The sequence below is a fragment of the Dromiciops gliroides genome, chromosome 3 (assembly GCF_019393635.1).
Source record: "Dromiciops gliroides isolate mDroGli1 chromosome 3, mDroGli1.pri, whole genome shotgun sequence".
NCBI lineage: Eukaryota > Metazoa > Chordata > Mammalia > Microbiotheria > Microbiotheriidae > Dromiciops > Dromiciops gliroides.
In genome coordinates this window covers 144,385,197-144,529,375 of record NC_057863.1, presented here as the reverse complement: position 1 = coordinate 144,529,375, position 144,179 = coordinate 144,385,197, and the positions used below count along the sequence as shown (strand labels likewise).

At 33.9% G+C, this 144,179-nt stretch overlaps 1 pseudogene; it reads right to left on the bottom strand.

Annotated features, from left to right (window-relative positions):
• Positions 1-47,107: 47,107 nt before the first annotated feature.
• On the bottom strand, positions 47,108-129,656 carry LOC122747252 (annotated as a pseudogene).
• Between the last annotated feature and the right edge of the window lie 14,523 nt (positions 129,657-144,179).

Sequence of the window (144,179 nt, the reverse complement as noted above, 5' to 3'; positions counted from 1 at the left end):
ATACACAAAGGGAATAATCAACAAATCACCTACAGATTATTGTAGAAAGATTTATTCAAGTTTGATGTTATTGTAAACTTTCAAATGGATTACTCTGTGGGACAATTATGGATTTGAGTCAGATTAAACTCTGAGGATGGAGTATGAAAGATACCTAGCCCCACCCCACCAGAATAGCTAGCCTCTCGCTTTGCCTAAAAGTTAATTGCTTGTTAAATTCTCACTGTCTCCTTTACGTTTTATTGTTGAGATAATGGACTTGGGTCAGTTCTGTAAACTTTGGGGATGGAGTCCCCCAGTAAGTTTTATTACTTGTTCTAGCAATTAGCACTATTTACTTTACTTCTGCTTAGTTCCCACATGCCAGCTACACCTTAGTTTATGGCTTGTAATAAACCAGTTGGGCTTACTCCTCTCTCACATGTCAAAACCCCAGTCCCTGTATGGATTAATTGCAGTTAGATAAGGGAGTGATTTCTGCCTCCCTCTTTCTTTGACATTCCTCAGACTTGTACCCCTTCCTCTTCTCCCCTTTGTTCTTGGACATGTCTCCATACATGGATCACAAGCTGGGCATGCACCTTGGGTGAGTCAGGATTGGATGTTAGATTGTGAGCTCACCCACCCTATGTGCATGTGGGGACATTCCTTTGTCAAGATTACTATAAAAACCTAGAAGATTGGGCATATCTTTGCAAGACTTCAATGTATAATTGGGTTTTGCCCATCCTCATGAAGATGTAATAAATCTGTCTCTGCTTGACTTGGTGGTCTCCTCGAGTTATTTGGGTAAACTGAGGCAGTTTGTCCCAAACATTACTCATGTGAACTTTTATATTTTGGCTGAATTGTTAAAGACAGTATGTCCCCTAGGTACAGACACCTGATTTTAATAGATTATTTTACAGATATATTGTTGAACACTACACTCACTTTTCTCTGGAATACCCTGAAAACATTCTGTTCTCTCACACTATGCCCTGCCTAACACCTAAAGTGTCCAGGCTGCTACATAGCTCCCAGGAAAGAGAAATATTTTAACTTAAAGGTTACTTGTCCAATGATAGCTTTCTTTCTACTCATAGTAAATTTGCATTTCCCTCACCCCACACCCAGAACCTTTCATCCATTCTCTCATAATCCATGAGTGAATTTTTTTTTTATATTAATAGAATCTTAGGTAATTAATTTTTCACAATTTCCATTTAACTTACATTCTGTTGTTACTTTCTTCCAGTTGATAGTAAGGTAATTCAGGAAAATCTTCACATTTTTTTCTTATTGTTGCATTTTTGAACCAAAATATAACCTTAATCATGGATTAAAAGTGTAAAAAGAGTTTTGTCAAAGAAAGATCTTAGTATTTAAAGTGACAATAGACATAATAGAAACCGAGTTCCATTCATATCTAAAACTCTTGAAAGTACCTAGAAATCTTTTACAATTTTCAGAAAAGTTTTCATCTACCTCTTAAGTCTCTAATAAAAAACAAAACAAAACACCTTTCCTTCACAAACCAGGATCAAAAATAGAAAAAAAAAATCAATGTTATCATGTTTCTGTTTTAAACTTTAGTATTGACAAATTATATTGTTTTCATTTAACCTTTTTTTTTTTTTACTGCAAAGCTATTCATCAGTTAATTAGGATTTTATGGGCTAGACTAGGAAAAGAAAAATTATTTGACCACAATATTTTTAAGGAAAAATACATTCTGAGTTACAAAGCAGAGATTTTGAAATGAAACTCAGTAGTAGAACCCATTAAAAATAAATTGTTCATTGTTTGCTGTAGTGAATGACACATAAATTAAAATTAAATGGCTACATTTATCTTTGAAAATGTGATCAAAGGTGAAAGAAATAAAAAGTTAAATATTATCATAAGAAATTTTTATGACTAAAAATAATGCTCATAGAAGAGTATTTCTCAACATGTTTAAGCTTTCTTTAAACCTAAAGAGGTGAACATTTGCTTTGAGTATATTATGTGGATCCTGCATTTTTCTCTAAATAATAATCTTGAAATGATAGTCATTGAGAAAAAAATACTAGAGACTTATTTTCTTTTGCACTTCATCCATCAAAATTCCATATTAATTTCCTTTATACTGTTTCAAATTTGGATATGATTGGATCAAGCAAATGAAGGCTTTTGAAAACATATCACTGACTTGTGATCAAGCTACTGTTATCTGTACAATACCAAAGGACTCATAATGAAAAAATGGTATGTACTTCCAAAGGGGGGGGGGGGGAAACTGATGAACTGTGAGTGCAAATTGAAGTATAAATTTCCAACTTTATTTTTTTTTTTGCTTATTTTGAAATATGTCTACTACAGAAATGTCTTGTATGATTTCACATAGAAATTGAACAAGCCATTAACAAACTCCCTAAGAAAACATCTCCAGGGCTAGATGAATTTACAAGTGAATTCTATCAAACATTTAAAGAATAATTCTACTACTATAAAAAAGTATTTGGAAAAAAAAGGTGAAAGAGTTCTACCAAATTCCTTTTAAGACACAAATATAGTGTTGATATCTAAACCAGGCAGAGCAAAAACAGAGTAAGAAAATTATAGACAAATGTACCTAATGAATATCGATGCAAAAATCTTAAAATATTAGCAAGGAAATTATAGGCTAATCACGGGAATGCCTATTAATATGGGAATGGCTAAACAAGTTGTGGTATATGAATGTAATTGAATACTATTGTGCTGTAAGAAATGATGAGCAGAATTCAGAAAAACCTGGAAGGACTTACATGAACTGATGCTTAGTGAGATGAGCAGAAACAGGAGAACATTATACACAGTATCAAAAACATTATGTATTGATCAACTGTGATAGACTTGGCCCTTCTCAGCAATGCAATGGTCCAGGATAGTTCCAAAGGACTTATGATGGAAAATGCTCTCCAAATCCAGAAAAAAAAAAAAACAACAACAAAAACTGTGGAATATGAATACAGATTGAACCATACTATTTCTTTTGTTTTTGGTGCTATCATTTTTCTTTTTTGAGGCTTTTCCTTTTTGCTCTGATTCTTCTTTCACAGCAAGACTAATGCAGAAATATGTTTAATGTGATTGTACATATACAACCTATATCATACTGCTTTCCAACTTGTGGAGGAGGGAGGGAAAGGAGAGTGGGAGAAAAAAATTGGATCTAAAAATCCTGTGAAAACAAATGTGCAAAACTATCCTTATATATAACTGGAAAATAATAAAATACCAAAAAAAGATAAAAATGAGATTTATGCAAGAAAATTATGAAAACAGAATAAACAGCTTGGCCAAATGGGAAAAGAATCCATTGATGAAATCATATCCTTGAGCTTAGGTTTTTTTTGTTGTTGTTAGGGCAATGGGGCTTAAGTGACTTGCCCAAGGTCACACAGCTAGTAAGTGTCAAGTGTCTGAGGCCAGATTTGAACTCAGGAACTCCTGAATCCAGGGCCGGTGCTTTATCCACTGCGCCACCTAGCCGCCCCAAATCATATCCTTGAAAAGGAAAATTGGCCAAATGTAAAAGGAGGTGCAAACATTTACTGAAGTGTAATGATTGGAATGACGCCACCTGCTGGAGACTTACTGTAGAAGAGTTCTGCCCATGAAGCGAAGGTCTTTGAGGGCAAGACCAGGAGTCTTTTCTTTGGTGTCAGGAAGTGACGCGGGCTAGTGGGAGGAGGAAGGAAGAGACTGGCGCTCAGTCTCGCGCTCTTTCCTTTGGACTCTGGTGGAGAGTGGAGCTAGAAATGTGCTCTCCCTTTAATAGATAGGAATCTAGGCCTTTCTCTCTCTTTACCAAATTCTTATTCTCCTTAATAAATGCTTAAAAGTCTAACTCTTGCTAAAGCTTATAATTTATTGGCGACCACTCATTAAATAGTTTAGACAGTTTAGCTAGAATTTTAGCTCTTAACAGATGGCTGACCAGGAAGAGGAAAGCTAAACCTCAGTCTTCTGATCTTCTGGTTGGGTAAGAAATTTCCCCTCCCTCTCCCTTTAACTGCTAAGTACTGGCGTACTGGCTGTGTTTTCCCTTTAATTTTTTTCAAATGGACCTTTTAAACTCCCTAATTACCCTATTTTTGAGTTTAGTCTGTTTAACCAGACAAATGGGAGATAAGATCATGTTAATGCTTTGTTTTTGTGGATTTTCTATTTTTCTTTTTATTTTTGTTAGAAGAGCCAGCAACATACTCACACAAGGAAATATCTCCCACTCTCCCAAACAAGCTTTTTCAGAGAAACCAGAAGAGATTCCTGCACCTTTTCCCAGTTCTAACACTAATTGTTGCTCTAATTTTGCATGCCTGGAGGCAATGACCCACCCTCTAGAAGTTTTTAATCCCCTAGCACCTGGAGGCAAAGTGGGGGAAGAGGAATTCAGGCCTGAGTTCAAAATCAAGTCTGATTCAAATTGTGCTGGTCCCTCCCCTCCTCTCCAGACCCCACCCTTTACTCCTCCCATGACCAAGCCCATTGCTTCCCCTGCCTGGGAAGTCCAGAGATCTAATGCTCATGCGCAACTTTCTCTAACTACATTTGCAGCTTCAGGCTCAGCCCTTCCCCAGCCTGGCTGTGCTTCTGAGACAACCTTAGAAAACCCTTTAAATTCCAGATATGCTCGTTTTGTTCATAATTTTGCTAACCTGCTTTTGTCTTTAATTAGTAATCTTATAAAGCATTTGTATGGTGAAAAGACTGACAGACAATATAGAGGGGTTAAAGAAGAAAAACTTAAGCTGAATAAGAATGACAATCATCAACATAGTTCAAGACTCTGCTTCTTTTGCCATGGAAGGATATATATTTTACAGAAATGTAGAAGTAAGCAGCAAGGTATTGATATGAGTATTGGGGATTTTAGATATCGGAATCAAAAGTGTTCTGAATTCACTCAGTAATAGTATCAGTTCAGAGGTTACATAGGATTTCTATGCTATTACATATACATTTTGAAATTAATGGTATGGGCTTATTTTCATAGAGATTTTCATGCTTTTGAGATTGTGTCATACTTAGTTTTTAAAACAAGGAGAATATTTGTAAAAGCTTTTTATAGTCATGTGATCAAGTTTATATTTTATAATACTCTTATTAATATTAAATTCATGCTCATTTAGATTTCCTTAGTTTGAATTTCACTGTTTTTTATTGTCCCATGTGTATTTTCTTCTATTCATTTATCTAATTTTAAAAAATTGAGAGATGGTTTTGATTTCATAATACAATGTTAATTCTAGGAGTATCGTGCTCCCATATTCTGAGTTGTTTGTTTTTGTTATTTTTTCTCAACTGATTATTTGATCAAACTCTTTAAAGCATTTCCCTGGCAAATTGGTTGCCATGGCAAGTGTAAATTGATTCTAGAAGTATTATTTTTGATAAGCATATTCAAAAAAAGAGGGGAACATTTGTAAAAGTTTTCTTTTTTCAAAAATAAAGTTTTCTTTGAGATTCTGTTGTGCTTTAACTTATATTTAAATATGTTCTGATTTTTCACAAAAGTGATTGTATACTAAGAAAAAAAAAGGGGTATTATTTGAAATTGTTGCATAAATATATATTGTGTCAAGTCAAGTCAAGATGTGTCAAGTCAAGATGTATTCACATTTTTTGCAATCATTTATTATCCTCAATTTTTAAATCCATATGAGACTTGGATTATGGGAACTTATCATTTAAGACACTAATTGCCTTTATTCTGAATTATCAGATGCTAGTTGGCCAAGATGCCATCCAATCACAAGAGGAATACATGCAAGAGCAGACACTGAACTGTCACATGAGGGGAGACATGCATGAAGTCAAGGTATGGCCGAGGGAACGGCTTTTGACTAATGTTGAGGTTGGATTCTCTTGGTTTAATATTTTATTTTATTTTTCCCCACAATATTGTACAGATGGCTGGAAGTATTGATCCCACCCATCTCACTTCTACACCTGGCTTCTATGCTCCCTCCTATATGCCTGATGCCATGGACATCTTAATCCCATGGATCTGATTAAGTCTGACTCAGTTTCCTCCAATATGTTCAGTGGCATGGACGTATATTCCATCCACCTATTTTAAGCCTGGCATACTGTATGGGCAGTGCATATTGCTCAAGTGTGGGAATGCTCATATCCCATCATTTCTCTGTTCTTTTATGGTAACCCCCATAATTATCTCAGGTGTCATGATAAATAACAGTGTTGAATTTGGCCTTGACATCTGTTACTAATTATATTAGATTTTAAATTTCTCATAATGGCATGAGGATAATTAGGCAGATGATGCAAAAAGTGATAAAACAAAGATAAAAATTATTTTTATTAATTAATATTGCAGCAATTGTCTTCTCAATTACCCTCCATAAGGGGGGACTATAGTAATATTATAATTTTAAAGAATGGTTCAATTTTTGTTTTATTATATGTTTCATGTGTAACAACTAAGATTCTGTATTCCCTTAGACATGTTTTTGAGAACTTTCATTGTTTGATTTTATTATTGACAAAGCTATTTTAAAGTTGTGTTAAGCTCAATGTTGTAGGAAATTTTCCTGGCTAATTACCAGCATCCACACATCAACCCCTGAAAAGACTTCCATTCCACGACTACACATAGAGGACATCTGAGAAAAGACTTTCAGAGACTTTAAATGAACAGTTTTGTTTTGTTGTTGTTGTTTTTCTCTTTTCTCTTTCTGTTATAATATACACCGTCTGTAACATGTATTCTCTGCAGAGGCCCTCCCTTTGCAAGACCAATGTCAAAGCGTCGGTTCATGAGGACAAAAAAAAAATCGCCCCTCTGGACAAAACTTTCCTCTCTTCCTTTTCTATATTGTTGTTCACATATTATTAGTTAGCAATAGTTATTATATTCTTATTACTGTTCCGTCAAGGAAACATTTTGTTTCTTGAGGAACAACAGGGGGAACTGTAACAATTGGAATGACGCCACCTGCTGGAGACTTACTGTAGAAGAGTTCTGCCCATGAAGTGAAGGTCTTTGAGGGCAAGACCAGGAGTCTTTTCTTTGGTGTCAGGAAGTGACGAGGGCTAGTGGGAGGAGGAAGGAAGAGACTGGCGCTCAGTCTCGTGCTCTTTCCTTTGGACTCCGGTGGAGAGTGGAGCTAGAAATGTGCTCTCCCTTTAATAGATAGGAATCTAGGCCTTTCTCTCTCTTTACCAAATTCTTATTCTCCTTAATAAATGCTTAAAAGTCTAACTCTTGCTAAAGCTTATAATTTATTGGCGACCACTCATTAAATAGTTTAGACAGTTGAGCTAGAATTTTAGCCCTTAACAGAAGAAAATAATACCTTAAAAATTAGAATTGGGCAGAAGGAACTAATGACTCCAGAAAACACCAGGAATCAGTAAAAGAGACTTTAAAAAATGGAAAAAAAACAAAGAGAAGAAAATGTGAAATACTTCTTTGGAAAGACTACTGACCTGGAAAATAGATCTAGAAGAGATGATTTAAGAATTATTGGAGTACCAGAAAGACATGATAAAAACAAAAAGTCCATGCACCATATTCCAGGAATTTTTAAAGGAGAATTGCCCTGATACTGTAGAATCAGAGGATAAAATAGTGCTTGAAACACTCCACCTATCTACTCCTAAAAGACATCCCTAACAGAAAACCACAAGTAATATTGTAACCAAATTCCAGAATTATTGCATAAAGAAGAAAAATACTGCAAACAGCCAGAAAGAAAGAATTTCAATATCGTGGATCCATAGTCAGGATTACACAGGACCTGGCAGCTTTAACATTAAAGAACTGAAAGTTTTGTAATATGATATTCTATAAGGCAAAGGAGGTTGCATTGGAACCAAAAATCCACCACCCAGCAAAATTAAACATTATCTTTAAGGGGAAAAGATGGATATTCAATGAAATCGGGGACTTTCAAAGTTTCTTGATGAAAAGACCAGAACTGAACAGAAAATTTGGTTATCAAATGCAAGACTCAAGAGAAGTATAAAAAGGTAAACATGAAAAAAAAATCATTCAATATATTTTAACGGTTTACATCCCTCCATGGGAAGATAATACTTGTAACTCTTGAGAACTGTCATTCTATTTGGTCAGATAGAAGGAGTATACATAGAGAGTATAGGTATAAATTGACTTTGATATAATGATATGAAGACAATTAAAGGGCAAAAAAATAAGGAGTATACAGGGAGAAGCGGAAAGGGAAATTGTAATGTGGTAAATTGCATTATATGAAGAGGCACAAAAACACATTGGAGGGAAAGAAGGGAAGGGTGAGCATTGTTTCAAGATTACTCTCATCAGATTTGGCTCAAAGAGGGAATAACATGTACAATTAATTTGATAAAGAAGTTTAGAAGTATAAAGGGAAAAGGGAGGCAGTGATAGAAGGGAGGGCAGAAGCAGGAGAGCAATGGGAAAGAAAACACAGGTGGGTTGGAAAAAGGGAGGTCAGATTGAGGGAGGCAGTGGTCAGAAGTAAGACACTGTTGAGGAGGAATAATATGAAAGAAAATAAAAGTACAAACAAAGGGGGAAATAGGATGGAGGGAAATAGACAATAATAAAAACTGTGAATAGGAATGGCATGAGCTCTCTCATAAAATAGAAGTGAATAACAGAGTGAATTAAAAAACAGAATCCCACAATATGTTCTTTACAAGAAACACATTTGAAGCAGAGAGATATGCACAGAGTAAAGGTAAAAAAAAAAATGGAGGAGAATATATTATGTTTCAACTGAAATAAAACCAAACAAACAGGGGTATCAATCTTCATTTTGGACAAAGTAAAAGCAAAAATAGATCTCATTAAAAGAGATAAGGAAAGAAACTATATTTTGGTAAAAGGTACCATAGACAGTGCAGTAATATCAATACTAAACATAAGTACCATGTGATGTAGCATCCAAATTCTTAGAGGAGATATTAAATGAGTTACAAAGGGAAATATAAAAACTATACTCATGGGGGATCTTAACCTCCTCCCTCTCAGAACTGGATAAATCTAACCACAAAATAAATAAGAAATAATTTAAAGAGGTGAATAGATATTTTTAAAAAGTTAGATATGATAGACCTCTAGAGAAAATTGAATGGGCATAGAAAGGAATATAACTTTTTTCAACTGTACATGACATGTACACAAAAATTGAGGATGACTTAGGGCACAAAAACATCAAAGTGAAATGTGGAAAGGAAGAAATACTAAATTAATCCTTTTTAGATCTCAATGCAATAAGAATTACATGTAATAAAAAGCCACAAAAAGATATACTGACAATTAATTGGAAACTAAATAATCTCATCCTAAAGAGTGGGTCAAACAACAAATCTTAGAAACAATCAATAATGTCATTAAAGAGAATGACAACAAAAAGAATACATACCAAAACTTATGGGATGCAGCCAAAACACTTCTCAGGGGAAATTTTATAACTCTAAATGCTTACATGAATAAAATAGAGAACGAGGAGATCAATGAATTGGGCATGCAACTAAAGAGCTAGAAAAAAAAATCCCCAATTGAATACTAAATGAGAAATTCTGAAAATCAAAGGAGAGATAAATAAACTTGAAAGAAAACTACAGAATTAAACAATAAAACTAAGAGCTGGTTATATGGGGGGAAATAAACACAATAGTTAAACCTTTGGTTAATTTGATTTTTAAAAAAGAAAGAAGAAAATCAAATTACCAGTATCAAAAATGAAAGGGGTGAATTCACCATCAATGAAATGGAAATTAAAGCAATAATTAGGAGCTATTTTTGCATAACTGTATGGCAATAAATATGACAATCTGAATGACATGAATGAATATTTATTAAAATGTAAATCACCCAGGTTAACAGAAGAGGAAATAACAAAGTCCTCTTTTTCATTAAAGTCCCATTTTTTCCTCTGAAAGATTATACAAATTTTTGCTATATACATTGGTTGTAATTCCAATTCTTTTGCCCTCTGGAATATAATATTCTATGCCCTCAAGTCCTTTAATGTAGAAGCTGCTAGATCTTGTGCTATACTGACTGGGGCTCTACAATGATTGATTTTTTTTTCTTTTTGGCAGCTTGCAAAAGTTTCTACTTGACCTGAGAGCTCTAGAATTTGGCTATAATATTCTTGGGAATTTTCCTTTGGGGATCCATTTCAGGAGGTGATTGGTAGATTCTTCCAATTTCTATTTTACCTTCTGCTTCTAGAATATCAGGGCAGTTTTCCCTGACAATTTATTGGAAGATGATGTCTAAGTTCTTTCCTTGATCATGGTTTTCAGGTATACCAATAATTTTGAAATTATCTCTCCAGGTCATCAGTTTTTCCAAGAAGATATTTCCCATTTCCCTCATTTTTTTTCTTCATTTGGATTTGCTTTATTGTGTCTTGGTTTCTCATAAACTCACTAGCTTCCATTTGTTCTATCCTAATTCTTAGGCAATTATTTTCATCAGAGAGCTTTTCCATTTGGCTTTTAAAGCTGTTGAATTTTTTCTCATGTCTTTTCTGCTTCACCCTCATTTCTCTTTCCATTTTTTCCTCTACTTCTCTAACTTTATCTTCAAAGTTTTTTTGAGCACCTCTGTGGGCTGAGACCAATTCATATTTTTCATGGAAGCTTTAGACACAGGGGCCCTGATGTTGACATCTTCTTCTGAGGGTGCACCTCAATCTTCCTTGTCACTAAAGAAACTTTCTATGGTCCTCACCTTTTTCTGTCTACTCATCTTGCCTTTCTTTTACTTGACGTTTAGCTCCTTAAAGTGGGGCACTGTTTCCAGGCTGCACTATCCCAAACTTAAGGAGGTCCCAGGTGGTATGATTTAAGGAGCATCAGGTTCTTCACTCACTTGGCCTGTTCCCTTGTCTGGAGATGACCCCAGACCAACTTGCTATTCAACCAGCTTTCTGTACTGTGGTGGTCCGCTCTGATGAGCTTGTGCCCTTCCTCTACCTGGGCCACTGCTACTCAAGCCTACCTCCTGGTTCCAAGCAGGGGTGAAAAACCCAAGTACTGTCTCAGTACTATCAGAGACCCCTGTAATCTACCCTCTGCCAAGGGCTCAACCCTCTCTCCAGAATGTGAGCTTAGTTCCAGATAACACTGCCACTATGGTTGATTCAGAGGCTCTGGGGGTCTCTTTCTCTGGTAAATCCTTCCTGGAAATGGATCTGTGTCAGGGTGACTGTGGGGTTGGCTTCCACCCCTGTGTGAGTACAGCAGCTCCCTCCTTCCAACCTTCTGTGGATTTTGCTGTTCCACGAATTATCCTATGGCATTATTTGGATGTTTTTTGGAGTGTTTCTGTTGTGAGTTCAAGAGGTCACTGCCTTTCCTCTGCCATCTTGGTTCTGCCTGAGAAGTCACTAAAGCTTAGTTTCAGTCCTTCCTCTCCAACCCTTCCACCCCTCACTCCAGAAAGTCTATAGTCAGTGTTTTTATTCTTCTTGTTTTATTCATTTTCCTGGAGTATTTCTTGAATTGAAACTTCATGTTAAAATTGAACTCCAATCTCAGTGCTTCTGGTGGGTGTTGAGGTATGACACTGTCCCAAGCTTTAGACTATTTTTCATTACTGTTTTCAAAGCTAGTTCTAGGGATTTTGAGGGGTTTGGAAGTTTTGGTGCTTCCAAGTTGCAAAAGGAGATGTATTTAAGGTTATGAAATTGACTTTTTTTGTAAGATATATCCTTTCCTTAACTTGAGCAGCATGTATTTATAAAATGGGCTGGTCGAGGTAATTTTCTTAAAAACAGGGAAAAATTCTGAAGTCTAACTCAAAATTGTAGTTATAATAATCCCAATCAGTGTCCTCTTCTTTACCTAGGAGATTGCATTAATCTGTCCCTGGGTATCTTTTCTTTTTTCTTTTGGGTGGGGCAATGAGTGTTAAATGAATTGCCCAGGGTCACACAGCTAGTTAAGTGTCAAGTGTCTGCAGCTAGATTTGAACTCAGGTCCTCCTGAATCCAGGGCCACCTAGCTGCCCCCCTCCCCCGGGTATCTTAAAGGAAATTTGCTCTTGATTTCTCCTTGGTAAATCACTTATTGTCTCAGGGTGCTAAGCACTTGTATAAATCAGGGCTTTTAAAATATACTTTGTGTGAGGGCAGCAAGGTGGTTCAGTGGATAGGCACCAGCCCTGGAGTCAAGAATACCTGAGTTCAAATCAAGCATCAGGCACTTGACACTTACTAGTTGTGTGACCCTGGACAAGTCACTTAACCCCAATTACCTCACAAAAATACCCAAAACAAACAAAAATAACCTTTGTGCTATTTTATACTTTTATCACAATAATTTAAATGCATAATATAAATTACATATTACTCTCCTGTAGGTATGTGAAGCCAGATTAGTAGAATAATGGAAGCCCTAAACCTGAATTCTCCAAATTCAGGGTAATTTCAAGGAGAGTCCCAAACAGCTGAGGGAAGTATGGGGGCAAGTAAGGAATGATCTTTTAGGTCAAGTGTAAGTTTTATAGAACCTTGAATGATGAGGAGAGAAGAAATTAGACCATTATGAATAGCTCCTTATTGGAGCTTCTTCAAAGATATGCACTTTTTATTGCAGCGGTGTAAAAAGACATATTTCAAACTATTTAATAATGAAAACATATAGAAGAAGTCAACTTAACAATTGCTTATTACTCTTTTTGAAAAAAAGTTAAAGAAGAAATATGAGAAAGTATCTTAGGGTAATAGAATTGAATGTATTTAATTTTTTGGGGGGCAGTGCAATGAGATAGAGATTTAGATAGGGATATATATATATATATATATATATATATATATATAGAGAGAGAGAGAGAGAGAGAGAGAGATGCTGTATAGTTATAAAACTATCTTCCCCAGTATAGTTAAGCATAGAAAGACAAATATATGGTTTGTGGAATTGTTCCAACCAGTACTATCAAGTAACCTTCGATTTTTGGTGGTATTTTAAGATTTATTCATAAAATTTTGCAATGAGAGATTGACTTTGGTGGCATAGTGCTTTGTTCCATGTTTAAAAAAAGCAAATCAACCTTTTCCTTCATTTATAATGTATTTATTTGGGTTGCTGAATTTCAGCTAGTATATCCTAAAGATAATTCTTAAATGCAATTGTACTAGAGGCAGCTAGGTGGTGCAGTGGATAAAGCACCAGCCCTGGATTCAGGTGGTCCTGAGTTCAAATCCAGACTCAGAAACTTGACACTTACTAGCTATGTGACCTTGGGCAAGTCACAACCCCAATTGCCTCACCAAAAAAAAAAAAAAAAAAGGAATAAATCCAATTGTATTGATTCCAAGCCCTTCCTATTTAAATCAGAAGTTAGCTTCATTCAAATTATTATGTTCATCAGATCCTTTTCTGATCATAGCTTTTTATAAAAATTAGTATAAAGCCATAAAATTACTTTTTAATGGAAAAGAGAAACAAAAGCAACACAAAAGAGGAAGTGAGGTCATAAAAAGGGCAACTCTTTATACTTTCTTCCAGGGCACATTTGAAGTCTGTTCCTAGACATCCACTTAACCAAAGAAAATCTATCATGGATATGTTTATATAAGAAAAGAAATAAGAAATCTTACATTTTATAGACAGAATCTTGTCCTTTAAAAATTGAAAGTCAAACAGCAAATCAATGATTATTTATAATAAACATTTTACATAGTACTTTAAATTTTGCAAGGCAAATATATGTTCCCTGGCTCATTTGATTCTCATAACAACCCTGAAAGGAATTTTTTTTTTCTTTTGGAAAATAAGGATTAACTGATTTGCCTAGTGTCACACAGCTAGTAAGTGTCAAGTATCTGAGGTTGTATTTGAACTCAGGTCCTCCTGAATCCAAGGCCAGTGCTTTATCCACTGCTGTACTGATACATTTTCTTTAAAAAAAATGTAAAAAGTATTGGCATATTTACCCTCATATCTATAAATTTCACTTTTTAACATTAATTTAATAGTCATACTTGACTTTAAAAAAATGAGACAAGATAATGACAATTTTAGAATACAACTTTTTCCCCTTTGCTTGGAAATCTTGGTAGGTAATTTCACTCAAGGGCTCCCATTGGGGAAAAAAATATAGAAAGCTACTTTCTGTTTGTGGTCCTATTCATTCAGCTTTGTGTTGACTTTTCTCTCTGGGCTGCTATGTTGATTGTCATAAAGAAGACTGTGATTTGAGAAGCAACATTTTTCTTTTGTTCTATTTCCATGGATCAAGACACACACACACACACACACACACACACACACACATATATATATATATATATATATATATATATATAATTTTCTAAAAGGACTGCAATATATGTGATGATAGGGAATTTATCCAACTCATTATTAGCATCAGCAACTGCACATAAACTTTCTTTTAAGTCTATCTTCATCAATCAACTGTTAATGTTAGTTCTGAGTCAACTGCTAATTCTTTGCATGCTCTATTCCTCCACCCTATATACCCAGCACTCAGTTTGGACAGATGGGCTTAGGGGAAAAACAAAGATGTAAACAAACAAATATACGTTATGTATATTTACAGTGTGTATATTTATTTGCATGTAATTTGAAATAAAAAAAAATAACTAGGGTATATAATAGAAAAAAAGGAATAAATGCATAGGGAATATATCAGACAAAGAAAATGTATTTCTGCCATTGTTATCCCCATCTTCTAAAGACACATATTATAAGAGATACAATAGGGGCAGCTAGGTGGCGCAGTGGATAGAGCACCGGCCCTGGAGTCAGGAGTACCTGAGTTCAAATCCGGCCTCAGACACTTAACACTTACTAGCTGTGTGACCCTGGGCAAGTCATTTAACCCCAATTGCCTCACCAAAAAAAAAAAAAAGAGATACAATAAGGGGACAGCTAAGTGGCACAGTGGATAAAGCACCAGCCATGCATTCAGGAGGACTTAAGTTCAAATCTGACCTCAAATACTTAACACTTATTAGTTGTGTGATCCTGGGAAGTCACTTAAATCTCATTTCCCCACCCCACCCCCAAAGTACAATAAGATAACAGTTTTTGGAAAGAGTAAAAGATAATTTTATTATAATTTTAACAAATAATATTGCTTACAAGAGATTTCTTCCTAAACTCATATTGGTCTAACACTCTGAAAAGCCATAAATATTTTTATTTTAGTTTTTTTCTTTTCAGTATAGCATAAAGTAGCATTTTAGAGATTGCTTCAAAAGCATATTTCTAAGGCCGTAATTGGAATTTTTATAATTTTAATAAAATCTAAGACATTTACCTATATCATTTTAAAAGGAGAGGGAGAACACATAATTGATAGAGGGATTTATGATTCCTTAACAGATTCTTCTCTGGTTTGTATCTAAACTTCATGTGAAACTAAAATCTATATCATATCTGCTTTTTCTCAACCAGTTTTGTCCTATTGACCATTCTTAGTCTAAATATTGTCCTCCTCAGTGTTATATGTCAAATAAAACTTCATTTTTTCTTTCCATAATAGTCCAAACCTGAACTGTCCCCCAAGGAAAATTAAATTTACTCCTCTCTGCTTTCTCCATTTCTTAAAAAACAAAAACAAAAACAAAAACAAAACAAAGAAACAACAACAAAAACAATAACAATAACAAAACCCTCAATTCAAAACTTGTATCTACTGTGAGGATTTTTTTTTTAAATCAATGAAAATCATTAGATTCATTTTCCTACTGAATCTCTTGAGAGTTTCTTCTGTTTATATCACATTCACTTCATTTTTTCATCCATTCATTCATTTGAAATCATAAAACCCTTCTTTGTGACTTCTCTGACAACTGGAAGAAATGCAAAGATCAAGAAAAACAAATAGCTTTTTCTGCCCAGCTCTGCCATATTCCAGTGAGTTGCCAAAATGACAAACACAAAAGGAAAAAGGAGAATGACATGATACATGTTTTCTAGTCCCTTTAGAAAACATGGTATTGTGCCTTTGACTATGTATATGCGAATATACAAGAAAGGTGATATTGTAGATATCAAGAGTATAGGTACAGTTCAGCAAGTAATGCCCCACAAATGTTACCATGGCAAGACTGGATGGGTCTATAATGTTACTCAACATGCTATAGGCATTGTTGTAAAAAACAGGTTAAGGGCAAGATTCTAGCCAAGAGATTAATGTGTGTATTGAGCATATTAAGCATTCTAAGAGCAGAGATAGCTTCCTGAAGAGGGTAAAAGAAAATAACCAGAAGAAGAAGGAAGCCAAAGAAAAATGCACCTGTGTTCAACAGCTTGCTCCACCCAGAGAAGCATACTATGTGAGGACCAATGGCAAGGAACCTGAGCTGTTGGAAAAGTCACCTATAAATTCATGGCATAAATTTGTAAAAACATATTAAAAATTTCTTGGATTAAAAAATAGTTTCTGCTTTTTAAGGAGCAATAAGGAAAGCATGTTTGTAGCTTGAAAATGTGCTAAATCTATCTTCCATATATTCCAAATTTGATTATAAACATCTTGAGTTTAAGGGCTATTCCACCTTCCCTTTTTTATTTAAAAAATCTGTTCATTTTATAGTTCTTCCCTCATGAATTTAATTAAATTTAATCAATTAAATTAAACAACTCTTTTTAGCCTCTTTCTCTGGGTATAATACTTGTAGATCACATAGAACATAGTTCTTCTGAGGATCAAATGAAATAGCACATGTAAAGCACTTTAAAAGCCTTGAAGTGCTTTATAAATGTTAGCTATTATTATAGATGGATTTTTCTAAATGCCACCATGTCATTATAGTATTTAAAGGGATATACTGACCTATATTGTTATTGTTGCAGCTGTTTTCATTCAGTAATCAATTATTAAGCACCTATCCTCAGTGCTGTCAGTTATGGCGAAAAAAGAAAGAATAACTCATAATAATATTCTTATAAGGGCAGCTATGTGGCACAGTGAAATAGAGCCAAAACTGGAATCATGACTATATGAATTAAAATTTGGCCTCACACACCAGCTGTGTGACCTTGGGCAAGTCACTTCACTTTGTTTGCCTCAATTTTCTCACCTGGAAAATGAACTATATAAAAAAATTGTAAATTAATACAATGTCTTTTCCATGAAAAACACCAATGGACTCAGAAAGAGCCCGTCACAATGGGGGAAAAAAGAAACACTGAGCTACATGCTCAAATCCAAATTCTATTATAGTAGATAAGACATGTACATTGAATTATAGATAAATAATTGATGAGGTATGCTATTCAAGACATTATAACATCCCAGACACCAAATTATCACATGGTGCTTCAGAAGTCATCATTAGAGATCAAGAATAACAAAAAATAAAAGAACAAAATCACCTATATGTACAAAAATATTTATTACAATTCTCTTTGTTGTAGCAAATAATTGGAAACTTAGGGGATTCCCATCAATTTGTGAATGACTGAACAAATTGTTGTATATAATTGTGTTGAAATGCTATTGTGCTATAAGAAATGATCAGTAATATATTCACAGAAAAACCTTGAAATTCTTACAAGAACTGATGCAAAGTGAATTGAGCAGAACCAGGAGAACATGGTATATAGTAATAGCAATATTTTATGATGATCAACTGTGAATGACATCTATTTTCAGCAGTTGATCATTATCCAACACAATTCCAAAAGACTTATGATCAAAAATATAAAAAATGTCATCCATCTCCAGAGTAAGAATTGATAGTGTCTGAATGCAGAGTGAATATTTTTTTCAACTTTATTTTTGTTGGGTTTTGGTGGAGCTTTTGTCTATATTTTCTCTCACAATGTGACTAATGTGGAATATATATCTACTTGAATGTCCAAAGAAGTATGTTTCAACTGAAACTCAGCGTTCATTACTTATGTCTCTGGAGGTGGATAATATTTTTCATCCTGGGTCCTTTTGAATTGGAATGACTACATTTTTATATAGGTCAATATGCTTTCTATAACTTTAACAGATAATACCTTTTTTTCCCACCTTACTTCAAGGCTAAATTTGTTTCTTGACAAATTATATCTTATGCTACTTTTTTCTCTCTCAAGCCAGGCAGAATAAGACAAATTATTTCTTATCTGTTGTATATATTTAACATATTTCAATACAAATATCAAGTTCTTCCTCTGAATTTTCTAGGTTACATAACCGTAGATATCAGGAAGACTGGAGATCGCCCTGGATATTTAAGGCAAATGGTTTAAGTAACTTGCCCAGTGTCATATAGCTAGTAAGGGTCTGAGATGAGATTTGAACTCAGGTCCTCCTGACTCCATAGGCCAGTGCTCTATCCACTGTACTACCTAGCTTCCTACTAGCTACTACTAGGTAGTAGATAAAGGACTGGCCCCAGAGTGAGGAGGACTTGAGTTAAAATCTCACTTCAGACTCTTACTAGCTTTATGACCATGGGCAAGTCATTTAACCCCAACTGCCTTAAACAACTGGGGCTAGTCATCCTCATGTATATCTTGCCACTGGACCCAGATAGCTCTGAAGGAAAGAGTGTGATTGGTGACCTTGCATGGTCCTCCCTCACTTAAATCCTATTCAGTGCAAGTCATGACATCACCTGGATGTCATGGTCCTCTTCAAGAAGGAAGGACAAATGATATCAACAAGGACATATCCATAAGTCTTGATATGACATGAACTATAAGACCTTACCCATATGTTTCACCTTGTTTTGTTAGCTTAGCATCCTATCAACATCCTTACTATAATGTGGCCCACACCAAGAAATATGATATTCAAATGTAGACTGACCAGGACCAAGGACAGAGCAATATCATTCTATTTCTATATTGTACTTTTCTTCAATATCATATAATAATGGAGAGCTGGAATCAGATTATTGAAAATCTGAATTCAGTCCCAGTATCTTATACAGAATGGTTGTGTGATTTTCAAATTAACATTGTGAAGCATAACTTCTCTGTCCTGAGGTTCATCTCTGACCCTAAGAACTGTAGTTATCATTTTTATATAGTAGAAAGCGTTTTCTCAGTAGAAATTATTTATTGCAAAAAGGAAATAAATAAATAAAAATTCCATTAAAAAAAGTGCCGCTTTCAGTGACTCAATACTTCCTAAGATCACATTACTAAGTAGGTAGTTGTAATCACTTCCTGCTCTTTGCCCAAACAACTCTTCTTTCTTAACCAGAAGAAAGGAAGTATATTATTTTTCTTCCTTCTTTTCTCTTTCTTTCTTACATTCCTTCTGTCTGTCCTTTCTTACTTTCTATTCCTAAATCCCTCCCTCCCTTTCTACTTCATTCATTCATTCTTTTGTTTCTTCTTCCCTTTTTCTCTTTCTTTCACTGTCTTTTTATTTTTCTTCCTCTGTTTCTCCTCCCACTATTGGATACAAAATGATTATGAATGCTCAATGTCTTGTCATTTATAATTTAATTTTGAATTGGATGACTGCATTTGAAATTGTTAAGGGCTAAAATTCTAGCTAGTCTGTCTAAAATATCTAATGAGTGGTTGTTAATAAATTATAAGCTTTAGCAAGAGTTAGGCTTCTAAGCATTTATTAAGGAGCATAAGAATTTGGTAAAGAGAGAGAGAGAAAGGCCTACATTCATCTATCTATTAAAGGGAGAGTGCATTTCTAGATCCATTATCCGCCAGAGTCCACAGGAAAGAGACTCAGTCAGAGCTCCAGGCTCCCCCTTCTTCTTCCCACAAGCAAACGTCACTTCCTGATGCCAAAGAAAAGACCCATGGTCTGGCCCTCAGAGACCTTCACCTCATGGCAGAGCTTTTCGACAATAAGTCTCCAGCAGGTGGCATCATTCCAATTGTTACAAAATATGCATTCAAAGGTTACTTATTAAAATATATACTTTATCATATGTTGACCTCCACATTTCATTTGTTCATTCAAAATATTTTAATATGTATAAAATCATGCTTTTGATGACATACATACAGAGAATAATAAAATGATATCCCTGTCCTGAATAATTATGCAATCTATTTTTTTAAAGAATAATTTTATATACATACTACTTTTGAAAAATTGATTTTCATTGACACCCTTAGAAGTAAAGTACTATTGTTCCCTATATAGAATGTAAACATATAATATAGAATGATGTAAAGTTGTAAATGAGCAAATTTACATTAGATATGAGAAGTTTTATTATTCTCATTTTATAGATAAAGCAACAGAAATTCAGAAGGGCTAAGTACAAGCCACACTCACAGGGCCAGTATGTTTTGTGACTGAAAGTATAATACTTTCTACACAATAGCATACAATGAACACTGAAACTCTCTGAGAATAAAGAACTTTCCAAGATAAATAGTTGATTAATAATGCAGCCAAAATTAAAACCCAAGGTTATTGAGTTATAGTACAAGATTGTTTTCAATACAAAATGGTAGGACTTAATTTGTGTATCAACTCAATATTTGTGTCATTCTCCCCAAAATAGTATATTATGCGGTAATTGAGTGAGGCAGCTTGAAAGTGTGATGGGAAAAGTACTGGGCTTGGAGTAATAAGTCTTAAGATCAAGTCCTCTCTCAGATAATTTTGCTGTGTGATCATGAGCAAGTCATTTAACTGCTTTTAACCTTAGTTTTCTCATCTGTAAAAGAGGGATAATAGCACCAAATTTCCAGAATTGTTGTGAAGATCAAATAGAATAATAATTGTAAAGCATTTAGCATAGGGTGTGGCATGTAGCAAGCATTTTTTAAAAGTTATCATTATTATTATTATTAATTATATAGAAATATGCATATCATTGTTGTGGAGATCTAATGAGATATGATATGCATAGTTCTAAACAAATACTAGATGTATTATTAATATCATTGATTATAATAACATCAACTTAACATTTTATGGTATAAAATTTAATAAAATGTTTTATCAATGTATTTCTATATCTGAATATTATCAGCTTCATCTGAATCTTAATTTACCAATTTAGGGTTTTCTTGGCAAAGTAGTTTACCATTTCCTTTTCCAGGTCATTTTACAGAGTAACAAAATGAGACATATAGGGTTAAATGATTTGCCTAGTGTTATATAACTAGTAACTCTATGAGGTGAGATTTGAACTCAGGAAGATGCATTTGCCTGACTCCAGGCCCAGCACTCTATCTGTTGTGACATCTGGCTGACTTGACCACAAAATGAGTGGCTGTATGCAATATTGAATGGAGTCCTTATTTGGAGTCAATAATGTCTAGGTTTAAGTACCACCTCTGACATTGATATTGTATGTTATTATACAAAACACTTAACCTCTTAATACCCCAGGCAACTCTCTAAGATTATGTTACAGAACTGTCCTGAATTTATATTTGTAGACATAATGTTTTCATGAGAATTCCCTAAAACATTGAAATAATAAAACTAGATCCCCAACCCCAAACTATTCACTATTAGCTGATACATAATTTGGGTTAATTTTGGAAGTGAGATTAGCTAAAAGATTTTGAAACAGGTACTAAAATAGTGCTCATAATTCTTAGATAAGATGACAAATATAGTGGAGACAGAAATTGATTGTTATTATGAAATAATTTGGTATCAGAGGTTTGGAAAATGTCATAAAGTTTTCCTATAATAATTGTAAATATACAGATGACTTTTGCATGCAGTTTTGACTATCTTTCACCATGATATATTGTACATAACAAGCATTTAAATGTGTGTTGAATAAATTATCCTAGTGGGCATCCTAGTTATAAAGTAATAAATGACATTATTTCTTAAGAGGTATCACAGGTTACATAGTCACACATGCGCATGTTTGCATCCACAAATCATACATTCCAAACAGACTATTTTATTCAACCTGAATTCTGAAATTTTCATGTCTCTGCTTTTCTCAAACATACATACTTTCAGGTGTGAAGGTGAAAGTCAGAATCTTTAGGCCTGTTAAATTATTCTAAGATGTTTTTCTTTTCATGACATTATTCAAAAATAGTACAATTTATTGAATGTAAATATTCATTATCCTCTAACCATGGCAAATGTAATTACATTTCAATGAAAAAAGAAATTAATCACTAAATCAAATAACATTTACTGGGGGCAGCTAGGTGGCGCAGTGGATAGAGCACCGGTCCTGGAGTCAGGAGTACCTGAGTTCAAATCTGGCCTCAGACACTTAACACTTACTAGCTGTGTGACCTTAGGCAAGTCACTTAACCCCAATTGCCTCACTAAAAAAAAAAAAAATATTTACTGAGAAAATCTGTGAGTCTTTGCTACTTTCTGGTTATACCTTAAGTATGCTTAGATGTTATGTTAATGTTTTCAGGTCAATAGAGCCCTGTCAGGTAGTTTCCATGTATTTTACATTCAAAAGGGTGAGAAAGAAAAAAGTGGTGAAAAAAAGTGAATTTGCATATTAAATCAATAAACGTGTCATTTTGTGACAAAATGAAACACTTTTTTTTTTAATTTAATGAGGCAGCCAGATAATACAATGGGTAAAGCTCTGTAATTAGAGTGTTAAAGTGTGACATCAAAAACTTGATCAGATTCTTACTGTGACAGTGGACATGGAATTTAAGTTTTTTACCGGTATCGTCATCTGTAAAATTATTTGGAGAAATAGTAAACCGCTACATTATTTTTGGCCAGAAAACCCCATTAGTGTCACAATGGGTCAGACACAACAAAAAAATCACTGAACAACAATGATTCTCTGAGGCACTGTTTGTCTTGATCCTTTCAGTTTGTTAACTTCTCTTAGTATGAGACGAGTATTTGGAAAATGGAGATTATAAATCTTACATTCCTTGTCTCAAAAGCTTTTTTCAAGAATATTTGATGAAAAGTTATATAAGATGCTACCATATTTGTTAAGTCCTATTAAATTTAATTAAAGATTTATTAAGCATTTATATTTATATTAAAGATAGTATTAAATGTATGTAATATATAAGGAACTATATGTTTTAGTTAAAATCTATTTTTTTATTTATATAGGGAATTCCCAATGTTGTTAAGTCCACTATGAACTTATAAAGCAGAACATTGTCTGAAGCACTGATAAATTAAGTGACTTGCCAATAGTCACATAGCCAGTATAGCAAAGACTTAAAGTCATCTTGACTCTAAGGCAAATCTGTTATTCCATGAGCATCTGAAATGTCTGTCTGTCTGTCTATCTCTCTGTCTATCTACATATCTATCTATCCATCCATCTATCCATCCATGTCTGTCATGTTGTCTATCTCAAATCTTCTTGAATAAATCTCCCATATCTCCCATTAAAATAACATCTCAACTGAGAAACTTGTTTGATGTTTTACTGAAGAAAATTGAGGACTTTAACTTTCCTCTTTGTCTCTTGTCCTCATTCTTAAGAAACATCCTATCTTTTTCAGCAGATTGTCTACTATACAATTTTTACTCTTTCATTTATCTTCAATTCTCTCCATTTCTACTAGCTCTTTCCCACTAAATACAAACATACCTATATCTTCCCCATTCTTAAAAAAAAAAATCCTGGATACTTCCATTGTCACTAATTTTATCCGATAGCTCTCTTCCATTTTGTGACTAAACTCCTTGAGAAGATCATATACAATAAGTTTTCTACTCCCTTTACTCTCCCTTCTTAATTCTCTAAAGTCTGGCTTTCAACACCATCTTTCAACTTAAATTCTTTTTTTTTTTTTCCAGGACTCAACTTCAGTTTCAACTTTGCCAGCAGGCCTTTCCATATCCCAACCACTACTAGTATCTTCTTCTCTTCTGACAGTACTTTCTATCTACTCAACTATTTTTCATTTTATCTCATCAAGTGACCTACCATTAATTCTATTCAAGATTTTTGGAATGAGGAATATAGTAAGTCACCTTTTATTTATGTAGTTTCAGTAGAATAATAAGACATGAAAAAGCATACACAGGATAGATTAATTGTGAATTACAAGGAAAAGGAAAATGTGAATCATTTTGTTGAAGTAAAAATTATCAGTATTTTAAATATGATTATATAGAGAGCATGAGTGAGAGGAATGAATCAAAGAGAATCATGAAATTTTAAGCCTAGTAACAATATGTCCATGAAGACACAGGAAAATATGGCAGATAAATTGAAGGAAGAACAAATAGTTTAAATTGCTTAAGGGTCGTCAAGGGAAAAAAATTCAAAAAGAAAAGAAAAGTCATTAATAATCTTGGGGAAATAAGTTTCATCAGGATTGTATCAATAAAAATAACATGTAAAAGTAAGAAAAGCGAATGGGTGATGAGAAGTTGGAGGGAAGGGAGGGAAGAAATAGTGAGAATTATTTAGAACAGGTTGAAGGGAAATAGGTTTGAAATATAGAACAGATGAAGAGGATACCAGGATCAAAGGAAATATATTTTATTTAGACATTTTGGAAATAGAAGTTAATATTTTTTCCCTTTTCCTTTACTTCTAAGCTTAGAGGACAGAAGGAGGTGGGTGCCAATTGGAACAGTGAAAAGAAGACTAGGTCTATAGTAATATAATTGTGTGGCTTTCCCAATTATTACATGTTCAAAGGCCTTTGAAACACAATTTTCCTTCTCTGGACTTCAGTATAAACTTCTGTAAAATAAGGATGTGGTACTGTAATATATGTAAGGTCCCTAATAGTTCTTTTTTTGTTTGTTTGTTTTTTGTTTTTTTTTTTAGTGAGGCAATTGGGGTTAAGTGACTTGCCCAGGGTCACACAGCTAGTGTTAAGTGTCTGAGGCCGGATTTGAACTCAGGTACTCCTGACTCCAGGGCTGGTCCTCTATCTACTTTGCCACCTAGCTGCCCCAGTAGTTCTAAATATATGACCATAGAATGGTAGTTGGAAGGTGGGAAAGTTTATGTGGAATGATATAAGTTTTGTTAGAAATATTGAATATAATGCTAAATTCTGAAATCAAAATCCTAAAATAGGATCCTTAAAAAGGAAAACAATGTTGTTGAATAGTGCCTTTGCAGATGAAATAAAGAGTTTATATGATATAAAGTATTACCATAGATCAGTGAGGGATCAATTTAGTTTACATAGCATCTCTTTGTAGTGTGGCAAAACACCATAATATCTTGATTGTTTTCAGCATTGTTTGGTTACTAAGTAGAAAATCCAAGGAGGGGGATAGTAAAAATAAGCCAAGTTTGTGGTTTAGGAGGATAAGAGTTCCAAAAAAAGCAAGGGGAAAAGGATAAAAAGTTAGAGAAATAATAGTTTAAGTGACTAAAGAATCAGTGAAGATTTAGTAAGAAAAGTGAAAAAGAAAGTAAAAAGTAACGGAATTTCTTTTTGTCAGCAAGTATTTTAAAACTGTTCATTACATTTCAGAATCTGTGCTAAGCTCTGGTAATAACAATTCCAACACTTGGTTCCTTTCATCAAGGAGCTTATAATGAGAGAGATAATATGCAAACAATGAAAGAGGAGTTCAGGAAAAGGAAGGAGATCATTCCAGGTACCTGGGACAGATGGATGAAAAGATAAGCAGATTTGAGAGAGAGTGTTGAGTGCAAGAAATAACAAGAAAGCAGGTGTTTCTTGATTGTAAAGGAAATTAAAGGAAGTTAAAAAAAACACTGGAAAGATAAGAAAAGACAAGATGTTAAGATTTTTAACATCCAAACAAAAGCTTTTTAATTTTATTTTGGAGTCAATAGAGAGACACTGAAGTCCATTAAAAAATAAGTGAATTATCCTCAGACATGCACTTTTGGAAAATCAAAGAGTGGAGGATATATCAGATTGTGGGATTTCTTGAAACAGCTAACCAACCACAATACTCCTTCTGCAGTCAAGATATGAGACAAAGATAATTTGCATTAGTATGGTGGCTACATGAGTGGAGAGCCACCTAGCTGCCCAATACACCGATTTCTTAATATTATGGCTTCATGTTTTATAGAACTAAGACAGGTGGACACACACAAGTTTTTTGATTTTCCTACATATGAATCAATTGAAAAGTATTTAGTAGTCACCTACTATATATCTGATCAGAGTTGCAACTATGAAAGGCAACAGGGTTTTGTCCTAGGACATCAATAAGAATTGTGGTCATGTGGTAGGTAAGAAATAATTCATTTGGACTCATACTCTATTAGAATAAGTATTAATCCATTTGATAGTCTACATAAATCATATAAGGATGATGAATTTATGACAAATAAGATGCAGTCTTTTGCCTCCTTCAGCTCCTATATTTAAGAATCATTGGGGGCAGCAAGGTAGAGCAGTGAATAAAGCACTGGCCCTAGATTCAGGAGGAACTGAGTTCAAATTTGACCTCAGATACTTGACACTTGTTTGCTGTGTGACCCTGGAAAAGTCATTTAACTCTCATTGCCCTGTCCAAAAAAAAAATAAACCTTCATAAAATATTATTGATTTATTTGACTTACAGTGTTTTGGGGGGATAAAATAATTTAGTATTTCATAGTACTTTATAAAAGGTAAAGCACTCATTGTGATCCATTTATTTTACAACAAAACATAAAATAAACCCCTCATTTCCTGTTATTTTATCATACAAATCAACCTTTTTTTTAACCCCCAATTTCTGTTATGAAAATCCACCAAATATGAGTTATTCATACAAATACCTAACATTACTATCATCTACTCTCCAAGAATGCTAAAATTGATGTAAAATTCTTTATTGTTCAAGGTCCCAAAGTAATGTTAGAGAATTGTTAGAGCCCTTTTATTGTTATTTCATGTTCATGGATATTGGATTGATGGACATGATTTAAAGGAGCTTGTAAGAGTATTTTGTTATTGTTGTTATACCTATTTTATTCTTAATTTTAAACATCTTTAGCACTAAAAGACCCAAAAACATTTCCAAATTGGACATGAAAGGTTACCTGGATCACAATGTTCCATACTTAGAAATTTGATAATGTTTTATTTTCTTCCCTACCTTGTTGCTCATATAATTAAACTTATCATTCCAATGTATATTAAGTATGTAACAAACTTGTATCTTTTTTTTTTCTCAAGGATTCATTTCTAGATAATGAAATATTTATGAAAAAGAAAAGTGCTTATTGAGCTAACATTATTATTTGATAACTCAGCTCTAATATTCATTTAAAATATCCTTTGTTATTAATTTACTTGATTAATATTCTTGTAAAACACTTGCTTATTATATGATGGATGTAAATTTACAAGAAGTAGGCTGCTTTATAGAAAGGTTAAATAAAATCATGGGGGGAGAGAGTCAGAGAGACAGAAAGAGAGAGACAGAGTTAGAGACGAAGAAAGACAAATACAGAAAGACAGAAAAAACAGAGAGAGAGATGAAAAGAGTCATATTGAGAGTTGGTACAAAGAGGGTGGGAAGAGGACATTTAGGAAAGGAAGAAGGAAGAAAAAATAGAGTGTGGAAATTAATGAAGTATATGAAAGAAAAGTGAAGGTTATTTTAATGGATGTATTGAGGGAAAAAAAAACACCCCATAACAACCGATTTCAAAGTTAAATCTAATCTTAAGGAAGTACATGGTACACTAGGAAAAGTATTGGTAGAGGATTGAGAAAGACTTAATTTTGGTTATTGCTCTGACATACATTTAATTTTTTTTTAAACAAACAACATTGAAATGAGAATCCAGGCTGCTTTCTGGCTATAAATTTGTCTTATTATTTTAGCATTTGAGCATGTTTTACTTTTTTTCCCCCAGTATAGTTCATATTGACCTCTCAGCTTATGCCTTTCAATCTAGACTGAAATTTTGAAGATGTATGTGGGAAAGACCTGAAGGGGTGGGAAAGTCTGAAGAAGGTAAGGTTAGATTAAGATCAATAAAAATCTTGTAAACTAAGCTAAAGTTTCTATTTTGTTTGTCTTTGTTTAGTATTCTCTTCTTTGATGCAACAGGCATTAGGAAGACATTTAGTACTATATAGTAGGGGACATCTAGTACAAATATTGCTTGATAATTTGCAAAAGCCACCTGTTCTTATCTTCTGAAGCTTCTAGTCAACCACCAGAAACAATATTGACACTCACTTTTACATTATCCTCAAAATCCCTTCTTTGTTATAACTTTAGGTTAAAATATGAAAAAAACTAATAAAAAAATTTCAGAGATAAACAAAACTTTGGGTTTGTATCAACTATTTATAACAACAAATATTAGTTGATCACCATAGTCATTCTATTAGTATGTCTTAAGAGAATGGAATAGGAACCATGATAGCAGAGTAAAGTCAGGAACTTGCCCAATATCTCCCAAATTTCCATTCAAACAACATTAAATCAATGATTCAAAATGAATTCTGAAGCAATACAACAAAGAAAAGAATGGAGTGATATTAATTCCCAGGCCTTGACAGTTTAGACTGTCAGACAGAAAGATCTGTTTCACAAGGGTAAGAGTGGAACAGAATTCAGTGAGGATACAGCCAGCATAGGCCACACCCCAGCAAGCCAGAAACAAGATTTGGTGGTGACAGAACTCCTAGTGGCAGCTTCTAGAGCCCCCAGTCCAAGGATGGAAAGGGGATTGGATAAGTAGTCAGAAAAAAAAAAATTATAGGGTACCGTTTGCTGGCACTGGGAGCAAAAACCTATTGCATTGCTCATACATGTTCTGGGCAGCAGTCCAAGGGTTGGAAGGAAAACTAACAGGAGTGGGGACCATGCTCACATTTCCAAGGTGGAAAAAAGTTCTTGTGATTGCTCATATTGTGGAGTGCAGGCCAGGAGCACAGTGCCCACACCTCTGCTTATAACATATAACTTATTTCATTACACTAAAGTGGTAACTTTGAATTGAAAACTCAAAGACCCCCAGAACTAGTTTTGAAAACACCTGAACAAAAATCCTGAAGCTTGAGACAGTTCTCATTTTACCCTAGGAACAGAGCCCAAGTGTAACATAAAGGTAAAGTAAAAAAAAATAGGCTGGTAAAATGAGCAAAAAACAAACAATAACAACAACAATGATGACGATGATAAGAAGAAAATAATCTTATCAAACAGTATGGTGACAGGGAAGATCAACACATAAACTCAGAAGAAGACAATGTGGTCAAATTAACTACATGCAAAGATTTAAATAAAAATGTGAATTGATCTCAGGGCAAATAAATAAATAAATAAACCCTGGAAGAACTCAAAAAAGATTTTAAAAATCAAATAAAAGAAGTAGAAAATGGAAAAAAGAAAGGAGAGTGATATAAGAAAATGATGAAAAAATTTGAACTGCTTGGTAAAGGAAGCAGAAAAATTACTAAAGAAAAATATTACTTAAAAAATAGGCCAAATGGTAAAAGAAGCACAAAAATCTATTAAAGAAAAGAGCTCCTTAAAACTAGAATTAGACAAATGGAAGCTAAAGATGCATGAAACATTAAAAACAATAATTAAACATTAAAAGAATGGAAAATTGAATTATCAAATATTTTATTAAAAAAAAACTGGTTAAAGTAGATTAAGAAGAGATAATTTAAGAATTATCGAACTACCTGTAAGTCATGGTTTAAAAAAAAATAGCTTAGACATCATCAGTCCAGAAATTATCAAGAATAACTGCATTGAGGGGGAAGCTAGGTGGTGCAGTGGATAAAACACCGGCCCTAGATTCAGGAGGACCTGAGTTCAAATGTGGCCTCAGACACATGACACTTACCAGCTGTGTGACCCTGGGTAAGTCACTTAACCCTCATTGCCCCCAAAAGGAAAAAATAAAAAGAATAACTGCATTGATATCCTAGACCCAGAGGAAAAAAGAAATTGAAAGAATCTACTGATCATGTCCTAAATGAGATCCCCAAATCAACGCCCCCATTTATTATAGCCAAATTTCATAGCTCCTAAGTCAAAGAGAAAATACTTCAAGCATCCAGAAAGAAATAATTCAAATATCATGGAGACACTATTAGAGAAATACAAGATTTGTCAGTTTCTACACTAAAAAGATTGGAAGACTTAGAATGTGATATTCAGGAATGCAAATGAGCTAGGATTACAACCTAAAATCACAAACTGAGTAAAATCCTTTGGGGTGGGGGTAAAAATAAGGTGTATTTAATGAAATAAAGGATTTTCAATCATTCCTGACAAAAAGATGAGAGCTGAATGGAAAATCTGGCTTCTAAATACAAAACTCAAGAGAAGCATGAAAAACAGTACAATTAAATCCTTACATTCCTACTTGAGAAGATGATAATTGTAACTCCTAAGAATTTTATCCATATTAGGGCAGTAGGAGTATATGTAGATGGATTGTAGATGGGATTGTATAAAAAAAAATGGAGTTAAAACGTGAGAGAGAGGCACTTTAAGAAGTGGGGAAAAAGAGGTAGAATGAGATAAATTATCACAAATAAAAGAGGTGAAAAACTGTTTTTATAGTGGTAGGGAAGATGGGTGAGGGGTCTAGGGAAATGTTTTAACTTTACTTTTGTTGTACTTATCTGAAAGAGGGAATAACATGTATAGTCAATTGGTTATAGAAATCTATCTTACCTTACAGGGAAGTAGGAGAGGAGGGGTAGAAGAGAAGGGATGGGGATAATATAAAGGAGGGCACAGAGGGGAAAGTGGTAGAACCAAAATACTTTCAAAGAACAGGATGAAAGGAAGCAAAATGAATAATAGGGGAGAAAAGTAGGATGAAGTGAAATACACAGTAATCATTACTGTGAATGTGAATGGGATGAACTCCCACATTAAATGGAAGCAGATTGAAGAGTGGATTACATAATTTAAAAATAAAGGCTAATACCATAAGCAAATTAGTGGCACATAGGATAGTTTACCGATGAGATATATAGACAAGGGGAAAATTTATCACCAAAAAAAAAAATAGAGAGGGCATTACAGGATGTAAAATGTAGAATTTTGATGGCATTAAAATAAAAATGTTTTGCATAAATAAAACCACTGAACCCAAAATTAAAATAAAATCAGAAAACTGGGGAAACTTTTTACAACAAATTTCTCTGAAAAAAGGTCTAATTTCTTAAATATGTAGAAAGTAGATTCAAATAAAAGTCATTCCCCAATTGATAAAAAGGTCAAATAATATAAATAGGAAGTTTTTTAACAAAGAAATCATAGCTATCCATAGGCATAAGAAAAATGCTCTAAAGAACTATTGATTAAAGAAACCCAAAATAATGCAAATCTAAAGTATCACCTCACAACTATCATAATAAGTTAATATGAAAGAAAAAGAAAATGTTCAAGAGGATGTGGGAAAATTGGGACAGTAAGTTGCAAAATGATCTAATCATTCAAGAAAGCAGTTTGAAATTGTGGCCAAAGAATTAGAAAATTGGCCCCATCCCTAGACACAGCATTATTAGTACTAGATCTGTATCCCAAAGAGATAAAAACAAAAGAAAAGGTCCTATATGTACAAAAATATTTACAAAAGCCCTTTTAGTTTTAGTAAAGAATTGGAAATTGAGGAGATCTCCGGCAATTGAGAACTGAATGAATAAATTGTGGTGTATGGTTGTAATGAAATATTATTGTGGTATAAGACATTATGAAAAGGATACTTTCAGAAAAACCTGGAAGAACTTACATAATTAATGCAAAGTGAAGTGAGCAGAGAGATGGGGTGCCTGCATGGTTCACAATAAAAGAAATATTTTATGATGATCAACTTTGAATGACTTAGCTGTTCTCAGTAATACAATGGTCCGAGACAATTAAAAAAAAATGCTATTCACTTCCAGAGAAAGAACCGATGAAGTCTTAATGCCATTTGAATATATATTTATTTTATTTTATTTTAAAATTTTTTTTAATTTTTTTCTTTCTTTTTTTTTTGCTTTGCTCTGTTTTCTTTCACATCATGGCTAATACAGAAATATGTTTTGTGTGACTAAGTGTTTATAATCTATATAAAATTCCTTGCCTTCTCATTGAAGGGGCAAAAGGGAGGTAAGGAAGAAGGGAGAGAATTTAGAACTCAAAAATTTTTAAAAAGGACTGTAAGAATTTATTTTATATGTAATTGGAAAAAATAACATATTGAACAAAAGTAAAATGACAATGCAGAGAGAGAGAGAATGAAACAAAAAATTGTTCTGTGAGATGAACAGAGAAAAACTTAGAACTCTTTAGGTCTACTTGTACAGCTTAAATATTATTCAAGAATGGATAATTCTGCAACACTTAAGTTCTTCAAGGAATCATCGGCATTTAAGGCAGAGGGTTGGGGAGTAAAAAATCAATCTGTCCCTATTTTTATTTTTTTTCTCTTTTTCCTTAGTGCCAGCTGTACTTGGGATTACATTTTTTTCCTATGCTAAAATTGCATTAAAAAAACTTCTTTCATGAACATATATATCCCATGATACTACAGTAGGCAACCCAGGAGATACATCCTCCTTTTGGTGAGGCTAGTCTGTTACTTTATACACTGAAGCAATGTTCATATTGCTCTCCTCAAACATTCAACCTATAAATTTGATTTACTCGATTCTTCCCAGACATAGCATTCCATTCCATGTCTCTATAGCTATTATCAAGGCTCAGAGAATCAACTATTGTGAATTTTTTTCCTGAATTAACATAGCCATCATTGTCTGATACTTATATGTGTGTGTGTGTGTGTGTGTGTGTGTGTGTATACACACACACACATATATAAATAATGCTACATGTGCTATATCATGTAAGCACTATCTTCTGTTTGAAGCTTTTTTTTTGTTTTATCTAGCTACTAACTCCCCCTACCCAAATAGTCCCAAATACATTAACTTTGCAACTGCTTTGTATGTATTTTATATTATGCATATGTGTGTCAGGATGATGATGATGGTGATGGTGGTGGTGGTGGTGGTGGTGGTGGTGGTGATGATGATATAAAGTGCTTACTATTGCCAGGCATTGTGCCAAACACTTTCCATTTATCTCAATTGATTCTCACAACCACCCTAGGAGATAGGTGCTATGATTAGCCCAATTTTACATATGAGAAAACTGAAGCATACATAGCTTAAATGACTTAACCCAGGGTAAAAAGCTATTCAGAAGCTGGATTTCAACTGGATTCTTCTTGAGTCCACGATCACTGTGTACTTAGCTGCCTTGTAATAACAGAGTGATTATTTTATGTGTTTCAAGTCAGGGCTAATACACCTTTTGCAAGAAGCATGTGAAAATACTCAAATAATGTCTCACTACATTCCAGATGGTTGGGAAGAATGAAATGTTCTTAAAGAGAGGAGAAGCTTCAGCAGGTAGAAAAAATAATAGTGAGTTGTTTGCAAACTAGAAAATGGGAGATTTGACCCTTATCAAGATATTCATGTAGTACAGTCACCGAAGCTATCAAGTGAAAGATGTCTGGGCAAATATTTAAGGAATGTAAAAAAATTATAATTAATAACTATAACTAACCTGGAAAAATTATATAATTTTGGACTGATAAAAATTGTGATTATATGAAAAATGATAAGTTTAGAGAAAATTATAATTGGGCCATAAGTCCCTTCATGGTCACCATTCAAATGTAGAATATTTTTGATGACTATGGCTAATTTGGGGGGGGCTAATCTGACTGGGGTACTTAATCTGGGACTGTTGACTATTAGCTATCTGACTGCTATTAATTTAATGTGGGCCATTTATAAAGTTCCACCACACTGCTCCACTCCCAAATTGATAAGCAAAATATTAAGAAGCCTCTTAACTAAATAATCAAAGCAGAATTTATTTATGAGATACTATTTAAAATTAGGAATACAGGGAAATAAAATGTACAACCTGACTGCTTTCCTGTGGTATCTTTCCACTGCATCTCTTTCCCACCTGCTGGGCTTAGAACTTTTTTAATACAATATGGGCCTAGCCTCACGGCAAGTTACACTTTCCCTGCTCAGCTATTTTCTTCTAACTCCGCCTCTACCCTTTCTCTTTGTAAATCCCCCTGCTTCTAACTTTTCTCTCCTCCTTACTGCCACTGTTGAACCCCTGTGTTTCTCTCTCATAGACCTTCTGTCTGTCTGCTCCATCAGTCTGCCCTTCGGCCTCTCTTTTCCCTGCTCCTAGTCCTTCTCATCTTCTCCTGTGTCCTTGTAGCCGTCTCTAGTCCGATCTTTGCCATCTCCTCAGCTGCCTCTTGACCTCTTCTTGTCTGTCCAAACCTCTTCTCAGCCTCTCTCATTGGTCCTTGTCTGACTGAACCCCTTGCTGTCTAACTCCCAGGTCTATATATACCTTTCTTATCTCTGCTCAAATCTTGGGGCTTTTTGTGCCCCCACAGACCAAGCTAATCTGCCAGCCAGGGCTGCGGCTGGTGGGGGGGGGGGGAGGTGTGCTCGAGCAGCTCATGCCTCTGCACAGGCTAGCCAGGATCTTTCAGATAGCTCTGCTCAGGTCAGAGGGAGCTGGGGGCTTTTTTCCCCCAGATGTCTGACCTGGAGTCTTCTACAGCCCACAGGGCTTTTTGGCTCAGCTGAAGCTGAGGAGGAAGGGAAGAGACCCTGAGGGCCTAAGGCTTTCTAATCTCAGCCTAAAGGTAGGGTCCCCAAATCAAAATAAATTTCCACAGGAAGAAGCAAAAGTAGTAGTAGTAACCAATTTATAATCTTCTGTCTATGATCAGATGAATTGCCTGTATCTCATAATCATTGATGTGTATATATCCCTAGTTATTCATCTAAAAGTTTTCTAGTTCTTCATATGGAAATAACTGAAGTACATTGTGTTCTCAATCAGTGACATTTTTTTCCAGAGGTTTTCAGACTTAGACTTAGAATTCTAAGACTATACTGAATTCTTTTTCATAGACTTCTGAATAGTCCAGTGAACTTTCAAGGCAGACAACTCAATGGGGTTTTCTCAGAAATGGATATGTCTTAGACAAGTGAATTGTAAAGGATTACTATCTTAAATAATCATTAACTTAAATGAGCTGTAGGCTAATCAGTTTGATTTTGAATCCTGGGGAAATTTGAGAATAGGCTTTTGAAAGAATATTTAGCAAAAATCTAGAAAAGAAGCAGGGTTTACAAAGAACCAACTCATTCACATTGTGTGCCCTATTAGAATTTAAACTCCTTGAATAGAGAGCCTGTTTTGTCTTTGGTGTTTTGCCTAGCAGAGTGCCTGGCACTTATTAGTAGCTTAATAAATATTTGTTGATTTCTCATAGAACTGAAATGGGCTAAAGGAATTCTGTATATAAATGAACAAATGTGTTATGACTCAGGAGAGATTCAGATATCTTGCAGAAGAATATCAAATTTGTGGTGGAAAAGATTCCTTTATTTTTAACATTTAAAATTTTTTTGTGATGCAATGAGGATTACATGACTTGCCCAGGGTCACACAGCTACTAACTGTCAAATGTCTTAGGGCAAATTTGAACTCAGGTCCTCCTGCATCCAGGGCCTGTGCTTTATTCACTGTTCCACCTAGCTGCCCTGAAAAGCTTCCTTTAAATAGGATTTTATAATTCAGATAAAAAATATATGACTTTTTATTTCTATTGTTAATTAATGTTAGGCAGTGGGGGTTGTAGTTACTTTCACAACCAATAATTTACCAGGTAAAGAGGACTGGAACTTCATTCAGGTGAACACTGGAGCATGTCTGCCACCAATTGAGAATAATACTGAATGTCACAACAAATTGCCCAAACACAGAAATTACAGAGGGGTCATCTGGATCTCAAAGCTTATATTGATTTCCTTTAGCATTTAACACTTCAGGGAGTAATGTCGTAGGATTTTGGTATTATTGAGATTTAATGTAATACCTGAAGTTTAACAGAAATCTTTTGGAAATTATGACAATCTAATGATGCTATACAACATTTAGTAATAAGAATAGCATTTAAAAACTAAGTAAGACCCTCAAAAATCCTGTTTGGGATCTGCACTGACATTGAGTCTGACTTGAGGTTGCTATCTTGAGCAAGTAGCACAATAGAAAGCTATACATAAAGAATTGTTTGACAAAGGGTCAGAGGAAAATTTGTCACTTAAAGATGCTTGAGTAAACTTTGAGGCAATTATCACATAGGCATATATGAAATTACATTTCATTTTCAAATATAGAGAGGAACTGGATACAAAGTCATCATACAATTTATATATAAATATATTTATATATAACATTCACACATGCATACATATTCATATATATATATATATATAACAGACACATGCACATTATTGACTATATATAATACAAATGTATGTTTGGTATGTTACTGCATGTATTCATAAATATAAATTTATTTTATGCATATATTTAACATTGCATTTTCCAAATATCCTCCCTTTTCACCCAACCAGAATCTTATTTAAAAAATGGGGGGGGGGCAGTTAGGTGGCACAGTGGATAAAGCACTGGCCTTGGATTCAGGAGGACCTGAGTTCAAATCCAGTCTCAGACACTTGACACAACTAGCTGTGTGACCTTGGGCAAGTCACTTAACCCTCATTGCCCTGCAAAAACAAAAACAAAAACAAAAAACAAAAAAAAATGGAGGGAGGAAGGGAGACAGAGACAGAGAAAAAGAAACAAATATAAAAACAGAGAAACCTACACAAAGACAAAGAGATAGAGAAAACATTTATTTCAGCTAAACTACACATCAAACCAGTTCAACAGCAATTGCTTTGTTTCAACTCCATAATTCCCCAACTTTGTGGACAAAGGATGGAGATACATTCTCATACATGGATGTGTGTGCATATGTGAGTATGTGTAATATGTATATATGTATACATACACGCATTCACGTATGTGTTTGTGAAAAGCAAACAGAGGCTCAAATTATTGCAACCTTGATTTAGTGAAATTGATCTTTGCAGAGTTTTAGATGTGAGAGTAAAAGTGAGAAGTTGATTTAGGGGTTACTGGGTTTAGGTAATAAAAACTGCTACAATGAGATAAATGAAAAAAATGCATTAGGTGTGGCTTCAGAGTTCCTGAGTTAATAACTTGGTTTGGAAAGTTACTGCCTCTATAAAATTGGGCAAGTTACTCAAACTTCCTAGGTCTCAGTTTTCTTATATGCAAAATGATGTTTATCTCAGAGGGTCTCTGAGTTCACTTAAAGCTGTGCTTCTAGAATATCATAACTTTATTATCTGAATTATTGAGGTAAGAAAAAAACCAAAGAAAAACAGTATGGAGGTAACCCTTAAGAAGTATGAGGGGAAGGACTTAGACAATTGTTTCAACATATAAAAAGCAGGAGGAGTCAAATATAACATTCTTGTTATTGGAATGTGCAAATGAAATGTTTTTGGTGTGATCACTAGAAATAGGGATGTCATTGAAGATTTGATAAAATATTCACTTCAGTTTTCAATATGTAGAATTAATATCTTGTTGACTGCCTTCCTCACCATTCATAGGCCCTTGTGAAATCAGTACTTACTACCTTACTAACAATAAAAACATTTTTTAAAACTTTTTTTCTACCTCAATGCTCCCTACTACGGCAGTAGCATCTTATATTCTTCTGTACCCCCACCCCCAGGCAATGAAGGTCAAGTGATTTGCACAGGGTCACACAGTAATTGTCAACTGTCTGAGGATGGATTTGAACTCAGGTCCTGCTGAATCCAGGGCCAGTACATTATCCACTGTACCACCTGGCTGCCCTAGCATCTTATATTCTTAACTGCTCCATATTCTCTTAATTTTCCTGCTAAAACCTCTTTGATCACTGAAAACTCAATGTGTTCAAAGTAATATCATCACTTTCTCCCTCAAACTTATCTTTTGTACCACATTTCCCTAACTCTGTTGATGCTAGAATCATTCCTCTAGTCAATCATCTTTGAAACCTCAACATCATCTTTAATATCTTCTTCAGATTTCACATCTACTAGGTTAGCTCTGATGATCCTACCTTTATATCTGCCTCATTCTTTTCCCATTAGTCCATTATTAACCCTCTAGATTCTTGTGACAGCCTTCTAAATAGCCTATATTGTGTTTCTCTTAGCAATTTTTATTCACATATCTTCTAGACCAATCTCCCCAATGCACGCACACATATATGTGTATATATGTATATGTGTGTGCATATACACATATATAAATATATATAAAATATAAAAATATAAAATATTGTATATGTATGTATGTATGTATGTATGTATGTATGTATGTATCCTTTGAAGAACCAACAGATCCATCTGAGGAGAAGAGAACTATGCCTTGGAGATTGCTGGACATGGAGAAGACACAAAGTCCAGCAGGTAGCCCAAACACAAAACTAGGAAAATCACAGCTCCTACCTTCATGGAGGACCAGAACTCTTCTCCCCCTATTATACTAATGCCCAACCATCTCCCTAGTTCCCCTTCTATCCCATAGGCCTCAAGCAGTAAAGGCCCTCCACTTCCTGTGTCCCACAAGTAATATGGGTATAGTATGGAGGGAGCATTCTCTTCTTCAGCCCAGGCAGTCACAGGGACCATGCCTCTATTGGTTTTGTGTCCATCAGAACTGGGCACAGTAGCAGCACGGAAAGCAGGATCTGCCTATCACTGTTCCCCAAGGGGCCAATTCCTAGTGTCCTCCAGGATAACAATCCCAAAGATATGACAAAGACCAGTCCCCAGCAGGGTTTCCTGAGGGGATCACAAATCCATTCTCCAGAGGGTTCTAGGAATAGAAGGCTTTCCAGTGTGGAGTCTGTTGCTGCATGGTAGAAAGACAGCAGCACAGGAGATATAGCCTTACCACTAGAACCCAGGTTGAGCAGAGAATGTCCTGATCAGCCACCTCTCCAGAATTCAGTGAAGTCACAGTCAAGCTCCTCTAGCAAGGCAGACCATCTCTCATGATGTGTAGAACTGGTCAAGCAGCTAACATGGCCTTATGTCTAGCCCTAGGGCACTCACTGCCCCAATCAAAGGACATTTCACAATGATTATGAGAGAAATATGGATTCTCTCTGTGAGCTAGAGGAGCCAGATAATATAAAACCACAGACTGCACCACCTCAGACCCAGTTGACCTACTCCATGTGAAGTGGAGAAGGTACTTTTTGTTTTAGAATTTTATTTTCCAAATTACATTTAAAAAGCAAATTTTGACATCAATTTTTTAAAATCTTTGCATTCCAACTTCTCTTACTCCCTCCCTTCCCACCCCCACCCCAAGAACTCAAACAATTCAATATAAATTATACATGAGTAGTCAAGGAAAACAATTCTACATAAGCTAGGTTGTGAAAGAAAACAAATAGAAACAAAACTTCAGATTAAGGAATTGTCAAAAAATAAAAGTGATTAAGTCTGTTTTCAGAAAAGTGATTTATCCAAGCATACATAGCTAATACATGACCTAGTCCCAGGTCTTCTCACTACAAATTCTGTGCTCCTTTCACTCCACCAATTTTGATTTTATAACAACTGGTCAACACTCTCTACTACAATTTTTCTCTTATTATATATATGTTTTTTCTGTATAAGTTGTAGTCATTCATTGTGTGTCCTTTGTATTTTATTTTATGTTTTTTTACATTTAGATATTCCTTTTTTTTGTTTTTAGACTTTTATTTTCCAAATTACATGTAAAAGTAAATTTTGACATCAATTAAAAAATAATTGTGGGGGGCAGCTAGATGTCGCAGTGGTTAAAAGCACCGGCCCTGAATTTGGGAGTACCTGAGTTCAAATCCGGCCTCAGCTACTAGCTGTGTGACCCTGGGCAAGTCACTTAACCCCCATTACCTACAAAAACAAAAAGAAAAAACAAACAAACAAAAAAAAATAATTGTGTTCCAACTTTTCTTCCTCCATCCCTTCCCACCCCCACCTCAAGAATTCAAACAATTCAATATAAATTATACATTAGTAGTCATGGAAAACAATTCTACATTATTTAGGTTGTGAGAGAAAATAGATAAAAACAAAACTTCAGATTAAGGAATTGTCAAAAAGAAAAAAAGCAACAAACTGTGTTTCAGTCTGTTTTCGGTTCCCATCAGTTCTTTGTCTGTAGATGGACTGCAATTTTCATAAGGTTTTCCTTTTGGGATTTCTTTCAGGAGGTGATAGGTGGATTCTTTCAATTTCTATTTTAGCTTCTGTTTCTAGAATATCAGGGCAATTTTCCCTCTCAATCTCTTAGAGGATAGTGTCTAAGCTTGTGTTTTGGTCATGGTTTTCAGGTAGTTCAATGATTTTCAAATTATCTTTCCTGGATTTATTTTCCAGTTCAGCTGTTTTTCCAAGTAGATAGATATTTCACATTGCCCTCTACTTTTACATTCGATTGGATTTGCTTTACCATGTCGTGGTTTCTCATAAGGTCACTAGCTTCCATTTGTTAAATCCTAATTCTTAGGCAATTATTTTCATCAGTTTTTTTATTCCTTTTCCATTTGGCTTTTCAAACTGCTGACTTTTTTTCTCACGACTCTGCTGCATCACTCTCATTTCTCTTTCTATTCTTTCCTCCCTCTCTCTACATCTTCGTTCTATCTCTCTTATTTTCTCTTCAAAGTCCCTTTGGAGAGCTTCCATGGACTGAGACTAGTTCCAATTTTTCTTGGAAGGTTTGGATGTAGCGGCCACGTGGTTGATTTCCTCTTGATCTTCCTTGTCACTGAAGAAACTTTCTATAATTCTGAACTTTCTTTGCTTTCTCATCTTTTACTTCACTTTAAACTCTCCACTGGAGGGCCCTGCTTCTCCACTAAACTACTGTTCCCAGCTTCAGAGGGTGCCAGGTGTTTTGATTTGAGGGAGGGCAGGTTTTACTCTCACCTGGCCTATTCTCTGGTCTGAAGATATCCCCAAGCCTACTTACTAAACAACCAACCAGCAAAGCTTTATGTGGTGTGGTTCTTAGCTATGATGAGCCTGTGCCCCTCCCCCACCTTGGCCTCCTGCCACTCAGTATTTCTTCCTGGTTCCTTGCTGGGGTGGGAAAGCCGAATTCCTTCCTAGGTCCTGCTGATTCCCTTGAACTTCCCCATCCCCCCCCACCCCTGGCCAGCTGTTCAGCCCTTTCACTGGACTGCATGCTCCATTCTAGAAGATGCTGGTGCTGTAGCTGATTCAGAGGCTCTGGGGTAAATTCCTCCATTGCAGCAAGCTTGTGGTCTTTGTCAACACCATTGCGGGGTTGGACTTTACTCATAGACCAGCATGGCCCCCTGTAACTATCTACAGCTAGAAAATAATCTCAGCCTGTATTTTTGTGGGTTTTTCTACTCCCGGGTTTCTTTCTTTTTTTTTTTTTTTTTTTGCTGTTTTGGGTGTAATTGTATTAGGAGTGCTATACATTTAATGTCTTTCCTCTGCCATCTTGGTTCCACCAAAAGCCATGAGAAGGTACATTCAATAAAGCCAAGAGATGCAGGGAGAAGGCCCAAAAATCCATGTCAAAGCTCAGCCTGCAGCAGATGCATGGTGGAGTCACACAAATCAACATTAAGAAATCTAAGAACATTCTCTTTCTTATCTCCAATCCTGACTGATGTTTTCGAGAATCCAGTTTTAGTGAGCTTTCCTTAAAAAAAAAAAAGGAATAGGCAGAAACTAGGCAAAGACAAACAACATATACCATTTAGCAAAATTAAGTCAAAATGGGTTCATTATTTAGACATAAAGGGTGATAACATTCATAAATTAGGAAAGGAAGCAATATTTGACCTCTCAGATCTATGGAGAGGAAAATACATGTCCAGAGAAGAGACAGAGAATATTATGAAATGCATGATGGATAACTTTAATTACATTAAATTAAAAAAAAAAAGGTTTTATACAAACAGAAAAAATGCAGCCAAAATTAGAAGGGAGACAAAAAGCTGGGGAACAATTTTTACTTCCAATGTTTCTGATAAAGGCATCATTTCTAAAATGTATAGGGAATTGAATCAAATTTATAAGAATGCAAGTCATTCCCCAATTGAGAAATGGTCAAAGGATATGAACAGGCAGTTTTCTGATAAAGAAAGCGAAGCTATCTATTTATATAAGAAAAATGTTGTAAATCACTTTTGATTAGAGAAAGGCAAATTAAAACAACTCAGATACCACCTATCAGATTGGCTAATATGACAAAAAAGGAAATAATAATTGTTGGAGAAGCTGTGGAAAAATTGGAACACTGATACATTGTTAGGGGAGCTGTGAAATTATCTAACCATTCTGGAGAGCAATTTGGTACTATGCCCAAAGGGCTATAAAACTGTGCATACCCTTTGACCCAGCAAAACCACTATTAGGTCTTTATCCCAAAGAGATCAAAAAAGGGAAAAGGACCCAAATGTACAAAAATATTGGTAGCTACTTTTTTTGTGCTGGCAAAGAAGTGGAAATTGAGGGTTGCCCATCAATTGGGAAATGGCTAAACAAGTTTTGGTGTATGAATGTAATGGAATAATATTGTACTGTAAGAAATGATGAGCAAGCTCATTTCATTAAAAAAACAAAACCAAAAAAACAAACAAACAAACAAACAAACAAACCTAGAAAGACTTACATGAACTGATGCTCAGTGAAATGACTAGAACTAGGAGAACATTGGAGAGAGTATCAACAACATTGTATGATGATCAACAGTGATAAATTTAACTCTTCTCAGCAATACAAGGAACCACAATAATTCCAAAGGACTCATGATTTAAAATGCTCTCCACTTCCAGAAAAAAAGAACTGTGGAATCTAGAAGCAGATTGAACCATACTGTTTCTACATTTTTTGTTTTTCTTTTTAGAGGTTTTCTCCTTTTTTCTGATTCTTCTTTCACAACATGACTAATGCAGAAATATGTTTAATGTGATTGTACATATATAATCTATTTAAGACTGCTTGCTCTCTTGGGGACAGGGGAGGGAAGGTAGGGAGAGAGAAAAATTTGGAACTAGAAATCTTACAAAAACAAATGTTGAAAACTATCTCTATATGTAAATAGAAAATAATAAAATGCTTTTATGATTAAAAAAAAGAATCCAATTTTAGACATGTACAAAGTCTTGGGAAGGCTAATAGGATTGAGGACCTATACCAGCAAGTGCACAAGGCAGCAGCAGAGAAAGTTAATGTATCATCGGAAACTCCACTCATGATCACCACAGAGACAGTCAACAGACCTCAGTATCAAGGAAGAGAATGAGGAGGATGGGGTGGATAAGACAGGGCTGGTGGCATGTGACACTGTGTAGTGATGACTTAGGACAATGTGTCTTAAGCAAAGGCTGTCCCAGCTCTGAAACACAAAAATAATGACATTGTCAATGACTTTATGGAACTGACCAAGTAGTCACTGCCCTGCCCAGTCAGCTCCACCCCACTCCCTTTTGCCCCTGCATCCCTCAACTCAATGTTGCACAATAAACTAGTCTTCATTCCAGTAATAATTAAACTAATGAATTAATCAATACATAATGAAATGAATGGATAAATATGTGTATATGTATATATAATATAAAATGTGTAATAATATAATATGTAATTTATATACACACATACATGCATACATTTATACACATTTCTCCTCATTAGATATATTTAGAATGGTTAAGATAACTTAGATATTGAATTACTGGTGCTTGTGTCACCACATACATAAGAGGAGACAACGAAGGATCCAGAATGAGCAAACCAGAAATTAAGTGATGCACAAATGGCAGAAAAAGAGGGTGCTATTCCAGAAGTCAAATACTCCATAGAAGCCAAGGCAAATAAGGATTAAGAAAAGGCTACTAGATTTGCTAAAATTTTAGGAATTAGTTTCAGTAGAATGTCAAAAATTGAACCTTAATTACAAGATATTGAGCACTGAAAGATTGAGGGGCAGGTCAGAAAGTTCCTAATATTTCAAGAAGAATGAAATTAAAGGAAGAAGAGCTACAAGATCATAATTTAGGGTTCTTGACAGCTCTGGGATTGAAGGTTTGAGGATCATCAGAAGGGGATCAAACTAGGATGCATCAAACTGGGATCACGATACTAAATGGAATTCATATAGAATTATATGATTTGCGAAGAGCTTTACAAATATAATCTAATTTTATCCACATAACAATCCAGTGATGTATATGATATTATCCCTCTATACTATCCCCTATTTTAGAGGTGAGGAAACTGAGGCAGAGAGTGATTAAGTGACTTGACCATGGTCACATATTTTTCAGGTATCTGAAGCTGGACTAGGTGGCACAGTAACTAGAGTGCTTTGCCTGGACTGGGAAAACCTCTTCTTCCTGAGTTCATATCTGACCTCAGACAGCTACTAGCTATCTGACTCAGGGTAAATCACTTAAACCTATTTGACCCAGTTTCATCATCTATAAAATGAGCTGGAGAAGTAAATGACAAATAACTCCAGTATCTTTGCCAAGAAAACTACAAAGGAGTCACAAAGAATTGGGCACTACAGAAAAATGACTAAACAGCTTCCTAACTCCAGGACCGGCAATTTATTCCTTGCTTCACCAAGTTGCTTCAGAATCCTAAGCAATGAGGAGGATGGAGGAAAATTGAAATGAATTATCAGTGAGAATATTAAGTGGTAGAATATGTCACTCCTTAGGGAAAGCAGGTGAAGGCAGAAAACGTGGTGATTCAACATGTAAATTTAGGTAGTAAGATAAATAACATGGGACATATTTCATTCAACAAACTTCAATTAAACTACTACTTCATATACCTGATGTGGAAATAATCATTTCACTTAAAATTCCCAAGTAAAAGATTCCTTTATGATTAATGTGTAGTTGTTACAGTACAAGCCATGTTGGTCAAATTATTCATCCTTTTGAAATCCCTGGGAATAGCATTTGCTCATTTTTGGAGAAAATGTATCCTAACATAGAAATTACTTTAATATGCAAGATAACAAGACATATTTCTCTGATACTGCAGAACATGAAATCATTTTTCTCTCTTTTTTTTTAACAGCATCCTTTCATTTATGAAATAAGGCTGTGACTCCTGTCTCCAAATCTAGATAATAGTGCAAAGTAGGCTATTGATTTTAAATACCTCTTAAGATAAGCCAATTTGCTCACAAAATTAGAAAGATGTTTGACTACCTCATGGAAGAATGGATATTTGCCTAATTTTCCCTTTTCTTTACTTACTAAATAATTTGAGGGAGGAATTTTTATTTTTAAAATTCCCACATGGTATTTCAATTGTTACCAGGCTCAGATTAGAATTTAAAATAGCCCTTTGAGTGACTTTTCATGACTTTATATTCTACAATATATATATATATATATATATATATATATATATATATATATATATATATATATATATATATATATATATATATATATATATATATATATATATGAAACAAAATATAGGTAATAAAAAACAACTATCATCTACACTTTAAAACAATTTTGATCTAAATTAGCCATGACTAAATCAATCTTCCTATCCCATTTGATTTAGCTAAGATATATGGCTGAAGTCAGTTAGCTGATAAAAATAGTTCTGGTGGTAATCCTCAAATAGGCTTATGGTAGAGAGAGATAAATTTGAAAATAAAACCAAAACATTTTATTATGAAAAAATATTTTCCATTCTGTGGGAGTTTGTTTTATAAAGCACATTCCTCATCAGAATTTATGTGCTATGCAGTACAAGTATAATCACAATTGTTTTACAAATGACAAAACTTAGCCTTGATTCAATAAGTGATTTTTTCTAAGGACTTAGAGCTAGGAAGAGTTTAGTCTCTTGACTCCAAGTTCATTATTTTCCATTAAACCATATTATACATGATTCTTATATATAGTTTTAATTCAGAGTGTAATTCATTTATAGCCTGTGGTCAGATTTTATATGATCCGTATCTGAGGGGAAGAAATAGATATGAGCACTAGTTAGACCAATATATGAACATCATTCAAAAGAACTTGTTTCTTTTTTATTTAAAATCCTCACCTCTAGAGAATTTCAGTTTACACAGGTGATATAAAAATACAAACAACTATAGTTTAATTTTCACAACTTATTCTTCTAGATCATCTATGACTTAGTCTTTCTAAAATCCATGGTTCTACAGGGTGAACAACATTTTATAATTCATAGCAAAGTAGAAGGAAATAAAGACTGTTAATTCTTTATAACCAGTTTCTGGTCAATAATGCTTAATTTTTAAAAGAATATATGCAGGGGGCAGGTAGGTGGTGCAGTGGATAGAGCACTGGCCCTGGAGTCAGGAGTACCTGAGTTCAAATCCGGCCTCAGACACTTAACAGTTACTAGCTGTGTGACCCTGAGCAAGTCACTTAACCCCATTTGCCTCACTAAAAAAAAAAAAGAAAAAAAAAGAAAAAAAGAATATATTCATATATTAAATGTAACTGAAAAATGTATGTGAATTTGTCAAGAAAAAGTTATGTCTGTTATAGTAATTAATGTGAAGAAAACATGTTGCTGATTATATCTAAATATAGATATGTTAAGACTAACAACCTGAAATTCCTATAAAACCTCATTATTCTATAGCTGTTGACTTTTCATGACTCAGTATTCAAATAGAACACACACACACATGTGCACACAAAATAGGATAATAGCAATTCTCTTTTTTAGGATCATTTTTCTGAATGTATTTTTAAAAATGAGCAAAAGTACAAATATAGGAATTCCTCATGATCCAAGTCTCAGTTATTCATCAAAAGCCAATTTGGCTATTTTTCATTAACTCTTCTCAGGGCAACAGGTGATATTTCAGGGCACTGAGTCATAGCCTCATGAAACTGCTGAAGCTGAATAATTACTTCCATTGACTTGTTTAATTTTCTCATTAATATTTAAAGCATATGATATTTACAGAGGTAGTGAATTTTCCCAGGCAAATTCAGATGTATTTTTTAAGAGAGGAGTAATGGTGCTGTAAAAAAGATTTCTAGATTTTGACTTATAAGACAAGGGTTCAATTCCCTGATTTAATACTCTCAGTTATATAACTTTAGGCAAATATGTATGAGAATCAGTTGCAGAGTATCTTCTTTCTAGAGTCATAAAGGATTTCAGAAATCACCTATTCAGTTTTTGTCATTTTACAGATAAATCTATAGCCTATGGGAGGAAAAGGGATATACTCAGGTACCCACCTGTCTCAGAAATGTGTGTGTGTGTTTTGTTTTGTTTTAGTTTCTACATAGTTTATTTATGCTCTTATGAAAAATCCATATCTTCATGGATAAACATCCTCCATAGTGCCTCTTATTCCTTCTTTTTTGCCAGCACCGACATTTGCTTTTGCAGTACCCCTGACTTTCTTCACTCTGTTCTTGCATTCCTTTCACTGCTTTCTTGAGATCTTTTTCTTCTCATATAGGCCATGCCTTGCAAGTATGTGTTTTGCTTCGTTTTTCTTTGCATAGTCAAAGGAAACATAAATCATTCTAAAGCCTGTTGTTTTGCCACCACCAAAATGGGTTCTGCATCCAAGGCAAAAATTACACCTAGAGTAGTCTTGTACATCTTGGCCAGTTTTTCTCAAATTTCAGTCTTGGGCACTATGGCCTTTCCAGGATGAAGGATATCTATAATCATTTGTTTGCAATGAAGAAGTCTGTTTGTCATGAAGTTCCTGATTCTGATGGTTAGAGTGTAATTTGCTCTTGGAGCATGGTTCCGGGATAGTTTCAATATCAGAGCAGATAAGAGGCCTCCAGGAGATGGGCTGAGAGGAGAGTTGAGAGCCAAGCCAAAGAATGGCGCAGATGCAAGATGGATGGCATCTAGACCCCAGGAGGACTCATCATGGCAGCTCGGGTGTGTTTTTTTTTATTTTTTAACTGGGGCTCAAGGACCTTATACCACTGCTATTTCTGCAATACCACGCATTATATATAAATCAACACCTCAAAGTGATTTTTTTGAGAGTGCCATAAAACATTAGCATACTGTGTGAATAAGAGTCAATATTACTTAAGGCATATTTTCTTACCTATTGTTCTTAAAACTAGTTGTTGTTTAGTCATGTCTGACTTTGTGACCCTGAGAGCCCTAGCACTCTACTACCACCCATGGGGTTTTCTTGACAAAGATAACTGGAGTGGTTTGTCATTTCATTCTCTAGTAGAATGAGGCAAACAGACTTTAAATGAATTGCCTAGGGTCACAAAGCTAGTAGGTGTAGAAGACAAGATTTGAATTTAGATATTCCTGAACCAGGCCCAGTGCTCTAGCCATTGAGTTTACATGTCTCTTATTTAAATACTTACAATAATTGTTTAATCTTCTGAATATTTTCTAAATAAATTTGTTAGGAAAATATAATGTGAAATTATGTAAAATTGCATCAAATTATAATGGTCCTTCTGGAACATTGCTTTGTTCTATATTCCCAAAGCTTGATTCGGGTGCTGATTAATCTATTCCAGGGTGTATTCCAGCATCCTTTCTGCTGGATTCCTGACATTAAATTGCTTCCTCATTTGTTTTTGTTTTTTTTAATTTATCCTACATATAGATGAATCAATTCTTTTAAGCAATGTTTTTACTAAGCCTCTCCATAATTAGAAGTTTAGAAGTTTCATTTCAAAAGTTTTTCCTATCATTGTTTCTTGAATCAAATAAAACAGGTTTCAAAACTACAGAAATCTGTACCTTACTTAGCCACCTACCTTACTGATTAGTTACCAACAAACACACTATTATTTATTAGATGCTTTATACTACAGAGTGGATACAAAAAGTAATGTTGCAATTTATGAACCTCATATGGAAGATCCTCTACAAATTATCTCCTAATTATTGTTTAATCCTTTTATTTTTATTTCCCTTGGATTCTTTCCTTTCCAAATTACTTTCTTGTCTCATCCCTTATTTTTCCATCTCCCATAGTTCCCTCTATTATTCTCTGATGACAGGAATTGCTTTTGCTTATTCCCTAAATTCCTTCTGTTGAAATCCTTTCATTCAAAATCCTATTTAGTTCTCATCTTTTCCATAACTTGTTCCCTTATTATTAAGTTTCTGCCCTTCACACAAATCTCCCCAATGCATCCACTAGTGAGATTTCTTGCCATTAGTGCTTCAACTGAATCCCAATTTCACAACTCTCTCAAAAAACACCTCAATAGCTACTAAATTTTCATTTTAATGAATCATTCCAAACAATTCCCATTGATTTTTTTGATTATTCAAAGTGATACATATCATAAATGGGTATGGACTTAACCAAAATAACAAGGGGAAAAGAAAGTTTATGAATAGGCTTAGCTTTAATGAGATACATATTTTTATTTTCTTCTTGGCCAGGTAAAGTCCTATGGTATCATCTTCAAAAAATCCTGAGAAAATGAAAACATGTTATCTGTAAATTCTAGCATTATTTTTAATAATCTATCTTTAAAGAGTTTACTTTGTCAAATTAGATGGACAGTCATTGTAGTCATCTCTTAATGATTTCCTATATCTTTATAATGAATAAAGTCTCCCCACATATCCTTTTCAACTTTTAGCAGATAATCTTAACACCCACTTTGTTGACATTCAACATGTATCTCATTCAATACCTTGTTAGGAGTTAAAATGTTATGCTGATTGAGAAAAATTAACATTATAATGCTATATTAGTAACTAATTGCTAATTTGTGATTCACCCTTTTTATCCTATTTTTGTTAATACCCAACTCCTGAAAAAGTCAGGTAGTCTCAAAAGGGCAAGACTGAAATGATAAGATTACTCTTAGTCCCCAAAACATAGGCTTGATAATTAGGTTGGGTGGGACACCAATCGACCATAAATTCTGCTTAGACTAAAAACAGAATCCAGTCTGGAGAAATCTTTATCCTAGGGAAGGGATACTTATCCTTGACCCCCTCAGTTATACTTTAGGGCTACCCAGTTCATGAAAGAGAAAACTACCTACAGAAATCAGGAAGGAAATAACTTTCGCTACCCAGATGACTTGACATGCTGAGCTTCATAATCAATCCAGGTTCTCAGGAGGAGGAGCTGAAAACATTAGTCCACCTCCTCATTAATTTTCCACCAATCAGGATTGAGTTTTTCTGTAAGAACATACACATTTGATTTAAAGTATTTCATAGTTTCTCATGTTGTCTTTCATTCCTGAGAGAAGCCAATGAGCACCAGTTTATTGATTTTTAGCTAGTCTGTTTTGCTTCAGACAAATTATTTTACTTCTCTGGACTTTGGCTTGGTCATTTGTAAAAAGGAATGATTACTAAATGTATGCTCCAATTTTTTATTAAAGTTCTATTTTGTTCAAGGGCCCATGTGAGAAAGTTCACCCAATATTAACTAATTCAATGTCCATCCTCCAGACCTTAAAAATTTTGTTATCTTCACCTGTTCTTTTCCCCTTCCCTATCATCTCAGAGAAAGAGGAACTTTTTGTTTTTCTTACTACTAATGATTCACCTCCTCAGTATATATATATATATATATATATATATATATATATATATATTTTTTTTTTTTTTTTGGTGGGGCAATTGGAGTTAAGTGACTTGCCCAGGGTCGTACAGCTAGTAAGTATCAAGTGTCTGAGGCCGGATTTGAACTCAAGACCTCCTGAATCCAGGGCCGGTGCTCCATCTACTGCACCACCTAACTGCCTTATCCTCAATATTTTTTATGCCCTTCTGATTTCTCTACCATGTTCCAATATTCAGTCGTTTCTGCTCTCATCTTCAATAGATCAAATCACAACTCCACCTAATGAATTCTTTGACTCACTCTCTTTAACCACATGTCCTTATATTCTCTAACCTAAAACAAAATAAATTAAAATAAAAAGCAACCCTCCATCTGTAGTTATTTTCTATAGTTTTACTTTCCCTAAATGAATCTAGAGATATTTAGAAGCAATCTAGAATATAATTTTATTTAAATTGCTTTCTAGAAGATTAAAAGTGGTTTCTTGGGGCAGCTAGGTGGCACAGTGGATAGATCACTGGCCCTGAAGTCAGGAGTACCTGAGTTCAAATCTGGCCACAGACACTTAACACTTACTAGCTATGTGACCCTGGGCAAGTCACTTAACCCCAATTGCCTCACACACACACAAAAAATGGTTTCTTAATTTCTCCAGTAAAATTACTTTTATTTTTGTCCTAACCTCCTTGAACTCAATAAGTTAATACCACAACAATTGCAAGGCATACAATAATTTGTTATATCTTTTTATTTTTTTGAGAAACTTGCCTACTTCATTTTTTTTTCGGTTCTGTTCTCATGAACTCAATTTGTTCAAAACCCACAGAACGTGATGACCTACATTACACATTATATTTCTTTAATTCTTTATTTTGCAGGGCAATGAGGATTAAGTGATTTGTCCAGGGTCACATAGCTAGTAAGTGTCAAGTGTTTTAGGGTGGAATTGAACTCAGGTCTTCCTGAATCCATGGTCAGTGCTTTATCTATTGTGCCACCTAGCTCCCTACACTTCACATTAATGAAAAGCAGTTAAAATATAGATTAAACATTTATATTTTAATCTTTCATATCAGTAAAAAGAACATAATTATGCAACTTTGTTTCAGCCCATATATAAATTTAATTAGACAAAACTATATTAGACATTTAATATTTGACTTTATAGATAACTATAAGAAATTGACATATACATACCTACATACACACATATTATATATATATATATATATATATATATATATATTTGCTCAGAAATATGGAATTACCTTACCCACAAATAATTGTGAATTCATTTTCTTTAAAGAATATCAAGGTTTTAGTGGTGCTTTAGAAGATTCTTTCATCATATTGTGTGTTTTTTTTAAATCATGATATCAGTAGGCAAATGAGCAGAGGATTCTCACAGAATAGTTGTTCATATGATTCCATAGATTGATTTACTCATGAGCTTTTATTTTGTTTGAGGTGTTCACCCCCTCGAGTTAAAATGATTTGTCAGCACTGACAAAAAGTGGCATGTTGTTAGGAACAAAGAGATTTTTTAAAAAGACATCTGAAAGGATAGCTGACAGCATAATCATTTGAACTCAGTAAGAATTAGAACCAAAATTAAATAGCTAATACCACTAGCAGTGTTGAAACAGCAAGGGCTTGAAAGATATAAGGATGAAAATGACCACTGCTAGATTCTGGAAGGCATCCTGAGTTACCTTCTATGATGCTCTATGTCATTGCATGTAAAGAAAATGCTTTCTGAATTATTTACACTTGAAATGCTGTGATGGACAATTTTTCTTTAAAAACTCCCATTAAAATGGGAAAGCATGATGTTATTCAAGGACAAGTAAGTTATTAACAGAAATTTTCTTGGGAAAATAGCCATCAATTGATCTAGAAACTTGTCCAGCTGTGAAAAAGAGATATCTAAGGGCTTAGATCAGTCATTGATGACAGGAGTTTGGCTGTCTTCCTAATAATCGATTTGCCAAGTATTTATTGGTTCCCATTCATGAAGATAAAATAATGAACTTTAAAATTAAGGCATGAACACCCCCAATATAATATGTTTACCAAATGAATGACTTCTAGTCAGTAATGTACTGAATCAATTTTCTAAAGAGTACCTCATTGACAAGATGAATGGAAAATATTTCTAATCAATCAAGAAATAAATGGCAAAATTTGTTGCATGTCTTCTATGTGACTTGTACTCTCTTTAGCCAGTGGGTTACAAAAGTACTGGGAAATTTTAGTTCATTGTTACACGTTTTTTAGACAACACATAGAAAATTAGAGTTGATGCAAAGATTGAGGGGAGAAGGGATATTAAACACATTAACCTTAGAGATGCATGTCTTTTCACTGTATTAATCCTGGATGTTGATATTAGAAATATAGCATGAATTCTATATACAGGTGATCAGAGCTGTACCTCATAGAAATAAGTGATTTCTAGAATAGTGTCTATGCCCTTTGCAAGTAGGAAAGAAAACACTTTCTTCACTTTCATGGTGAAAAAGTATATGCCAGAATTCTGGCAATAATTAAAGGAATAACTCCTTACAAGCAGAGAATCTTTTTGATTTAGAAATAAGATCCATAGATCCTCATACAGTACTCATGTACCCTTAATGAAATATGTGTCCAATATGTGATCTTGACATTTTATGAGACTTGACAACAACAACCACAACCAACACCCAAAACACAAACAAAACACAACCGTTATATCTCATAGTGAGGACATGAAGCATCAGTTAAATGTTCATTTGTTACTTTAGTGGCAGAATGAACAACATGAGTAAAACCTGTTTTATGACATTAGCTTTTTTCCAGACCTCTTTAATCAAATACTCTCTCAGAAGAATCAGTATTAATGAATAAGACTTGGAAACCCGAGTTCCTTCTTACCTGCCTTTTCTTCCATCTCCATCTAACTGATTATATTTAACAAATGAGGAATTTGAAGAGTGAAGCAACAACAACAATAACAACATAACTCAAGGAATTAGTAAAATTGAGTGATGGATACAATATAAAAAGTAGTGATAGGATTGCTGTGAAAGATAAGCAGGAGTTATGATGATTTGAGGTTTGGAACAGCTATGTCAAGTTTTAAAAGCAGAATGTTGTAGTGGTCACATTTAGTATTAGTATTAATTAAGTCTAGATGTAAACAAGTTATTGGCATCTTGTGCTACTTAATATGGCTTGAAAACAGATCCCTCAATATTCTGTTTCCTCCATTGTAGATCTCACATAAGGTGCAGCTAGGTGGCACAGTGGATAGAGCACTAACCATGAAGTTGTGAAGACCTGAGTATAAATCACACTTCAGACCCACAGACAGTAGATATGTGAACCCTGGAAAAATCACTAAATCATGATTGCCTTAAACATTTAGGGCTATCTCCAGTCATCCTGAGATATAGACAGACAGATAGAAAGATAGAAAGATAGAAAGACAGATAGATGATAGATATATGTATATGTGTGTACATATATATGTGTGTGTGCATGTATATACATATGTGTGTACATACATACATACATATGCCACTGAAACCTGAAGGTTCTGAAGGATAATGAGGTTGGTGACTTTGCACAGCCCTCCCTTACTTAAAACCAAAGCACAGAAAATCATGACATCACCTCTCTTATGCCATGGTCTTCATTGAGAATAAAGGACAAACAGCAAGATCTCCTATGGACATATAGTGTTTTCTTTATATTTTTTTCTTCATTGACATTTTTACTACCATTGTAACCATATTTGTGCCTATAATAGTCAGATAATAGTGAAACTGATATACAATTAAATAACAGTGAGAATCCTAATGAGGGGAATCCAATGACCTTGTAGTTTAAAATAAAAACAGATGTATTTTGAAAAATCTTATTGTCTTCCATTTTTAAAATTTCTTCATGCTCCTGCATCTGAGTTCATATTTAAATAAATTTGCGATGAATTTCTTAATTGGATATCTCAATAAATTTTATTTGTTTATGTCTGCCTATTTTCTTACTTTTTATGAAGAGAAATAATCTACCATAATATTCTGTGAGGTTTGACATCACAGTTCAAATTTTAAACCTGCCCTGTGCTTTGATAGAGATATAAAATTTCCCCTAAATACTGTTTTGACTGCATCCCATAAGTTTTGTTATGTTGGCTCATTGTTGTCACTCTCTTGGATGAAGTTATTGATTGTTTCTATATTTTGTTGTTTGACCCACTCATTTTTTAGAATCAGATTATTTAGCTTCCAATTAATTTTCACTCTATCTTACAATGGCTCTTTTTTTGCATGAAATTTTTATTTCATCATAGTCTGAAAAAATATGCATTTACTATTTCTGCCTTTCTGCACTTGACCATGAAGATTTTGTGCCCTAAGACATGGTCAATTTTTTTGTATGTGCCATGTACCACTGAGAAAAAGTTATACTTCTTTCTATCCCCACTCAGTTTTCTCCAGAGGTCTATCATATCTAATTTTATAAAATTCTATTCAACTTTTTAACTTTTTTTCTTATTTATTTTGTGGTTAAATTTATCTACTTCTGAGAGGGGAAGGTTAATGTCATCCACTGGTATAGTTTTGCAGTCTATTTCCTCTTGAAATTAATTGAACTTCTCTAAGAATTAGGATGTTATACCATTTGGTACATAACTGTTTAATATTGATATGGTTTCATTCTCTATGGTACCTTTTAGTGGGATGTAGTTTCCTTCATTATCTCTTTTAATTAGTTCTGGTTTTGCTTTTGCTTGGACTGGGATAATGACTGCTAACTGCTTTTTTTTAACTTCAGCTATAACATAATATATTCTGATCCAACCTTCTACCTTTCCTCTGTGTGTATCTCTCTGCTTCAAATGTGTTTCTTGTAAAGAACATATTGTAAGATTCTGGTTTTTTAATTGGCTCTGCTATTTGCTTCTGTTTTATGGGAGAGTTCATCCCATTCACATTCACAGTAAAGATTATTAACTATTTATTTCTCTCCATAGTCTTTCCCACTTTGTTTGTACTCATTTTTCCCTTCTTTCAACCTATTCCTCCTAATCAGTGTTTTGCTTCTCAACAATGGCTCCCTCAATACGCCCTCCCTTTTATCAGATGCCCTTCCTTTTCCTCCCCTTTTTTCTAATGCTTCTGCCCTCTCATCTATCAATACTACCCTTGACCCTTCCCCTTTTGTTTCCTTAAAGAGGAAGCTAAGTTTCTTTATACAAATGGGAGTGTATGTTATTCCACCCCTGAACCAACTGTGATGAGAATAAGGTTGAAACAATCCTCACCCTTCCCTTTTTTTCCCTCTATTGTAATGAGTTTTTTTGTGCCTCTTCATATGATGTAATTAACCCCATTCTACATCCTCCTTCCTCTCTTCCCACTAGTCTCCTTTTATTCTGCCCCTTAAGTTTCTTTATATCATCACATCAAAGTCAATTTAATAAAAATACCCTAATAGAGATACAGATTTTGAGTTAAAATATTATGCTCCCTCATAAAGATGTAAACAGTTTAACCTTATTGAACAACATGTTTTCCCCCTTTCCCTTTTTATATTTCTCTTGATTCTTGTATTTAAATATCACATTGTCTATTTAGTTCTAGTCTTTTCTTCAGGGAGTCTTGGAAGTCCCCTATTTCATTTAATGTCCATCTTTTCCTCTGAAAGAGAATGATCAGTTTTGCTGGGTAGTTGATTATTGCTTGTAATCCAAGCTCCTTTGCCTTCTAGAATATCATATTCCAAGTCCTGCAGTTCTTTAATGTTGCAGTTGCCAGGTCCTTTGCAATCCTGACTGTGGCTCCATGATATTTAAATTGTTTCTTTCTTGCTTCCTGGAGCATTTTCTCCTTCACCTGTTAATTCTGGAATTTAGCTACAATATTCCTTGGAGTTTTTCTTGGGGTCTCTATCAGGAGGTGATCAGTGGATTCATTTAATGATGATTATATCCTCAGATTCTACAATATCAGGGCAATTCTCCTTGATAATTTCCTGGCATATGGTGTCTAGACTGTTTTTTCCTGATCATGACATTCAGGTAGTCCAATAGTTCTCATATTATCTCTCCTGGATCTATTTTCCAAGTCAGTTCTCTTTCCAATGAGTTATTTCACATTTTATTCTATTTTTTTCAGTCTTTTGATTCTGTTGACAGATTCTTCATGTTTCATGGAGTCATTGGCTTCCATCTGCCCAATTTTAATTTTTAAGGCATTATTTTCCTCAGTAAGACTTTTTATCTCCTTTTCCATTTGGACAGTTTTCTCTCCCATTTGGTTAATTGCATTTTCTAAAGAATTGTTTTCTTCAGTCAATTTTTGTGCTTCTTTTTCCAGAGTAACTCTCATTTCTCTTTCCATGTTTTCTTCTACCTCTCTCATTTGATTTTTAAAAGCCTTTTTGAGTTCTTCAAAGAAGGCTTTTTTGTCTTGGATAAATCATCTTCTCATCTGAGTCTTCACTTGTAGCCATTTTGACAAACTCATTTGAGTATGAGTTTTGGTCTTCCCTTTCACCATAGAAGCTGTCAATGGTAAAGGTCCGTTGTTGTTTCTTAGTCATATTGTAGACTATTTTTAAACTAATAAAAATAAATTCAGCTAATGGGGGGTAAGGGTCTATGTTGCAAGCTTCTACTGTTTTCAGCTGCCCCACTCTCACCTGCCCTAATCTCAGCAGTGTCAAGCTGCAGCTGTATGGAGCTTCTGGTGAGTTGGATAAGCCACCCTCCCCTTTTACCCAGATGAGACAGACCTTTCCTGAAGTCTTCTAAATTATCTCAAGTATGAGGATTGTGTCTCTCTGTCTTTTTGTAGGTTCTGTAGTTCCAGAATCTGTTTAAAGGCTTGATTTAAAGTTGTTTTTGAGGGAAACCCAGGAAAGCTCAGGCAACTTCCTGGCTTTTCTCCACCATCTTGGCCCCACCCCAAGAACTTGTGAACTGCATCTTAACAGAAGAGATGGACTCTCAAATTCTAATATAAAATGGCAATTTTCCAGTCATGTAAGAAGGCTAGTACAAAGTTTCAGAGATAGGAGAAAAAATGTCATGAATTACAAATACAGCAAAAGGAGAGTTTGGATGGATTAAAGAGTATAGGAGGAATTTGGGAAGCATCTGTCTTATGGAGCGATTATTGTGAACTATTTTGATCATAATTTTTAGTCTCCTTACAGGTATTTTCTTCTTCAAGAGTCAATCATATTTTATTTCTGCTACTTTTCTTCATTTTATATTAGCTCTGATTATTTATTTAATTTCTTAGTCATGTATTTATTTATTTTGTATATTTTTTAATTCATTTATTTTTTGCAAGGCAATGAGCGTTAAATGACTTGCCCAAGGTCACAGAGCTAGTAAGTATCAAGTGTCAGAGGTCAGATTTGAACTTAGGTCCTCCAGAAGTGACCCAGGGCAAGTCACTTAACCCCAACTGCCTCACCCCCCCAAAAAAAAAAGATATGGAAGTGAAATTGTGATAATACATCTAATTGAAAACAAAATAATATTAAAAATATAAATCTTCCTACCTTGTCAATTTAATCAAAACTACCTTAAAAATGATGAAAATAAAGTATTCAGAAACTAAAATTCTCCTTAAACTTTCAATTATATATTCCGTATCCTGATTGATTTTCTTTACTAACAATGTCATTCTACAAAGTTTTCTAAGTATACACATTTAGCTTAACTTGATATTTTCTTGCCAAAGTAAATTATTGTTTACACTTTCCTGGAATGACTAAACAGACATTTTCAGTACACTTTTTAACATGGGGAAGAGCCATGGCAGTTAATAATTATACAAGAAAATAAGAATACTGAATTCTAGTTTAACATTAGAATTGGAGAAGTGAATAAGAAAACATAAATATGACTCAGTTATTCAAAATACAGTATTTTCTATACCTGACATTTTTGGGGGAGGTGGGGGTTGGGAATAGAGGAATGCAATGTGTGTCATCCACTAAGACCTTATCCCAATGCCTCTTAGTTATTTGAAAAGAAGTCTGGGTTCTTAAAAGCTATATCAGCTTATCATATAATCTGGTAGTCCCTATTAATCTGAAAAAAGATTTCACATAGAATCCTGGCCATAAAAATGACCATATTAGAAAAATTCATATCTCTTATGGAAATGATTTTTTTTTAGGGAAAGTTTATACCAATTCATAAATATTCTTTACTATGATGAAGATTGGCTATGATTTGTGTTGGTGTTCTTAAATTGTCTGTCCTATCCCACCCCTTATCCTTATAACTAGAATGCAGTCCTTCATTACTCTGCCTCTTGGAATCACTGGATTCCTTCAAAAATTAGCACGAAACAGTCTTATGTTATAGTTACTTTTTAATCCCTCCAAAGGACCAAACTGCCCTTTCACATATTATTGTTGCTTTATATATATATCTTGCATATACTTTTAAATTTACATCTTGTCTTCCCTATTAAAATGTACTGTCCTTGAAAGCAAGAATTATTTCATATTTATTTTCATATTTTGTATCACTTAACATAGTTCCTAATTCTTGAATGATTGCTGCAAAAAGTACCTATACCAGTGAATTAATGGACTATTAAAATATTGAATAGTTATATCTAGACCTTGGAGCAACCAAAGTAAAACACATTAGTGGCACCATTCCATGCATGTTCTGAGATGGTTATACAATCTAAGCTGCTCACCTCAAGAGAAATACAACCCCTACCCCCACCAAAGAAAAAAGTATAACAATAATTTTGTGAGCTCTATGAAGTGAGTTCAATCTCTATTAATACATATTCTAAGTGTAGTTCTTCTCTTTGTATAAACTCTGAAGAGAATAAGAATCTGGATGGGTAAAAAAATCCCAGGCCTTAACAGAGCAGAATCTTAGGGGACTATTTGAAAAAAAAAGTCTTCAGATCCTTAAAAAGTAAGAGACATAACAGATCTGTCTTTGATTGATTGCTGCCTGCCTCATCACTAGAGATAACCCCATCACAGGGACTTTAATGGGATTTATAAATAAAACATTTCAAATTAACATATAAAAAAAACAGCCAATGCAAATATTTTTGGGAATTTGAATTATTATAAACTGAGTGATTGTAACTCTATTTTTGCTAATAGGACTGATGTTTGCACGGCTTTAGTTTTCAATATTTGTATATATTTTCTAAAATTCTTACTTTTGATTAGAGAAGCCTTCAGTCTTTTTATCTCTTTTAGCATACATTGACATTTTGTTTTAAATGACCAAAGAAATAATGCTACAAAAGATAATTCATGGAGCAAATTCCTAGGAATGAATTGGACAAATTAAGCACTCAGGAAACAGTTATACCCTTCAGAACATTTGGGTAATATTTAGGATATGGAAATAGCAAAGTCATAATTGGTACCCTACTGGCCCAAAAGAAAAACTGCCTAGTGTAAACACCCAAAATCTTTCCACAGAAGCAGGTTTCTTACTTGTAGAACCTATAACAATTTTGGCCAAAATAAAATTGTTATCTAAAAAAAGAGAATAAGTACCTAGAAATGATGATCAATACAATATAAAGAATAATTTAAAGTAATTACCTAAATAGTGTGATTATGAAGCCATAGCTTTTAATCAGATTCTCTCTAAATAACAGATTGACTTTTACAAGGTTCAAACCACAAAGATTTATTAGAATTTGGTTGTTGAGTATTTGACTACCAATGGCAAGAACTTTTTTAAGTTTACTTATTTGCTTTACTCTGCTTTTTCTTTACCAGGAACAGTGATGAAGGTGACATTTTCTATTTATTTTATTTCAAATAAATGTGATTACTTTTGTATTTATAATACCCACTTTTTTTTATTTCCTCTCCCAGAGGACAAATGCTTTAGAATTACTCTTTTTGCTGAGTCTGTAAAATGCAAATAAGATGCCCTATCTGTAGAATGTTTGTTTACATTTCTGATTTTTTTTCCTGTTTATTCATTCTTCTAACCTTAAATTCTAAATCAGGATTTTGTGTTGGTGCCATGTTTGTACACTTCTCTAGGGAATGTTAGGCCATAACATTGTCCTGGTCACTATCATCTAAGGTCTTGCTGTTGTGTTCTACAGATATTGAATGCTATTTTCTCTCAAGATCTCAGAAAAGCATTAGTACTGGGAGATTCAAACTTTCTGTGGGACTTAAGCAATCTGATCTTAGGTATGGTTTATTTGCTGTCCTCCTCATATAAACTTTGCCAGATCTAGACCCTTAATTTTCTTTGGAAAATAGAACTGCAGGCTTTGCAGGTACAGAGTTACAGAACTGTTAGCAATTCCCTACCCTTGCCTTGGACTAAAATTCATTCATTTTTTCTTTTCCCATGGGCTTAATCGACGGCCTTGCTCTGTTATCATACTGAGAGAATTGTAGGTATACTCCTTGGTCTGTGCTTGTGAAATGAATTGAGAAATCTGAGCTGAGAGCAAAAGACTTTTAGGAGCTCCCTTTTCCTGTACAGACCTCTTGCCTATGGGCTGAATTTATGATGAGAGCCTATAAAAATGGTTCACTATAATTTTTTTTTCTTAGAAATCTTGATTATTTAGTCTCAGATGTCCTTTTAAATATTTCTTGGCTTAATTGTAAAAAAAAGATTGACTGTACTGCTTTTTCTTCCTTTTCTACTACATCTATTTTCAAAGTTTTTTTTTATCATTTTATTATTTTTAACAAAAATTAATATATACTTAATAAGTATCTTATGGTGTACCCAAACTCTGTGATTTATAGGAACTTAGGATGCTTCATTCAGAGAAGATACAATTTATGTGTATTTACATGTTTTAGAAGCTATCATATAGTATCTCTTTCTTCCAAATGCCTAGAATATTAGTCTATCATATTCCTTAAGAGATAGAGATTAGAATGAGAATATGGGAAGATGTAAAGACAATGGAGAAATGTGTCCTGGAAAATATGTTTAAGCATTAACTACTGAAGAATCCAAAAACTATTGACTGACTCAGAAAATTTATACATATATAGCAGATACTAAAACTAATAATCAAATAAAGAGGACAAAATTTAGAAGAAAACATAAAAATAGAACAGTTGTCATGTAACCTCTTTAAAGGAGGTGCCTTCTCTGACAAAGGCAACATGAATAAAGGCAATGAATCTACTTATCACAATTGATTAGAAGCATTGAATCAATGCAAAACAGACACCACAATAAGGAGGCAAAAAAAAAAAAAACATTTTCTGTTTGGCCTTCAAATCAATAATCAAAATTCCAGAAAAATGAAGATACATGTGAACAAGAGACAATTTCAGTTGAGAATACAAGCTCGTTTACAAAAAAGACATTAAGGAAGAGAATAATCTAACCATGACTCACAAAACTTTAAAAAAAATTGGGAAAAAAAAATGAACCTATAGAGAACTTGGTATTAAATCCAACTGAGCTAAGTTGTTTCAAGAATCCATGTTAAATAATTCAGAACAGTGAACAGTTGCTATATAGTATTTGCTTTCTGATGTTTTTATAGTGATATGATTAAAAGAGGTTGATTCCAAATTAATGGAGTTAATAGTACATTTATTTTCTTTAAAAAGATGATCTGAAAACTTCATCAACCATAAGACAACATAACTTTTTTTTTCTTTTTTTCCTTTTTTTTTTTTTTTTTTAGTAAGGCAATTGGGGTTAAGTGACTTGCCCAGGGTCACACAGCTAGTAAGTGTTAAGTGTCTGAGGCCGGATTTGAACTCAGGTACTCCTGAATCCAGGGCCGGTGCTCTATCTACTGAGCCATCTAGCTGCCCCAACTTTTCTTTTTTTAACAAAATCTTTACCTAAGTAGGTTAGTTAAGCACTGTTGTCCCTAATAAAACATAAGGAAAGAGGCCATCATTAGTATTCTATTTGTTTTAAGAGAACAAATCGGGCAGCCAGGTAGCACAGTAGATAAAGCACCAGCCCTGGAGTCAGGAGTACCTGAGTTCAAATCCAGCTTCAGACACTTGACACTTACTACCTGTGTGACCCTGGGCAAGTCACTTAACCCTCATTGCACCGCAAAAAAAAAAAAAAAAAAAAAAAAAAAAAAAGAGAGAGAGAGAGAGAGACAGAGAGAACAAATCTTTGTGGTTATACAACTGATAGAGAAACATAGAGAATAGAACATCACACTGTGGTTTTTTTTTGTTTATTTGTCTAATATTCTATGTTATAGAATAAAACATGGGCAGTAAAGCTTAACTTAGCTTAGCTAAAATGCCTTCCTTGTTTTCCTATCCATCCATTTATTTATTTATTTAACTTCTCACTCATCCACCCACTTTTTTTTCTGATCATTTATTTATTTATATGTTTATTCTCTTGCTTTTTTATTTAGTTGTTTGTTTTTATATTATGAACTTAGTAAGCATCAACAACCATTAGCATTGCAATATGAAAAAGAAAGCAAAGTTTTATTTGAAGAGTATGTTTTATTTATTCAAATATTTATGACAAACCTAAATCCCTGTATAACTTTGTTCAATGATTTTGTGATTATTAACATCAAAGGATATGTAAAGCAGAGAGATGTATGCCCATCCAAAGTGTTCAACACTGTCACATAGAATATCCTGCATAGATTGCTTATCATGTGGTAAGCAGCATAGTGGAAAGAGGGTCTGCCTATAATTGACGTTGTTATTGTTATTATTATTGTTAATAGCATAATTCCTTATATGCTCCAATTCGAAAATGATATTTCATTATTTAAGAACACTAAAAAAACCTACTAAGTAACATCTGCAATAATGCAAAAGGATTTTAATTTTCAGGTAGGTATATATTGCTCATGCTTCAGGTAAAGATTAGATTAAATTAGAAGTGTTAAAGGGGCTATAGGCATCCACATTCAGTAACATTACTAAGTATGGCCTGAACTAGATTAAGTAAAATTGGGAAATATTTAAAAATGAATAGCAATAGAAAATAAGACAAACAATGCAAAGAAGATAGTCTGCAAACACATTTTTTTGTAATAAAGAATTTTATTTTTTCCCGTTACAAGTAAAGATAGTTCTTAACTTTTGTTTATACAAACTTTCCAATTTCAGATTTTTCTCTCTCCCCCCCTCCCCCCTCCCCTAGAGAGCAGGTAATCTGATATAGGTTATATATATATATATATATATATATATATATATATATATATATATATATATATATATATATGTGTGTGTGTGTGTGTGTGTGTATATGTGTATATATGTATGTATATATAAATAATAACATTAAACATATTTCTGCATTAGTCATATTATAAGAGAAAAATGAGAGCAATGACAAAAAAAACTCAAAATAGAAAAACAATAGCACCAAAACCAAAAGAAATAGTATGGTTCATTCAGCATCTATACTCCACAGTTCTTTTTTCTTTCCCTGGATTTGGAGATCCTATTCTATCATGAGTTCCCTGGAACTCTTCTGCACCATTGCATTGGTGAGAAGAATATAGTCCATCAGAGTAGATCAACACCCAATGTTGATGATACTGTGTACAATGTTCTTCTAGTTCTGCTCATCTCACTCATCATCAGCTCACGCAAGACCGTCCGGGTTTCTGTGAACTCCTCCTGCTCATCTTTTCTTACAGCACAATAGTATTCCATTACATCCATATACCACAAATTTTCTAGCCATTCCCAATTGATGGGTATCCCCTCAATTTCCAATTCCTTTCTACCACATAAAGAGCAACCATAAATATTTTTGTACATGTGGGTCCCTCTCGCCTTTCCATGATCTCTTTGGGAAAAAGACCCAAAAGTGGTATTGCTGGGTCAAAGGGTACTGCAAACACTTTTCCATACAGATTTCTGGCCCTTGTTTTTAATTGAGTTTGATACCACTCATATAGATGATTGCTTAAATCTCTTTCAAGCTCTCAGATTCTGTGTGTCTTATATGCATAGAGGTTAGATGCATATTCTCCCTAGTGTAGGAAAATCATAGATAATGATAGTTTTGACCCATATATGCTGGCATTTCTTCCATAACTTGTAGTCAGAGCTTTGCATCAAGCACGGAGAGCTTAAGTGATTTGGTCAGAATTACATGGCCAGAAAGTATCAGAGGTAAGGCCTGAGCTTAGGACTTCTTGGCTGTGATACCAATTCTTTATCTCCTAAACTACAGTACCTCTTATATGTATAATGGTGAAGTTCTATCAAGTTTCTTTTCTGGAATCTTTTATATTTTTCCTTACTAAATTGTGAAAACACTATGTGACTATTTTGAAGGTGTTTATTATAAAGTATACCAAGGAAGCATTCAAGAAATTTAAAATAGCAATAGTGAACTCTCACCCTGATGAGAGATCCAGTTTGGGGGTTCTAACTAATGTAGTCAGTCAGAAGCAGTGTGACAACCCTCCATCTTCTCTCTCCCTTTCCAAACCCCACCTCAAATCAATTCATTCTTTTTATTTTTTTTTATTTCAGGATTGCAAGAAACTCAAAATCACATTATCACAATAGATTTTCTTACAAGTAGATAAAAGAAACTGACTCTTGCTCCCCGGTTCATAGAATCATGAAAATTAAGGGTTGACATGGATCTCAGTGGTCATCTAGTCCAATCTATACATGAAAGGAAACAGCAGTACAACATATACTCCAGCATAAATTTGAAGACCTCCAAATGAGTAAAATTCTTACCTCTCAAAATATTTCTCCCTCGGTAAAGAAATTTCCCTGCCTGACCTTTAAAGAATTAGTTTATTACTCCAGTCTTCTTTTAGGAAAACAAAACACAGTGGATAAAGCACTGGCTCTGGATTCAGGAGTACCTGCATTCAAATCTGGCCTCATACACTTGACACTTACTAGCTGTGTGACCCTGGGCTAGTCACTTAACCCCCATTGCCCCACAAAGAAAAAAAAAAAGAAAAGAAAAAAAGAAATAGGCAAAAATTCTGCAGATTAGTGCACTTGACTTCTCACATTTTTCTTCTCCCTACTCTTTCTATTTTGGTAGGTTTTCCAGATACTAATTCCCTAGTTTGATGTAACAATACCTCCTGACCTTTGAGACAAAGTAGTCTCTCTCATTTGCTTTCCTGTATTGTATCTGTGCCTCTTGTTTCTGGGGCTTGTCCCTCAGACTATCATGTTTTAATTACCACAATATCATTCATAAGGCCCCTTAGAATTTGCCACCAGAAGCAAAACTTATCCCCAATATAGTTCTTAAGTTATTTTTGTGTGTTTTTTGTTTGTTTCATTCTTTGTTTTCTTCTGTTTATACCTCTTGTTTCCTATTTCATTCTCTGTTTTTTCTCAGAATACTTGCATAGCTAAGGAATAATTGGCCCTTTAATCAAAGAAAAATGGATATTGTCTATGGCTTAGTTTACACACATCAAGGACCATGGCTTCGGATTACTCCATTATAGCTTGTGATTCTCTTTGCCAAGATTTAGATTCATAGAATTATTTACTATTACAGTGAAGTGGAGCTTAGAGATCATTTAGTAATCTCTCATTTGTGATCTGAGAAAACAAGAGAATAGAGAAGTAAAGTGGCTTGCTCAATTTACCATGTGTTGTAACATAATTGATTCAAACCCAATTCCAAAAGTAGATTTACAAAAAAAGCAAACAAAAATTTTAAATATTCATTAGGTATTGAAAAAGCATCATTTTCTACCCTCACTCTGTGAAAGATTTCATCTGTAATCAGGAAAGGATTTCACAATTACAAAAAAATCCTCATATATTCCTTAAGTAATAAGAAAACATCACTCTCCACTACCACCTCTCCCTGCAGTGAGTATACAATTATGACAAAACATCTTCCTGGTCGGGAGATAATGGGCTACACCCTTCTTAAGTAGGAAAGCCTACCACATGCTTACTTCTCTGGCATCCCAACGGACAGATGGTAGAATTCAGTTTTTCAGCTTCAGAGGAATGAAAAACTTAGTCTCTCTCTACAGAATGTGAATGCATAGCTCCAAGGGTGATGCTTAGACTGCTAAGTGGGAAAATGTACCTAATAATATTCAGAACTAATCTTGGATTTAGGTTTCATTGGAAACTAGCAATATGAGTCATGCTGTTGTGGCTCAAAAAATACTCCATGCACCATTTGCAAATGTTGTTTGTCCCAAATTCAAAATTTTAAATGGAAACCACATGAAAAATCACAGTTTTGCCTAATTTGTTTAAAGTTTTCCTTTCATGAATATCAACAAGTTTTTTTCAAAAATGTATCACTGCTGAAGACTTAGAAATGAACATCAAAAATTCACTTCAATTAACACAAAGAATGAAAGAAGACATTCTGTATTTGCCTCCTTACTCTATATATAATTCAGCTATTCAATTATCAATTAATCCAAGGTACCATGACTGATATGATCATATCTCCCTAATAAAGGATAAAGATTAAAATAATCTAATTTTCTCCTAATGGAATAAAAAGACAAAGAGATTTCAAACCATGTAAGAATGAGAAGATCCAGATGTTATGACTACACAGCGAAAGGGGAATAAAGGAAGAAGGTGGAACAATTCAACCCTTTTTGTTCTGGCCTGTAGATAATTCTCCACTTCTTCACATTAAAATAAATCAACAATTAAGGAGTAATCTTACTAAAACTAATTTACCAGGAAATTGTCATTCCTAATATTTGGGAAGTAGCACAACACAGAATTAATAAGAAAAAGGAGATGAACTTCTCAAATGCAATCTTAGTGTTGTAGGTTACCTGATTATTCCCTTTTATTACAGTAAATTACATGGAAATAAGTTAAGAATGTTTCCACTGGTCCAGTTAAACATTTTGGTTCTAAGGTATTTTTGATTGTGCGTTTGTTTTGTTTTGTTTTGGAGAGGTTTTTTTTTTTGTTTGTTTGTTTGTTTCTAGGTCTACTGAGATTGACCTTGCAGAGATCCAGAGGCTAATGTGTCATTCCTTAAACTTCAGGTTGAGAATGAATTAATTCAGGAAAATTTTCCTAAATGCTCCCTTTTAAAACAGATATCACTTCTTTTCTTACTCTTAATTTCTATAGAGCTTACAAAACCAATTTAAAAATATATTATTTTGTATCTTTCATGTCATTGTGACTAAAGTAATAGTTGGATATTTTGCTTTTTCCAACTAGATTTTCATCTTCTTAAAAATAGGAGAAGGTGTATCCTATGTCCTTAGTATCTTTAACTATCTTAATGAATAAGGGCTATTGAACATTGTATTCATTTCTCCATCTGGAAAGACCTGCTGTGAGCTAAAATGAGTTAAGTTTGAGTTTTGTCATTTAATTTTGAATTAAGTGAAAATGAAGAACATATATGCCAGATATGGATTTTTAATATTGGGTAAATGTAACATCAATATTCTTTCTTTTTGACCAAGAGTAGTTTGATGTTAGTGTTATTTCTATCACTTTAGGGCAGATCCAAGGTCATTTGTTGAAATTGTCTATAGATTAGTTGTCTTCACTATTTTCCTATGTATTTAATTTCCAATATCAGGCAGGTGTCTTACACATCCATGATTTTGATTATAAGTGTGATAAGCAGAGATAGGTTAGAAAGGTAAAATCTATCATTACTACTGGAAAAGCAAGTTAAATTGCCTGTTTTATTGATGGCAGGTCATTAGAATAATTTCTTTTCATGAAGCATAGTGCATTAAGTTCCCTCTGGTATGTGACTTTCTTCCCTACCACACAGTACTATATGAAATAAACATGCACACATTTGATATACATGTGATATACATATACACATCTACATATATATGTATATATACATAAACATATCTATATCTACATATAAGTTTTAATCTTTAATTGCCAGATGTAATAATTAAATGGATCTAATAGCAAATTAACCTATTGTCAAGCCAACATTTGGAGTGAAATAATTTAGTTGTGAAGTCTTTCTGTTATTTCTGTTATTTCTAACCTCTGAATAAGAGCCAAGAAGTCTTCATTTCACTCTCTTCAGAGTAGAGATCATATTCTGGAGAAGATCAAGAAAAAAATGCCGAAAAATAATAGCATATGAATTATTGTTTTTCAGTTTTTTCAGTCATGTGAAACACTTTGTGATGCCATTTGGAATTTTCTTGGCAAAGATACTGGAGTGGTTTGATTTCTCTTTTTCCAGCTCATTTTACTGAAGGAAACAGAATTATGTTACTTGCCCAAGATCACATAGCTAGTACGTGTCTTAGTCAGAATTTGAACATGTGAAGATAAGTCTTCCTGATTCCAAGACCAATGAGCCACCTAGTTCACTAATGAGACTGAGACACCTAGCTGCCCTAGTAGGTAATAATTACTCATTGATGCAAGTATACAGTGTATTGATTATCCAGCATTATACTTTATTATTATACTCCTGTTGTTCGCATCCAGATAATAATTATATGTTGGAACATTCTCCATTGAAGTCTGAGTTCATATGACCCCTGTAAAGAAAAACTGTATCAATTAGACCTCTGATTACTTTGGTTTAAATAGAAAATTCCTTGATAATTTAACTCACTTGACTAATGTAGGCAAGGACTTTATAGTCTTAGAGAGTAGTCTAAAGTACAATAAGGTTATGACTAGCCTAGGTTCAAGGAGTCAGAATGTGTCAGAAATAGGATTTGAGAGAGAGAGAGAGAGAGAGAGAGAGAGAGAGAGAGAAGGAGAGAGAGAGAGAGAGAGAGAGAGAGAGAGAGAGAGAGAGAACCAAAGTAAAATATGAAAAAATTTAGTCTGTGTTAGCCATAATTGTGATGGAAATAATTTTTTTCATTTAAAATGAATCTAGTATCTAAGAAGTTCTAGCCTAGCAAAAGGTATAACATCTTCCTAGATGTGAAAAAACATTATCCAAATATTCATGACAACAAAAAAGATTCACTAAACCCTCTGCTACACTGCAAAATATCATATGTATATATACTCTCAGAAAAAGATAACAAGGTCAGAGCTCCTACATCCAAAGCTTCCAAGAAAAATATGAATTGGTCTCAGGCCATGGAGGTGCTCAAAAATTGCTTTGAAAATAAAGTGAGGTAGAGGAAAAATTAAAAAAGAGATTAAAGTAATGAGAAAAAAATCACCAAAAAAAGTCAACAGCTTTGTAAAGGAGACACAAAAAAATACTGAAGAAAATAACACCTGAAATACCATACAAGGTCAAATGGTAAAAGAGGTACAAGAAGTCATTGAGGAAAAGAATACCTTGAAAATCTGAATTAACCAAATCGAAAAGGAGGCAAAAAAGTTTTCGGTAGAAAATAACTCCTTCCAAATTAAATTGACCAAATAGAAGCTAATGACTTTATAAGAAATGAAGAAATAATAAAACAAAATCAAAAGAATAAAAAAAGATAATGGTAAATATCTCATTGGAAAATCAACTGATGTAGAAAATAGATCCAGGAGAGATAATTTGAAAATTATGGGACTACCTGAAAGCCATGATCTAAGAAAGAGCCTAGACATTATCTTCCAAGAAATTGTCAAGGAAATTTGTATGTATGAACAAATTTTTTAAGCAAGTTTTTCTGATAAAGGCCTCATTTCTCAAACATATAGAGAACAGAGTCAAATTTATTAAAATAAGAGCTATTCCCCAGCTGATAAATGATCAAAAGATATTAGCATTTTTCAAATGAAATGGTCAAATCTATCTATAGCCATATGAATAAATGGTCTAACTCATTTTAATTAGAACAATGCAAGTCAAAACAATTATGGAGTATTACCCCACATATATTGGATTGGATAATAGGACAGCACAGAAAAATGAAATATATTGTAGGGGGTATGGGGAAAATGAGACATTTATGCAGTGTTTGTGTAGTTGTAAACTGATTCAACCATTCTGTAGAGCAATTTGGAACTAGCCAAAAGGCTATAAAACCATGCATATTCTTTGACTTAGCAATACCACTACTATGTCAGTATCCAAAACCAGATAAAAAACCCAAAATTTAAAGGACATATGCATACAATAAATATGTGTAAGGCCTTTTTTTCTGATGGCAATGAATTCAAACTTGAGGGGGGGCATCAATTGGGGAAATGGCTGAATAAATTTTGGTATGTGATTATGATGGAACCCTATTATGCTATAGGAAATGATGAGTAGGATGTTCTCCGGAAAACCTGGAAAGACTTCAGTTGTGATGCAAAGTGAAACGTATTGTATACGAAATAACAGCAATATTGTAAGATGATCAGTCATGAACTACTTCACTATTCTCAGTAATAACATTATCCAAGATAACTCTGAAGGGCTTAAAATGAAAATGCTATCCCTCACCAGAAATATAACTGTTGGTGTCTGGATAAAGAATGAAGTCTAAATTTTTTAACTTCATTTTTCTTGAGATTTTTCTGTTTTCTTTTATTATCTGAATAATATGGAAATATTTTGTATGACTACACATCTATAATTTATATTGAGTTGCTTGCCTTCTTAAGGAGGGGTGGTGGAGAGGGAGGAAAGAAGAGAATTTGAAACACAAAATTTTTAAAATGGATATTATTTTTTTAAATGCAACTGGGAAAAATAAAAATTTTAATTAACAGATTTTAATAAAAGTAAAAAAAGAATTATATGGGGAGGGAAGAATCAGTACGGAATTAGAAACAATGAGTCTGATATTTGGAAAGCAGCTTAGTTGTAAAGAAAAGTTTGCAATTATAATATATATTATAGTAATATGTAAAAATGGGATGCTTTAGAAAGCAGTTGGTTCCCAATCACTAAAGATCTTCCAAAAAATAAGTTGTCATAACTTTTGTGTTTTTTTTAATTTAATGATGCGTTTAAATGTTATAAAGGTAATTTCCATATATGAATCAGATACAAAAAATAGGACTGTATTTGAAATTATGAATTCTACTTTATATCAGTTACTTTAAGTATATTAATTATATGCTCTTAATTTCCAGTATTCTGCTTGTAATGCTGCTATTTGATCTTCCCTTGTTTGAATTTGATATATTACAATGGCCCTTTAAGACATGATTATTATTATTATAGCATTACTACATTATTACTAACTCCACCTCCCATTAACCTTCCTTTCTTCCTCCCAATTCAAAAAAATTTGTTTTTTTTTTTTTTTTTTTTGGTGAGGCATTTGGGGTTAAGTGGCTTGCCCAGGGTCACACAGCTAGAAAGTGTCAAGTGTCTGAGGCTAGATTTGAACTCAGGTCCTCCTGAATCCAGGGCTGGTGCTTTATCCACTGTGCCACCTAGCGGCCCCACAATTCAAAAAAAAAAAAAAAGAACATACACGCAAAATTGGGGCTATGGAGAGATTTAACAATCAAAATTAATCCACACAGTGACCATGTTTAAAAATGTATAATACTTCTTTCCATCTTATGTTCATCCCTTCTGTCTGAAGGAGGGTAACACCTCTAGAGTATTCCTAGGTCTTCTGGAGATTTGTTGTTTGATTGTCAATTATTTTTCTTTACGTAGTTGTTGTACCAGTTCAAATTATTCCAATTACACTTATTTGACTTTGCATCTATTCAAACTTCTATGAAATCGCCTTTCATCATTTTCTTTATAGATTTCTCTGAACTCATGCATTTGAATTCCAAAATTTCTCCTCATTTCTGATCTTTCCATCAAAAAATTCTCCAAAATATTCTACTGAACTAAATGTCTCTTTTCTCCCATATGGGATTATACCAAGTTTTGTAGGATAGCTTATGTTTTATTGTAAACCAACTTTTTTTGCCTTTCTAAATATTATATATCAAGATTTCTTCTTATTTATCATTGAAGCTACCAAGTCTTCAGTGATCCTAATTGTGACTCCTCAGTACTTGAAATGCTTCATTCTGGATTATTGAATTTTTTTTTTCTTTGACATGGGAATTCTGAATTTTGACTATTAACTTCCTGAGAGTTTTTATTTGAGCATTTATTAGAAGAAATAACATGGATTCTTTCTATATTTATTCTGTTTTCTGGTCCTTATAAATCTGGGAAGTTCTCACTTATGATTTCATGGAATATACTGTCCAAGCTTTTTACTATATCAATGTTTTCAGGGAGATCAATTTTTTTTTATATTATCCCCACTTGACGAGTTTTCCAAGTTAGTTGTTTGTTTTTTACCAGATATCTCACAGTCTTCAATTTTTTCAATCTTTTCATTTGTACTAATATTTCTTGCTGTATCAAGGAGTCATTGATTTCTTTTTGGTCTATCCTTGTTTTCAAGTGCTCCACTTCTTCGGTAATATCTACTACTTTATCTTCTAAGTTATTTATTCTACCACCATTTATTTCCCTCAGATTTTTACTTCATTTAAGATATCTTATTTCATTCTTTTGTTGGAAATCATGTAGTCCTTGTGGAAAAACAAAAATTTTCCCTTGAATCTCTGCTTAGAGTTACTATGGAGTTGCTTTCTCTTTCTGTTGGAGGATATCTAGATTTAACACTGTCTATTGTTATAATTGTAATAATCTCTCTGGGTTTAGTTTCAGAATTGAGCTTTTGTGCTAGGGCCAGACTATGCCTCCTAATAAGCTTCTCATTGGGTTGACTACAGGATCATGTCCTCAATCCCTTGGGTCCTTGCACTGACTTCCATATCCCTGGATTAGGTCTCTCATTATTTTATACTTTAAGATTAATCATAAGGGCTTTCTCTGGTGTCTCAGGAAAGTTGTCAGGAAGCTCATAACCCCTGGACCAGGGATATTCTGGTATGATGGCCCTGGTTGTCTATTACCTCAGCCCTCTAGAACTTCCAAAATCTCAACCCTAGAGCTTTGGCAATGGAAAAAATTGTTCTTGATTCTTTGCTTTTACATGCAATACCCATGTCTGGTTAAATAGACTAAAATTAGAAATAGGGAAATTAGGGAGTTTACAAGGTCCATTTGAAAATTTAAATAGGAAACAGCTGGTACTTCAACAGTGCTTTGGATTTAAAGGGACAGGGTAGGGGAAATTTCTTACCCAACCAGAAGATCAGAAGATGGAGATTCAGCTTTCCTCTTCATGGTCAGCCATCAGTAAGGGGCTAAAATTCTAGCTCTACTATCTAAAATCTAATGATTAGTTGCCAATACATTATAAGCTTTAGCAAGAGTATTTAAATGTTTAAGTATTTATTACAGAGCATTAGGATCAGAGAGAAAGGTAGCAATCTAACTATTTTTTTTGTTGTTTTTTGGTTTTTAGTGAGGCAATGGGGGCTAAGTGATCTGCCCAGGGTCACACAGCTAGTAAATGTTAAGTGTCTGAGGCCAGATTTGAAATCAGGTACTCCTGACTCCGGGGCCGGTGTTCCATCCACTGTGCCATCAAGCTGACCCCTATCTAACTATTTCTAAGAGACCCTGTCATCTGACCCACCATAGTGAGGTCAGGAACCAAAAGAACGCGAACCCCTCCGCCACAGTATCCGCTTCCTACTTCGTGTCCTCCTCCCAGAAATTGGAGGCTCCGCAAGTTGATTGGATTGTAGCCTTGATAGACAGTACCCACGAGCAAATGTCACTTCCTGATGCCAAAGAAAAGCTGCATGGCCTTGCCCTCAGAGGCCTTCTCATCATGGTGGAACTTTCCTACTGTAAGTCTCCAGCAGGTGGCGTCATTCCAATCATTACAAGGGTATATGTATTAAATTCATATTATACTGATGATATAATGAATCTTAAGAGGCAGAAAAAAGAGAATATGGGAAAGAGAGGGAAAGGGCAGGTGGAATGGGGTTAATTACATCATAGGAACAGGCACAAAAGACAAACCCAGGAACTCTATGAACACAATTACAAAACACTTTTTACACAAATAAAATCAGATCTAAATAACTGGAAACATATTGATTGTTCATGGATAGGCCTAACTAATATAATAAAAATGCCAATTTTACTTAAATTAATTCACTTATTCAGTGTCATACCAATTAGACTACCTAAAATATTTTTAAAGCTAGAAAAATAATAGCAAAGTTCATTCTGAAGAAAAGAATGTCAAGAATATAAAGGGAACTAATGAATATAACATGTACAGCAGGTGGGTTAGCTATACCAAATATAAACTATAAAGCAACCATCATCAAAATATTTACTACTGGCTAAGGAACAGACTTGTGCATAAGTGGAATAGGTTAGGCACAGGAGACACAGTAATAAATCACTATATTAATCTACTACTTCATAAACGCAAAGACTCCACCTTCTGGGTTTAAACCTCACTATTTGAGAAAAACTGCTGGGAAAACGGGAACATAGTATGGCGGAAACTAGACATACATCAACATCTAACACCATATACCAAAATAACTTCAAAATGGGCACACAACTTAGACATATAGGGTGATACCATAGTTAAATTAGGAGAGGAATGAATAGTTTACCTCTCACTTCTATGGAGAGAAGAATTTATGACCAAACAAATGATAGAAAATATTATGAAATACAAAATGGATGATTTTCATTACATTAAATTAAAACATTTTTGTACAAACAGAAGCAATGCAGCCAAAATTAGAAGGGAGGCAGAAAGTTGGGAACAATTTTTACAGCCAGTGTTTCTGATAAAGGCCTCATTTCTAAAATATATAGGTAACTAAATCAAATTTATAAGAATGCAAACCATTACCCAGTTGAGAAATGGTCAAAGGATATGAACAAGCAGTTTCATATTAAGAAGCCAAAGCTATATATTGCCATATGAAAAAAAAATTCTCAAAATCACTATTGATTAGGGAAATGCAAATTAAAACAACTCTGGGGTATCACTTCACACCTACCAGATAGGCTAATATGACAAAAAAAGGAAAATAGTAGATTTTTGAGAAGTTGTGGGAAAATTGGAACACTAATGTACTGTTGGGTGAGTTGTGAATTGATCCAACCATTCTGCAGAGCAATTTGGAACTATTTCCAAAGGGTTATAAAACTGTTCATACCTTTTGACCCAGCAATACCACTATTATTTCTATATAACAAAGAGATAATAAAAAGGGATAAGGACCCATATGTACACAAATATTTATACTTGCTATTTTTGTGGTGGCAAAACTTTAGAAATGGAGGGGATACCCATCAATTGCGGAATGGCCAAACAAGTTGTGGTATGTAAATATAATGGAATATTATTGTGGTATAAGAAATGATAAGCAGGAATATTTCATAAAAACTTGGAAAGATGTACCTTAATTGATGCTGAGTGAAATGAACAGAACTGGGAAAACATTGTACACAGTATCAACAACATTGTGTGATAATCAACTGTGATAGAAATAGTTCTCAGCAACACTATGACCCAACATAATTGCAAAGGATTCATGACTGTGCTCTCCACATAAAGGAAAAAAATAAGAACCATAGATGCAGGATACACATAGAATTATACTATTTCTATTTTTTTGTTATTGTTTTTTGATGTTCTCTTTTTTTCTGATTCTTCCTTCACACCATGACTAGCATAAATATGTTTGATGTGATTTTCCATATATATCTTATATTCAGATTACTTTCTGTCTTTGGGAGGGGGCAGTCAAGGGAGTAAGGGAGAAAAATTTGAAACTAGACATCTTATAATAACGAATGTTGAAAACTATCTGTACATGTAAATATCTTTACATGTAACATAACATAAAATGATTTTATGATTAAAAAAGAGAAAGTTAATTATAGCATAGTGCATGTTAATAGTTAAGTACTTATTGAGTACCTACTCTGTGTCAAGAATTGTGCGAAGCACTAAAGGTATAAAAAAGCACTAAAGGTACAAAGAGAACTAAAAAAAGGAACTTTGCAGCTAAGGATTTCACAATATAATCGGGGAGACAACAAAAACAATTATGTAAAAACAAAATATAAATAGGGTAAATAGGACATAGTTAAGTGAAGCAAGGCAATAGAATTAAAGATTGGGAAAATATTCCATTAGGAGGTGGGATTTCTGTTAGAACTTGAAGAAAGCCTGGGAAATCAGTAGGCAGAGATGATGAGAGGGACCACACCAGGCATGGGGTCAATCAGTGAAAGTACCAGGGGCCTGATGATGGAGTATCTTTTTCCTGGATGAGCAAAGAGGCAAGTATTACTAGAATGAAGAGTTCATGAATGTGAGTGAACTATAAGAATACTAGAAAGGTTAAGGGATTAGGCAAGGATAGGTTATAAAGACTGCCTAACAGAGGCTTTTGTATTTCACCCTGTAGGTGATAGGGAGTTCCTAGAGTTTACTGAATAGGGAGGTGACATGCTTAGAGCTGAGCATTAGGAAAATTACTTTTTTAGTCAATCAGAGAATGGATTATACTAGAGATTAACTTTGGCAGGCAAACCCATAAACAGACTATTGCAATAGGCCAAGTATGAGGTGATGAGGGCCAATGCCAGATTCCATAGTAGCAATGTTAGACCTTAAAGGTATATGAAAGGAAAGAAGGGGTGGGGGAATAGGGCATAGTTGAGAAATATAGGAAAGGTGCTTGGAAAATGAAGAGAAGGATTGTGTTACTTACCAGCGAAGTATTGTGTTTACTTGCCTTTGAAATACTGAGTAGCTTTCTAGTGAAATATGATTCAAGTGAAAAGACTCTTGCCCATTATGGTTTATAATCACTTTGATGACTCATTGTTACTATAACAATCCTTATTTGTCAAATGACTGTTATATTCTTTGCTTAGGAAAAAAAAAGTAGGAAATATTCATTAAGTTATGGCACTGCTAAATATGTGATAAATAATGAATCCAATTATGCCAACAGAATGTGGGTAGATTGATGTGTCAGAAGTATTCTGGGATAATATTTTGCTATGTATCCTAATATATATTACCATACAAAAGGGGAAAAGAGCAATGAAAAGTGAGTGTATAAGGGTGAGTAGTCTCTAGGGAAGAAAAAAAATGATTTGTTTAGAAAGACTTCAACCCCAAGTCCTTGTGGATAGGATGTTTGACTGCTGTTTGCACATGAATCATCTAATACACAAGCAAATTAATTGACCCAGAAAGGTAGTGTAATGAAAGACACATAAAAGCAAAGGCACCTGATTAAATGCTTCTTCTGTAACTAGAACCATGATAGATATTATGGGTGGCCTTGGAAATAAAAATAAGGCAAGGTCCCTATGCATAAAGACATAATAGTTGACCTGGAAGACAAGGCATTTCACCCTCTAAAAGAGTTGGCAAACTTGGGCCCTAGAATAAATTCCATTGCCAAATAGCTGTGTCAGCTGTTAAAGGCTAAAATTCTAGCTTGAGCAAGTTCTATCACCTCTCTGGACTTCTATTGTCAGCAGTGTAAAATCTGGCAAATGGGCAAGATAATCTGTAGTGGGTTTCAAGGTTAAAGCTATTTGAAGGAAGAAACTTTGTTTTACCTCATTTTCCCAATTTTCTTTATTTTTTTTTTATCCCAAGCATGTAGCACAAAGCTTCACATAAAGGAAGTACCAAGTCTGAAAATAAATGACCAATAAGTTACAGAGGTTATATGACCACTGCTAACTCTGGTCATATAGAAAGATAAAAAGTTTAACATTATTGAATTTATTTATACTTTTTCATTCTATCTTTCTTTCTTTCTTTCTTTCTTTCTTTCTTTCTTTCTTTCTTTTTTTTACTTTGTTGTTTCCCTTGAGTCTTGTATTTGGAGGTCAAAATTTTATTCAACTCTGGCCTTTTAATCAGAAATTCTTGAAAGTCCTCTATTTCATTAACTATTTTCCCCCTGAAACACTATATTCAGTTTTTCTGTGTAGCTGATTCTCCATTGTAAATCTAACTCTTTGCTTTCCTGTATATCATATTCCAAGCCCTGAGGTTCTTTAATGTGGAAGCTGCCAAATCCTGTATACTTCTGACTATAGCTCTATGATATGTGAATTGTTTCTTTTTAGCTGCTTGGAATACTTTCTTCTTTGATATGTGAGCTCTGATTTTTTAACTTTTTCTGTTAATTGTTTCAAGTAGTTTTTTAGTTGATTCTCTAAGTATACCATTGTATCATCTGCAAAGAGTGATAGTTTTATTTCCTTCTTGCTATTCTAATTCCTTTAATTTATTTTTCTACTTTCACTGCTAAAGCTAACATTTCTAGTACAATATTAAATAATAGAGGTGATAATGGACATCCCTATTTCACCCCTGATCTTATTGGAAATGCCTCTAACTTATTCCTATTATTTATTGTTTGCTGATGGTTTTAGGTAGATACTGCCTATCATTTTAAAGAAACTTCCATTTATTCTTATGCTCTCTAGTATTTTTAATAGGAATGAGTGCTGTACTTTGTCAAAATCTTTCTCTGCATCTACTGAGATAATCATATGATTTTGGTTAGTTTTGTTATTTATTTGGTTGATTATATTGATAGATATTTCTAATGTGTAACTAGCCTTGCATTGCTATTATACATCCTACCTGGTCATAGTGTATTAACCTGGTTATGAATTAATGTAATTTCCTTGCTAATATTTTATTTAAGTTTTTTCATCAATATTTATTAGGGAAATTGGTCTATAATTTCCTTTCTCTGTTTTGGCTCTGCCTGGTTTAGGTATCAATACCATATTTGTGCCATAAGAGGAATTTGCTAGAACTCATTCTTGACCTACTTTTTCACATAATCTGTATAATATTGTAAGTAGTTTTTTCTATAAATGTTTAGTAGAATTTGCTTGTAAATCCATCTGTCCTGGAGATTTTTTTCTTAGGTGGTTAATTGATGGCTTGTTCAATTTCCTATTCTAAAATGGGCTTATTTAAGGATTTTATTCCCTCTTCTGTTATTCTGGGCAGTTTGTTTTTGTAAATATTCATCCATTTTATTTAGATTGTAAAATGTATTGGCATACAGTTGAGCAAAAAGGCCCCCCTAATTATTGATTTAATTTCCAATTCATTGGTGGAAAATTCACCCCTTTCTTTTTTGATACAGGTAATTTGGTTTTCTTCTTTCTTTTTAAAAATCAAATTAACCAGGGGGTAGCTAGGTGGAGCAGTGGGTAAAGCACTGGCCCTGGATTCAGGATGACCCACATTCAAATCTGGCCTCAAACATTTGATACTTGAAAGCTGTGTGACCCTGGGCAAGTCACTTAATCCCATTGCCACACAAAAAAAATCAAAGAAAAAAAAAAGAATTGTCTAAATAAAATTAACCAAAGGTTTGTCTATTTTATTTATTTTTAATAAGTCCATCTCTTAGTTTTATTTATTAATTCTATAGTTTTCTTACTTTGAATTTTATTCATCTCTCCTTTGATTTTCAGAATTTCTAATTGAGTATTTAATTGAGGATTATTCATCTGTCTTTTTTTCTAATGGTTCTTAATTGCATGCCCATATCATTGACCTTCTCTTTCTGTATTTCATTCATGTAGGCATTTAGAGATATAAAATTTCCCCTAACAACTGTTTTGGCAGCATCCCATTAAGTTTTGGTATGTTGTCTCATTGTTGTCATTCTGTTGGATGAAGTTATTGGTTGTTTCTTTGATTTGTTGTTTTACCCATTCATTCTTTAGGATGAAATTAGTTTCCAATTACTTTTCAGTTTATCTTTCCATTGCTATTTATTACATGTAATTTTAATTTTATCATTATCTGAAAAGGATGCATTAACTTTTTCTGACTTCTACATTTGACTGCGAGGTTTTTGTGTCCTAATACATGATGAATTTTTGTCTACATGACATGTACCACTGAGAAAAAAGTTATATTCCTTTCTATACACATTCAGCTTTCTCCAGAGGTCTATCATATCTATTTTTTTCTAAAATTCTATTTACCTTTTTAACTTCTTTCTTATTTATTTTGTGATTAGATTTATCTAGTTCGAAGAGGGGAAGATTAAGATCCCTTACTGGTATAGTTTAGCTGTCTATTTCCTCTTATAACTCACTTAACTTCTCTTCTAAGAATCCGGATGCTATATCACTTGGTGCATATATGTTTAGTATTGATATTACTACTGCATTGTCTATCGTACCTTTTAGCAAGATGTTGTTTCCTTACTTATCTCTTTTAATTACATGTATTTTTGCTTTTGATATGTCTAAGATAAGGATTGTTACCCCTTCTTTTTTGACTTCAGCTGAAGCATAATATATTCTGCTACAACATTTTGCCTTTGGTCTTTGTGTATCTTTATGATTCAAGTGTGTTTCTTGTAAACAATCTAATGTAGGATTCTGGTTTTAATCCACTCTTCTATTCACTTCTGTTTTACTGGAGGGTTCATCCCATTCACGTTGACAGTAATTATTACTACCTATTTCCTTCCATTCTATTTCCCCTTTTCTTTGTACTTTTTTACTTCTTTCATTCTATTCCTCCTTTCATCCTATTTGCTTCTGACCCCTTCCTCCCTCAATCTGCCCTCCCTTTTATCAGCCTCCCTCCCTTTCTTTCCTCCTTCCTCCCCTGCTTCTACCCTCCCCTCAATCAGTGTCCTACCCTTATTGCCTTACCCTTTTAATTCCCTAAAGAGTAAGCTCAATTTCTTTATCTAAATAAGTGTATAAGTTATTCCCACTTTAAAACAAATCTGATGGGAGTAAAGTTGAAACAATGCTCAACCCTCCTTTATTTCCCTCTATTGTAATAGGTTTTTTTGTGCCTTTTCATATGTAATTAACCCCATTCCACCTCCCCTTTCCTCTTCTCTCCTGGAGTGAGTAAAATTATATATGCTTGCCTTATTTCTGTCCCAAGTGTGGGAAAAATTAGTTAGGGTTCCTAATATAGTTGTTACTTATAAATTAGAAGCTTTAGCACCAGTTTTGGAACATTAAGCATTTATTAAAGTATATTAAATATTAGTAAAGAGAGCACACATGTCTCTGAAAGTTAAGAAAAGGCTTATCTAGTCTAGAGAAGAGAATAGCGCTCAGCCTGGCCTGCTTCTTCCTTCAAGTCCTCTGCCACCAAGAGCATCTCTGAGAGCGTCTAACTGCAAGTAACTGTGTGTGGAAGCTTTTTCTGGGTCTGGAGGTCCTTATACACTGCTTCAAGCTAATTGGCTAGCATAATACAAATCTATTGGTTTTCTTGACTTGAGGGTGGTCCTGTGTTAAGGTCAGAGTTCACCCCATCTTAGAACAAACCCTCTTGAGGGCCAGGCAGCTGTGGATTTAATTGAATTAACTTTAAGTGAGTTAATCAGCAAAGTCAGTCAATCCAATCAATCTTAATCCAATCAATCCATTCAAGAGGGCTTTTGGTTGTTCCCCAAACCCTATTCATTTCTCACACTCCATATACTCTTTTTTTCAACGCTTAATTTTCTTTATATCATCACATCAAGGTCAGTTTATACCTATACCCTCCATGTATACTTCTCCTATCTGCCTAAATAGAGATACAGTTCTCAAAACTTATATGTATTATCTTCCAGTGTAGAGATGTAAACAGTTTAAACTTATCGAATAACATTTTTCCCTATTAATCTTTTTATACTTCCCTTGAGTCTTGTATTTGAAGATCAGATTTTCTGTTCTGTTCTGCTCTTTTCATCAAGAAAACTTGAAAGTCCCCTATTTCATTGAATGTACATCTTTTCCCCTGAAAGATAATGCTCAATTTTGCTGGGTAATTGATTCTTGATTGGAGCAATCTAACCTCCTTTGCCTTCTAGAATATCATATTCTAAGCTTTTCACTACTTTAATGTTGAAGTTTCCAGGTCCTCTGCAATTCTGCCTGTGGCTCCATGATATTTAACTTGGTTCTTTCTGGCTGATTGTAGTATTTTCTCTGTCACCTAATAATTCTAGAATTTGACTACTATATTCCTTGGAGTATTCCTTTTGTGGTCCCTTTCAGAAGGTCATCAGTAGATTCTTTTAATGACTATTTTATCCTCAGATTGAAAAATATCAAGGCAGTTCTCCTTGATAATCAATTTCCTGGAATATGGTGTTTAGACTCTTTTTATTATTATTATTATTATTATTATTATGGCTTTCAGGTAGTCCAAAAATTCTTAGATTATCTCTCCTGGATCTATTTTCCAAGTTGGTTGTCTTTCCAATGAGGTATTTCACATTTTCTTCTATTTTTTTCATTCTTTTTATTCTGTTTGACTGATTCTTCATATCTCACAGAGTATAGCTGCTATCTGTCCAATTGTAATTTTTAAGGCATTATATTCTTTTGTAAGCTTTTGCACCTCCTTTTCCATTTGGCCAAATACCCCCATCCCTATTTAGTCAATTGTATTTTTTAAGGAATTGTTTTCTTCATTCTATTTTTCTGCTTCCTTTTCTGAATTATTGACTTTTAAAAAAATAATTTTCTTGCATAATTCTCATTTCTTTCATTTCTTTCCCCATTTGTTCCTCTATCTCTATAACTTGATTTAAAAAAAAAAATTGAGTTCTTCTAAGAAGGTTTTTTGGTTGTGAAATCAATTTATGTTTCCCCTTATTTTGAGAGCATTGCCCTCATCTGGATTTATGTTTTGGTCTTCAGTGTTGACACAGAATGTCTCAATGGTAACAGCACTTTTCTGTTTCTTACTCATTTTATGGCTTATTATTGCAACTGTTGTTTTTTTTTTAACTTTTAAATATGAGGTGTGCTCCTGGGGCACAGGAGCCACTTTTGCAAGCTTCCTATGTGGGGGGATAGAAGCTGGGTCATTGTCTTTCTGCTCTGAGTCCTCTGTGCATTTTGGATTCTTCCCCACTCTGGGATTACTCCCTGTGCTGAGATGGCTTGGCCTAGTTGTGCTTGACATGTGGGTTGTTCTCTAACTGGCAGTTTGTCCTCTCAACCAGGGCTGTTGTGTCTCACAACTGGCCTGCTGTGCCACCAGCCTTCTGAGCCAGGACCAAGGGGCCTCTGCTGCTTATCTTTGCTGTGGCCAAGAGCCTCCTACTGACTTGACCTGGATCCCATCCATGTTGTGCTAAACTGTACTGTGATCGCTTTTTGCCCAAGTGAGACTAATCTTTCCTTAAGTCTTCTAAATTATCACAAGTTGGAAGATTATCTTTTTGTACGTTCTGTAGCTCCAGAAAGAATTTAGAGGCTTGATTTAATGTTGTTTTTGAGGGAAACTTGGGAGAGCTCAGGCAACTACCTGGCTTCTCTCAGCCATCTTGGCTCTGACCCTCATTCTTTCCTCCTAGCCCCTGATAATGAGTGCAATGAAGGGGACAGGAGTGCTATAACTGGCCAAAATGTTGTTTCTGTTGTTGTTGTTTTGTTGATTTTGTTGCTGTTCTTCAGTTATTTCAATTGTGTTTGACATTTTGTGGCCCTATCTGGGTTTTTCTTGGTAAAGATACTGCCATTTCCTTTTCCAGCTCATTTTGCAAATGAGGAAACTGAGGCAAATATTGTTAAATGACTTCATTCTGAGATTAGCACTCTTTTCACTGCACCACCTGGATGTCAAAATAATAGTTTTGATTAAATGCTCTAGCTAAGAAGTAGCAAAAAGAGTATCCCTTTTCTCACTGCTACCCTCGACTGTCATCTCATAGAAATTGTCATGCTATCTATTTATTGTATCATGTCCAGAGTAATAAGATTTGAATGTCTCTAGTATTCAAGCCAACGGAAATTTTCCCAGTTTGGGGGATCTATGTTTCAAACACTATTCTTGAATGTCCTAAGAGATATTTCCTCTTTATTAAGCACTTAAACGGATTTATTGCAAGTTTGATTCGACTGACTACACAATGTGGTGATTTAGAGGATGAAAATTGTATTAAAAATAGTTATTCCAGTTCTAGTGTAGAAATTGGGGGAAAGTGATATTAGAGTTACATAAATTAGAGCATAGACCAGAAAAAATGAAAAAAAAGAGATGCTGTTTTTTCAGTGATATAAAATCATAGGATAAGAAGTACATTTGTGGGGGAGGGGAGCAGCTAGGTGGCACAGTAGATATAGCACCAGCCCTGGCCCTGGATTCAGGAAGGCCAGAGTTCAAATCTGGACTCAGGCACTTGACACTTACTATCTCTGAGACCCTTCACAAGTAACCTAACCCTCATTGCCCTGCAAAAATCAAAAAGAAAAAAAAAAAAGGAAAGATTTAGTGAAGCAAATCAACCAATTAACAGATTATGTCCCATCAAAAAAAAAGAAGAAAATTTGAGCAGCTACATTTAAATGTTGGGGTTTTACCCATGTTTTTGTTGTTGTTGTTGTTGTTGTTGTTGTTTTGCTTTGTTTTGTTTTTTTGCTGGGCAATGAGGGTTAAGTCACTTGCCCAAGGTCACACAGCTAGTAAGTGTCAAGTGTCTGAGGCCGGATTTGAACCCAGGTCCTCCTGAATCCAAGGTCAATGCTCTATCCACTGTGCCACCTAGCTGCTCCCCCCCCCATGTTCTTTTTTAAAGTAGCAATCTGCGCAGTCTGTCTTTAATTCACAGTTTGTTTCTCCATTTAAATTTCATATTTGAAGGGTTACATCCACAGCTCTTATGTAAAGATTAAAGCTTTTTTCATTAGATTTCCACTGGATTAACCTTCAGTTTTCAGAATTTACCATTTAATCTGTGGCGCTTTTTTCTTGTAATGAAAAGGAGCAAATTTTATGATTGGAAATTTGGCATAAATATTCATTGCAAACAATAAACATTTTCCTTACCCTGAAAACTTATATGTCCAATTTCTTGTTTTTAATAAGGAAAATGGAGCTGAAACAGTATGGATATCATGCTTTAAATTCTGAAACAAGTAGCAATTTCTAAATCTAGTGGCTAAGGTAACAAATTACCTAATAATTTAATTTTCTACAATGAAAGAATAAAACTCTAATTTTTATTAAATCTCAGGCATGTGATCCAAATGTCTTACTTTAAACAATTAATCACTAGAAAACTGAGTATGATATTGTCACATTTGGTATTTGGTGTAGCTGTACAATTGCTGACCCTATAGGGGATGAATTATTTGAGCATCTCAGGCAAAGAAAGTGATACAAAGACAAAATGACCCACAACTCTGTGGTTCCTCCTCTTTTGTGGAATCAGTGGCTGAATACTAGAAAAGAATATTGAATTCATTTATAGCAAGATAGCAGAATGAGTACTTGTAACCATATACAGTTCCCCAAACTTTTACTAATGTTACAAAAAGATGAAAATATTGATAGCAAAACCAAGATGTGAAACAAAAGATATTCTAACAGGGAAAGTCATGTACAAAAACTAATAAAAGATTTAAGAAATCATATAGCAAAAAAGTAGCTACCATAATGAATAAGTGTTTAAGGAGGGAGAGAAAGAAACAGAAAGACAGATACAGAAACAGAGATAAAGCGAGATGAAGATAGAGATAGAAAAACATACACAGAGACAAACGAGATAGAGACTGATAGAGACACAGACAGGCAGAGATGGAATCAGAGAGACAGAGAAAGAGAGATAGAAGAGAGACACATAAGGAGAGATAGAGATCTTTAGGAGGAGAAATCAATGCAATAAGAAAAGACTCCAATTAGAAAGGATGGGCCAACTACAAGAATCTTCAAAATATGAGAATATATTCAATGAAAAATTCTTATCTGTAGAACGTACCAGAGAGGTGTCTGCATCATCTTCATTTACAGATAAGGAAACTGAGTGCAAAAGAATTTGTTGAAAGAAGATAAAGACGCAAATATGAAAATGTACAGGTAGAATATTTGGTTGAAAATAGTAATTGAATAATGAGCTAAGAAAGGGAATGAACAACAATTATTCAGAAATGTTATTATAAATAATAAAATATGTTTTTTGAAAACACATAATGTAAACTAATGCAGAAAAGACTTCATTTTTGAAATCAATTATTAGAAAATTTGAAAAGCAGTTTGTCATAAATTAGTTTGAGACCAGACCAGAGGTTTTCATTATTTAATTGCATCCCTAGAAGAGTACCTGATATGTTATAGTAATTTAAAAAGTGTTTATTAATCTAGTGACATCACAATAAGTTTAAAATGTACAAGCAGTTCCAAAATGTAAAAAAAAGTTTCATGAAAAGAAACAGACAATTTTAACCACAGGGCATTACAGTGTTTTGGATGAAATCAGTGAAAACACAAATAGAAGAGAAAGGATAGAAAGAGAAATACCATCAAAAGCATTGCCAATAAACAATGACATTTTTAAAATGGAAGGAAATGGAAATGGAAAGAAATATATACAATACCAATTGTATTGCCCAGAATTTAAGTGTTAGGATACATTAACATTTTCCTAAATAAGGATTGTGAAATATAAATGACTACAAGAAAACATAATATAAATACTTCATCATCTCAGTTTCCTGACTTCCATAACTTCTTTCAAGGCCCAGTCTTTGTAAATTCCCCTTTAATGATTGTTGATTAGCTCAATTTATCTTTAGCTAATCCTTGTATTCCCCATTAAACTGTGAGCTCCTTGGGAGCTGGTCTGTCTATTGTTCCTTTTTAAAATTTTTTCATCATCTCTGCACATAACACAGTGCTTGGCACATATAAGCACTTCATTAGTGTTAATTAGTTCATTGAGAAAACTTTGAAAATTGTTATTCACTATATTAATAAAAGCTCTTTTAAAATTGTTTTTAAGGTGAGGAAATTGGGGTTAAGTGACTTGCCCAGGGTCACACAGTTTGTAAGTGTTAAATGTCTGAAGTCAGATTTGAACTCAGGTCCTCCTGACTCCAGGGGTGGTGCTCAATCTACTGTGCCACCTAGCTGCCCCCTTATATTTTACTTTTGACAAAGAAAATGTCAGTCTTATTTCAGTCAGTAGTTGAAGGCTTTAACCATGTGGGTCTCTACTAACTTAATATGAACCATGAAACCTCAGTTTGATATGATTATCAGTTATTATTTTTGCTCCTGTCCTGATCAATAATTCATTCAAACATACTGAAGTTTCCTTTTTTTTCCTTTATTCTCACTTAATGTGTTTTCACTGCTTCATGAAGGACACAAAATTGTTTTATTCTTGACTATTCTAAATGATTACTTAACAAGGTGGATACAAGATGATAGAGTAGAGAAATAGCACAGTTGGACTTTACCACAATTACCATCTGAGAGAAAATAATTATTTATAATGGATTTCTTAAGGGAACACAGAGAACAGTTTCAGTCTTTACTCCACCCCTCACCCTCAGCCCCTGCCTCCAGAAAGTCCAGTTCTTGAGGGACTTCAACTGATCTTATTTGAGATAAACTCAAGGGAAGGAAAATAAATGGAGATAGACTCCTTTGTCTAGTTCAGTGAAGGATTGATGGGATCAAACCACACCTATGTACTAGACCTAGTCTTTGCTCTTCAGTTAGGGTCTTTTGCATTCTCTTCCCTGACGTCATCTGTATAATTCATTTTAGGTATATATATATATATATTTTTTTTTTTTAGTGAGGCAATTGGGGTTAAGTGACTTGCCCAGGGTCACACAGCTAGTAAGTGTTAAGTGTCTGAGGCCGGATTTGAACTCAGGTACTCCTGACTCCAGGGCCGGTGCTTTATCCACTGCGCCACCTAGCCACCCCTGTATAATTCATTTTAATTTAGACCACCCTCAAGTCATGTCAATGAATGGAATTGAATGATACTAACCAATTAGCTTTGATCAGTGTATAATAATCTGCCTCTTTCAAAAGAGGAAAAGCCCTTGTCCACTCCAGGGCCTGGCTCTCTTGGTGCTGGCTTTTCCTCTTAGGACACTTGTAGATTTTATAAGTCTTCAGAATTCTCCTTGAGACTACATGCTGTCTCTCTAATGCACAGTTTGGGACTTTTCTCCTGCTCATGATAACTACCACGTGGTAAATTTTTTACTAGTATATGTAATACTAATTAATAATAAATTCTTACTGCCTAAACTGGTTTGCTAGTAATTTATAAAAACATAGCAACTAATTAATTAAAAAAACCACAGTAATAGCAAAACATTTTAAAATACAGTTTTAGCTTAAATTTTAAAAAATAGAGTTGGTGACCACATTAAGGGTATTAAAAACCTTAAACTTCTGGTTATGATCTTTAATCAATATTCCAGGTAAGAACCTCTGTGTCTGTATGTATTCCCCTATTTTTGGCATTTTGTTATATTGTCTGTCTCTCTCTAAGTTTTCATATGTGTTTTTATGCCTGTTTCTAAGTATTTGGGGAATTTCACTCTCAAACTGTCTGATTTGGATTTTTAGAAGCACACATAAGGACAAGGAAAAGGGCCTTCTGAGAGATTTGGGCTTTTGTGTTTACAAGCCAAGCCTAAATCTTTCTACAAGATGAGTTCATAAGAAGATCCTATTCAGTTATATGTGTAGAAAAGGTGATTTTAAATTATATGCAGTGTGGGCCAAATCCAGTAAGAAATATGTACACCAAGGAACCCCCTAAGGAAAAATCCTTATAGGATAGGATGAAGATACTTTACTAGTCAAAACACAAATGAAAACAGAGCGGCATATTAAAATCTGTTACACCTGTTATAAAACTTACTTTAATTTATTAAGGGAAACTTTGCATCCTATATAGGGTTCTTTTAATTATCAAACACTGAGTGATTTAAAATTACTCATTGGGAGTAGAGCTCCCAATGAATAGTTCACTGGTATCTGGGTAGTAGATTTTTTTTTTAATTTATTTCTTTTAGTGAGGCAATTGGGGTTAAGTGACTTGCCCAGGGTCACACAGCTAGTAAGTGTTAAGTGTCTGAGGCCGGATTTGAACTCAGGTACTCCTGACTCCAGAGCTGGTGCTCTATCCACTGTGCCATCTAGCTGCCCCTGCGTAGTAGATTAACTGACCAGGAGCCCATGTCTAGGGACACATGCCCAGTGTTTTCCTGCCCCTCTCCAACTTGTGCCAAATGGGCTTCCAATCTCCTAATATACTTCACCTCTTTCTCCTCCAAACTCTTCTACCCCTCCAGACTCATATTTTTCTTCTCTCACCTTTTTCCAAACTCTTACTCCATGTATTTCTTGCCTTGCTTTCCATTTTATTATCTTGAAAATAATTATTATCCTAATTATCCTAATCCCTCCTCAGTGCTCACCCTCTCCATTTGCAGTATTTCTTCCTCCTTCTGATTATCCTGCTAGGCCATACCTCTTCCTCCTGTTGCCATGGCTGAGACAATGTTTCCAACTCTGCCCACTCCTCACCCTGCAGTTATTCAAGTGTAGGAACAAGTCATATTTCCTACATAATCCTCTAGCTTCTCTAAGGTCTATCATGTATAAAGTTGGATCACCATAAAGCAAAGTGTCTGGACCTTCTTCTCCCAGAATCTGAACGACAATGGCTTCACAAAATCATGATTTAATGCTTTGCTTTCAATTTTATAGAGCTGATAAAATGAATGTTTAACTAGAGAATATTTCTGTATCATCTAAAAAACTGCAGTTGAACACCTTGTTCATTATGCTGAACAGTAGATTCCTAATGTGAGTTGGCATCATGTCATTAATAATATTTCTATATGAAGATACAGACAATAAATTCATTCTGGAATTTAGTTCCAGGAAAAAAAAGTTTTTCTTTCCAGATTATTGTATGCTACAGTATATCAAAAAGTGAGGTGATTTAATCTGTTTTCTCATCTGTGAAATGAGGGGTTTGTACTTAAAGATCCATTGCACTCAAAGGTTCCTTCAAATGGCAAAATTCTTTGATCCCAATGTATTCATCTTTTTTTTTTTTAAACTGGGATATCAAGATATCAAGACAGTAAGATGTAAATTTGTATTATGACAGTTTAGTTAAACACCAAAGTTTTCAAACATCTATTTCTCTGTTACATTTTAATGGTTGTAAATTTCTCGTGTTGTTTATTTCACATCCATCAATTCAGATACGTTTTGAAAGTATAATTTATACAAATTCCCCTTTAAATGATCAAAAAAGTATCCATCAGTTTTAGTGTTTAATACCCATAGACCAAGGCAGATAAATTTATATACCTTTAGATCTCCTTTGCGTTTTAATTCAATCATTTTTTTTCAATCTTGTCCAACTCTTTGTGGCTTCATTGGGATGGAGTGGTTTGCCATTTCTTTCTGTGGTTCATTTTATATATAAGGAAACCAAGGCAAACAGGATTAAGTGACTTGTGCTGGGTCACACAGCTAGGGCTTGAGGCTGGGTTTGAAATCAGGTCTTGCCAATTATTACCCTAACATTCTATCTACTGTACCACCAAGCTTTCCTGCTCCTTTCTGTTGAGCTAACTCTAAATATTATTTTAGTTTTATACAAATGCCTGAATTATAAACTGATAACAGGGTGTCACTAGTCAGATGAAAATAAGCAGGCCAAGCTAGTGACTGCCAAAACCAAACCCAGTTCCCCATTTGACTTTCATTTTTATCTTTAAAGTCAGTCTTGATTATTTTATTTTCCTTAAGAACAAACACTAAAAGAAAATAAATGTTCATGTTAAGACTACAAAATATGTTCCATCTTGTTTTTAAATTATGACATTTCTTTTTTTTAGGACTAGAAACATTTTTCAGGAATTAAAACAATTCTGAAGTTATACATTATATTAAAAAAGGGGAAATGTTATTTTAAAACAAAAGGAATAGGGGCAGCTAGGTGTCGCAGTGGATAGAGCACTGGCCCTGGAGTCAGGAGTAACTGAGTTCAAATACAGCCTCAGGCACTTAACACTTACTAGCTGTGTGACCCTGGGCAAGTCACTTAACCCTAATTGCCTCACTAACAACAACAACAACAAAAAAATGTAAGAAATAAATTTTGGATGGGTTGAAGGATTGCAGATATTATAATACAGTCTTGGAAAATCTGTATATTAGTAAAAACATTTAAGAAAACAATTTAGAACAAGGCTTATAATATGACTAAAGCATTTAACTTTGGACTCAAAAATATAACTATTAGGCATTTACCCTGAAAAGGTAAAATTAAAAAAAAAACATACTGCAATTGAGAATGCTTGAACAAACTTTAGTATATGAATGTAATGTAATATTATTACAAAATTAAAAAAAAGATCAATATGAAGAATTCAGGAAAATATATGTGAGAGCATATGAACAGATGTGAAATGAAATAGACCACTGACAATAATATACATGATTACCATCATAATTAAAAGAAAAGCAACACCAAAAAAAAAAAAGAAAGAAAGAAATCAGATCATTGCAATGACTAAAGTTGGCTATACAGAACTGATGATTATTTATTTATCTCATGTCTAATATGTTAATCACTTTAGAACTTGATTTTTAAATGGATAAGTGGTAAGCTATAGGTTCAGAATTATGGCAATCCTGTCAGATATAGACAAGTTGTTGGTATGGTTTAATTAACTCTATTTTTCTATCTTAACATATCATTTATTTAGATGAAGCATATTCCAAATCTTTTGCAAGAAATGTCTCTAAGAATAAGAAATATCAGTCTCAAGAAATTCCAGAATGAAAAGAATTCATTAAATTTTACCAATGGATGAACTATATAAGTTATTGTCCAATTGAATATCATAATCTGGCCAAAATAATTTGAATTTAACATGTCTAAAGGAATCCAATTTGAGATGTCTAATAGCCATTTTGACATGTGAGACTGTAGATCAGCAAAGAGGTTAAAAAATAATTTTTTTTTTGTGGGGCAATGAGGGTTAAGTGACTTGCCCAGGGTCACACAGCTAGTAAGTGTCAAGTGTCTGAGGCCAGATTTGAACTCAGGTCCTTCTGAATCCAGGGCCGGTGGTTTATCCACTGTGCCACCAGCTGCTCCCTTAATAAATAGATTTTACAACCACTGGCATAGAGAATAGGGAATTCATGAAAGTTGATACATTTACCAACATCATATAGACAAGATAAAAAGTCTAGGCCAGAGGCCCATTCGAATACATAGCTTATGATCCACATGAAGATCCATTATAAGAGATTGACAAGTCATGAACATATAGATAGGAGGAGAAAGAGAAGAGACGAGTGTCATAAAAAACCTAGAGAAAAGAACATATTATGATGGAAGCTAAGATGGTGGTAAGAAACCAGGAATTTGCTTGAGCTCTCCTGAGTTTCCCTCAAAAACATTAAATCAATCCTCTAAACAGATTTTGGAACTACAAAAGCTGCTAAAAGACAGAGAGACACAATGTTCAAACTTGAGATAATTTAGAACACTTCGGGAAAGACCTGTCTCACTTGTGTAAGACAGCATAGCATGGAGGGGGTCTAGGTAAGTCAGCAGGAGACTCTTGGAAAAAGCACAAATCAGCAGCTGAGGCCCCTTGGTCCTGGTGCAGAAGGCTGGTGGCATAGCAGGAGAGTTGTGAGACCTACCAGCCCAGGCTGAGAGGGCAAAATGCCAGGTAGAGAACATTGCATAGGACAGGTGTGACTTGGCTGAGCCATGCCAGCTTAGAGAGCAAGCCTGGAGTTGTGAAGAGTCCACAAGACACAGAGGCCTCAGAGTAAAAAGCCAGTAACCAGGCCTCTATGCCCCAGCACAGGAAGCTTGCAACAATGGCCCCTGTGCACCAGGAGCAGACCTTAACTTTATAAGTTTAAAAATAGGCTAGAATATGAGTAAGAAAAAGAAACGTACCCTTACCATTGACATCTTTTATGGCAACAGGGAAGATCAAAATACAAACTCAGAGGACAATATTGTCAAAATGCCTACATGTGAAGCCTCAAGGGGGAAGATGAATTGGTCTCAAGACCAAAAAGCCATCTTGGAAGAGCTCAAAAAGGATTTTAAAAATCAAATGAGAGACGTAGAAGAAAAAATGGGAAGAGAAATGAGAGAAAAGTTATGTAAGAACATTATAAACAAAGAAACAAAGAAACAACAATGAGTCAACAGCTTGGAAAATGAAGCAGAAAAATTTACTGAAGAAAATAATTCCTAGGCAAAGTCAAGAGGGTGGAGAGAAGCCAGAAGTTACTTGAGCTCTCCCAAGTTGCCCTCAAAAACATTAAATCAAGCCTCTACATGGATTCTAAAGCTATGTAACCTACAAAAATATAGAGACACAATTTTCCAACTTGAGATAATTTAGATTTCAGGAATGGTTAGTCTCACTTGGGCAAAAGGGGAACACAATGCAGCAAAGCTCAGTGCAGTGCAGCACAGAGGGGGTATGAGCAAGTTAGTAGGAGTCTCTTGGCCACAGCACAGCAACTGAGGCCCTTGGACCTGTCTCAGCATGCTGGTGGCATAGCAGGCCACTTGGAAGACCTGCCAGCACCAGCTAAGGGCAAACTGCCAGCTAGAGGACCACCCATAGGAGAGGCGTGACTAGACCAAGCCATTCCAGCTCAGGGAGCAAGCAAAGGGAGCAAGCCCAGGACAGTGAGGAATCCACAAGTCACAGAGTCCTCAGAGCAGATTTCCAGTGACTCATCCCCTATTACACAGCACAAGAAGCTTGGAACAGTGGCCCCTGTGCCCCAGGAATCAACTTCAAATTGAAAAGTTAAAAAAAAAAAAGCCACAATACGAGTAAGAAACAGAAGGGAGCCCTTACCCTTGAGAGTTTCTGTGTCAACAGGGAGTATAGAAATTCTGATGAAGACAATATTTTAAAAATGCCTACTGTGTAACCACAAGGGTGAAGATAAATTGGTCTCAAGACCAAAGAGCCTTCTTGAAAGAGCTCAAAAAAGATTATAAAAATCAAATGAGAGAAGTAGAAGAAAAAATGGAGAAAGAAATAAGAGTAATGACTATAATACAAGAAAATTATGCAAAAAAGAGTCAAAAAGAGGGCAGCTAGTTGGTGCAGTGGATAAATCACTAGCCATGGATTCAGGAGGACCTGAGTTCAAAGCCAGCCTCAGACACTTGACATTTACTAGCTCTATGACCATGGGCAAGTAACTTAACCCTCGTTGCCCTAAAAAAAAAAAAAAAGAAAGAAAGAAAGAAAAAGAAAAAAAAGAAAAGGAAGGAAAAGAAATAAGTCAACTGCTTGGAAAAGGAAGGAGATTAAAATGATTGAAGAAAATTCCTTAAAAAATACAATTGGCCAAAAGGGGGGGGGGAAGGAATTGGCTAAATGGAAAAGGAGGTGCCAAAGATTACTGAAGAAAATAATGACTTAAAAATTAGAATTGGGTGGATAGAATCTAATAACTCTGTAAGACACTAAAATCCATTGAAACAGAATCAAAAGAATGAAAAAATAGAAGAAAATGTGAAATACCTCATTGGAAAGACAACCGGCTTGGAAAATAGATGCAGGAGAGATAGTCTAAGAATTATTGGACTACCTGAAAGCCATGATCAAAAAAAAAAAGTGTCTAGACACTATATTCCAGGAAATTATCAAGGAGAACTATACTGATATTTTTCAATCTGATGATAATATATAGGCATTAAAGGAATCTACTGAATACCCCCTGAAAGAGGAGGAAAACTACAATGAATATTGTTGTCAAATTCCAGAATTATCAGGAGAAAAGAAAAATAATGCAAGCAGCCAGAAAGAAACAAGTTAAATATCTTTGAATCACAGGCAGTCTTACGCCCAACCTGGCAAGTTCAACATTAAGGACTGAAAGGCTTGGAATATGATATTACAGAAGGCAAGGGAACTTGGATTGCAAGCAACAATCAACTACCCAGAAAAACTGATCATTCTCTTTCATGGGAAAAGATGGACATGAATGAAATAGGGGATTTTCAAGATTTCCTGATGAAAAGACCAGAACTGAATGGAAAATGTGATCTTTAAATACAAGATTCAATAGATGTATAAAAAGGTAAGCAGGAAAAAAAAAAGTTATCAGATAAGGTCAAACCATGTAAATTCCTACAAGGAAAGATAATACTTATAACCCTTGATAACTGTATCTCTATTTGGGTAGATGGAAAGAGTATACATAGACTGCATAGGTATAAATTTTCTTTAATGTTATGATATAAAGAAAATTAAGGGCTGAAAAAAGGATTATATAGGGAGAAGAGTAAGGGGAGGTGGAATGGGGTTAATTAAATCATATGAAGAGGCACACACATGCAAAAAAAAAACTATTATAATAGAGGGAAAGAAGGGAAGGTTAAGCCTTGTTTCAACCTTACTCTCATCAGATTTGGGTCAAAGAGGGAATAACATATACACTGATTTGGATAATGAAATTTAGCGTAACCTTTAGAGAAGTAAAAGAGTAATGGGAAAAGGACAGCGGGTACTGACAGAATGGAGGGAAGAAACAGGGGATGAAATAGTAAAGAAAAGGGAGGGGTACTGATTAAAGGGAGGGTGTGTTGGGGGAGGCAGTGGTCAGAATCAAAACAATGGTGAGGAGGAATAGGTTGAAAGAAGAAAAAAAAGTACAAAGGAGGATACTAGGAGAGAGGGAAATACACAGTTAGTAATCATAACTGTGAATGTGAATGGAATGAACTCTGCCATAAACCAGAAGTGGATAGCAGGGTAAATTAAAGACCAGACTTTACAATATGATGTTTACAAGTAGCACATTTAAAGTACGATAAAGTACAAAGATGCTCATAGAATAAAAGGAAAAAGTTGGAGCAGAATATATTACGCTTCAGCTGAAATAAAAAATAAAAAGCAGGGGTTATAATCCTTTTCTCAGACAAAGCAAAGGCAAAAATATATCTAATTAAAAGACATAAGGAAGGAAACAATATCTTATTAAAAGGAATTATAGACAATAAAGTAATGTCAATAGTAAACATAGATGCACCAAGTGGTATAGCATCCAAATTCTTAGAAGAGAAGTTAAGTGAGCTATAAAAGGAAATAGACAGCTAAACTATACCAGTAAGTGATCTTAATCTTCCCCTCTCAGAACTCGATAAATCTAATCACAAAATAAATAAGAAAGAAGTTAAAGAGCTGAATAGAAATATAGAAAAGTTAGATATGATAGACTTCTGGAGAAAAGTGAATAGGGATAGAAAGGAATATAACTTTGTCTCAGAGATATATGGCACATACACAAAAATTTATCATGTATTAGGGCACAAAAACCTCACAGTCAAATATAGAAAGGGAGAAATAGTAAATACATCCTTCTCAGATCAGGATGCAATAGAAATTACATGTAATAAAGAGCCATTGAAAGATAGACTGAATATTAATTGGAAATTAAATAACCTCATCCTAAAAATGAGGGAGTCCAGCAACAAATCATAGAAACAATCAATGACTTCATCCAACAGAATGACAACAATGAGATAACACACCTAAACCTATGGGCTGTAGCCAAAGCAGTCCTTAGGGGAAATCTTATATCTCTAAATGTTTACATGAATAAAGTAGAGGAAGAGGAGATCAATGATTTGGGCATGCAACTAAAAAAGCTAAAAAGAGAACAAATAAAAAAAAAAACCTTAATTAAATACTAAATTAGAAATCCTGAAAATCAAAAGAGGTTAATATAATTGAAAGTAAGAAAACTATAGAATTAATAAATAAGGGCAGGTAGGTGGTGCAATGGATAAAGTACCCAGTAGGACCTGAGTTCAAATCAAGGCTCAGATGCAACACTTACTAGCTGTGTGACCCTGGGCAAGTCATTTAACCCTCATGGCCCTGAAAAGAAAAAGAAAAAGAAAAAAATGATAGAATTAATAAATAAAACTCAGAAAAGGTTCTATGAAAAAAAAATCAGGATTAAGAAAAAAAGAGAAGAAAACCAAATTAACAGCATCAAAAATGAAAAGGGTGATCTCATTACAAATGAGGTGAAAATTAAAGCAATAATTAGGAACTATTTTTCCCAACTAAATGGCAATAAATTTCACAATCTAAATAAAATGGATGAAGTTACAAAAATTTAAAATTACTGAGATTAACAGAAGAGGAAATTAAATCCTTAAATAAGTCCATCTTAGAAAAATAAATTGAGCAAGTCATCAATGAACTCCTTAAGAAAAAATCCCCAGGGCCAGATGGGCTTACATGTGAATTATACCAAACATTTAAATAACAACTAATTCCAATACTATACAAATTATTTGGAAATATAAGTGAAGGAGTTCTACCAAATTCATTTTATGACACATATGTGGTGTTGATATCTAAACCAGGCAGAGCCAAAACAGAGAAAAAAAAAAGATAGGGTAATTTCCCTAATGAATATTAATGCAAAAACCTTAAATAAAATATTAGCAAGGACATTACAGCAATTAATCACCATGATAATACACTATGATCAGGTGGGATTTACACCTGGAATGCAGGGATGGTTCAAACTTAGGAAAACTGTCAAAATAATCAAATGTATTAAAAAAAAAACTAACCAAAATCATATAATTATCTCAATAGATGTAAAGAAAGCTTTTGACAAAATACAGCATACATTCCTAATAAAAACACTAGAGAGCTTAGGAATAGGTGGAGCTTTTCTTAAATTAACAAACAGTATCTACCTAAAACCATCAGCAAGCATTATATGTATTGGAGATAAGTTAGAGACATTCCCAATAAGATCAAGGGTGAAACAGGCATGTCCATTATCACCTCAATTATTTAAGATTGTACTAGAAATGTTAGCTTTAGTAATAAGACAAGGAAAAGGAATTAAAGGAATTAGAATAAGCAAGGAGGAAAAAATATATCCTTCTTCACTAATGATATGATGGTATACTTTGAGAATCCTAGACATTCAACTAAAAATCACTTAAAACAATACACATTCTTAGCAAAGTTGCAAGTTATAAAATAAATCCACATAAATCATGAGCATTTCTATACATGGACAACAAAACTCAGAAGCAAAAGATAGAAAGAAAATTTCATTTAAAGTAACTGTAGACAGTATAAAATATTTGGGAGTCTAGCTGCTAAGACAAACCAAGGAACTCTATGAACACAAGTACAAAACATTTTTCATGCAAATAAAATAATATCTAAACAATTAGAAAACTATCAGTTTGTCATGGATATGCTGAGCTAATATAATAAAAATAATCAGCTTCAATTAGTTTATTTATTCAGTGCCATACCATTCAGATTTACCAAAAATTATTTTATAGATGTCTAAAAAATAATAACAAAATTCACCTGGAAGAATAAAAGGTCAAGAATATCAACAGAACTAATGAAAAGAAAAACGCACAGGAAGGTGATATAGCCATACCAAATCTGAACTTCAATTCTAAAGTGACAGTTGTCAAAACTATTAGAGCGGTAGGTCAATGAAATTGGTTTAGGCAAAGGGGACACAATAGTAAATTACTTTAATAATGTACTGTTTGCGGGGCGGCTAGGTGGTGCAGTGGATAAAGCACCAGCCCTGGATTCAGGAGGAACTGAGTTCAAATCCGGCCTCAGACACTTGACACTTACTAGCTGTGTGACCCTGGGCAAGTCTCTTAACCCCCATTGTGCCGCAAAAAAACCAAACAAACAAAAAAATAGTGTACTGTTTCATAAACCCAAAGACTCCAGATTCTGGGTTTAAAACTCACTATTTGACAAAAATTGCTGGGAAAACTGGAATAGCAGAAATTAGGCATAGACCACCATCTTACAGTATATTCCAAAATAAGATCAATTTAGTTATGTGATGTAGACATAAAGGCGAAACCATATTTAAGTTAGTAAAGTAAATAATGGTTTCGCTCTGAAATCTATAGAGATAAAAATAATTTGGAACCAAACAAGAGATAAAGCATATTATGAAATGCCAAATGGATGATTTTGATTACATCAGATTTAAAAAAAAGTTTTTTGTTTTCGTTTTTTTTTTACAAACAGAAGCAATCCATCCAAAATTATAGCCAGTGTTTCACATAAAGGCCTCTTTTCTAAAATATATAGGGAACTAAATCAAATTTACAATAATGTAAGTCATTCCCCAATTGAGAAATGGTCAAAAAATATTAACAGGCAGCTTTCAGATGAAGAAATCAAAGCCATCTATTGATGTATGAAAAAAAAAAAAGGCTCTAAATCCCTGTTGATTAGAGAAATGCACATTGTCCCTCACTTCAATCCCAGATGACTCTTCTGTTTGCCAAGCCAATCATTCTCAAATAACATTCTACTTCTGGATAGCTCTGATTTTTAGGAAATATCTCCATATATTTTCTTTTGTTTGCTTGTTTGTTTGTTTTTGCAGGGTTAAGTGACTTGCCCAGGCTCACACAGCTAGTAAGTGTCAAGTGTCTGAGACTGGATTTGAACTCAGGGGCTGGATTTGAACTCAGGTCCTCCTGAATCCAGGGCTGGTGCTCTATCCCTTGTGACACCTAGCTGCTCCCCCCCCATATTTTGTAAATTAACTTCTTCGCAAACTTTCTATTCCTGGATCAAAAGAAAAATTTTAAAAAATAACATCGTAAATTTCTTAGCACAGAGATCTTTTTTGAGGTACCATATAGAAGAAACATGTCCTCTTTTTCATATTATATTCTTTCTAAAACTTGAACACCATTGTTTGGCCTTCCTGCTGTGAGAAAATAATTATTAATAATGGATTTCTTGAGGACCCAAGGATCAGTCCTTTCTTCATCCCAACTCCAAAAAAGTCCAGTTCTCCTTTATCAAGTCTCATCTGAGACAAACAATCAACAAAAGGAATGGAGATAGATTCTTTTGTCTAGATGGTGAAGGACTGATGGGATTAAACCTCACCTAGATAGTGGATTTTGCCTTGAGAAACTTGAGTGTGGATCTTTTGCATTCTTTTCCCTCATGTCATCTCTAAAGTTCATTTTAATGTTGACCACCTTTAAATTATGTCAACCAATGGAATCGAATGATGCTAAACAATTAGATTTTTAAAATATATTAATGACCCACCTCTACCAAATGGGATTAAAAACCTGGGGAGGTAGCCATGTTAATTTCTCATGATTCTCTGAGACCATAGTGTCTCCTTAGCTCTTGCTCTCTCTTGACCTTCTTTGAAGATACATGTTTTCTCTCTGGGAGACAGCATGGGTGTTTGGGGGGTTTTCTCCTGCCTGTACTAACTGACATGCTTCCAGCCTCCAATTCCATATGACCTACTACCATGAGAAATTAGAAAGACATGTGGTCAATCCTTGGCTGGTATAATATTGATAAATTAATATATGCTTAACCCAAACTGCTGTCTGTACCAACTAATTTTCAGAAACAAACCCCTAAATTACATATACAAACACATCTTTACTTCTAGAAGCTAAACACCTCCAATAACTCTCAATTATCCTCTTCTCCATTTCCAAATGTATACCTATAATATCACTCTCCTAAGAATTCTTTACATTAGGATGGGTAAGAAGACAGTACACCTGTAATCCTTATCACTTAAATTAATTTGTAGAATAAACTATCCCCAGCTAGGTGTTTCCATGCATACAGCACTGGCCCTGAAATTGGAAGGACCTGAGTTAAAATCTGATCATTAAAATCTGACTTCAGACACTTAGTGTGTGACCTTGGGCAAGTCACTTAACCCATATTGCCTTACACATCTATCTGGAGCCATCTCAAGTCATCCTGATATGTGTGTGCGTATACAAGTACATACACACATACATTGGACTGAGATGACTCTGGAGGAGAGAGTGAGGCTGGTGACTCTACACAGCTCTACTTCACCTAAATACAATTCACTGCAAGTTGTGACATCATCCTGATGTCATGATCCTCTTCAAGAATAAGGGACAAACAATAACAACAATGCACTATATTAAATCATCATTTATGTTTTTGTACACATTGATACTAACTACATCTAGCATAACATTAACTGAGCAGTGAAGTAAACATTGTCAAAACAAGCAGATAAATTATATACAATTTCCAAGTATACGTTCATTTTCATACATGCAAAGAGAGTATGAAAATGTATAAAAAAGTATCGTTTTTTCTTCTCGAATATTTTAATTTTAGCAGATAAAAAATTAGGTATATCATACAGAGAAATAGCATGTTTCTTTTATATTTATTATATAAAATATATTTCCTCATAATTATAATAGCTAAAATTTATAGAGAAATTTAAGATTTTCAAAGTACTTCACAGAAATTATATAATTTTATCCTACCAATAACCCTGGGGAATAGAGTACTATTATTCTTATATCACAGACAAGGCAAAAGAGATAAATAAGTTAAATTATTCCTTAGATCAGGACAACTAGTAAATGTCTAAGACTGGATTTGAATTCAGTTCTTTCTGACTACATATCTACTGCTTTATTCATTGTGCTACTTAGTTCCTCATCTTTCCCTGAACAGATTACAAAGTTTCTCTGAATGCATGTTATATATGTGACAGAATAAAATAATCAAAATTCAAATATTTACCTATATGTTAATTGTCTTTTATTTTGCTGTTGTGGTGGCAGCCTCAAAAATTTCATATCTTGAGGACTTACAGTAATAGAATAATGACTAATATCCTAACTCTCGCACTTGCTATGTGTGATCTCAGTTAAATTATTTTATCCCTCTGGACCTCAGTTTTCTCATTTCCAAAATAATAAAGTTAGGTATGGTTTTCTATGAAGTTCTTTAAAATACTAAATTGTGATTCTATTGACTAAACATCTACTACACAATCCAGTTTGTTTGCATTCAAAGAAAATCTTATTTAGCTTAGAAGTTTTCATTCTTTTTAAAATTCATTTTGAACTTAAATACATAAAAAAGAACATTTTCATATACACAGCACAACCTAAAAAGGGGATTCTCTATAAAACCATGAATTCTCATTGCATACATTTCAGGTTTTTTTGGAAAAAAACAAAACTACTTATTCTTTTCAAAACTACTCTGCTTTCTATTCTTCCTTCTACATTTTCTTTTATTCTCTGCTATGAACTTTTTATAATTTCTCCTCCTCTTCCCCTGCTGCCCTAGATATGACTATCCTTAGGCATTAATATGTATATATACATATGTATCTATGTACAGGTGTATATTATAATAATGTGTATATATACTCATATGTGTCTATAATTACATACATGGACATATATGCATACACACGCGTATATTTTGTGAAACCATTTTATACATTTATTTATAAGTTCTTTCTCTGGAGGCAGAAAATATCTTCCTTCATAGGTCTGGTAATTCAAAATTGTTCTTAATATTTCTGTTACTGTATATAATGTTCTCTTAGTTCTGTTCATTTTGCTCTTCATTATTTCACACAAATCTTTCCATGTCTTTTTTCCTAAAACAATTAGTTCCTCATTTCTTATAACATAGTACTATTTGACTATGACTATATACCATAACTTCTTTATCCATTCACCCATTGTCAGACATCCCCACAAATTTCAGGTTTTTTTCCACTACAAAGACAGTGGCTATAAATATTTTAGAACATATAAGTTCCTTTTCCTTTTTCCCCTAATTGTCTTGGGAAAGATAAGTAACAGTGGTATTGCTGAGTCAAAAGGAATAGGCAGTTTAATAAATATTTGGACAAAATTGCATATGGTTCTACAAAATGTTTGTATCAGATAAAAGTTCCATCAACACTGAATTAGTGACCCAATTTTGTTCTCCTTTGTTTATAAATTATCTGTTGATTCTCAAACTTGTGAATAATATATTTGTAAGAAAATTATGTTTCAATATATAGGATAGTGAAAAAGTATAATATACCTAGATTATATGAATGATCTTTTGTGTCATATGAAAGATTGTGGAACAAAATATACACAATAACTATAATACAGCTTAGAAGATGAAAAGTGTAATAAGAGAAGGAGGCTGTTGTAGTTGGTCAGAGACGAGATAAATCAATTTTTGACTTGGAGAAACAAGGAAACTTTAAAGGATGACATCTGAGATTGTGAAAGGGGACATAATCATATGATATAGATATGTAGGCTTTATATCTATGTAGGGTACTGGTAGAGATGGATGAATCTGAAGCATCATGTTTCCAAAGAAACCATTCAAATTAACTTTCCTAAAGCTAAGTCTTTATTGTGTCACTCATCTCTTAAAGTACACTGAATTCCTTTCTCTCTAGTATCACATATTTACTCTGTTTGTCTTTTTTCTATTTACTATTCCTAATATAGTACCCCATTGCTAATATCTGTGACTTGGCACTGTCTGTAGCTGATGCCTGCTGTGCACCCCCTCTTAACTTTTACTTTATGCAACCACATACTAACCTCAAAGATCAGTTCCAATATCCACTTCTTCATGAAGCATTTTTGATCATCCCAGAGACCAGAACATTCCTTTTTTCTTCTATTTTACATAGTTTCTCTTAAAAATGATGATGATGTTGAGTTGTTGAAGCTTATTTGACTATCAGGCAGACTTACTGATTCTTGTCTTTTTCAAGGGCTCCCTCTCTTTCTTTCTTTCTTTCTAGCAAATTATTTAGCTCTTTCTCAGGGAAAGGTGGTCTCTCAAACCAAGGTGATGGAGCCCTGTCGCTCCAAAATTTTACCATTGCAACAGCCACAGAATTTGGTTTTTAAAATTATGTGGGGAAGATTCATGTATAAATATTCTTCCTACCCTTTAACATTTTTTTTGAAGTTTAAAAAAGAATCAATAATCTCTTCTAAAGCTCTGAGCTTTAATCTAGGGATAACACTATAGCAAAATATGAAGTTTAAAATTTATTGTCTCTCCTTCCTGAGATGTAATTATCAGTAAACCATTATTTTCAAACTTTTTTAACTTAAATAATTTATTTTCCCCAATTATCTGTAAAAAATTGCTACTTTTTTTTTCAAATTTTGAGTTCCTATGTCTCTCATTAATAAGGCAAGCAATTTGATATAGGTAACACATTTGAAGCTACACAAAAGACATTTCTATATAAGTTATGCTGTGAAAGAAAACAGAGGAAAATAAAGGAAGTTTAAGAAAAGTACATTTAATCTACATTCAGACTCTACCAGTTCTTTCTCTGGATATGGATAGCACCTTCAGAATTGCGTTGGATCACTGTATTGCTGAAAATAGCTAAGACATTCACAATACATCTTAATACAATTTTGCCATTACTGTGTACAATATCCTCTTGTTTCTGCTCGTTTTACATCACTTAATGCAAATATTTCTACATTTTTCTGAGCACATCCTCCTCTTCATTTCTTATAGCACAATAATATTCCATCATAATAATATGCAATAACTTTGTTCAGCCATTCCCTAGTTGATGTATATCCCATCAATTTCCAATTCTTTACTACAAGTAAAAGAGTTGCTATAAATGTTTTTATACATATAGGACCTTTTCCTTTTCTTATCTCTTTGGGATATAGACTTAGTAATGGTATTGCTTGCTCAAAGAACATACATAGTTTTATAACTGTGCAGAGTTCCAAAGCACTCTCTGGAATGGTTGAATCAGTACATAACTTCAACAGTGCATATTGATGTTTTAATTTTCCCATATTTCCTCCAAAATGTGTCATTTTCCTTTTCTTTCATATTGGCCAATCTGATAGGTGTGGGATGGTAGCTCACAGTTGTTTTAAAATGCATGTCTTTATTCAATGGTGATTAAGAACATTTTTTCATCTGACTATAGATAGTTCTGATTATTTCATTTGAAAAGTGCTTATTTACATACTTTGAATATTTATCAATTAAGACTGGCTGCTATTTCTTTAAATTTCAGTTTTCTACATATTTTCAAAGTGAGGTGTTTATAAGAAAAAAAAAAACTTGTTATATTTTTTTCACAGAAAAGATTACCAAGTATGTATTTCCCTCCATACTGTTTTCCCCATTTATAATTCTCTCTCTCTCTCTCTCTCTCTCTCTCTCTCTCTCTCTCTCTCTCTCTCTCCTTCTACCCTGTCTGTTCTAAAAAAAAATGTTTTGCTTCTAACTTTTACCTCCCAAACATCTGCCCTCCCTTATATCACCCCCCCCCTTCTCTTAACCCCATTTCCCTCCAACTTTCCTGTTTGGCTGTATGGTTGTATGGTGAGGTAGATTTCTACACCCAACAGAGTGTATTTTGAGCCAATTCTGATGAAAGTAAGGTTCACATACTCCTTACCCCAAATTGACCTATCTTCATCTCCATTGTAAAATCTCTTTCTGGTCTCTTTTATGTCAGAAAATTTATTCCATTCTACCTCTTCCTTTCTCCTTCCAAGGCATTATTCTTACTCACCCATTATTTTTTTTTCTGTTTTTTTAGATTATCATCATCCGATCATTTTCTACCATCACCTGTGCTTCCTTTCTCTGTACATGCCTTATAACTGCCCTAATAATAACAAAGGTTTAGGAGTTCTAAGTATATTTTTTCCATGTAAAAATGCAAACAGTTTAACTTTATTGAATCCCGTATGATTTCTCTTTATTGTTTACCTTTTTATGTTTCCTTTGAGTCTTGCATTTGAAAGTTATATTTTCTATTCAGCTCCTTTCATCAGCAATGATTGAAAATCCTCTATTTCATTGATTATCTAATTTTTTCTTTGAGCGATTATACTCAATTTTGCAAAGTGGGTAACTCTTGGTTCTAATCCTACTTCTTTTGCCTCCTGGAATATCATGTTCCAACATTCCTGATCCTTTAATGTAGAAACTGCTAAATCTTATGTTATCCTGTCTGTGGCTTTACAATAATTCTGTTGTTTCTTTCAGGCTGCCTGTAATATTTTCACTTTGACCTGAGAGCTTTGGAATTCGACTATAATATTTCTAGAAACTTTCATTTAGGGAAGTATCTCAGGAAGTGATTTGTGGATTCTTTCAATTGCTATTTTACCATATGGTTAAAGAATATTAGGGTCATTTTCCTTGATCATTTCTTTTTTTTAAATTGTTTTTGTTTTATTTATTTTTTTCAGGGCAATGAAGGTTAAGTGACTTGACCAGGGTCATACACCTAGAAAGTGTCAAGTGTCTCAGGCTAGATTTGAACTTGGGTTCTCCTGAATCCAGGGCCTGTGCTTTATCCACTGTACTACATAGCTGCCCCTGATATTTTTTTTAAAATGTCATCTATGCTTTTTTTGGTTGTTATGATCTTCAGGTAGTACAATAATTGTTAAAATATCTCTCCTAAATCTTTTTCCAGATTTGCTGTTTCTCCATTGAGGTATTCCTCATTGTCTTTTTCTTTTTCATTTTGTATAATTATTTCTTGATGTCTCATAAAGTCATTAGTCTCCAATTGTCCATTATATTTATTTGTAGGAAATATTTTCTTCTGTGAGCTTTTGTACCTAAATTTCCATTTGGCTAATTGAACTTTTTTTTAAGCAACAAACATTTATTTTATTTTTTCCAGTTACATGTAAGGATAGTTTTCAACATTCATTTTCATAAAATTTAGAGTTCCAAATTTTTCTCCCTCCCTTCCTTTCTTCCCCCCTCCACAAGATTGCAACCAGGTTATATATGCACAATGCACAAGTGTTCTTTTTATCAGTTCTTTCTATGGGGGTAGATAGTAAGATTCTTCATTAGTTCCTGGGGACTGTCTTGGATCATTGCATTGCTAAGTAGTTATGTCATTCACAATTGCTCATTGAACAATACTGCTGTCACTATGCACATTTTCCTCCTAGCTCTGTTCACTTCACTATACATCAAAGTTCATTAATCTTTCCAGGTTTTTCTGGGATCATCCTGTTTCTCATTTCCTATAGCACAAGACCATTCCACCACAATCATATAGCACAGCTTCTTCCATCATTCCACAATTGATGAACATTCCCTTGATTCTCAATTCTTAGCTTCCACCAAGAGTTGCTATAAATATTTTTGTACAATTTTCCTCCTTTTCTCTTTCTCATGATTACTATTGTTAACTGTTTCCTTTCCATTCTATTCCCTTCCCCATGATATTTATTCTATTATCCCTCTTCTTTCATCCTATCACTCTTCAAAAGGGATTCCCTTCTGTCTGTCCCCTCCACCACTCTGCCGTTACTTCTTTTGACCCTCTCTCTTTATCCCCTTCTCCTCCTGTTTTCCTGCAGGTTTACATAAATTATTCCATCCAACTGAGTGTGTACATTATTCTCTCCTTGAGCCAATTCTAATGTGATTGAGGTCTTTGTGTAAATTCTGATGAATGTTAGGCTCATTTACTGCCCAGATTATATAAATCAATTGTGCTTTTTAAAGAGTTTTAATCTTTGGATGTTTGTGTCTCTTTTGCCATTTGACTTATTCTGTTTTTAAGGCATTGTTTTCTTCTATAATCTTTCTGTCTGCTTTTGCAAGCTGATGTAAGCGTTTTGAATTTTTTTGTCTTCTTTTGAGTTTGTTTTTTGAACTTCCCTCTCACCAAAGTAACTTTCTATAGACAAAATATTTTTCTGCTGTTTGCTCATTTTCCAACCTATTCCTTGATTCTTAAATCTGTATCAAAGTGGGGATTTTCTTCAAGAGTAGAGGAGGCAGTGTCCCAAACTTCAAGTTTTTGTGTAGCTGTTTTGAGAGTTAATTTGGGAGACCTTTATATACATGCACACACACACACATATATACACATATACACAATAAACATATATACAGGCATATATACATATATATGTCTGTGTGTATAGATATAGATATAGATATAGGCATAGGTATAGGTAAAGGCATAGGTATAGGTATAGGTATAGGTATAGAGATACAGATACAGATAGTCATAGAGATAGAGATAGAGATAAGTATAGGTATAGATATAGATATGTTTACACATATACACATATATTTGTTTTTTTTTATGGTGCTATGATCTATGCAAAGGTGTGTTTACTTCTCTCCTACATTCTGTACTTGCCCAATGAGTGAACATAAGCACTTTTTTCTGCCCCCAAACTGAAGCCAGGGTACCAGTTCTCCTGAAATCACAAGCTCTGTTCTACTATGGTGTCTCCTTCCCTGAGGATTAAAACACACTACTGTGACTCAGATCCAGGTATTGACAATGCAATAAATTTTTGTCCCTGGTGCCAGCAAAGGGAATTCTATAATCTCCTTCTGACCAGTTGTTTGATGTTGTTACTATCATTAAGCTGAGAGGTCAAGAAATTGTCACTTGCACCACTGATTAATTTGCCATCTTCTGGTTTCCTGTACCCTAGTGTGTCCTGATGAGGCTTGTATTGTATTGTATTTCACTCTTACCCTGGTCCAAGGGACATCTGCTGCCAACATTCTAAGTTGTCTTGGGAGGAAAATTTTTCTTCTCCCTATCACTTTTTTTGGAGGGCAATGAGGTTTAAGTGACTTGCCCAGGGTCACACAGCTAATAAGTGTCAAGTGTCTGAGGCAGAATTTGAACTCAGATTCTCCAGAATCCAGGGCTGGTGCTTTATCTACTACCCCCCCCAGTGGCCACCCTCTCTATCATTTTGTGGGTTTTGTCACTCTAGAGTTTGAGGCATTGAATTGTTTTGAGCAATTACTTAAATGTATTTGGAAGGGTTTGGAGTAAAACTCAGGAGAGACCCTGATTTTTCTCTGTCTTCTTGGTTCTACATCTTCCAAGTGCATTCTCAATAAGATAAGTGAGATTATAAATGAAAGTGGTTAATATCATTTATCTAAATTTCCAGTTTAAGAGACAAAATAAAATTTTGAAACAAACACAAAGTAAACAAAAAATATAATCCAGGTAAGTCTCCTAATGAAGGAAGCCTCCAGGTTCTTCTTTTCTCTAAATGGAGAAAGTAAATAAAGGAGGGGAAGGAACATAAAGGACCATCAACTCAAATCTCAGTAATTCTAACTGAATCAATTATGTACCATGTCTCTTATATCCTATGCCTCAGATTGGAATGCCATTTTCATTATCAACAAGGTTCCTGCCCACTGAAATTTTCACTCTGGATAATAATTTTTATGTATTTCTCATCCACAATCCATTAAAATATATTACATATTTTGTGAGTTAAGTAAGACGCCATTCCTAAAATACTGGCAATTCAACTCCTACCATTGTCTCCAACCTTCTAAGAATCATGGAATTTAATCCAAGAATATTTATGACTAAATAGAAGGCAAACATATCCTGGATTCTGTTATACTCTATCACTTATAAATCTGAGAACAGGTATTGTTTCATGTTTAAGTATCAGATATGTGTGAATACATTGATTGTTAAAAAATTGATGGTGATGGTTTTGATGACATTGAGGATGATGATGATGGAGATAATAATATTCATGCTTAAAAATATTAGAGTCATTGGATTAGGTGATGAATCCAAGATTCTATGATTCTGTATCTGTCAGGAATGGAATGAAAGTTTTCTGCATTCCAAGACAGACATATTACATTAGAGTATATTGGTAAAAATAAAATGCCTTACCTTATATCTCAGGGGAAAAAAAACAAACTAGTGTAAAAATATATGTATTTTGATGATATTCAGGAGAGTTGCTGATAATCATTTGTTCTTTGGATTAATTAAGTTCATATTCTAGCCATTTCATCATTACCAAACACAAATAATTGTGTTAATGATTAGGAATAATAATAAAAATGAAACTATAGGAGGACCTTGAAAATAAATCAAATTTCATTACTCTTTTAGTGCTTTTTAAATAATCTTAAAATATAAACCTTTGTCGTGGTCAAGACAAATAATTTATGTAGTACTTGGTAACTACAGATGTAGCCTTAGATTATAGTCTTTTTTTGGAAAAGTAAGGAAGACTTTTATTTTGGTTTGTATTATTTCATGCTTATATGTGTAGGACCAAAAGGGCTACAGTTATGGCTATTTCATTTATTTTGATGATATGCCCAGTCAATACCATTACTATGGCCCAGTCAATCATGTCCTAAACAAGATTGATTGCTGAGACAGTTGAGAGAATTGGATCACCCATGACATGCACCAATCACTTTACACAAGAATGCTACTTAAGTTTATCACTGAAATGTTGCTGTCAGCTTCAGTTTTCATGACTTGTTCATAAATAGGCATGTTTTGAAGGAAAAGGGAAACAGCTTAAAATATTTATAAAATATTTTGATCATTATGTTCAATAGGAATTCATCACTACTTATTTGCTGAATTTGATATTCATAGACATAGTTCATTTGCTCTGGGTTAATGCAAAACAAATTTTAATAGTAAAATGTTTACGTTTTCCAACTACAGCATTTTTATGTTTCCCTGAGCTCCAGGTTTATTGCTGAGCCTTTGAAAAATCAAAAGTTTAGCATGAAAAGACAGAACACATCTTTTACTTTTCTTGCTAATCTACACAGTCATGCTTCAGACAGCACTAGTCTCTTAGTTATCCACCACAAATGTAAACCGAATGAGTAGCTTTTCTTTTCCTAGTTTGAAGATTGAGAAAAAGAACATATTTCTCACATGAAAGCTTTCAGTAAATTATAAACAACTGAAAATGGCCTGAATGAAATGCCTTAAAGATGTGTTTGTTTTTTGCCAACAAACTAGCATATCAAAATCAGTGATTCTGGGCAGCTAGATGGCACAGTGCACGAAGCACAGACTCTGGATTCAGGACTACTTGAGTTCAAATCTGGCCTCAGATACTTGGCAGTTATTAGCTGTGTGACCCTGGGCAAGTCACTTAACTCCAATTGCCTCACCAAAACAAAACAAAACAAAACAAACAAAATCAATGATTCTATCAAGAAATATTAAGCACCTACTATGGATAAAAAGAAAAGAAAAATCACACATTTCCTGTACTTAAGGATCTCAGTCAGTCTATCTGGTTTTCTATTTTTTAGTGTTTTCTTCCATAGTCTTTTTACTTACCTTCTGCTAGAACAACCCTTTATTTCCATGAACTCTATACTATACTTAGTGATCGGTATCAACAAGAAAAATATTATTGACATTTTTAATTCTAAAGAATGTCAAATTAAAAAAATACTAAGTGCTTGTAATGCAGAAATTAATTGTCATATATTCTAAAATTCATAAGGCAAATATCTTGTCTACCTAGATCTTACACTTTAGTGTGGGGAAAGACATGCACAAATAGCCATAATACGAGAGTTGGTCAGATATTTTCAAATGAGAACTACAATCAATGTACTATGAGGAATCTTATATGATTCAAACTAGGCTCTCATTATTTTTATTCCTTATCTTAAAAGTATTTATTATTTTTTCAGTTACAAGTAAAGATAGTTTTCAACATTTGTTTTCTTAAGATTTTTAGTTCCAAATTTTTCTTCCTCTACTCACTTCTTCTTTCCCCAAGATAGAATACAATCTGATATAGATAATATATGTACAATGACATTAAACATATTTCTGCATTAGTTATGGTATGAAAGAAGAATCAAAACAAAAGGGAGGGGCAGCTAGATGGTGCAGTGGATAAAGCACTGACGCTGGATTCAGGAGGAAATGAGTTCAAATCTGGTCTCAGACACTTAACACTTACTAGCTGTGTGACCCTGGGCAAGTCACTTAACCCCAATTTACTCACCAAAAAACAAACAAGCAAACAAAAAACCAAAACAAAAGGGAAACCTGAAAAGGGAAAAAACAAAATAGAAAAAAAAAATATGGTTCAATCTGCGTTCTGAATCCACAGTTCTGGATGTGGAGAGCATTTTCTATTATGTGTCTTTTGGAATTGTCTTGGATCATCTTGCTTCTGAAGTCTATCACAGTTGATCATAACACAATGTTAGTGTTACTGTGTACTATTCTAGTCATGCTCACTTCACTTTAATGTAATCAAAATCATCTATTTTGCATTTCATAATAATGACTTTTAGTATCTTGTAGAGTAGCTTTCATCTGCCAAATTCTCATTTTTAAGGCATTATTTTCTCCAGTAAGCTTTTGCACTTCCTTTTCTATTTGGCCAATTTTATTTCTCCATTTGATCAATTTTATTTATTTATTTATTTATTTATTTATTTATTTATTTAATTAATTTTGTTTCGGTGAGCCAATTGGGGTTAAGTGACTTGCCCATGGTCACACAGCCAGTAAGAGTTAAGTGTCTGAGGTCATATTTGAACTCAGGTCCTCCTGACTCCAGGGCCTGTGCTCTATTCACTGCACCATCTAGCTGCCCCAATTTTATATTTTAAGGAGTTGTTTGCTTCAGTCAGTTTTTGTTCTTTTTCTAAGCTATTTTACTTTTTTCTGTAATTTTCTTGCATAACTCATTTCTTTCATTTTTTCCCATTTTTTTCTTCTACTTATATTATTTGATTTTTTAAATCCCTTTTGATCTCTTCCAAGAAGGCTTTTTGTTCTCAAAACCAATTCATTATTTCCTTTTGAGGCTTCACATTTAGGCATTATGACAGTATTGTCCTCACCTGAGTTTCTGTTTTGGTCTTTATCATACACATTGAAAAGGTGACATTAAAAAAAAAAAACAACTGAGTTTAAAAATCAGAAAAACTTAAGGCTACCATTTATTCACAGAATTGTGAGAATGATAAAGGAAAGATTGATTTCCTTTACTGAAATAAAATTAAAGGTGTATATTGCACCACTTTACAAGTAAAATATAAATAGATAAACTTAATCTCTTACACAATATCTATATATGTTCTATTCTTAATTCCAAATCTGCAGGAACCTTCTGAATCTTTTCTGACTCTTGGCTTAGATTTAATCATGCCAATACAATGACTTTTATTCAAAGGTAGTGATTTGGGAGCTCACTAGTTACCCTGAAAATTTTTTCAATGATTTATCTTGTATAATTTATTACTTATATTGCTAAAAATAAGCTTCTTATGACCCAAATTAAATGAAATATATATTAAGATCATAATATTTTGGGGGACAGCTAGGTGGCACAGTAGATAAAGCACCTACCTTGGATTCAGAAGGACCTGAATTCAAATCAGGCCTCAGACAATTTACTCTTACCAGCTGTGTGACCCTGGGCAAGTCACTTAACCCTAACTGACCTGTAAACAAAAACAAAAATCAAAACAAAACAAAACAAACAAAAAAGATCATACTCTTTTTGGACAACTTGTCTAGGCACAAAGAGAGATACAAAAATACATGAGTACAAATCCCTCAAGGATAATTAGTATGAAGATAATACATGTATACATATAACTCTGATGAAAAAATTAAATGAGATATTTAAGACACACTAAAGAGTGTTAGAAAAGTTTTTTTTTAAAGTGCTAGGAAAGAGAAAAGAATAGGAAAATACTAAGAAAGCTTAAAATGTATTTCAATTGTGCTGAAACATAGATTATATAAAAGGGAGAATAATGTGACAATATTAATAATAGTTCACATTATATCATTTAGTAAGTATTCATAACTTTGTGTGTGTGTGTGTGTGTATGCCAGATATGCATTGGGAGGAACTCTGAAAAAAGGCAAATACCTGAACTTAATGATTTCACATTCTAATTGATGAAATAGTATAATTTGTTTGAACAATATGTGTCTATACATGTATGGATGTATACTTATGTATGCTTGTATGTATTTATATTTATGGGGGAGAGAGGTGGGTTAAGGTAATTTGAGGGTATCACTGAACACATCATAAGAAGTATTTAGTAGTAGAACAGGGCCAAATCATGAAGAGATTAAATTGTCAAGCAAAGACTTGAGGTAATACAGAGTCACTGGAGATCATTGGAGTCATTGTGTGACATCTTAGGTCCATCTTACCCTATTAAAAATATGCCTGGTTGGTGGATTAAGGAAGGAATGGATTAACTTGAGGCACTTAGAAGTTCTAGGCTACAGGTAAAGAACCCTTGAACTATGATTGTGGTTATATGAATAAACAGAAGGGACATATATGACAAAGGTTTTGAAGATAGAAAAGTAGAAAAAAAAACTGACAGTGAACTGTATATGTTGGATGAGTGAGACTGAGGAATTAAAGAAGACAATGTGTGTCCTCAAAAGTAGCAGGAAAATTTACAAGGAGGGGCAAGATAAGGAATCCTGTTGTTCTAGAAATAATAAGTTTGAGATTCCTAACTAAACATTCAGTTTGAGATGTACAAGAAGTCTTGTTATACACGACTATACTTTAGCAAAGAAATGAAGCCCAATTATATAGATATGGGAATTATCTCCACTGATTTTAATAAAACATATTAGACCTTATGATATGATCAAGCACTTTGGTGACATCCAAGAGGCATCTTGTAGTAAACCACAATTGTCACCTGACTACCACTTCCATTGATCATTGTATGGAGGCAAATCAAATAGCTGAATAAATGACCTGTGACAGTTGCAGTACCATGTAATTGCATGTCTTTTTTTTTTCTAACTCAGTCCCCATAGCTATCATCTGGGTAGCAACTCATATCCAAAAAGGACTATTCAATCTTATCAACTGCTAGCAAACTGCTACTTACTAAGGCAACACATCACACTGAGGGAGAGACAGAAGGTAGTTTGTATAAGATAAGTCAAACTACCACTGCATCATCAATCAACAAAAAATCTGAAACCATGATAGAGACAGTGCAAATCCCTGAACCCAAAAGGCTTCTGAATAGCAGTTTGAAGACCTGTCCCACTTGCATTCTGTATTGAGTGGAGAAGTCATTGTGGATGACTTTTCCTTTTTCCTTTTCCACAAAATCACCAACTGCCTCTAAAATATCAATAAATCTAAGAGACCTGGAAGTGACCAAATACTCCATGGTCTATAGACCATGAATTCTGTCTCCAGTCCAGTCCTCCCTGATATCAATATGAGTAGCAGCCCAAGTGCAGATGAGATCCAGGAAAAAGTCATTTTTTTCTGCAACTAAAACTTTTGAAGATACAAAGAAGAAATCTCTTGCCATCAAAGTCTTTGCCACAGAAAAATATTTTTTTTAAAAAACTGGTATTACTTTCTCTTTAGAAATAATTTTTTTTTTGGGGGGAGCTAGGTAGTACAGTGGATAGAGCACTTGCCCTGGATTCAGGAGAACCTGAGTTCTAATCCAGCCTCAGACACTTAACACTTACTAGCTGTGTGACCCTGGGCAAGTCACTTAACCCCAGTTGCCTCACTAAAAAAAAAATCTGGCCCCTGGACCCCAACAGTGGCTCCTGTGCCCTAGGAATAGAGCTCAACTTTACAAGACAAAAAACAGGGTAAAATATGAATAAGAAAAAGCAAAAAAGACCACAACCCTTACCATAGAGAACTTCTTTGGTGACAGGAAGGACTAAAACACAAACTCAGATGAGTACTACAGTATCCAAATGCCTATATGTGTTGCCTGAAAGGGGATAATAAGTTGGTACTTAGATCAGAGTCATCTTAGAAGTGTTCAAAAAGGATATTTAAAAGGTGAAAGAAAAGTATAAATTAGGAAGGAGATAGGATGGATTGAAATACATAGTAATTATGAGTGTAAATGTGGATGACATGAACTCTTCCATAAAATGATAGACCAATTTCCCTAATGAATATTGATGCAAAAATGTTGTTGGAGATGATGTGGAAAATGTGGAACACTAATACATTGCTGCTGGAGTTGTGAACTGATAAAACCCTTCTTGAGAGCAATTCAGAACTATGCCCAAATGGCATAGTAATAGTAATGCCACTAACAGGTATGTATCCCAAAGATATCATAAAAAAGGGAAAAGGGCACACATGGAGAAAAATATCTATAGCAGCTCTCTTTGTGGTGGCAAAGATTTGGGAATTGAGGGAATGTCCATCAACTAAGGAATGGCTGAACAAGTTGTGGTATAAGAATGTAATGAAATACTATTGTGCTATAAGAAATGATTAGCAGGCAGATTTCAGGGAAAAAAAAGTGGAAAGACTTAAGTGGACTGATGCTGAGTGAAGTGAGCAGAAAAAGGTAGCATTGTACATAGTAACATCAACATTGCACGTTGATCAACTGTGACAGACTTAGGCTGTCTCAGAAATCCAATGATCTAAGACAATCCTAAAAGTCATATGATGGAAAATGCTCTCCACATTCAAAAAAGAACTGCAGAATCTTAATGGAGATTGAAACTTCTCTTTTCTTATTGTTGTTTTGTTTTTTTTTGTTGCTGTTGTTTGTTTTTTAAGTTTTTTTTTCCCCTTTTGTTCTGATTCTTCTTTCACAAGACTAATGTGGAAAAAATTTTTAATGTGATTCTACATATCTAACCTATATAAAATTGATTGCTGTCTTGGGGAGAATGGAGGGGAGGGAGGGAGGAAGAAAAATTTGTAACTCAAAATCTTTTAAAATGAATGTTGAAAACTATATGTGTAATCAGAAAAAATAAAATACTATTAAAATTGAAAAAAAATAGAAAAAGTTTTAAATGTAATTATTAAAATATGCCTTAGCATTGTACCCTAAGGACAATAAGACCTTGGTATCTGACTTCTTGAAATGTTCTTTATATGTTATCTTCCCTCATTATAATACAAGTTACTTCAGGGAAAAAAAGTACTACTTTACTTTTAGATTTGCATTCTTAGCACTCAGTATAATGCCTTCCGCATAAGCACATGCATAAGAAAAATATTATTTAATTCAAAATAGAAAGTGAAAGATAAGGTGGGTCTGTTTAGAGCCTTAGGTGAGACACATGTTTAGAGGACATGGCATAGAAGCAAAAAAGGAAATTGAGAGGGAATGGTCAGAGATAAGAGAAAGGTGATTAAATTGTCACAAAAATCTATAGAGCCTTTTAGAATTAAGTGTTGACCCACAGTGATTAATGATACATACAGGTGAAAGATGATGAGGATTAAAAAGGACCATTAGATATTAAAATATGGACATAATTATGAACTTTATAGGGAGGAGTTTCAGTTGAATAATAAGGGCAGATAGAAGATTGAAGGTTTAAAAATGACTAAAAAGTTGGAAATTAATATCTTAATACAGATGACAGTCTCATTTAATTTATCCAAAATAGGGGAAAAAATCATGCAATTATAGCTAGTGAAGATGGTTGTTCCAAGCAAGATTTTTTTTTTAAAGGATAGGGGAAACATGGTTATATCTGTTATCAGTACAGAAAAGAAGAATATAAGAGGCAAGATGGTGGAAGAAAGGCAGTGGCTCCCTTGAGCTTTCCCTAAAACCCCTCCAAACACCTTTAAATCATGCCATTAAAAAAAACCCTGGAGCAGCAGAACCAACAAATGGACAGGGTGAGGTAATTTTCCAGCCAATGACAAATTAAAATGTCTGAATGAAAGATCCATTCTATATTGCTCAGAGTACAGCACAGTCCAGAACTTGCCTCATCAGCACAGTCCTGGCTCTAGCAAACTAGGAGCAGGCCTTGGAAAAAAATGTTAGCCACTGCATTTGGGCAGCCTACAGACAGTAAGGGACTCAAACATCTGATCATAAGGAGATCACAGAAGTGTCTTTGCTGGCACTTGGGTTAGGACTCTGTTACTTTGCCCATACTCAGATCCAGGTAGCAGTCCCAGGACAAGTAGGAACAGAAGCACAAAATAGCTTGAACGCACAGTAAAGTTGGACCCTCTTATAGCACAATAGTATTTCATTACTTACAGGTTCTTAGAAGTATCTCTGAAAAGAGCTGTACAAAACCTTAAAGGTTGGAACAATGTGTCTCCATCATGGAAGCAGAGCCCCATTTTAGCAAAGTTAAATATCAAGAAATAATCTGAAAAATTAGCAAACAACAGAAACAATCCTGACCATAGAAAGTTACTATGGTTACAAGGAATATCAAAACACACTCAGCATAAAATAACAAAGCCAAAGCTCCTACATCCAAAGCCTTCAAGAAAAGTATTCATTGGTCTCAGGCCATGGCAGGGATCAAATAAATCAAATAAGAGTAGAGGAAAAAATGGAAAGAAAGATGAGAGTGATGCAAAAACAATTCATGAAAAAAGAGTCAACAACTTAATAAAAGAGACACAAAAATACTGATGAAAATAATACCTTTAAAAATGGTGGGGTGTAAGGGCAGAAAAAGCCAATGAGAAGAATGGCTTAAAAAGTGGTTTTGGCCAAATGGAAAAGGAGGTACAAAAAGTGACTAAAAAAAAAAACTCCTTAAAAATTAGAATTGAGAAAATGGAAGCTCATGACTTTCTGATAAATCAAGAAATAACAATGCCAAACCAAAATAATGAAAACAAATTGAAGGCAATGTCAAATATCTCATTGGAAAAACAACTGACCTAGAAAATAGATCAGGAAATATAATTTAAAAATTATTGGACTACCTGAAACCATGATTTTAAAAAAAGAGCCTAGACATCATCTTTTTAGAAATTATAAAGTAATATAGCCATGGCATTCTAGAACCAAAGTGTAAAACAGAAATTGAAATAATTCACTATTAACCACCTTAAAGAGATGCCAAAATGAAAACTCCCAAGAATATTAGAGCCAAATTCCAGGTCTCCCAGTTCAAGGAGAAAATATTGCAAGCAACCAAAAATGAAGCAGTTCAAGTACTGTGGAGGCTCAGTCAAGACAAAACAAGATTTAGCAACTTCTACATTAGATATCAGAAGACTTGGAATATAAAATTCTCAAGAATAATGGATCTGGGACTATAACCAAAAATCACCTACCCAACAAAACTGAGTATAATCCATTGGGCAGAAATAGACATTCAATGAAGAAGTTTTTTCAAGCATTCTTGAGAAAAAAAAAAAAAAACTAGAGGTGAGAGGTGGAGCCAAGATAGTGGAGAGAGGCTCAGAAGTTTCTTGAACTCTCCTGAGTGTCCCTCAGAAACAAAATTAAATCAAGCCTATGAAGAGATTCTGGAAATACAGAACCTAGAAAAAGACAAAGAGACACAATCTTCCAATGTAAGAAAATGTAGAAGACTTCAGGAATGATCATTCTTACTTTAGTAAAAGCAAAGCACAGAAAAGCTCAGCATAGCATGAATGGGGTCTGGGCAAGTCACTGGGAGGCTCTTGGAAACAGAACAATTCAGTACCTGAAGCCCAGGACAGCTGTGAGACTGGCCAGCCCTGGATGAGAGGTCAAAATTCCAGGTATAGAAACACCCACAGGAAATGTATGACTCAGCCAAGCCATCCCACCACAGCAAGCAAGTCCAGGGCGGTGAGGAATTCACAAGACATAGAGGCTTAAAACCAGAAAGCGAGTGAACATGTACCTATCCTCCAGCACAAAAAGTTTGCAACAGGGGACCCTGTGCCCCAGGAACAGACATCAACTTTACAAGTTTAAAAATAGGCTACAATATAAGGAAGAAATAGAAAAGGACCCTTACCATTGACAGCTCTATGGCAAAAGGGAAGCACAAAACACAAACTCAGTTGAGGACAATACAGTTAAAATGCCTATGTGTGAAGCTTCAAGGGGGAAGATAAATTGATATCAAGGCCAAAAAGCCTTCTTGGAAAAACTCAAAACGAATTTTAAAAATCAAATGAGAAAGGGGGAAGAAAAATGGGGAAATAAATGAGAGAGATGAGTTACATATGAAAATTATGAAAAAGAGTCAACAGCTTGGAGAAGGAAACACAAACATTGACTGAAGAAAACACTTCCTTAAAGAATACAATTAGCCAATTGGGGAAAAAAATGGCCAAATGGAAAAGGAGGTACAAAAGCTTACTGAGGAAAATAACACCTTAAAAATTGTAAGTGGGCAGATGGAAGCTAATGCCTCTTTGAGACAACAAGAATCAATCAAACAGAATCAAAAGCATGAAAAAACAGAAGAACATGTGAAATACCTCATCAAACAGACAACTAACCTGTAAAATAGATCCAGGAGAGATAATCTAAGAATTATTTGGCTATTTGAAAGCCATTATTAAAAAAAAAAGAAAGAAAAGAAAGAAAGAAAGAAAAGAGTCTAGACACCATATTCCAAGAAATTGTCAAGAACTGCCCTGATACTCTTCAATCAGAGGATAAAATAATCATTGAAAGAAAACAGTGATCACCACCTAAAAGAGACCCCAAATGGAAAAGTGCAAGCAACATTGTAGCCAAATTCCAGAATTATTAGGTAAAGGAGAAAATACTATAATCAGCCAGAAAGAAACAATTTAAATATTATGGAGCTATAGTTGGGATTACACAACACCTGTCAACTTCAACATTCTAACGTTGGATTAGAAGGCTTGGCATATGATATTCCAGAGACCAAAGGAGCTTGAATTGAAAACAAGAATCAACTGCCCAGCAAATCTGAGGATTGTCTTTCAGGGAAAATTATGGACATTCAATGAAATAGGAGACTTCCAAATTTTCCTGAAGAAAGGACCAGAATGGAACAGAAGATCTGATCTTCAAATATAAGACTCAAGAGAATTATACATAGTTAAATATAGGGAAAAAAGTTATTCAGTAAGGTTAAAAGGTTTATATCCCTACACAGGAAGAGAATATTTTTAACTCTTCAAGATCTGTATCTATATTTGGGCAGATGGAAGTATACATTGTGGGTATAGTTATTAAATTGACTTATGTGATAATATAAAGAAATGTAAGGGGCAGAAATAAAGGAGTATATGGGGAGGAGAGGGAAGGGTAGGTTGAATAGAGTTAATTACATCATATGAAGAGGTCCAATAAAGCTATTACAATAGAAGGAAAAAAAAAGGAGGGATGAGCATTACTTAAAACTTACTCTCATTAGATTTGGTTCAAAGAAGGAATAACATGTACACTCATTTGGATAAAGGAACTTAGCTTACACTTGAGGGAGGTCAAAAGTTATGGGGGAAGAGGAGCACTGATAGAAGGTAGGGAATAAAGAGCAGAGGAAAGGGGAAAGAAAAGGGAGGTGGGCCAATAAGAAGGAGAGTGGATTGAGGGAGGAAGGGTTCAGTAGCAAAACACTGATGAGGAGGAATAGGGTGAAAGAAAAAAATACACATAAAGGGGAAAATAGGATGGAGAGAAATGGATAGAAATAATCATTGTGAATGTGAGTAGGATGAACTCTCCCATACAATGGAACCAAATAGCAGAATGGATTAAAAACCAGAATCTTACAATATGTTGTTTACAAGAAACACTTTTGAACTAGAGAGAAATACATGGAGTAAAGGTAAAAGATTGGAGCAGAATATATTATGCTTCATCTGAAGTAAAAAAAAAAACAAAAAACCCACAGGTGTATCAATTCCTTATCACAGACAAAACAAAAGCAAAAATATATCTAATTAAAAGAGGTAAGGAAGGAAGCTACATCTTGCTAATAGGTTCAACAGATAAGGAAGTAATATCAATACTTTATACGTACATATTTATATGGATACAGCAAGGAAAAGTTAAATGAATTATAAGAGGAAATAGCAAAACTATACTAGTGGGATCTTAACCTTCCCCTCTAAGAACCAGATAAATCTAGCTACAAAATAAATAAGAAAGCATATGAAGAGGTGTATAGAATTTTAGAAAAGTTTGATATTATAGACATCTGGGGAAATTAAATGGGCATAGAAAGGAGTATACCTTTTTTTCTCAGTGGTATATGGCATGTCCACAAAAAGTTGGCATGTACTAGTGCCCAAGACCTCACAGTCAAAGGTCGAAAGGCAGAAATACTAAATGCATCATTTTCAGATCATGATGCAACAAAAATTACATGCAGTTAAGAGCCATTGAAAGATAGACTGAAAATTAATTGGAAACTAAATAATCTCATCCTAAAAAATGAGTGTCAAACATCAAATTATAGAAAGTATCAATAACTTCATCCAAGAGAATGAAAACAATGAGAACATAGCAAAATTTATGGATTGAAGTCAAAGCAGTTCTTAGGGGAAATCATATATCTCTAAATGCTTTCATGAATAAAATAGAGAAAGAGGAGATCATTGATTTGGGCATGCAAATAAAATAGCTAGAAAAAGAAAAAAAATAGAATCTCCAATTAAATACTAATTTAAAAATTCTGAAAATCAAAGGAGAAACTAATAAAACTGAACATAAGAAAACTATAGGATTAATAAATAAAAATAAAAGCTGGTTTTATGAAAAAATCAATATAATATATAAACCTTTGGTTAATTTGATTAAAAAAGGAAGAAGAAAATCAAAGAAATAAAAATCAGATCTAAATAATTGGAAAAATATCAGTAGCTCATTTATAGGCAGAGCTAATATAATAAAAAATGACAATTCTCCCTAAATTAATTTCCTTATTCCATGACATACCAATAAAAGTACTAAACATTATTTTTGGAGCTAGAAAAAAAATAAAAACATTCATCTGGAAGAAGAAAAGGTAAAGAATTTGCAGAGAACTAATGAAAAAGAAAAGATGCACAGAAAGGTGAGCTAGCCATGTGAAATCCAAGCCTATAATATAAGGCAGCAGTCATCAAAATTATTTACTATTGGCTAACAAATAGAGTGGTGGATCAATGGAATAGCTTAAGCACTGGAGATTTGGTAGTAAATGACAATATTAGTCTATTGGTTGATAAACCGAAAGACTCCAGCCTCTGGGAAAACTGAAAGATAGTATGACAGAAACTACACATAGACCAACATTTTACTCCATAATAAATTAAAAATGGATACATGATTTATATATAAAAGATGAATCATAGGTAAATTAGGAGAGGAAGGAATAGTTTACCTCCAGATTTATGGAAAGGAGAACAGTTTATGACCTAACAAGAGATAGAGAATACTACAAAATGCAAAATGGATGATTTTCATTACATTAAATTAAAAAAGTATTTGTACAAACAAAAGTAATGCAGCCAAAATTAGAAGGGAAGCAGAAAGCTGGGAAACAATTCTTACATCCAGTGTTTCTGATAAAAGTATCATTTCCATAATATATAGGGAATTAAATATATATAAGAATACAAGTCATTCCCCAATGGAGAAATGGTCAAAGGGTATGAAGAGGTAATATTCAGATGAATAAATCAAAGCTATTGCCACTTGAAAAATCATTGTTTTAGAGAAATGCAAATTGAAACAATTCTGAGGTATCACCCCACACCTATAAGATTGGGTAATATGACTGAAAAGTAGAATAATAAGTGCTGGAGAAGCTGTGGAAAAATTGGAACACTAATGCATTGTTTTTTTTTGTTTTTTTGTTTTTTTTAGTGAGGCAGTTGGGGGTTAAGTGACTTGCCCAGGGTCACACAGCTAGTAAGTGTTAAGTGTCTGAGGCTGGATTTGAACTCAGGTACTCCTGACTCCAGGGCCAGTGCTCTATCCACTGCACCACCTAGCTGCCCCAACACTAATGTATTGTTAGTGGATCTGTGATCTGATCCAGCCATTCTGGAAAGCAATTTGGAATTATGCTCAAAGCACTATAAAACTCTTCCTACCCTTTGAACCAGCAGTGCCACTACTAGGTATATATCCCAAGGAGATAATAAAAATGGAAAAGGACCCATATGTACAAAAATATTTATAGCTGCACTTTTTATGGTGGCCAAAGAATTGGAAATTTAGCACATGCACTCAATTGGGGAATGGCTAAACAAGCTGTTGTTAATGGAAAACTATTGTGCTATAAGAAATGATGAGCAGGCAAATTTCTGAAAAAAACCTGGAAAGACTTAAATGGACTGATGCTGAGTGAACTGAGCAGAACCAGGATAGCATTGTACACAGTAACAACATTATTCTGTCATGATCATATATAGTGGACTTAGCTCTTCTCAGCAATGCAAAGATCCAAGATAATTACAAAAGACTCATGATAGGAAATGCTCTCAACATCTGGAAAAAAAAAATAATTGTGGAATCAGGATGCAGGTTGAACCATAATGTTTCTGATTTTTTTTTTTTTTTAGATTTTTCCCTTTTGATGTGAGTCTTCTTTAACAACATGACTAATGCAGAAATATGCTTAGTGTGCATATACATAACCTATATCATCTTGCTTTCTTTCTTGGGGAGGGAAGAAGGAAGGGAGGGAAGCAGAAAAATTTGGAACTAAAAATCTTATGAAAACAAATGTTGAAAAATGTCTTTACATGTAACTGGAAATAATAAAATACTTTGAAGATTAAAAAATACAAGTGAAAAGAAAATTTGACTTGCAAAAACTAATCTCAAGAGATACTTAAAATGTATACAGGAAGGAAAATGATAAGGTATTTAATGAAGTTAAACTGTTTATATTTTTACATAGGAAGATGGTATTTGTAACGTGTAAGAATTTTGTCATTACTCAAGCAGTTTGAAGCAGTATATATAGACAGAGGGCACAGGTGTGAGTTGAATATGATTGTATTCTATGAAAAAAATAAAATTAAGAGATGAAAGAAGCATTCACTGGGAAGAAGGGAAGAGGAAGAATTGGGTAAATTATATCACATTAAAAAGCCAAGAAAAGCTTTTACCTTGGGATCAGAAGATAGCATAGGTCAGAGGGAGTGAGTAAACCTTAATCTCATCAGAATTGGTTCAAAGAGGTAGTAACATACACATTCAATTGGGTATAGAAATCTATCTTACAGAAAAGGTGGCAGAGAAGGGGATAATAGAATGGGGGTAATGGAAGGCAATGAATTTTGGGGGAAGGAGTAGTCAGAAGCAAAACACTTTTGGTGAGAGACAGGGTGAAAGGAGAAAGAGAATAAATTAAATGGGGGAAATGGGTTTAAAGGAAATACAATCAATAGTAGATGTAAAAAGTTTGGAGGAAGTTACTCTGATGAAAGCCTTATTTCTCAAACATGTAGAGAACTGATTCAAATTTATGTAAAAAATTCATTAACTAATTGATAAATGATCAAAAGATATGAACAGTTTTCACATGAAGAAATCAAATCTTTCTATAGCCATATTAAAAATAACACTTCTTCACTATTAATTGGAGGGATGCAAATCAAAAAAATTATAAGGTACTACTCTATACCTATCAGATTTTCTAATAGCACAAAAATAGGAAAATGACAAATATTGTAGGGGACATGTGGGAAATGAGAGATTAATGCACTGTTGGTGCAGTTGGGTACTGACTGAACCATTCTATTGAGCAATTTGTAACTATGTTCAAAAAGTCTATATAACTATCCATGCCATTTGACCTAGTAATATCCCTATTAAGTCTGAATCCAAAGATATAAAGAAAAAAAACAGGACCTATAGGTACAAAAAGTATTTACATCAGCTCTTTTCTGGTGGCAAAGAATTGGAAATTGAGGGAATGCCCATCAATTTGGGGCATAATTGAACTAAGCAAAACTCACAAAGTATTGATCCAGAAGAGACTATAGATGTATTTGTTTTCCATGAATGGTTCCGCTCTATCCTCACTTCTGTCTCTTTCAAAAGTAGAATAATTATCTGTAAAAAAAAAACAAAAACGAAAAAACACCAAAAAAACCAAGGTAACTAGAATACAGGATAAGATTCATGAAAGGGAAGGTGGAGATGCTCATGGTATCCATTTTCTGTAGAAGTTGGAGAAGGACAGGATAAATAATACATATAGTGGGGTTTTTCAGATAAGAAGGACAACGTTTTTATCTGAGACCAGAATGTAAGGTACACAGTGGAAGATGTCTGAGTGAAATGAGATAAGGGAGAAGGAAAAGCAATTATTGCTTGGAAATCTCTTTTTTTTCCATAAAATTTTAGGAATCATAAGCTCAGTTGAAAGGATGAAAAATTGCATTGGAAAGCTTGCAGTTTGGAAAAATGTCTTGGGATATTGGTATAGAAAATACATTGAGAAGAAATGTTTTCCTAGGCTCATTGAGGGTACAATTGAGATTAAAATATGCAAGTTTGTATTTAGCTCAAACAGCAGGGTTGTGTGATTTTTCCAGACAGGTCTGTTCAACAGCATGTGAGTAGGGAAAAAAAGGGGTTGGATGCATAAAATAATGAGTAACCCAGGAATAGAATTTGAAAAGGCCTTATAGGACAGAAGAGAAAGGGGATTGGGGATGGAGGATAGTTAGAGTTGAGTTAATGAACTAAAAGGACTTCAAATACCATACTAAAAAATTTGGACAAAATATTTTTTACCCCACTTTCTGTTAGTCCAGGGTATGTGTGTGTGTGTGTGTGTGTGTGTGTGTGTGTGTGTGTGTGTGTGTGTTTGTGTCTGTCTGTAGATGCTCCCACTGGCTTTAAAAGGCCCTCTTTCTGAAAAACAGCATTTTGTAAAGTGATACCAGTAGTGCTCATTGAATCATCCCTCACAATGTGTATGTCATATTTAGTTCCTCGAATTATGTCTATCTTTATGGACTGCAATCTGTTCTCACTGTAGCAAACTTTGGGACTCAGAGATTTTAAGTGAATCATGCAAAACTGAGTTTGAATATGTCAGTGGAAGAAACAGAAGAACAAAAACATAATTTGATTATTTAATTATTTGAATGATATGTATACATGTTCATAATAACATGTCAGTTGTAAAAGATCATAATAAGATAGTTACAGGTATTTTTCCATTCTATGAGGTTAATTGTTTTAACTGTTATTTTTTCCCTTCAGTAGTATGTATCATATGAATAAGGGTTAACAGAGTTTCTGTTTTTTTTCTTCTTTGATATATCTAAATAACAATAAAAACAATGGAATGTAATTCTCTGGAATTATTGAAATGTAATATTACAGGGTTCAAAATTGAAGTATCTCCGAACCCTGAGATTCTTCATAAAAAGGCTACTAGGTAAAACAAAACTAGAAGTATGGGGAATGATGATTTTTTTTAAAAGAGGAGACTATGTACAACACAATTTTTAAAATTACTCTGTTCATTTTCTGAATGTCTAGATTACAAAACCAGGTGTTTTTCCCCCTTTAATGTATTTGAATACCATAGGATTCCAGATATAAATATTTGAAAGTACTTAAGGATGATTTAATGTATTTTTATCATTTTCTTTTGTCTTTAATCATAAAAGTATTATGTAATTTTCCAGTTACATGCAAAGGTAGTTTTCCACATTGCTTTTCATAAGATTTTTAGTATCAAATTTAACTCCCTCCTTTCCTTCAATCTCATCTCCCTAAGACAAAAAAACAATCTGACTTAGGTTATATACATACAATCACATTAAACATATTTCTGTACCAGTCATGTTGTAAAAGAAGAATCAGAACAAAAGGGAAAAACATCAAAACAATAACAACAACAACAAACAATACAACCAAAAGAAGACATAGAATGGTTCAATCTGCATTCAGAACCCACAGGTTTTTGTTTGTTTGTTTGTTTTTTATTTTGTTTGGATGTGGAGAACATTTTACATCATGAGTTCTTTGGAATTGTCTTGAATCATTGTATTGCTGAGAAGAGCTGAGTCTATCACAGTTGATTGCCACACAATGTTGCTATTACTGTGTACAATATTCTCCTGGTTATGCTCACTTTACTCAGCATTGGCAACATCTGCCTGTTCATCATTTCTTGTTTTTTTTTTGTTATTTTTTTTGTGGGGCAATTGGGGTTAAGTGACTTGCCCAGGGTCACACAGCTAGTAAGTGTCTGAGGCAGGATTTGAAATCAGGTACTCCTGAATCCAGGCCCGGTGCTCTATCCACTGCACCATCTAGCTGCCCCTGCTCATCATTTTGTACAGCACAATAGTTTTCCATTACATTAATTTCCCACAACTTGTTCAGTCATTCCTCAATTGATGTGCATTCCATTGATTTCCAATTCTTTGCCACCACAAAGAGAGCTGCTATAATTTTTTTTTTTTTTTAACATGTGGGTCCTTCTCCCTTTCCTATGATCTCTTTGGGATAGAGACCTAGTAGTGGTATTGCTGGATCAAAACGTATGCAATCCCATAACCTTTTGGGCATAATTCCAAATTGTTCTACAGAATGGTTGGATCAGTTCACAACTCCACCAATAATACACCAGTGTTCCAAATTTTCCACAGCTTTTCCAACATTTATTACTTTCCTGTTTTGCCATGTTAGTCAAACTTATAGGTGTGAAGTGGTACCTCAAAGTTGTTTTCATTCACATTTCTCTAATCAATAGTGATTTAGAGCATTTTAAAAAATAGATAGCAATAGATAGCTTTGATTTCTTCATCTGAAAATTGCCTGTTCATATCCTTTGAAGGTTTATCAATTAGGGAATGACTTGAATTCTTATAAATTTGATTTAATTCCCTATATATTTTAGAAATAAGCCTTTAATAGAAACACTGCCTGTAAAAATTATTTCCCAGACTTCTGGTTCCCCTCTAATTTTGGCTGTGTTGCACCAGTTTGTACAAAAACGTTTTAATTTAATGTAATCAAAATCCTCTAATTTGAACTTCATAATATGCTCTATCTCTTGTTTGTCATAAATCGATCCCCTATCCATAGAGCTGAGAGGTAGATTATTTATTCTTCTCCTAATTTACCTATGGAATCAGCCATGTACCCATTTTGACCTTATTTTAGTATAAGATGTAAGATGTTGGTCTATGACTAATTTCTGCCATATTATCTTCCAGTTTTCCTAGCAGTTTTTGTCAAATACTGAATTACTATCCCAGAAGCTGGAGTCTTTGGGTTTATCAAACAGTACATTTCTAAAGTAATTTACTACTGTGTCTCCTGTGCCTAACCTATTCCATTGATCCTCCACACTATTACTTAAACAGGACAAAATAGTTTTGATGACTGCCACTTTATAATATAGCCTAAGATTTGGCATGGCTAGTACACCTTTTTGTGCATTTTGCTGTTTGATGTTCTTATTAGCAGAACTATTAGGTTTGAGCTAGCACTATTTTTTTCTTTTTTATAAATTTATTTAATTATTTTTAAAATTAAATGTAAAGATAGTTTTTGAGTTCCAGAATTTTGATATAAAATTAAATTTTATACATATATCAAACATAGATATAATATGCACATACACACATATATATTATATAGAATGTATATTTTCTACATTATTACATTTAGATATATATATAGATACATTCTAGTATATAGAACTTAGCATTTTAAATCCTTCCACTTCCTTTTTTTATAAACAGGCAGGTTTTTTTTTAATATAGGTAAATAACTATTTTATAAATAATATAAACATACAAATTTATATAAATAATATATGTGACAAATATGTTTAAATATAATTGCTATATAACTAAGACCTAAATAACTCATATGTGGACAACATATATATTTATGTGGGTATATAGATACATATATACATACTGTACTGAAGTCTTCTAAATAATCTCAAGTTGGGAGATTGTGTATCACAGTGTTTTTGTACATTCCTTAGCTTCAGAATCTGTTTAGAGGCTTGATTTAATGTTGTTTTGAGGGAAGCTTGGGAGAGTTCAGGCAACTTCTTGGCTTCTCTCTGCCATCTTAGCTCTACCCCCAAATATCTTGAAAAGATTTATCAATGTAACTTTTTTTTTTAAAGATAAGGAAACTAAAGTAGAGAGCATTAAAGAGCTTATCCAGCTTCACACATCTAGTAATTTTTCAGGCAGTATTTGAAGCCAAGTGCATATATTTTATCCCCTAATCCATTTTTCCTTCCTTGAGTACATACAATGTATCTGATAATGTAGTTTATATATGGTATAATGTGCTTCTCCATTGGACTTTACCATTGAAGTACAATTTATGAATTTGTAGCCCCATCGCTCTCATAATATTCTGAAGAAAAATAATTCATATTGTTAGCACACTTACTAGAAATGAATAAAGAAGCAATGGTAAAGTCAATAGATGACATCCAGGCTGATACTTACTCTGGACTTGATGTACCCAGAGACATTCTTTGGTACCTATGAAGAATATCCATTGATTGGCCTTGCAACCTGACTATAGACTAGGCATCAATATATATCATATTAGAAACTCCTTAAGAGAGCTGTTACAGATTTGCAAAAATACATTGGAAATCACATTCATATTTAACTTGTAAACCCTGTAGAAAACTTGAATGTAATGTTGCTTAATTAAGGTTAATGAAATAGAAATCAGTTGAAAGGAATCCAAAACAGAAAAAAAATCAAATTCTAATTCCCTTAACCAACTACTGAAAACAATAGCCAAAAGTTTAAGATTTTAAAATGAATCAAAGTAGAAGGCAAAGAATAAAATAAATAATTCAGCTCTTCACAAAAACTTTACTAAACAGTCATGAGAAGTTGAAAATGAAATCAGAGGTGAGAGAGAATCCTATGACAGTAGGATGTGAAATCTTTTTGTGCATCCTCAATAAATTCAATATAATAAAAAAGGCAACAGAAATTTTATATATGTATATGCATACATATAAACACACATATATGAAAAAATGATATAGATGTATATTAATAATATAAGCAGTGACTACAATTATGGCAAGGTAAATCACTGATACAAGCCTTTCAGCAAAACTGAAAGTGGCATAGCCACATGAAATTTAGAATTATTGGATTATTTATTTTACATTGGTTTAATAATTAGAAATAAATTAATATATTAGTTTATTCTCAGGGGCTGAACACTAGTACCTTTAAAAATTTCAATTTAAAAATTGACCTTTAATATTAACTCAGTTTTGTTTGTTTGTTTGTATGTTGATAGGTAGGTATGTGTATGTATATATGTGTGTATGCATATGCATACACATATACACACATGGGTGTGTATGTAAATATATATATATATATATATATATATATATATATATATATATATATATATATATATATACACACACGCACGCACACTCTTATGGAGAAATACATTATATATGTAAATATATTATATATCTATATGATCTATCTATCTATCTATCTATCTATCTATCTATCTATCTATCTATCTATGTAAGACATTCTATCTATTGACTCTACATATCTCCATATATGTGTATATATGTATAGATACATACATATATACATGTGTACATACAAGTATTAACATGTACACATGACTGTATCTATATATAAATACATACACATTCATGTATATGCATGTGCATACAAATATACATATTCATGCACACATATATGCATGTGTATATATATATGTGTGTGTGTATAACATCAAAAATGGCATTTCAAAAATTGACCCACATATAACAAGAAAGTTATTATAAATTAAGTAGTTATCTGACAATCAGCCTAAACAATTTTATAGTAAGCTAGTGGATTTTGAAGAAACCTTTGACAGACTTCCACAATAAATTTTTTTTCCAGGGCGATGAGGGTTAAGTGACTTGCTCAAGGTAACACAGCTAGTAAGTGTCAATTGTCTGAGGCCAGATTTATACTCAGGTCCTCCTGAATCCAGGGCTGCTGCTTTATCCACTGCTCCATCTAGCTGCTTCCTCCACACTAATATTTTTATTAAATATGAATATATAAAATAGACAAAATTATAATGAGAATGTTATGGTAATGTTCACAGGAAAAACTGTTCTCTATCTAAATATGTAATGAGGGACAGTTAGGTGTCACAGTGGATAGAGCACTGGCCCTGGAGTCAGGAGGACCTGAGTTCAGGTCCAGCCTCAGATGCTTAGCACTTACTAGCTGTGTGACCCTAGGCAAGTCACTTAACTCTAATTGCCTCACCAAAAAGAAATAAATAAACAAACAAACAAATGAATGAATGAATAAATAAATAAATAAATAAATAAAAATATGTAATGAAAATATGTCAATAGTAATTTAAATGAATGTTTCTTTTCTTTTTAAAATACACCATTCTAGCCCATTATTATTTTACCTGGCCTCTCCTGTATTGAATTGAGTTTGGCTTTCAAGTCAAATAGGAAATTGCAACAAAATAAACCATTAATCTTTTAATGTAAACAGTTGATATTAAATTATATGACAAAACTCAAATTTGCATTAAATAGCTTCTTGCTCTCATGAAATATTTATTGATATAACGTTATTATTTTGGATTTATAAGTATACAATTGTTGTTTTCTGAAGAAAAATGGAAAGTTAAACTTGGTCTTTTTTCTCTGAAATTAACATTGAGTTAATGACTGAAAGCAACACTTATCAATGCCTCCGATTTCTCTAAGAAATTCACATTGATCAAATTACTTTCAAGGAACAAGATGTGAGTGTTGTTATGAATTTTGAAATCTCCAAATCAAAATTCAATTGTAAAAAGATATTTGTAGGAACTAAAAATTCTGCAATACTAGTTTTAGTACACAATTTTTGAACTTTTTTATGGACCATAATCTATTTAGAAGGTAGCCTAAAATAACCTCATATAATAATAATTATGAAGCAAAAATTGTGTCATCAAAAGGCAGAAATAAAAAGATTACATTTTCTTTTTCAAAAGGAAGATGTCTGATATATCTTAAAACACATGATTAGCAATTTAATGTGCTATGGAAATATTTTTCAAGTAGTCACTACTTTATTATTTACTTTTGAAGACTGGAAATGAGTGTATTACTTTGATTAAGTTCAATCAATGATAATTCATCAGATGTATGTTGTATAAAGTCCAACTTGTATGAATATGTGTATGAGCATGAGAGAATTTATGATTAAAAATTAGGTTCTTAAAATAGAAATTAATGAAGGCTTATTCTTAAGAAGCCTAAACTCACTGATCAATTCATATTATACAAATAAATGGTAGAAATCATGAAGCATCACTATGATTTGTGGAAAGAGAGCTCTAACACTGTACCTAGGAAGGCATGATTTTGTGGCTAAAATCATCGATCAGAAGCTCAATACCCTTCATAAATGAACAGATGGTAAATTTCAGTACAAAAATTATATATATATATATATATATATATATATATATATATATATATACACACACACACACACATATATACAGTAATAGAACGACCTTGTGAATTCAATAAATAAATCATACTAAAACTATAACATTATCATACACAAAACTGTCACTTCAAATAACCATTTATAGCATTGATCTATCTTAATTTAATTAGATTTAATAATATACTTGATAAAAATTGTCACATCAAATACTCCTAATTTCAAAGTAATACAGCATTTTAAAGTATTGACAAGCCAGAGATATTACTAAAGAAAGCAAAATCATGTAGGGAGAGCAGTAGGTATATACCTTCATAATCTTTCCTATTAGAGAAGTTGTCCCAAGTTTACATTCTTTTCTGTTTTTTTTATGAAGTATTTTAGTTTTTTCCTGTTACATGTAAAGATAGTTCTCAACTTTTGTTTATACAAGCTTTCCAATTTCAAATTTTTCTCCCTCCCTCCCCTAGACAGCAGGTATATATATATATATATATATATATATATATATATATATATATATATATATACACACACACACATACACACATACATACATACATACATACACACACATATATATACACATACATACATACATACATACATACACACACATATATATACACATACACACATACATAATAACATTAAACATATTTCTTCATTAGTAATATTTTAAAAGAAAAATCAGAGAAATGACAAAAAATCCTAGAAAAACAGCAAAACCAAAAACAAAAGAAATAGTATGGTTCATTCAGCATCTACACTCCACAGTTTTTTTTTTCTTTCCCCTGGATTCAGAGATCCTCTTCTATTATGAGCTCCCTGGAACTCTTCTGTACCATTGCATTGGTTAAAAGAATATAATCCATCACAGTAGATCAACACACAATGTTGATCATACTGTATACAATGTTCTTCTGGTTCTGCTCATCTCACTCATCATCAGCCCATGCAAGACCCTCCAGGTTTCTCTGAACTCCTGCTCATCCTTTCTTACAGAACAATAGTATTACAATGTATTCATATACCACAATTTGTCCAGCCATTCCCCAACTGATGGCCATCCCCTCAAATTCTAATTCCCTGCCACCACATAAAGAGCAGCTATAAATATTTTTGTACATGTGGGTCCCTCTCCCCTTCCCGTGATCTCTTTGGGAAAAAGACCCAAAAGTGGTATTGCTGGGTTAAAAGGTATGCACAGCTTCACAGCCCTTTGGGCATAATTACAAATTGCTCTCCAGAATGGTTGGATCAGTTCACAGCTCCACCAACAATGCATTAGTGTTCCAATTTTTCCACAGCTTCTCCAACATTTATTATTTTCCTTTTTTGTCATTTTAGCCAATCTGATAGGTGTCAGATGGTACCTCAGAGTTGTTTTAATTTGCATCTCTCTAATCATTAGAGATTTAGAGCATTTTTTCATATGGGAATAGATAGCTTTGGTTTCTTCATCAGAAAACTGCCTGTTCATATCCTTTGACCATTTATCAACTGGGGAATGACTTGGATTCTTATAAATTTAATTTAGTTCCCTATATATTTTAGAAATGAGGCCTTCATCAGAAGTACTGGCCTTAAAAATTGTTTCCCAGCTTTCTGCCTCCCTTCTAATTTTGGATGCATTGCTTCTGTTTGTACAAAAAAATTTTAATTTACTGTGATCAAAATCATCTGTTTTTCATTTTATAATATACTCTATCTATTATTTGGTCATAAACTGTTTTCCTTTCCAAAGGTCTAATAGGTAGACAATTCCTTTCTTTCCTAATTTTCCTATGGTATCACCTCATATCTAAATCATGTATCCATTTTGACCTTATTTTAGTATAAGGTGTAAGATGTTGGTCTATGCCTAATTTCTGCCATACTATCTTCCAGTTTTTCCAACAGTTTTTGTCAAATACTGACTTCCTGTTCCAGAAGCTAGAGTCTTTGGGTTTATCAAACACTGCATTACTAGTGTCATTTACTACTGCATTTCCTGTGCCCAGCCTATTCCATTGATCCTCCACTCTATTTCTTAGCCAGTACCATATAGTTTTGATGATTGCCACTTTATAGTAAAGCACCAGGTTTGGTACCACTAACCCACCTTCCTGTGTATTTTTTTTTTCATTTCCCTCGATATTCTTGATTTTTGTTTTTCCAGATGAATTTTGTTATTATTTTTTCTAGCTCTATAAAATAATTTTTAGGTAGTCTGATTGGTATGGCACTGAATAAGTAAATTAATTTAGGCAGTATTGTCATTTTTACTATATTAGCTCTGCCTATCCATGAGCAATTGATATCTTTCCAATTATTTAGATCTGATTTGATTTCTGTGAAGAGTGTTTGGTAGTTGTGTTCATAGAGTTCCTGGGTTTGTTGTGGCAAGTAGACTCCCAAGTATTTTATATTATCTACTGTTACTTTAAATGGAATTTCTCTTTCTATCTCTTGCTGCTGGACTTTGTTGGTCATGTATAGAAACGCTGATGATTTATGTGGATTTATTTTATATCCTGATACTTTGCTTAAATTGTTAATTGCTTCAAGTAATTTTTGAGTTGATTCTCTAGGATTCTTTAAGTATACCATCATATCATCTGCAAAGAGTGATAGTTTTGTTTCATCCTTGCCTATTCTAATTCCTTTAATTCCTTTCTCTTCTCTGATTGCTAAAGCTAACATTTCTAGAACAATATTAAATAATAGGGGTGATAATGGACATCCCTGTTTCACCCCTGATCTTCTTGGGAAGGCCTCTAATTTATCTCCATTGCATGTAATACTTGCTGATGATTTTAGGTAGATACTATTTATTGTTTTAAGGAAAGCTCCACCTATTCCTAAACTCTCTAGTGTTTTTATTAGAAACTGGTGTTGTACTTTGTCAAAAGCTTTCTCTGCATCTATTGAGATAATCATATGATTTTGGTTGGTTTTCCTATTGATGTGGTTGATTATGTTAATAGTTTTTCTAATGTTGAACCAGCCCTGCATTCGTGGTATAAATCCCACCTGCTCATAGTGTATTACCCTGGTGATCACTTTCTGTAATCTCCTTGCTAATATCTTATTTAAGATTTTACCATCAATATTCATTAGGGAAATTGGTCTATAATTTTCTTTCTCTGTTTTTGCTTTGCCTGGTTTTGGTATCACAAACATATTAGTGTCATAAAACTAATTTGGTATAACTCTTTCTTCACCTATTTTTCCAAATAATTTGTATAATATTGGAATTAATTGTTCTTTAAATGTTTGGTAAAATTTACTTGTAAACACATCTGGCCCTGGGGACTTTTTTTAGGGAGTTTATTAATGTCTTGTTCAATTTCTTTTTCTAATATGGGATTATTTAAGGATTATATTTCCTCTTCAGTTAAGCTGGGCAGTTTGTATTTTTGTAAATATTCATCCATTTCATTTAGATTGTCAATTTTTTTGGCATACAGTTGGGCAAATTAATTCCTAATTAATGATTTAATTTCCATTACATTGGTGGTAACATCACCCTTTTCATTTTTGACACTGGTAATTTGGTTTTCTTCTTTATTTTTTAATTGCATTAACCAATATTTTATCTATTTTATTGTTTTTTTCATAAAACTAGCTCTTAGTTTTATTAATGATATAGTTTTTTTGCTTTCAATCTTATTAATTTCTCATTTAATTTTCAAGGTCTCTAGTTTAGTATCTAATTGGGGATTTCTAATTTGTTCTTTTTCTAGCTTTTTATGTTGCATGCCCAAATCATTAATCTCCTCTTTCTCTTTTTATATTCCTGTAAGCATTTAGAGCTATAAATTTTCCCCTAAGCACTGCTTTGGCTGCATCCCATAGATTTTGATATGTTGTCTCATTATTTTCATTCTCTTGGATATAGTTATTGATTGTTTCTATGAATTTTTGTTTGGCCCATTCATTCTTTAGAATGAAATTATTTAGTTTCCAATTGATTTTCATTCTACTTTTCCCTGGCTCTTTCTTACATGTAATTTTTATTGCTTCATGATCTGAGAAGGATGCATTTACTATTTCTGCCTTTCTACATTTGACTTTGATGTCTTTGTGCCCTAATGCATGGTCAATTTTTGAAAATGTGCCATGTACTGCTGAGAAAAAAGGTATATTCCTTTCTATCCCCATTCAATTTTCTCCAGACATCTATCATGTCTAACTTTTCTAGTAATCTATTCACCTCTTTCACTTCTTTCTTATTTATTTTGTGGCTAGATTAATCTAATTCTGAGAGGGGGAGATTCAGATCCCCCACTAGTACAGTATTACTGTCTAATTCCTCTTATAACTCATTTAACTTCTCCTCTAAGAACTTGGATGCTATACCACTTGGTGTATGCATATTTAATATTGATATTACTTCATTATGTATAGCACCTTTTAGCAAGATGTAGTTTCCTTCCTTATCTCTTTTAATGAGATCTGTTTTTGCCTGAGCTTTGTCTAAGATAAGGATTGCTACCCCTGCTTTTTTTTTTTTATTGTAGCTGAAGCTTAATATATTTTGCTCCAGCCTTTTACCTTTACTCTATCTGTATCTCTCTGCTTCAAATGTGTTTCTTGTAAACAGCATATTGTAGGATTCTGGTTTTTAATCCACTCTGCAATTTGATTCCGTTTTACAGCAGAGTTCATCTCATTCACATTCACAGTTATTATTACTAACTGTCTATTCCCCTCCATTCTATTTACCCCCTTTGTACTTTTTCCCCCTTCTTTCTCCCTATTCCTCCTCACCCACATTTTGCTTCTTACCCCTGACTCCCCCAATTTGCTCTTTTCTTTACCCTTTTCTCCCTTGATTTTGTCCTCCCTTCTATCAGTCCCTCCCCCTTTCCCTTCTCCTTTTGCTTCCCTAAAGAATGAGCTAAGTTTCTTTATCCCAATGAACATATATGTTATTCACTCTTTGAACCAAATCTAATGAGCATAGGGTTGAAACAGTGTTCACCCCTCCTTTCTTTCCCTCTATTGTAATGCTTTTTTTTCACCTCTTCATATGATATAATTCACCCCATTCCACCTCCCCTTTCCTCTCCTCCTCATTGATTCCCTTTTTAACCCCTTAATTTTCTTTGTATCATCACATCAAAGACTATTTATATTTATACCCTCTGTGTAAAGTCCTTCTCTCTGCCCAAATACATTTACAGTTCTTAAAACTTGTGAGCATTATCTTCCCATGTAGGGATGTAAACAGTTTAACCTAATTGAGTAACTTTTTTTTCTCTGTTTACCTTTTTAAACTTCTCTTGAGTCTTGAATGTTAAGATCGAATTTTCTATTTAATTCTGGTCTTTTCCTCAGGAAACATTGAAAGTCCTCAATGTCATTGAATGTCCATCTTTTCCCCTGAAAGAGAATGCACATTTTTGCTAGGCAATAGATTCTTGACTGCAATGCAAGCTCCTTTGCCTTCTGGAATATCATATTCCAACCTTTGCAGTCCTTTAATGTTGAAGCTGCCAGGTCCTGAGCAATCCTGACTGTGGCTCCATGATATTTAAATTTCTTCTTTCTGCCTGCTTGGAGTATTTTCTCCTTCACCTGATAATTTTGGAATTTGGCTACAATATTCCTTGGAGTTTTCCTTTTGGGGTCTCTTTCAGGAGGTGATCAGTGGATTCTTTCAATGACAATTTTATCCTCTGATGCTATGATATCAGGGCAGTTCTCCTTAATAATTTCCTGGAATATGGTGTCTAGTTTCTTTTTTCTGGTCATGGCTTTCAGACAGTCCAATGATTCTCAAATTGTCTCTCCTGGATCTGTTTTCCAGATCAGTTTTCTTTCCCATGAGATATTTCACATTTTCTTCTATTTTTTTTCATTCTTTTGATTCTGCTTGACTGATTTCTGGTTTCTCATGGATTCCTTATCTTCCAAATGTCCAATTTTAAATTTTCAGGTGTTGTTTTCTTCAATGAGATTATGCACCATTTTTTCCATTTGGCCAATGAATTTTTTAAGGCATTGTTTTCTTCAGTGAAATTATGCACCTTTTTTTCCATTTGGCTAGATGAAGTTTTTTTAAGGAATTGTTTTCTGCAGTCAATCTTTGTGCTTCCTTTTCCAAGCTGCTGATTCTTTCTTCATAGTTTTCTTGTTTTGCTTTCATTTCTTTCCCCATTTTTTCTTCTACCTCTCTCAATTGATTTTTGAAATCCTTTTTGAGCTCTTCCAGGAAGGCTTTTTGTTCTTGAGACCAATTCACCTTCCCTTGTGAGGCTTCACATGTAGGCAATTTGAGGCTATTGTCCTCATCTGAGTTTGTGTTGGCTTCTTCCCTATTGATACAGAAGCTCTCAATGGAGAGGTCTCTTTTTTGCTTCTTACTCATTATTACAACTTACTTATTATTTTTTTTTAAGTTGAGGTCTGCTCTCGGGGCATCAGGGTCCCTGTTTTGGGCTTCTTGTGCAGGGGTATAGGTGCTGTGTGACTGGCTTTTTTCTCTGAGGCCTTTATAGTGTGTACAGTTCTCCCCCCTGCACTTCCTGTATGAGTGCACTAGATCAGTTTGCCTAGTCACACCTGTCTTTTTCATGGCCCTACAGCTCCCAACGTGCCTTCTCGGCTGGTGCAGGTAGGTTTTTCCACTGTGCTACTAGGCCACCAGATGTTTGAGCCAGGTTCCAGGGGCCTCAGTTGTTTGGCTGTGACCCGCAGCTTCCTGCTGACTTGCCCTGACCCCTTGGCACTGGGCTGCTGCCCTGTGCTGGGCCTCCCTTTTCCCCGAGTCAGACTGACCTTTTCCTGAAGTCTTCTAAATTATCTTCGGTTGAAAGACTGTGCCTCTCTGTCTCTTTGCAGGTTCTGTAGTTTCAGAATCTGTCCAGAGGCTTGATTTAATGTTCTTTTTGAGGGAACAGAAGGAGAGCTCAGGTAGCTTGCTCATTCCTCTCCCCCATCTTGGCTCCACCTCCCCAAGTTTACTTTCAATAAAGCTGCAGATTAATTTGCTTTCCAGTGTCTTATTCAATTACCAACAAAATGGTGTTTTTTTTTAAACTTTCCCCTAGCCAATAAGCAGTAGAACATTAAGGAAAAAAAAAGAAAAGAAAAGAAAAAGAAAGAAAGAAAGAAAGAGAAAGAAAGGAAAGGGAAAAAATAGCAGAGAATGACTCTCCCTAGAAAATATTTCTATATGAACTTTATGGAATTAGATGGGGACAAGATGATCAGTAAACACCACAATCATCTTCATGACTATTCTGATGCTCTGAAATCAAATAGACTCTAATACATAAGAAAGTGTGTCTTATCCATAAATAAGAAATAGAAATATAGGGGGGAAAGGAGAAAAAAATAAGCTTTACTCTATATTCCTTTATCCCTCCATCCCAAAAACCTATATATACAATGATTCTGTGCATTGGTTCACAGTCTTATCCATATGATTACTTTTCCCAAAATTTTATTTGTATGCTATTAAACATACCACATTCTAGTATTTCCTATGTGTTTATGTTTGTGAAATTCAAAGTAGTCCAGTCATCAATCTCTCCATCTACATTTACCCTACATTATACTCACACCCACACTATTCACATTTCCCTTCTTTTCCATTTATGCTGGCCACAACTATTTCTCTTTTTTGGTCAAAATTTGGACCAAAAGAGAAACAAAATACAGATAGAAATGTCATATAATTCTCAGAACTTCTCTGAGACATGCAGAAATGCCTTCATGTTCTGTTTGGGAAAAAGTACCCTAGCCATATGGGAGTAGCATGCTGTACTCTCATTCTAACACTTCTCTGCCTGTTTTTAGAGTGAAAAACTAAAGTGTAGGAACTTGTGATGGAATAGGACTCTAATTGCAGGAGAATTTCAGATGGGTGGCAATACATTTTTCCCCTCTCCTCTACTTTCCTCTCCTCTCAAAAGCTCTAAAGATTATATAGCTGAATATTCCAGAGTTAACTAACACAAAGCTAAGAGGATTTCCATATATAGTATAATATTAACCTACAGCATATCTCTGTGAAGAAGAGAATTATAGGCATTATTATCCATAGGGGGGATTCATGAGGCACAAACCTATAAATAGATTTGGTCAAGGTCAGAAGTAGTCACCATTTAAACTAGAATCCAGATTTCCTAACCTCAGGTACAAAGTTGTTGTTGTTGTTGCTGTTGTAGCTGTTGTTTGTTTCTTTGTTTGCTTGTTTGTTTTCTCACGCTAAATTTTCATATGCTGCCTTAGAAGATAAAAGAAAATAATAACTCCAAAACATTCAAGTATTTTTAGTTATATAATTATAATCTATTAACAGGAGGATGGTACAACATTTGCATAATAATTTATGACCCTGTGTCTTTGGATTTTTAACCTATCATTGTAATGTATTTAACCACAGCAGGGGAATCCTTGTGGATTAAGTCAGTGGACTGCAAAATCAGACCAATTGCATTTTTAATAATACTTTCCAGACAAACTTTTATGTGCACCTTGTTCTATTAAGATCTGTAACAATATGATTAGTGTGTATATATTAACTATTAAGGACTTATGATAGTTTACAAAGATATATGTATGAAAATTCAATACACAAACATGCTAAAATAGAGATTATTCTTGATTTGAAAATAAAATTTCAAGATAATATCAAAATTACTTGAACAGAAGATTCATAAATAATTTCATATTAAGAAAAAATATGAAATAATTTAGTGGAATGTAGGTAAAGAGGGTCTGGAGAGTTATGAATCTGTTTATGGAAATAATGCACAGATAATCCCTAGTATGTATTTGGAAAAGCTCCCACAAATTGTTTACATCATTGATTCAACTTTTTTTTCTATAAAAATCTAACAATTGAACATGTCCAGCAACAGTATATAGAAGATTATCATTAAAATACAGAGCCAAGAAGTAGGGAAAGAGGTTCAAGTAGCCAAGAAGTAGGGAAAGAGTTTGAAACCAGAATATAAAGCTTTTTAATGGCAAACCTGGAAGTTCCTGTTTTATCTCATTAGGAACATTGAAACACTAAACCTTTTTTTTTTTTTTTTTTTTTTGCTGGGCAATGGGGGTTAAGTGACTTGCCCAGGGTCACACAGCTAGTAAGTCAAGTGTCTGAGGCCAGATTTGAACTCAGGTACTCTTGAATCCAAGGCCAGTGCTTTATTCACTGCGCCACCTAGCCACCCCAACACTAAACCTTCTTGACCAAGGGAATAACATAAAATCACTTGCACTTTAAAGCATAGTAGTAATTTGGAAGATGGTATGAAAATGAAATAGAATAGGTTCAGAAAGATCAATTTTGTGACTGGGTAACTAGTAGTGTCCTCCACAAAAATAGACAAATTACAAGAACAATTGCTTACACATTATATTTTTAGCATTTGGAGAGGAGGAGCCAAGATGGCAGAGAGAAGCCAGGAAGTTGCCTGAACTCTCCAAAATTTCCCTCAGAAAAAAACACAAGCCTCTAAACAGATTCTGGAGTTACACAACCTACACAAAAATACACAAACACATACACACATAATGGAATGAAACAATCTTCTGGCTTAAGATAACCTAGAAGAATGTCAGAAGAATGTCAGCTGGGTAAAAGGGAAGTTCAGCAAAGAGCAGAGGGTGTCTGGGCAAGATAGCAGAAGGCTCTTAGTCACACATGAGCAGCTGAGAACTCTTAGCCCAAAGACTAGCGGCATATCAAGACACTTGTAAGCCCCCACCCCCAAGCCCCAAAACAAAAAACAATCTGTCATCTTGGTTATATAATACAGAACAGGTGCTATTAGGCTGTGCCACATCAGTGCAGTGAGCAAGCCATTGACGATCCTTGAGGCCTCAGAACAGAAAGCCATTGGCCAAACTCCTAGCCCCCTCCCCAAGAAGCTTGTTCCCCAGGACCAGAGCTAAACTTTAAGAGGTATGAAATAAACACAAATATGAGAAAGAAACAAAAAAAGAAACATCAAAATAGAAAATTACTATAGCAAAAGGGAAGAACAAAACATAAACAGGAAAGAGGACAACACTGGTGAAATACCTTAATGTGAAGCCTCAAAGGGGAAAATCAATTGGTCTGAATACCAAACAGCCTTCTTGGAAGGGATAAAAAATTATTTTAAAAGTCAAATAATAGAAGTAGAAGGAAATATGAGAAAAGAAATTAATCATATGCAAGAGACACTCAATACCTTGGGAAAAGAAGGGGAAAAATGGTTTGAAGAAAATAATTCCATAAAAAATACAATTAGTAAAATGACAAAAAAAAATATCCACTGAGGAAAAGAACTCCTTAAAAATTAAAATTGGCCAAATGGAAAAGGAGGTATAAAAGGTGACTGAAGAAAATAATTCCTTAAAAATTTGGGCAGATGGAACCTAATGACTCTGTAAGACAACAGGAATCAGTCAAATAGAATTAAAAGACTGTAAAAATAGAAAAATATGAAAATATCTCATCAGAAAAAAAAACCTAACATGAAAAATGTATCCAGAAGAAATAATTCAAGAATTATTGGACTACCTGGAAGTTATGATAAAAAAGAGCCTGGACCACATATTTCAGGAAATTATCAAGGAGAATTTTTGAGATATCCTGGAAGCAGAGGGTAAAAGTCATTGAAAGAATTCACCACTTACTTCTTAAAAGAGATCCCAAAATGAAAACTACAAGTAATATTGTAAGAAGTCCGGAATTATTAGGTGAAAAGGAAAATACTGCAAGCAGCCAGAAAGAAACCATTTAAATATTATAGAGCCACTGTCAGTATTACACAAGAACTAGCAGCTTCAACATTAAAGGATTGCAGGGCTTGGAATATGATATTCTGGAAGGCAAAGGAGCTTGGGTTGCAGCTAAGAATCAACTACCCAGCATAATTAAACATTATATTTCAGGGGAAAAGAAGGATATTCAATGAAATAGAGAATTTTCTAACTTTCTTGATGAAAAAACCAGAGTTGAATAGAAAATTTGATGTCCAAATACACACAGAGTAAAGGTAAAATGCTGGGAAAAATATATTATTATTCAGCTGAAGTAAAAAAATAAAAATAAAAAGTAGGGATAGCAATCCTTATCCCAGACAAATCTAAAGTAAAAACAGAACTAATTAAAAGAGACAAGGAAGAAGGAAACTATAACTTGCTATAATGCACCATGGACAATGAAGTCATATCAATAGTAAACATATGTGCATCAAATGGAAAAGCATCTAAGTCCTTAAAATAGAAGTTAAGTAAGTTAAAGGAAGAAATACACAGCAAAACTATACTAGTGGGGAACCTCAACCTCCCTCCTTCTCTCAGAACTAGATGTATCTAACCACAAAATAAATAAGAAAGAATTTAAGAATATGAATAGAACTTTTGAAAATTTAGATATGATAGACCTCTCAACAAAATTGAATATGGA